Source organism: Andrographis paniculata, unplaced genomic scaffold, assembly GCF_009805555.1.
Source record: "Andrographis paniculata isolate CXL003 unplaced genomic scaffold, ASM980555v1 Contig62END, whole genome shotgun sequence".
NCBI lineage: Eukaryota > Viridiplantae > Streptophyta > Magnoliopsida > Lamiales > Acanthaceae > Andrographis > Andrographis paniculata.
The window spans coordinates 4511974-4643145 of NW_026137598.1; the positions used below are offsets into that span (position 1 = coordinate 4511974).

The window sequence follows — 131172 nt, forward strand, 5'->3', positions numbered from 1 at the left end:
GAAATAAATTAAAAATCTACACAAAATTTAGAAGAATAACCAAATAAACAAAAGTTCCAATTTATCACTCGAACGAAAAAAAGTAGCAACAAATCATTCGGCAAACAGCTTTAATGTTTAAACAGTCTCTTCGGATCCCAACTTTTTATCTGCTCTTTTTTTTTTATTTTTTTTATTTACCGTGATGATCCTGTAAATAAATTAGTTTTCCTCCGCTAACTTTGAAAACTACTAAAAGAATAAAAAGTAAAATAACATATAGCTTAATATAAATTATAATCAATTGAGAATAATGTTTAATAAAATAATTATTTAGAAGACAAGTTTTTCAGATCTGGCTGAAAAAAAAAAAAAAAAGCAACAAAACAAACAATTTAGAAAAAAAAAAAATTTAAAAATTATTAAGTTGAAATCTTCTCCAACCGCAACAAATATAACATCTTGAAAGAAAATATTAGGCAATATAAATAAGTCAACAATAGAAATAAGAGCGACCGAACCCTCCAACAAATATTTAAAAGGTAGATGTTAAGACAGTATTTTGGAATCCAACTTTGCACAGAAAAAACACAACAAAATAAATAATTTAGAAAAAACCAAAAAAATCTAAAAATTATAAATATATATATATAAAAATATTATCAATAAAGAAGAATAACAAAACAACTCAATATTATCAATAAAAAATATTATCAATAAAAAATATTTGAGATTCCAATTTTATGGCTATATAAAAAAATATTATCAATAAAGAAGAATAATAAAATAACTCAATATTATCAATAAAAAACAAATTATCATAATTTTTTTTATATAAAAACAAAAAAAAATCTAAAAATTATAATATATATATATATTTATATAAAATATTATCAATAAAGAAGAATAACAAAAACAACTCAATATTATCAATAAAAAAAAATATATCAAAAAAGTAACAGCATCAATGATAATAAATTTCAATATTTTTATTATCACCTTTAGCGGCATTACCCTTCCCTCACATGTCTTCTCTTTTTTCTTCTTTTGACACAAAATTGAGGTTTCTACCGTTTGGACTCTGTTTTTTTCGAAAAAAAATACTCACAAAATATTCCATTATATATTATTTTAATATCAAAATCTAAACCAAAATTTTTTGAAACCCGTCAAAAGAAACATTAAATTGAATTTTTAGTCTAATAAGTGACATCTTTATCATTTTAGTTTCGTAATTGGAAGTTGTTTTAAAATAATCCCGTAAATAAAATTTTTTTACACATTTAGTTTTTTTATGTCTATGTGGCACTTGCGTGGCACGCTGGCGGACACATGCCAGCCAGATCACATGACGGACACATGTCTGCCATGGATAATTTTTATTTTTTTTAATTTTATTTTTTTAAAATATAAAAAAGTTACATATGTAAAAAATAAAATATAAAAATATAAAAAATAATATGTAATATTAAAAATTAAAAATAAATCAAATAAAAAATAAAAATTATTCATATGTCCGTCAAGTGAGCGCCACATGACCTTTAATAATTTATATATTAGTAAATTTTATATTTTATTTTTATTTTTTAATATAAAAATAACAATTATCCACATATCGGCTCGGTGCCACAGACATGACGGGCACGTAAATAATTTTTTTTTAATTTTTAAAATTTAATTTTATATTTTATATTTTAAAATAAAATAAAAATAAAAATTATCAACATAGCGGATACGTGTCAACCACGTAGCGCTAACCTGGCCGACATGTGCCCGCGGGCATGTCACGCAAGTGCCACATAAGCATCGGGGTAGTTTATAGATAATTTTTTTTTTTGCCTTTGTGAGTATATTAGTGTAAAAAGTAGCGAAAATTGTGTAATAAAAATAAAAAAAAGTTGGGGTAGTTTTACGGTGATATGGTTATTTATGAAAATAAGATTATTGTTTTAGACGGACAAAAATGATAAACAAAACTTATTGTATTGGGACGGAGAGAGTATATATTTCAAATGAAATATCTACATGTATATCACTCATTTTGGATCCATATTTTTAACATTAATCTTTTTATTTAATACTCTCCCGTCCCTTAACAATCTATCTATTTTTTCATTTTGGTCCGTCCCATAACAAAGTATCAATTTCATTTTTTATTAATTGTACTATCTACCTAACATTATAAATACTTTTTCAATTTACAATTTATTACATAAACGTCATTACATTTGTATCATACAACACTAATGAGATTAATTTAATTTTTTTATCTTTATTTCTACTTTATCTCAATGTAATATTAATATTTCTAAAATTTTGTGCAAAGAGCAAATGAATATATAGATATGAGACGAGGGAGTATTTATTTTATTTCTCAATTAACTCTAAATTTTAGATCAATTGGCCAATTAGTCTATAAGCTTATTATTACTTTATTCTTTTTTAGTGTACAAATTCAGAATCGTCTTGGCATTGCTATTAACTCAAGTCCTTCTGATCTTGGTGACATCTTTGACTTGGTTATATATTTTTTCATAAAATTAAGTATCTGATTAGTAAATTTTTTTTTAAATATTCTTTTTTTTTGAGTTATTTAATTATTATGTTGTCAGTTTGTCATATGAAAAAATTATTTACTCTATTATTTTAAGAAAATATGACAATCACACAAGTTCCTTCTATGGATCAATATTGTTATTTTATCTTACATGTAGATGATTATACAAAATTTACATGATTATACTTTTTGAGGTATCATTAACAATTATTATACATTGTACATTCAATATTTCAAAATGGTTTGCATTCAATTTTTTTTTTTTTTTTATTATATATAAACTCTTCGTATCGACAATGATTATTGCTCCACCTCCTGTTAAAATTTATCGGTTGTAAATAGATGTGCAAAATAAAAACTCACTTCAATGAATTTTTTAAGTATTACGATGCTCGGTTAGTCGCAAAAGACTATTAAAAAAAATATAGAAATAAAAACATTCTCAGTGTCCCATTATAAATGGACCATTTACGAATGATCTATTTGAGGATGTTTATATAATTTTACTTCTAGGATATGCGCTATCTTTTAAGGTTAATAAGTTAAAGCATACCCTATATAGTTTGTAACACACGTCTAATCCGGAACATTATGCTTTGTTATTCATTGGTAGTAGGATTATTTTTTTTAATTTTTTTTTATAAAGTGAAAATTCACAACAGCTACTCGTCGAGTGCATTTTGGGTAAACTCTCGGTCAAACCAAAGAGTCTGTAAACTAAGTCCGACAAAATAAATCACACTAGGTGAACTATGTGTGACAGATAAGACCTGAAGGCGTCGAATATTTGAACTCATAACTTTTTACGATCATGAGTCCACCCCTACACCACCATCAGACCATCTCTTACAGGATAAAACAACTTTGATATATCTAAATGTTGCACGCTATCTTACACCATTGAATGAGACTCGTCTTGAAGATCATTCTTTATATTATTAACTTATTGAGAGTTTGATTTATTTAATTGTAACTCGTTTCGATATAATTTACGTTGTCTATTTAGCATTCTAGTTAGCCAATTTATAGCTAATTGGCTATATCTTGTCCAACTCACTATTATATTGTTCTGCATATTCTTCGTTATGGTAAGGGAACGATATTGCATGACTTATATTTTCCCAAATAGTTTATTCGTAATTCTTTCCGGTTACTTTGATATTGTTTGGGAGGGTGATCGATCTATGAATTGTCATTCAATAATTGATTTTTGCTTCTTTCTTAATAATTCTCGTCTCTTAACCTTAATTTTGTGTATCTCATTCCAAGATTAAATCAAAGTATTATGCACTTATTTATGCTATATTGAATAAAATGAACATCAAATTTATAAATTGCATTTTACTTCATGCATTCAAATTCCTATATATAAATCTATACACTATATACATAAACTAATAGTTTGTTCATACAAAAATACAATATATATATATAACAATAAAATTTAATAGAAACACAAATATCAACAAAAAAAATTTAAAAAAAATACAAACATAATTTCATATAATACTTTTATGATTTTTGAGAAGAGAGATAGAAATAAAGAGATTTTAAATGACTGATATAATGTATGATATGATATGGTATATTATGTGGTTAATTAAATTGATTTATATTTGTAAGTATGTTTTAATTGCGTAAGTTTTACCCAATATAAAAAAATATCAATTGTTATGATAGTACTATATAATACTCCCCCCGTCCCCCGTCTCACTTACCATGTCCATATTGTCGTTTCTGTCCGTCTCACATCTCATGTCACTCTTTTTTTTTTTTTTGAAAAATGATTACTCATCTTAATTGTATTTTAAATTTTCTAATTTTATTTTTTAAATTTTACTTAATTAGTTATTTTAATTTTAATCTATGATATATTTATATTATATGTTAATTATTTTTACTAATATATTTTTAATTATCTACTAATTATACTTATTCTAAATTTTTGTATCTACAGTAACCAAGACGTCCAATGTGAGACGGAGGAAGAAATATACACAAAAAGATTTAGCTTGAACCGTAGTTTACCATTTAATATTAAAGATTCTTTAATTATTTTAATGCAGTATAAATTATGGAAGGAATTAATTCCAATAATTAAAAAACTAAAAAAAAGAAAAAGAAAAGGAAGGAAGGGATTATTTTAAATTAATCTTTAAGCAGAGGGAATTTCCTTGCATGATCCACACTCAATTCCATGCAGCTTTTAAGGGTGTCTTATCGTGGGTTTTGACTCATAAAATATACTAACTTCGTGGAACATGTCTGCTACACTGTAGACATAATATTTTTTTCAGAGATATAATTAGTAGATAATTAAAAATGTATTAGTGAAAATAATTATTATATAATATAAATAATTATAAATTAAGATTAAAATAACTAATTAGTTTAATTAAAATTTTAAAAAAATAAAATTAAAAAGTTTAAAATAAGATTAAAGTGTATAACTATTTTCTAAAAAAGGAAAATGACATGGTACGTGGAACGGACAGAGGACATGGTATGTGGGACAATTATTCATTAATTTTTTTAAAAAAATATTAAATTAAAATTTTATTTTATATTTTTTATATTATTCAAAATATCGTTTCAACACTTATTTATATTATCGTATAATTATTTCAATTTAAATTTTTATTGTTGAAATTCTAAACCTACAATCCAATCCTCAAAAGAACACGCTCTAAATATTTTCAAAAGTAAAATAACGGTAATATTAATAAAAAAAAAAATTTGTACTCCATTTTGGAATGTGTTTTTTAATATTTTAATAAATTTAAAATTTAAATTTTTTTATTTAAATAATATTGATATAATATTTTATAAATATATATATATACTTCTTATGTTTATTGAGTAAATATTTATTTACTTTTTTATATGTTAAATTTTGAATATTAATAGTATATGTACATATTGTATAATATAAATTTAATAATATTTATAAAAATAATTTTAATATTAAATACAATAAATTAAAAAATAAATAAACAAAAGTTTGTTTGATTTTCATTTGATATTCAATTTGAATTTTTCATTTGATATTCAATTTGAATTTTTAGTTAAATAGTAAAAAAAATAATTCAAATCTATATATATTTGCATACATCAGAAGATTAAATAATTAAAAATAATAAATTAATAAATAAATCAAACCACTAATAATCAGAACTTTCCAAAAATTTGTATCTATTTTATTTAAAATAATGCTGGCAGTATTGCTTTGCCACACGATAGATTCCTTACAGCGGACCGAATCCTCTACAACTCAGCGCACCGTAAGTTCGGTGCACCGCTAGGTATAAAGAGGTAAAATTTCTAGAAGGGTACAGGCGTTGGAGTCCTGAAATTCATCAAGTAACTGGATGTGATAGTTTCAGTACATCAACGGTTAATATAGCTCGAGAAAACTTACTCCACGGAGCCTATAGAAAGAGCAACTGAATTTAGGTGGGTCCCACTATCCTCTACGCCACGTGTACATCTGAGCTGTTTCCTATATTCAGTTCTTCGTCATCGTCTCTAAAAGTTAAAAATCTGGGAATAGGGTGAGTTCTTCAGTTCAAAGAGATTGATTAACGGCGCGCTATGATCGAATGAATTTCATGTTATTGTGGAGATTATATTCGTGAATTCAAGTTTGATTTCAGTACTGTTTCGTTTCCTTTTTGTGATTTTTTTATTTTTTATTTTTTCCTTTTTGGCGATCGATTTGTTTCGGATGAATTGGTGCTTCCAGGTGAGCTCTTTTATGATACGTTTATAGGTTTTTTAGTGTTTTTTGCTGTATTCGGTGCATTTTAATGGCTAGTTGAGGTGAAAATACGTTTGGTTCGGAGCAGTTTTTGGTGTTAGATTGCGAGAGGTGAAGTTCGAAAGTAAGCTTTATCAGCTGAATCGCTTTTGAATGTCTATGCGTAGCTTGAAATAATCGTTAGAGCACATTTCTTCGCCTGTAGACTGTAGTCGGATAAGGATTGGAATAAACCAAGTTTTATAATAATAGATTGTTATTGATTTTTTTGGGGAACGTAGAGTTCTGTTTTTACTATGCTTGAGGTCACATGAATAGGCCGATGCTGTATCGAATTTGCAATTTGCACCCAACAGGTCATTTGGCGAATTGTGTAGTCAATGTAAAACTAACTGAAGTTCGATATCTTTGCCAGTACCAAAGCAAATCTAGTGAATTTCTATTAGCACTTTAATAGTAAAAGCAACCTATGCAGAACGAACCATTTTGAGGGGAAATTATAGAAGAAGAATTAGAGATACTTGGAATTAGTTTTTGGTTTAGCAATTAAGTTTTGACCTACCTTTTACATGAGCTTTTAGTTTATTTGATTCACATGAAGCGCATTGCTTGAGATGTTTTCTCTTGAATGTTCTGCAGGTTATTTATATAGCAATTAACATTTGTCATGGAAACTGTCTCAAGGTTCACTCTCATGCTATTAATGATTTCAGCGGATTGAGTAATTATTCTGATAAGAAAAAGTCAAAATGATCTATACTTCATGGCTAATGCATTGTTGATTTGTTGTTTATCTTTATCTGCAGGATCTCTGAGAAGGAATTTATAAATGGAGATGTCTATATTGGTAACATCAAGGGAATGCTTCCTCATGGAAAAGGTAAATATTTGTGGTCCGATGGGACAGTTTATGAAGGTGACTGGGAAGGCGGGAAAATGACTGGTAAAGGTAAGATTTTCTGGCCATCACAGGCTAAATATGAGGGTGATTTTTCGGGGGGTTACATTCATGGTTTTGGAACTTTTCTTGGTTGCGACAGTTCCATCTATGTAGGTTCTTTAAATATGAACTCCCCACATGGAATTGGAAGGAAGCAGTATCCAAATTCAGATGTTTATGAGGGTTGTTGGAAAGAGGCAATACGTGAAGGCAGTGGTCGGTATGTGTGGAGTAATGGTAACATGTATATTGGAAATTGGAAAAATGGGACTATGTCTGGAAGAGGGGTTATGAAGTGGGTTGATGGAAGTCTTTTTGATGGATTTTGGTCAAATGGGTTGAGAAATGGGTCAGGTATCTACAGATTTGCAGATGGAAGCTACTACTCTGGAACATGGAGTAAGGGACTAAAGGATGGTCTTGGAACATTCTATCCTGCTGGATGCAATCTTCAAGGAAATGAAGAGAAGAGGAAAAAGGAGCCATCTCGTAGTTTATCTGCAGGATCTGAAGAACAAGAAACGCCCAGTGTGAAGCGCAGTTTTTCTGATAAAATTTCGTCTAGATTTCTGAGGAATTCTCGGAAATTCTCAGACAAAACAACATTGTTAGATGATGAACGGGGCTGCACTAATATAGTTGATGAATCCTGTGTTACTTCTCATGATTCTTATGATGGCCAAATTGATTGTCCAGATAATCAGGCTTTAGCTTATGAAAGAGAATACATGCAGGGAGTTCTTATTAAAGAAAGGATTAGAAATGTTTCAAAATCATCTCACAGAACTAAACAGCGACTAAAATTTGCAAAAGAAGTTAAAAGGAGTTCGTTTGGAGACATTTTCAAAGGCCAAAGAAGCTACTATCTGATGCTGAGCTTGCAACTAGGTATCAGGTAATGCAAAATGGGACTCTTACACAAGTTCACGCGTCGCAAGTCTTGTTTTATACTTATTTTTTCATGGTCGACTGGTGAATTAAATTCAAGCTTCTCTTGTGAAATTGACAGGTATACTGTTGGCAAGATTACACCTGTACCTATGCGTGAAGTTAGATCATCTGATTTTGGAAGTCAAGCTAGAATTAGAATGTATTTCCCAAGAAAAGGCTCCAAGTTAACTCCTCCGCATAAATCGATTAACTTTTACTGGAAAGATTACTGCCCAATGGTCTTCAGGTACCACTTTGTTAAATTCTGTCTTGTACATATAGTTGAAAAGTTTGTTTTCCTTTCTGAATATGATCTGTTACTTTTTGCTATATATTAGAGATCATGAGAATTATTTTTTCTTTTTTCTTGTGTACTTATATCGCCAAGAGCGTATTTTTAGATTATCACACCTCTGAATTGAATATTCACTGATTGCTTTTTAGAATTTTGAACACAAATAGCTTAAAATGACTTCAAGCTTTGTTTTAGTTTTCTTCTGCAAATCTCTCTGAAAATGGCGCCCTCTCATTTGTGATGTCCTTGATACAATTATACAATTATGGGAGTTGCACATTGCTGTAAATTAGTTTTGCTTGGTTTGAAAATTCAATAGACATTTATGCATATATTTCCTGGAAAAAAGAAGGAAATGGAAGTTGAAAGCTTTTATTTAGGCAGTGTGTAATCAACCAAAATATTATGCCTTTTAGATCAATATACTTTTGCAACTTAAAATGGATTGCACATACAATCACTGGTTGCCATCTTAGAATATTTGTATGCATTTGAACTAATCAGAACAGGAGTTTGCAGTCTTAGATGGCAGAACGTTCATTATTAATATGAATGCTGTCATGCCACAAAGAATCTTTTGTATCACAAAGAAACAGTGTCTAGCTCATCTGAGTTGAATTGAATGACATGATGTTTTGCATGCTTGAAAGATATAGTTAATAATGGATCTATCAGGTAGAAAACAGGTGTAACTTTATCTGATTGCCAAAGCACTATGTAGTTTAATATCTAAATTGGATAAAAGTGGCATGATACCCTACCCTACTCACAACTTATCTGACCCTTCATTCAATTTCTCTTAACATTAGGCTTAAGATACTTTATTTCTAACGTCAATTGAATGTTGGAATGTAAATATCTATTTTGATGCCCTGTCATTTATTTGGTTTTATTTGTTTCTGAAGAAGTTGGTAAATCATTTGATAATCACCCTCTGGACTTTAATCTTCATATTCCTAGTACAAGGAGCTTGAAATATAGTTATTATTAAAATGATCATCTGCTTTTTTGCTTTCTCCATCTATTCACAGGCCTCTGTGATTAGTTCTTTCTTTTTCCACATTTTATTTTTGTGTCCAAAAACACTTCTCTGTTATCTTTTTCGCCTACTCTCAGAATGTTATTTTGTCTACAATTCTATGAATGTCTGTGTATATTGTACAATTGTTGAATGGCCTTTCAAACAGTAAATTTCTGTTTGTGGTTTTATTTCAAGGAATCTGAGAGAGCTGTTCAAGCTAAATGCTGCCGACTACATGATGTCCATATGTGGTGATGAAGGTCTGAGAGAACTTAGTTCTCCAGGAAAAAGCGGGAGCCTTTTCTATCTTTCTCAAGATGACAGATTTGTGATTAAGACATTGAAAAAATCTGAACTAAAGGTTTGAAGAATTGCATTTTTGCTTGCTATGCTGTTTGATCTTCTGTTTAATGCTTTCTTTCATCACTTCAACACACAATCTAATGGACATGAAGTGAGTGCACATATCCATTTTTAAAGAACATGCCATGCATTGTATTAAGGAGGGGAGGGAGACCAATGAACTCAAATTCTAACTGATAGAAATACTCAATTGAAGCAATATAATATATGTTTACTTGATGCCACAGACACCAGTATATACATTGTAGGTAATCATATATTATTCTTCCTAATAATTGGGCGAAACTGGATAGATTTCAATAAGGTGGAATCTATATTTTGAAAGTTGCTTCAAATCTTTAATTATCTCTAGGTCTCCCTCAAGTCTATTGGAAAATCACCAGATTCTGTTCCATCATGCATATCAACGAACAGTTCATATGTAGTCAGCCATATTCTTTAATATACTTATAGTTGTATAGAATGTTGTTGGCTCGCCATTGCTTCCTAAAACATCTCTACATGGAACCTATTACCAATTATTTTCCCCTTGTTGATTTGCAGGTGCTACTAAAGATGTTACCCAAGTATTACATTCATGTAAAAGCACATGATAACACTCTTATAACAAAATTCTTTGGGGCACACAGAATAAGTTTGAAACACGGGAAAAAGGTTACACACAATCTTCCATAGCTACAAGTTACTTTCTGTATGCAAGTAGTTAATTTTTCTTTTGGAAAGTTGCAAGGTTTATACGAAAGTATACAAAAAGTGAGGAAATTGTATGATTAGGCCAGTAATCTTGTTTTGTTATTTGCAGATCCGCTTTGTGGTCATGGGAAACATGTTCTGCACTGAATTGCGCATACATCGACGTTATGATTTGAAAGGTTCAACGCATGGTAGATGCACGAATAAGGATGATATTGATGAGAGTACAACACTGAAAGATCTTGATTTGGCATATGAGTTCCATATGGACAAATCATTGCGCGAATCGCTTTTTCGGTAACTTACTTTGACAATACTCTGTAAAGCTAATTTATTCAATTTCATAAGCATGTATAGATTAGCATTACATAAATGAATTTTTTTGAGAAGACTTACTTATAAAGGATAGACACTAGATTATTAGGATTTTTCTGAGGCATAAAACTTGTAAGGTATAAGTTCTCAAATATTGTGATATAATAAGTGATAATCCCACGTATCAAGTCGAAAGGGTCTCCATCCTCTCATAATTACAACAGTTTGAGGTAGCCATGCTCCCTGCAATAGCAATAAAGACGTTAAACACACCATCATCGAAGTTTGATGTAACTTTTGTTAGAAAATTGCAAATGTATTAGTTATATTGTGGCTAATTTTTCGTCTTTTGTCCAACCCCGGTAAGTTGTTTGCTATTTGTGTGGAGATGTACATTAGCTTTTTATTGTATAATGCATTTATGCCGTAATCTCTGAATCTACTCAACATTCTTTTAAATTGTTCATTCTTGTTAGTATATATAAACACCAACTTTCCGCCATGTTTTGTTGCAGACAACTATCGCTCGACAGCGCATTCTTAGAATCTCAGCAAATCATCGATTATAGCCTTCTCCTAGGCCTGCATTTCAGAGCTCCCGAGCATCTAAAATCATTCTTGGAGTCTCAAGATTCCCTGGACAAGTCCGGTAGCACTAGCCCGGCTGCAGATGGTAAGTATCACTTCTTACTGCATTGTTAACAATGTCTGAAACTGATTGATGTCCCGCCCCCGCCCCCGCCCTTCTTCAAGGTTCGATATCGGGGGAACTTTCAATTCCTCCACAAGGTTTGGTCTTGGTAACCCACGAGCCCGAATCTGTCAGCCATGCTCCCGGTCCGCACATACGAGGAAGCACTTTGAAAGCACACTCTATTGGGAACAAGGAAGTCGACCTTCTTCTGCCCGGAACTGGAAGGTGAAATATTGCTTTCATATACGTAGAAAAAGGAAAAAAAGATCGATACGGCTAACTATGGGGTACATGTTATCCAGGTTGAGGGTGCAGCTAGGAGTGAACATGCCGGCCCAGGCGAACCACAAGCTCGTGCAGACGGAGACAGCCTCGGCAGAAATCGAGCTTTTTGAGGTATACGATGTTGTCCTATACCTCGGCATTATTGATATACTGCAAGAATACAACGTGAAAAAGAAATTAGAGCACCGTTTTAAGTCCCTAAAATTCGACCCCCTATCGATCTCTGTGGTGGAACCTAAGGCTTATTCGAAACGCTTCATTTCATTTCTTGAAAAAATATTTCCCCGCGATCGTTAGTCGTCTGCTACTTAAAACATAGTTAGTAACAAACACGACACTATAGTGCACACTTGTTTGCCTCACTGTTACATACGTTCCTTGTAATTTGTTGTGTAAAGCTTTGTACATTCATTTGTGGCTATAATATAGATAGGGCCCCAACCACAACTTGAATCTGCATTAGAAATTTGAAATAATAATAATATATATGTATGTATGTATGTATCTGTTTAAATTTTTAGTCTTTATATTGTTGTTTTCAGATAATATTTTTATTGAAAATGGTTGCTTTAAAGTTGAACCGATGGCTTGCAGAATTGACAAAAAAATGGCCCATAAGAGGGTCTTTTACTTTTGGACTGTATCCATATGAACTTTAAGTAGATCATTTTCACCCAAAAAAATAAATAAATAAATATAGGGAAGAAGATGAAGCAGGTGAAGAGAAAGTTGACATTGTTAGGCGCATTTTAAATTTGAAAATTTGAATTTCACTTGTGACCTTTTTCCTTTGTTTTTGTAGTATTAATTATGCCCACAATATGTGCAATCAACCTTTCTATTTCACCTTTACTTCTCCACCACGTTGGGTACCAATAATTTTTAAATTAAATATATTTATTGATTCTTACAATAATTAATGAGTCATAACCCTTTATTTACCCTATATATTATCCTTCGAGCACAATGTATATTACAAACTTTATTGAAGGGTGTATAATAGGTTAATAGTATATGTTTTAAACATTAAAAAAAAAAAATGTTTTTCTAAATTTGTTATTTAAAAAAATCAAGTCAAATAAGTATATATTTTTTATTTTTATATTATATTAAAATTTGATTTTATTTTTAAGATATGACATCAACAAATATTTATAAATTAAATAATTATTCTACTTTAAAATTTTATATTAGGTTAAAACTCAAACTCTAACTAAATGTGTTCTTTTTCCACAAATTTTCAACTATTTAATTATTTTTGTAAGTTTAAACTTAAACATAAAATTTATTGTTTATTATTTATTATTTATATTATATTATATTAAAAATTAAATTACATTCGAAATATTATATCAACACTTGTTTATTATAAAAATAAAATTATATATATATATTTGCTCATTTATGTTAAAAGTAGATTTGTATATTACCCTTTTCTTCTATATACAAGAAATAATGTTAAATCTAATTTGCCCAAATAAGTCGCAAAATGCACAATTCGCCCCAGAATTATCCGGTTTTAAAATTCTCCCCAAAATATTTGTGCAAGAGAAGAGGATCGAAGGGCTCCACTCTAAAGTGCGCTTAAAGTGGCGAGGCGCACATTTCTACTTCGTCCATGGCCTTTGGGGAATCCAAACTGAGAGCAAATTGATTGAAGTCCTCTGTCGATCAATTCATCTTTTCACATGACTGCCCACAATTTCTAGAAAATCGGATAAATTCCTTCTTGTTCGAACCAGATGCTGTGGTCGGAATGGGGAAAGTCGATGATCAGCCACTGCCAGTTGTGCAGCAGCAGAATCCGGGAACATCCGCCGGCCGGAGATGTTCGGTGGATGTTTCTCGCTTCATCTCCTTAAAGTGCGCCGCCGTTTTGATGCTCAGCTACGCTGCTTTTGTTTTGGCTTTGGTTTGGGCTCTTCCAATCCGGTATCGGCACCTAGGGTTCGAAGCCAAGGAATCAGTCAAGCACAGCGGTAAACTAGTTGTTTTGTTCGATATTTGTTTTTAATTGATTTGATTGTGATTTCCATTTCGGGGGGATTATGGTGTTCTGTGGTCTCGTAGTTAGGGCTTATGAAGTGGCTGTTCATCACTCATCCTTGTTATTCGTCCGTTTATGATTTCTTCAATTGTCTTTTTTCTTGTGATTTTACATGCTTTGATTCACTGTTAACCTTTCCCCCGATCGGCGGAGCCAATTTCATGTTTAACTCTCTGTAATCCTTACAATAAATTTCTTGAGCAATTTTTGATCATATGATATTGCTCAGAACGATAATGAAATTATGAGATGTTTTTGCAATTTGAATTGGAACAGATTTAATTTACTTTATGTTTAAAATATTCCAGGATTGTTCCATACTCCATAGTAAGTTACGTAGATATAGATTGATGGTGAAAGCTTAAAAAAAAAAATTGGCCTATGGTTAGCAGTTGCTTACTTTGAATTTCGATGATCTTTCTCTGTCTCAGAGTTAATCTAAGCTGAAGCTTCAGTGATTTGAGCTCATTATCTAAACATCGTATTCATCTTCTCATTGTTCGACACTTGTTTATTTGTTTATTTTAGTTTGATTATTGTGATGGATTTTTACTCAAAGTGCCACCTAAAGTTACCTGTTGAAAAGTCCATGCCATCTGTCCGTCCCTTTTTGCTTAAACAATCGGCTGTGTTTATGAAATCTGTAGAACTGAAAAATCGGATATGTATGTATTTATCGATGCGTGTTTCTGTGTGTGTATAATTAAATCCATGATTTTTGTATTCTTGTTCTTTCTCAGCAACGGTTCAAGCATACTTCCGACTCAACAAACCAGTTTCAGAGCTTATTCCATACATTAAACGACTAGAATATGATCTCAATGGAGAATTAGGTGTCCCTTCCTCTAAGGTCTGTCCACATTCCATTATTTACAGTACTTGAATTTTTTTTTAGTTTTGATTTACAGAGGAGTAAGAAGTTGATCACTTTTCTTGACAGGTTGCCGTCCTGTCTATGCGCCCAGAAGGGAAGTCTAAGTGGACAGACGTAGTTTTCGGCTTTCTTCCTAACTCATATAATAGTGAAATAGACCCGGTGCCCTTAAGTCTGCTGAAGTTGTCCTTAATAGATCTATTCCTTCGACAAGTTAACTTGACAGTGGATTACTCATTTTTTGGAGACCCTTCTACATTTCAGATTTTGAAATTTCCTGACGGGGTCACTATAATACCCGAACAAGCTGCTGTGATCTTGCAGACACACCCTGTTCTTTTTCGTTTTACGCTCAATAGCTCTATTTATGACATAAGGAAAAACCTTCAGGATCTGAAAAAACAGCTGAAATTGGGACTGCACCTAATGCCCAATGAGGTAAAAAATCTTTTGTATTGTAGTGTATTCTTGCCATAAGCCCGGAAGTATACATGATGAATTTCTTTATTAATGTTATTTTATATAGTGGTTGTTTTATGAGGTTACACAATCGTCATCCTTTTCTCTTCAAAATCTGGTTAAAATTGTTCGCTGATACATCATTGTTTCACTTTTTTTAATTCTTGGGCATGGATCAGCCGCTGATTTGGTCGAGTCAGCTTCGTGCACAGGATCAGCATATGCTACGTGGGTGACCAACATATATTTACACATTTTAGCATATTTATAATATAACATATATTATATTATAACTCAACATATGTTATCTTATAATACAACATATGTTGAGATATGTATGTACATATGTTGGTCAATCATATAGGATATATTGATCCGGTCAAATCAGCATCATGATGACTTGATGACTTAATTTGCTGGATAAGAACTTTTACAAATGTATTTAACCGGAATATCTAACATTTCACTGTTGAAATTTCCTAGTCTTTTAATTTGTAAATTCCTATTGTTTGATGTTTTTGAGTGACACCGAAATGTTATCCATTCACTGCTCACTAAAGTCTTCTCTTTAAATTAACATTTTCTAGTTTTCTTATTAATTACTTCTGGAACAGGGAGTGTACATAAAGGTAACAAACAAAATTGGGTCGACCATAGATGCTCCCGTTTCTGTGGAAGCTTCAGTTGTTTCGGATCTGGGATTCCTTTCACAGGAGAGACTGAAACAATTAGCTCATATCCTTACTGGCCCTGCAAGAAATCTTGGACTTGATCATTATGTGTTCGGTAAAGTTAAGGGAATTAGGTTGTCGTCATATCTAAAGCATTCACTTCATTCACCAAGCCCGACTCCATCACCATCTCCGGCTCCATCCCCAGAGCAAATCGGTGGTTGTAGCCCGTCTCCTCTGCCCTCTTCACCTAGTCCACAAAATCAACCCCACCATTCATCCCCTCCGATAGGTAATCTGCCAAAGTCCTCAGTAGCTCATAACAGCCGACATTGCGGGTCCAGTGATCCACCAAGATTGCCTCCAGCAGGTTTGACACATGAGATCTTGCCAATTCCTCCTCCATTACCTGGTGCAACATACGATTCATGGGGTCAAGAAAGGAGCAGGAAATATTTGGTCTCTCGGAATCATGTTTTGCCGTCAATTTCATCATCCAGATCGTGTAAGTTATTATTCCTGCAAATATCCATATATTTTGTGCCTGCCTGGTTGAAATTTGGTGGATCTTTTGTGTTCTTTAAAGTGCTGGTTTAAAGTTATATTGGGGCCTGGAATATTTGAATTAACTTTTGGCGTGCATGTTTAAGGGATGGGTGATGTGTCCTGATAGTAGCATAATCGGATCAAAACTTATAGGTGATGTTTTGTTTGTTTTGCTTTTGGACGGACGACAAATAAGATTTTGAGTCCCTAGTCCCTCCTCCTCCCTCTGACACCGACAGTATCCATAGAGTATTTGGTTTCCTTCACCTTCCCCATTCAGTTTGTGAAATACTTTTGTGGCGATTGATTGGTGCGAGGAGCATGTAGTAGTTTGTTGTTTGAGGTGCTGGCTCGGTTGCTCCCGTTTCCTTTTATTATTATATGATTTGAATTTGATTAGTAGTAGTAGAGTAACAAGATATATATATTGTGCAGGTAATGGAAGAATTGGATGGGTGAACAACATGTTAATTGGAGTTGCAGCAGTGGTTGTTCCTTTCCTCCTCATTTAACCTCCTGCTGGCTGCTGTATTGATATGGTGGCTCCTATCCTATCCGATCCGATCCGAAGCTGTTGAGACTTTGAAGTGCACAGAGAGAGAGAGAGAGATTGAGGGACCTTCTCCTCCCTCAGAAACAAGATAAAGAAATATTACTAACTGTACATGGAAGAATTTTAAAGAGGTCGAGGCCGAAAGGTGGTGGCCTGAAGACACTCACTCACTCACTGATTTCATTTGACATGATGTAATTCACTCACTCACTCACTCACTCATCTTTCCCAAAGGGAATGACATGAACAAACAAAACTGTACAATTTGCATTTATTGCAGATGAGAAAGATGATGATTATCATAAATCATGTTGATGTTCTTTCTGGTTGGTTTGATTTGGTGTTTAATGTCGTCTACTTATCTTCCTATAGCATTATACTCTTAACTAACACACACTCCATTAAAATAATTATATTATTCTAGTAAGTTGCTACAATCTGACAATAATATAATATATATTTATATATAGGAATGAAGTATGGACTGGATAATCATCCAAGAATTAAGTATTTAATTAAGTTAGGTGCACTTCATTATGTAACAAATTTATGAACTCAATGTATCTTTGTTCTTGGTTTTTCAACATAACACATATATATATATTATATACATAATCATCAACCAGCAGAAAAGGTAGCCCATCGGGCCAAATCAAAAGAAAACCAAAAAAGCAAAAATCTATTTTAAGAAAATATGAAACTAATATTTGATGGGGTGTGCCAGGCCCAAACTGTAGTGCAACGTTCAGACGACACTCGAAAGCCCAAGCAGCAAGCTACTTTATTGGGCTTTCCCCCTAGAAAAATAAATTTAATATCATGTGGGCCGATGGCCCACGTATCAGATATTAAACTGATAAGAACAGATACTACACTTGATCTTAGCCAAAAGGCCGAGAAAGGTATGAGTTTTACATTGCAGGGGTAGCCCAATTTATAGCACACACCACTGCCTTTACGTGTACAGAAACCGATGTGGGACAAAGTCCCATTCCAAATTCAGCATTTTAATGGATTCCCATTTCTGTCCACATATTCTTAAGCCAATCTCCAAATACATAACTTCAAGAATGAAGTAGTGTTGATGATGTTATTTGATGATCCCAAACTTTTGCATCCAAGTATCCACACTCAAACAGCCTCTCAAGAACACCCTCTTCTGCTGGCCAACATGCCCAATTCAAATACTGCAGGTACCCACCCAACCCAAATTGGATTTAACACTATTCTATTATACTACTACTACTACTACTACTAGTTACTTATGGCCAAGAAAATTAAATATTTGTTTAGATAGAAATTTTTGAAGATTTTGGAATTTTAGAGGGTTGAAAAAAAATACTTCCTCTGTCCCAAAAAAAATTGTCTTATTTTTCTATTTTCGTATGTTCCAAAATAATTATCTTGTTTTTTATTTAGTAATTATGGTCCCCACTTTGTAACAAAATTATTCATACCTTTTCAAATTATCCCTAATTATTATTCTAACTTATTTTTTAAAATCTTTCAAAAAGCAAGAGCATTCTAGTCAGTGTCAAATGAGTTAAAATGAATAGTAAGAATAGTATAAAGAAATCATGTATATAGATACTATATAGAATAGGAAAGTAATTGTAACTAACTTGGAAAAGATTTGCCCTGTGTGGAGGGTTACAATCAGGGCTGATGAACCGAATATCTTGCAGCCCCATCAATCCTGGAATGGCAGAAACACCTATCTGCATATTATCCACAAACCAAATTTGATTCAGTTCAATTAAATTCAATTCAATGCCATTGTTATTGTTCTTCTTTAATTTACTATCTAGTTTATATATAGTGCAGATTCACCATTACCGTTTGAGGGGCAGAGGTTGGGGGTATGAAATGTGTGAAGATTCCGTCGATGCACAGATGGTTGCGGAACACTGTCGCCGGCATTGGCGAAAGATACCTGCATTATCACCACATTCGTTCATAGTCAGTAGCTTAGCTTGTTTTGATAAAATGGATGATGAAACTGATATGTCGTGTTTTTGCACATACCCTGGAATGAATGAGGAAGCCAGCAATGCGTTGATCAGATCCTCCTTGGACTCGAATTGGTCCACCAGCAAAGCATTCGGAATGAAATTATGGATTTGTGTTATAGCAACTGAATTACATTACATCACATCAATCAAGCACCAGACCATATGTTTCATCGATTTGGATATTGATGAACAGTTAAGTGCAAATGGAAATTAAGGTGTAGATATGAGTACCACGAACTCTTCCGCTGCACCGTATGTGAGCATCGTTCGGCAGGATTCGATGCAGAGTGTCTCGAAGAACGGCCTGCAGAAGTTTCTAGATTGTAGATGTGAAATTGATGATTGATGATAGATAATAACTCGTGAGTATGTGCAGCAGTGTTCGATAATGAAATTGATCGATGAACAGTAGTAGTACATACAGCGAGGCGAAACAGTGTACCGTGCAGCCTGCAATCTTCCGCCAATTTCTTCGCAGCTCTCAGCCCCTCCTCCATGCTTATTCCAGAAGCTATTGCTGCGCTTGTAATTGCACCTGCCGAAGATCCTGCCAGCGGTACTCTTTCCTGCTCATTGATTGAATTCACGAAGGAGAATTTCAAAGTAAATTCGATTGTGAATTTGTGAACATTAATTTGATGAGCAGCTTCGTATGTGTTACATTTATGTAATCCTTCTCAATCAGAAACTGAGCGACTCCGGTATGGTATGGGAAGAGCAGCGCCGCCGCGGAGAAGCTAAATCCGCGGCTGATTGTATTCCGCCGCAGCTTCCGCTCCACCGCCTTGGCATTTTTAACTGCTACTCCAGCTGGATCCTCCACCACGAAAGCGGCGATCCTCCAGTTCGATCTCTCCTTGTTTCTCGACTTCCGGAGAACTCCGGCGTCCTTCGCCGTCCGAAGCGTTGCCGCTGCTGGAGGCGCCTGATTGATCTCTTGTAATTTTCCGGCAGCGGTGGGGGAGAGGAGGAGCGAGGTAGCCATGGCTGCTTCTTGTGCCTGCAGGTAATGCTAATAATAAAAATAATAATAATAATAATAATAATAGTGGAGATTGTGTGATAAATAGTTGTTTTACTTTACACGTTTGGTGTAATAGTGTACGTTTTAAGCGTTTAATTTGCGTACAAGTCTTATATATATATATATATGCTATCGACATATAAGTTGCCCATCTCACATGTGAGATTAAGTATCATATCATATTAAAAAAATTATACTAGTAAAAATAATTATTATGTTAATACAAATAATTATACATTTAAATTGGATAATTAATTAATTTAATTAATATTAAAAATTTTAAAGTTTTAAATAAAGTAAAATATATAATTATTTTTTAAAATAAATAAAAAAATTTTATTGTACGAACCCAAATAAAAAAATATAAAAAATTTATGTAGAACAAAAAAAATATAAAAAATTGATAAATAAATACTATCTCATTCCTTAAATATTTTGTGGAAAATTAACTTAATTTAAATGATTAATATAAAAAATTAAGTAAACACATAATTATCCCAAAACTGGAAAAATTATAAAGACTAATAATTGGTGGGGTGTGCCAGGCCCAAACTGTAGTGCAACGTTAGGGCGACACGCAAAAACCCAGACAGCAAGCTGCCTTGTGGGCTTTACCCCTAGAAAAATAGATTTAATATCATGTGGGCCATTGGCCCACGTATCAGATATTAAACTGATAAGAACAGATACTACACTTGATCTTAGCCAAAAGGCCGAGAAAGGTATGAGTTTTGCACTGTATGGGTCGCCCATTAAATAGTACACAGCACTGCCTCTATGTGATACTGAAACCGATGTGGGACGTAAACATCAACGCAGGTTTGCTTAGCTGTCTTGACTTTTTTGAGTTCGTATTAGTATGCTATCATCTCAATAAAATTGCCGAAAGAAAGAGAAACATAAGGAAAAAGGTTTGTTTGCTTATAATTTTTTTAACGATTTTTTTTATAAAAATTAACATTCAATATTCAATATTATTTTTTTTATTTTTATATTTTATATATATAAAAATACTGTCAACAGAAATATGTTTGTCCTTGAGTTTTCGTACTTCTTTTTAATGTTTTTTTTTATATTATATTTTTCTCCTTTATGAAAAACTATGTTTATATATTTTATTAAATAATCAACATCAAATCACATTTTAAAATTTTATATTTGTATTTGACTCATATTTGAATCGAATCGAATATCTTAATTCGAATTCGAATCAGAAAATTTCTAATATTAGTATCAAAATTTCAAACCGAATATTTATTTAATTTATTTACAATCCTATTGGGGCTTTTTAGTAATTGGGCTTACAATGATCTTACAATGGGCCCAAATCAATTAAATAAAGTCCAGATATTATTGGGCCATTTTAGTAATTGGGCTTAAAAGAGAACTAACAATAGGCCCAAATAAACTGAAAAAAGGTCACAGCAGTTGTTAAAGTCTAACTAATAAGTTCAGTTGCGAGTAAATAACGACGCTCTTCTCTTCTGTCGTCTACTCTTCCGTTGCCTGCGCACTCGATTTCTCCGCTTCTACACAAATTCTCTGTTAGTCGCGCGATTCAGGGCTACTCCTTCGAGTTTTTGCATTCAGGCCAATGGCCAGTAGCGGTAATGGTAATGGAAGTGCGGGGGATGCGACGGAGTCGGCGGCTGAGCTCGGCAAAACCCTAAAAGAAGGGGAGAGGATCCTCGCGCCGACTCGGCGGCCCGACGGTACCCTCCGCAAGCCTATTCGGATTCGGGCGGGTTACGTTCCTCAAGACGAAGTGGCTATATACCAATCGAGAGGCGCAATTGTAAGCTGAATTTTGAATTGCTTTGTTGTGAGTTTCGTTTCGTAATTAATTGGTGTTGGGAATTGTGGCGGCGGCGCAGTGGAAGAAGGAGATGTCGGCGTCGCATGAGGCTCCGCCGGGGTATGAACCAGATGTGGAAACAAAACCAAAATCGAAATCGGCTAAGAGGAATGAGAGGAAGAAGGAAAAGCGCCAGCAGGTTAATCCCTAATCTTCAACTTGTATTGATTTCTTGCTTAATCCCTAATCTTCAACTTGTTTCCATACATAAGTTATAGATTGAAACCCTAAGGAATATCAGATTATTGCCCTATTATGTGTGTAAGAAATTAAGAGGTTGCTGTAATTTGTGCTTGCAAATCCCTTTTTAGGGCATACACTATTGTGTTTTGTAAAGTGCCCTTTGTGTGGAATTAAGCATTTTTCTTGGTAACCATGATGACGTATTAGTAGAGATTTGCAAAGTAATCCTAAACCCAGTCGAAAAATGCGAATCCAATCTCTAGGATGTGGGCAGGATGAGATTGGATGTTTGAAGGATGTATATCATTTTTATTATTTGTATGGTTCTTGAATGCAATGTGAAGAGTCTTCGATAGGATGGGATGAACATTTTTACTTACTGTGCTTGCACTTTGAGGATTAGAGTAACTTGTAGGAATATGATTTGTTTCAGGCTGCTGTCGAGAAAGGCAAGAGTTTTGAAGAAAATGATATGTTGTCTGCTGGGGATTCAAATGAATGGCCGGAGAATGTAGAGTCGGTTTCTTCGAAAATAGATGGACTCTCACTTTCTGGGAATGACTCTTCGGTTACACCTCCTACAACTTCAACTGAGGGTTCAACACCAGAGGATCAAATTCAAGTTATTGATAAGAAGATTCGAGCCCTGAAAAAGAAGGTAAATGTTTATTCACCTTTTTATAGAACATTTCTAATGTAGTGTTTTAAAATATTTATTGCATTACTATATTGGCCAACTTTTTAGGAGTTCACGCATTCTGGATCCATCCATTGCTCCGCCCACAATATCATATCTGTTTGAAACTCCGAGCTGTGTCCTTATTCCTGTTTGTAACCTTTGAGCTGGAAAATATGTTGTTATTTGTGCTTTTCAGGTGTTGGGAGTTTTTATTATTTGACATCAATTTATCCCTGCAAATTTCTTTTGATTTGGTTTGGAAAATTTTGGTTTGTGTTTGATATTAAAATAATGTATGATGAGATTTTTGTGAAAGAAAAAGATATATTTTTTTCGGGAAACTACAATTTGATTTGGTGGTATAATGATGCTTTGTAAAGGGTAATATTAATTATAAGGAATGTATATATTAATTTGAAGTATATTTTGAGAAGGTATGGAAGAACCTGAATCAAGATTTGCATGAAATTATATCATACATAGTCTCGAATGCTTTTTAAGAAGCAAAAGGAACCAAATTTGAGACTCATGAGAACCTCCTAACTTGAGTGGACAGTATATATAAGGTCATTTTTGTTTCCAATTCTAATTCCCATCTAAGGCATACAATTTATGAGATAGTTGCAATATTACAAGAGTTGTTAAGATGATATCGAATAATGTCATTGGTGCATTCGATTTTTTACCAGATTCGGCAGACAGAAGCGCAGCAACAAAAAACTGCAGAGAAAGACATGAAGGCAGAACAATTGGAAAAGGTAGCAAAGCTAGAAGGTTGGTGCAACGAGTTGAAGCTTTTGGAGGATAAGAAAGCGGAACTCACGGGATCGTCATCATGACACAGACACAAGAGTAGGTTTGGCAATTATACTTGATTTGTGTTATAACTAAACTGTCAAGATGGAATCTTAGTTCCCCCAAGACATGGACCTGAAAAATGACTACATTTTTTCTGTCTGGGCGACGACGGCACACATTCACACACCACACCAGACATTCATTCCCACATGTAATGGTATGGTAGTCCCCATTTTAATGTGATGAATTCTTTACTTGGAAGATTGAAAACACCTGTTTCTTGAGAATTGGCATTTCTGTTTATGATCATTTCTTGGTTGAGTAGCTAAGGCAAGTATAACAGACTACATCATATGCATATTATATAGAGTTAGACAAAAATTGACACGATTGTGTTTGGTCTAAGGATTTTGATTTGATTATGTAGCCGAAGTGATACAAAATAAATGGGTTAGGACATGACAATATGATCATAATATATTAATATTAATTAATATATTTATTATATATATAAAATAATTCTAATTGAATAATTAGTCAATATATTAATATTAAGTCAAATCTTAAATATTACATAAGTCACTATTTTACAAAAAAAAACAATGAATTTTGGATAAAGAATTTCGACCTATGAGTTTGACATGATAATAAACGGATCAACGCGAAAATAGATCGGGTTATGATTGAATGATTTAACTCATTTAATGTATTCAATTCGACACGAATCGATCCATTATCAGCTATAATATTATACAGATATCCATTAATGTTCATTTTTGGACCTAATAAAGATATATAGATGATAGATATATTCAACTTCAGATAAAAAAAAAGACCAGATTGATCATGCATATATGTCAATAAAACAGCCTCCAGAATGAATAAATCAGCAATTACACAAACTAGAAAGCTACATGAAGCAAGTTTGCTTGACCATCAATGGATTCTAGCCTGTCCTTAAAATGCTAATCATGATCAGCCAACTAAATAATGTGTGAAAGTATAATACATACATGTACATGCACATAATATATAAACAACAATAACAACATTTATATTCATTCGATATCGAGACATCCTACCTTGAATCTGGAAGCCTTCTCCTCCCGGACCGCCCCAAAACAACCCTACCTCGATGAACATGGCCATCTCCATCTCCATTCCCATCCTCATCCTCGCTGTTTTCTTGTTCAGAGTTATGGTTAACGCCTCTATGGGGTATTACATTACCAGCAGAACCAAATGCCTGAAGAAACACAAACACGGACATTAAATCCCGGCCAGCACTTACCTCAATGCCCTCATTTCGCGCAATGGCATCTGCGTCGAAACCATCCTCGTCCTCCGAATTAATATCGAACGGGCTTCCTTCTATCACGTAATCGCCAAAGACCACAGCCCCAGGCATGGATGACCTTATAGTACTGATCACGTCGTCCCTTTCCCGCTCTCGCTCCATCCTTCTCCACTTCTGTTCCAGAGTGGGGTCCACTTGACGCGGCTTGGCAGACGGGTGCTCTGCCTTGACATGCTTCCGCAGTTCTCTGTATGTTCCGATGAACAAGCAGTTATCTTGCATGCATGTGCGTTTCTTCCCGTTGAGATAATCCCGCGCAGGCTCTACGACCGTCCATCCCTTCACCTGACCTCGGCAAAGGGGGCAAGCGAGCTCCAGAGCTTCGCAATTTTCTAAAGAATGATGAGATGATGACAGCGCACGCGTGATTTGGCTGTCGAATGAATCTTGAAGTGGCTGGGAGTTGGATGAAATTAACTTCGTATAAGCCTTCTTGTACTGATCGAGGCAGTTGGAATAGCGGATGCTTGTTCCACACATGTAGGGACGGCAACCTTTGTCGTGCGAGGAGCACAGTAGAAGTACGGCGTTGTGGGGACATTCCATGCACACAGAGCAAGTGGCATCTTCCCAGTCTTTCTTCTCCAAGAGTTTGGAGCAGTCCTTTTGTGGCATGACCTCGGTTACATTGTAGGAGGATGGAATTGGATATGGTGCTGACCTAAGCTGTCTTGAAGCAACCCCGCGTCTTCCTCTGGTCCCTTTCGCCATTTCGAAAAGAAATCTGCAGTGTAAGCACATCTCAGTGAGAGCAGTTGGTGGGCTTGTGTATAAACCATCAAAGATACATAAAGGGTGTGTTCGTTTACAAAACTTTACAAAATTGCTACTATTCATAAAAAAAATTTCCTCCAAAAACATCAAATCAAACACCTATTTGTCACTTTTTATATTAAAAATTAATTTTACATTCACAACGTCACATCAATACCTATTAATATCACATCATACCATTATTCAAATTCAAAATTTTGACTATTCAAATCCCAAACCAAAATTCAAACCCCCAAACAAACACACTTAAAAAAATACCAAAAGATTTATCTTCAAGCAAAATCAAAGGTTCACTCATCCTGCAGTCAACGGATTACCTTTAATTATGATATTTGTGATTATTATCATCGGTATTACACGAATTGATAGTTAGCTATTGTTAATTGCAACATTAGATTTGACCACACGAAACAAATAGAAGACACTATTTACAGGAATCCTTGGATAGTATTCATAGGACTTAAGAGAATGCAAGATCTATTCAAAATGTGTGTTGTTTCTTTTTTCATTTTCTTGTGGGCACAAACTGATGGATTTCAGAATACAAGTATAGAACACAAATAAACCATTAATTCCAAACCCATCAACAAGGTCATACCATAAGGGGCAAAATGCAATTTTGATGGTGCCTATTGACAACCAGAATTTTCATTTATCGAAAGAATCAAGACTATAAGGGAATGTAAATGTTTAAAATCTGGGCTCACAAGGCAAGATCGAAGAATATTAAAGACAAATGTGGCAATTTCACATAACCATATCTTTTCAAATATGAATCCTCAGAATACATTAAAATTGGCAAGACACAGACATACGCAAGGATAATGATAGATCGCTGAAAGATGTCAAAATTGCAGCTACTAATGATACACAAATGATCATCCCAAATACAGGATTCAACAATCTACTTGACTATCTTTTCTACCTCCTTGAACATACAAATCAACATCCAAATGGAAGCAAGAAATGCAATCTCACAAGAAAACAAAGATCAGGAGTATATCATGCTTCTCCTAAAGATGAAATTCAAAAGAAAATATTAAACGCCCATCACAGATTCAACGAACAAAACTCAATCCTAGGTGCAAAAATAAATTAAAATTGAAATTCACAAGTTTCTAGTTCCTCATCTACCCAAGTCAAAGAACCCACCCTGCAACCAAATCAAAACCAAATCTGAACCCCAGCGGAAGCAGCTATCCACAGAGATGAAGCCATTGCAGAATTTATACTTTCTTTAAACAAAATACAAAGTGTTGGCTCATATCAACGCATCACAGCGAGATTCAGATGCGGAAATATAAAAATATATACAGACACAGGCATACTTTACGCAACGACAGATTCGGATAACATGTTAAAGTCTGCACAACGTGCCTCAAGCGAATAATCACGCTACCAGACAGATAATGAAAATGTTAAAGTAATCACCAAAAAATACAGAAGCTCGAATTTAAGAAAATTAATATGTCAGTTGAAAAAAAAAAAAAAAAAACCACTCAAGAGGGGAGGGCTTCATTTCTAACATCAATTGCCGAATTCACAAACTTCAAATACTTTTAACAGATGCAAAATTAAATGCGAAACGAAATCGGCATCTAATCACATGTCCGCCATTACCTTCGATCACACATTTCCAGTCCATTCGCCATCTCCCAATTCATTAATTCACCATCCAAAAATCATCCACCAATATAAATCCAAATAAATTAAAGCGATGCCGCAGCTTACCGATAAATCTGGTTGGGTAAATGCGAGATTTGAGCTACCGATGGAACGCGAGAGAGGGAGCGATTGTGGAAAGATCGATGACGGAGAAATCGAGAAGAAATTCACAGCGCGGATTCTTCAGAACTGATAAGACTATAAATAAACAAGGGCAGATTTGTAGAGAGTTTCGATTGCGTCATAAGGCCTCGTTTGTTTTACTTCAAAAATGGATTTCGAAAAAGAAATAAATAAATATATAAATAAATAAAAAGGATATTCTTTTGTCCATCTCCCCACAAATTTTCACGCAACGTTGGAAGATGCTTTTATTTTTATTATTTTTTCGCAAAACGCAAGCTTTTCCACACAAAATTAATAATTTTTTTAAAAATAATATAGTATTAGATAATCAAAAAATATATTGGCTCATTTAGTTATTAACTTTTAGAATAAAAAATAATAATAATAAAAAGATTACTTTGTTATGTTTAGAAAAAAATATAATTATAATTTACAAAAATATGTAAAATTATTTTGATAATTTTATGGGTATAAACAAAATAAATATTTTTAAAAAATTAATAAATATTTTTACATTTATATAGTGATTACTTTTTAAAAGAATTTAAATAAAATCGACAAAAATAATAAAAAAAACATATATTGAATTGGAAAAGAGAAGTACTCCCTCCGATCGGTTCATTTGATTTAGGATACCAAGTAAAAAGTTAAATTAGTTATAATATTGAATTATAATATTGTTTTTTTACATTTTTTATATACGAGTAATTATTATTGGTAATTTTAGTATATATAATTAAAATAAATATTATAGTTTAGTAAAATATATGTCAATATGCATATAATTTTATAGAGAATAAAATTTAAATAATACAAATAAATAAAAATATATATTTATTAATTTATAATTAAGACAAAAACTAATTTTATAAAAACATATAAGCTTTAACTATAAATAAAAATATTGGTTTATTGAGAAGGTAGATAAAAATAAAGATTATTGTTATTATGTTAATTAAATTGATTTATATTTATTAAATATAAATTTAGTAAATTTTACTAAAAACATGTCGATTAAAGTAAAACAGAAAAAAAAAATAGACGAAAGAAGTATAAATTATAGAATAGATAAAAAAAAAGTATTTAAACAAACATAAATTTAATAAAAAGATAAATATTATTTAATATTCCTTCAAGAAGTAAATATTTATGTTTTTTTTAACAAAATACTCCTTCCGTCCCAAAAGTATAGTCTTATTGTATTTGGCACGAGATCTAAGAAATATTAAATTATACCGATAGTCGGTAAAAAGTAAGAATAAATAATTTTTTTGCGCTTGTGAGTATATTAGTGTAAAATGTAGTGGCAATTGTGTAATAATGAAAAAGTATGGATAATTTTACGGTGATATGGTGATTTATGGAAATAAAATTATTGTTTTGAGACTAGGGCTGAGCAAATTCCAAATCCGAACCGATCCGAAAATCCGAAATTTTTGAAAAAACCAATCCGAACCGAACCGAAATAATCGAAATCCGAAAATCCGTAATCCGAACTAAAAAAATCCGAACCAAACCGAAAAATTCTAAATTCTAAATATTTTATTATTTTTTTAAAAAAAATTAAATTCTTTTATATTTTATTATTGTTTTATAAAATTATATATATATAATATATTAAAATTAAATATATTAAAATATAATTAATAAATTTGAGTTTTTTATATTAAAATATAAAATTTTCTAATAAAATATTAAATATATATAATAAAAAATATATTAAAATATTATATTTCGGATTTCATATTAGTTTGGATTTTAAGTATACCGATCCGATCCGATTCGAAAATCCGAAATTTGTTAAAAATTCAATTCGATTCAATCCGAAAAATTCGAACCAATTTTTAAATTTCGGTTTAGTTCGGATTGGATTTTCGGATTTCGAATATTTTGCTCACCCCAATTTGAGACGAATAAAAATGATAAACAACGTTATTATATTAGAATGGATGAAGCAGTAAAGATTGTATTATGGATTGAGTGCTTACATATTATAATTTAGAACTTAGTTACTTTTAATTAATAGAATTAGATAATATAATTAATATAAATACATATAAGTAAATATAGCTATTTAGTAAGGTACTGAAAAAAAAATATCAGCACATAATCTTGTTTTTAATGATAGCATATGATAATTTGTAACTTTTACCTATGTATGTAGATGATCATAAAATATTAATTGAGATAATCATTTCGATCATTTACATGATATCAGAATTATAGTTCTCGAATTCAAATTCAACCGTTCCTCAAAATATAAAATATAATGGTAAAATAAAATTCTAACTCAAATACAACCAAATAAAATTGCTCAATCTTTCAATCCCCCGCTTCCCTAAAATGTTCATGTTAATGTAGATATAAAAATATAAAAATGTTATAATTAATAATTAATTAACAAATATATTAATAAAAATAATTATAAATTTAATTAAAATTAAAAATATATATTATAAATTATGAAATATAATTATTTTTTAGAAAAAAATAATAAATTATATTGAAAATAAAAAATATTAGGTGTGTTTAGTTTATGTTATGGTTTAAAAGAATATTTTTATGTGATATACAAAAATTTGTAAATAATATAAATATATTACTTTAAAAAATATATATATATTAAAAAAATTTATGTAAAAGAACCGGCGAAATGAGCAATTTATAGTCTACACTTAAAAAAGAAAATGAAATTCTTTAATTTATTTTCACGGGGCCACAATAGTCTGAGGAATTTACACAAGGCACGCTACGAGAGTGAAGGCACGCGCGACGGATATAAGCCATTCACGCGCCTTCAGGGAGGTGAAAACACGCGCTCCGGATCCATTTTCTTACTACTAGCATTTTATTACACAGAATATGAACGAAGTATGTAACTGATAAGAGAGCAAGAGATCGATCATGGCGTTCCTACAAAACACACATTCTATTATATATTCTCAATCTTAACTTCGAACATAACAGAACAGAACAGAACAGAACGAAACGCCACTCTTACCCATAACTTAACTTACGGACCTTTCGTCGAATTATCCGCGGCCGCAGCTGCCGGAAGATCGTCGTCTTCGTGGTAGATGTGCTCCGCCATCTGCCATATCTGCAGTATGTTATCCTCGGCCACGCTACCAACGACCCAATCTTCGCAGGGGTTCCACGAGAAGTCCGAGATTTTGCTCGTGTGCCCGCCGTGGATGAAGAGCAGCTCCGGCGGCCCATCTTCAGCATCCTCTGGCGTCTGTTGGGAGTCGATCCTGTCAGAAAAAAACGAAACCATTTAGCAAGCATTTTTATTTTTTGTAGGTTAAGGATAGACCAATGTGGAACGGATCGAGGATCGGATAAAAAAAGTTTACAGTACCGGCTAAGATCCCAAACCATCAGTCTCCGGCCAAGACAACACGAAGCTAAGATAGTTTCGTTCTTCGGGTTCCACCCGACCTGGAAAACATCTTCCCTGTTGAGCAGTAAAAGAATGCTGACGATTAGCCAAACCGAGGGGATGGCAATTCCCGAGTAGAATCAAGAACAAGAGCAAGAGCAAGAGGATGTTACTTGTGGCAATGTAAGGTGTGGAGAGCAGTAGAAATCTTTCGCAAATCGAATAATTTTACAGTCTTGTCAGTCGACCCTGTCGCCACAACCCACTCGTTGAATGGATTGAAAGCCAAACAGTTTACCTATTGAAATATGCAATAGAGACAATGGAACGAATGAAATCTAAACCAACATCAACAATTTCCAGCGTCGAATATGAAATCAAATCGGAATCATTAAACTCACCTCGCTGCCATGCGCAGCCACGGATTGAATGGGTTTTTTGACTGCTGGAGAGCGGAGATCCCATATGTGTAGATACTGATCGTCTCCAACCGAACCGAACAAGTGCTCGTGCCTTAGATGCCATGCGACATCTTCAACTACGCCGTCATGAATCTGTTCAATGTTACACTAAGCATTAAAACAACAATTTCAAGCATAACCTTCCCGCACGAATGATGAACGCAATTCGCAACCACAACTAAAACTTGCATTTATATAGATAATTAGATATATATACCTTAAATATCTGCATTGCATCAAGAGTCTTATTCTTGGGTGTGGCATTAATATCCCACAAACATATTTGGGCGTCGTCTGAACCGCTCAACAAGTGACCCTCCTTGAATCGACTCCAAGATAAACCATAGCCTTCAGAATTGTGGCCCCTGAGCCTCAAATCAGGGTTGCACGCACCGTCTAAAGGAGGCTTCGATGGATGCTTGCTGTAATCGAAGAGATAAACTTCTGCACTGACTGTTTTAGTGGCAACAAGAAACTTATTTTGTGGCATGTAACGAGCCCTGTTCACCTCCCCATCATGGTTAATTTGCTGGACAATTTGCACCTGCAAAATCATAGAAACAATGCAACACATCAATAAGAAAACCATATAGAATCCATGAGGAACACTGAATCAATCCAATATGCAGATGCATATTGCCCAAAAATAAAGTGATAGATATGTGGAAATATCCTTCAAAAACCTAATAAGCACAGGCCTTAAAAATCCCCAATTCTGCTCTCTAAAATTCCTAACCCTAAATCGAAGTACATACAATTTCTTCCGATGTTGAATAAAGTTGAGTATCAATGACACAAAAGTTAAATTGCTCAAATACACATTTTACGATGATGCACATCGATTAACAGATACTGAAAAAAAAAAACAAAACAAAACGGAAAGGAGGAAGGGGCAAGCGGTACCTTTCCATTGGCACAACCAAATCCGCCTAATTCAGAGCGCTCGTCATCGTAATGGCGTGCATCGTACTCGGCATCCTCGAGGGGCAGCTGCACCTGAGCGAGCATGAGATAATTAGGCTCATTCTCGGAGGTGTGGGTGCCGAGAATGAGCTTCTGCACGGAATAATCCTTCCCAGGCGGCTCCTCCCGGTCGGGCAACCACTCGACGGTGAGGGAGGGCCACTCGAGGGCGTGGGTGATAACCAGATCGTAGAGAAAGGGCGTGTTCTTCTTCCAAATCTTGTACTCCTCGTTTATCAACCGCTCCTCAATCTCCCCCCTCATCTCGTCCTCATCCTTCCCCATTCCAATTCCCTCTTCTCCTCTGCGAGGGAATGAAAATATGAACGAATGAAGAATGAATTATCAGCAACAACAACGAGATTTCGTCGTCTGATTGGAGGGAATGCACCGAGTGGGGTTTACCTTTATGGCTTTTCTATCTCTATTTCGGCCCACTTTCTCCAACAAATAAGCACCAAAGGCCCATCTCATTTTATTATAATATAAAAAATAATGTTAATAACACAGAACATATTATTATGATGTGAAAACCCATGGCCGACGGATGGTGCTGGGTGAACTCGTGACTATGGGTTCAAAATCTTGATGATTTTGCCTAATTTGATTAATCTTGTTGAATCTAATTTGCAGAATATTAAATTTAATCTGAATTTTCGGTGTGTATTTTCAAGTAGCTGCTGTTGATTGTCATAAAAAAATTATAAAATGGATAACATAAATATGCAAGAGGTGAAAGTGCCAAGAGTTTACCTGTGCGTATTTTCAAATAACTGTTGCAAATTCTACATCATAAAAATAAAAAAAGATAACATAAATATGTAAGAGATGTCGAAATGGGCTCGTGACTTTACCCAAAAGATACTCGTCTAGTAGTAACTACAAGTTCTTACAAAAGAAAAAAGGAAGAATAGATAACATAATTAGTTTGAAAAGTTGCAAACTCAAGCTCACTCGCTATTTACACTTGGTATGGATTCTACTCTACAACACTACTAATCTAACACCTTCACAAAAATAACAAAAATACATACATTTATCGGTACAATAATAAACCCAAAGAAAAAGCAAAAGAAGAGAACCTCTCTTTTTCTTTTTCGTTTTCTCCCCTCCTTTTTGGGATGACACTCACAGACAGTGACAGAAGGAACAACCCCACGTGCTTTTGGTCTTTGTTTTTTTTTTTCAAAATGTGATTTTTGGTTCACAAAGATCTCCCCCCAAACACATATAGTTAGTTAGTAGTTCTTCTGCATACCAAATGGGAGGGAGGATGATCAGCTGCTTACCACATTCTTGGATCTTGATCTTGTCTTTGTAAGAAATAAATGAGAGTGATCATAAAGTACATCATTCAGCTGCTGGTTGGTTACACGCAGCATTCCAAACGAGTTCTTACAAAGATCTTTGGTGGCGACAGCTGCGTGATTCTTCCTGGAGGCCTTTGGACAGGTGGAGGCCTTTGGACAGGTCTGGATCATTCTGAAGGTTTTGCCTCCTAACATGTGTATGATCAGAGGTCAAATACAAAAGGACAGAAAACAGCAAATGACAAATGCTGGTGGCCAAAAGGTCATGTGAAAGAGAATCCTAACTTAAAACTGATGATACTTACCTATCTATTACCACGTGGCGTGGCGGTGTGGAGATTGCATGGAGATGGGAGAAGTGGGAGGTGGCTTCTTAACAAATGGATGGTCCAATAGTTGAGCAGCAGAGGGACGTTCATCGGGGTTAACTTGCAAGCATTTGAGAATAAAATCTTCGGCATCTCTTGATAAGGTATTGGGTATGGGAGGAAGTTGTCCCCGACCAATCCGAAATAGTGCTTGCATCTGTCGTGCAGAGAAAGGGGTTATTTAATACAGCCCCATTTCGGAAGAATATGAGAACAATCTAGGGGGTTGAAGAATGCAAGAATCGACATGTAAGATAAACGAATAACATATACAAGTATATCAATTTTTCGACCCAAGTTCAAAATTCCTATGGATGTGTAACAATAGTTAGAAATCAAATTATCCATGTAATTGTACATACCCCTTCCAAATTCGAGTAAGGAATTTGACCAGTTAACATTTCCAGTACAGTGCACCCAAGGCTCCAGATATCAGCAGCAAGACCATAGCCATGGCTCTTTTGGTTCACAACCTGACAGGCAGGATATCTTGTTTTTAGCTCATAGCAGCTTCATAGTTCACAATAAAAAGCTGAACAGAAAGATACGATGATTTTTTACCCTTATATTTCAGATTGTCAATATCCTTGAATTCATGTTCTAAGTTACTGATATAATAAAAATGGTTTGATTGCCTGTTTGGTTCTACATTATATGGAGAAGCTAACAAAGAAGAGTTATATTCTATCTTATATGTAAATATGGGAGCAATCCCACTAAGAACTAATAATGCTTCATGGGGTAAGAGCACAGTTCAATAAGATGTTATATCCTCAAGTGTTAAATAATTGAGTTACTGAGAAGTATGATTTTGGGGATAGGCAAAGATGCCCACATCAAATTCCTAATCGTCTAAAATTCAATTTTTTTGAAAAAAAAAAAAAATTGAACCAAAGTAAAACAGCCGAGCTAGGAAAGTCACCTCTGGGGCCATCCAAAATGGTGTGCCTTTGCAAGATTTTATGTCATTCAGCTTCGTAGACTGAAAAATACAAGCAAAAATATATGCAAAGATCTTTAAGAATACAAATAAGCATATGGTTACAGAATGAAATATATCATTTGTCACGAAACCTACCTTAGCCAATCCAAAATCAGCCAGCTTAACAGAACCACGTACATCTACCAATATATTGGCACATTTGATATCCCTGAATAAAGAGGAAAACTGATTTCAGAGAAAATATAGAAATTATTAAAATAACTAGACTCTAGCATTTGCATTTCGAGCACATTCTTGGACATTGCTATATGTGCATTGACATCAAAATGTCTAACCTCAACCATGATTTAGTATATTCCAAAGGAGGGTAAAATCTTACCCAAAAAAAAAAAAAGAAAAAAAGAAAATCTTGCCTCATTTTCCTCAAGGAATCCATACTGTGGAAATGGAAAAGACAATGCAAGGAAAAAAAGTGTTTACAGTGGCAACTAGAATGATAAGATAGGTTGAGTCACCTGTGGACTACATTTCTGCAATGGAGGTAATTCAGCCCACTCAAAATCTGCCTTGTATATGCAGAGACTTGCGTGTCCCTAAGCTGATATTTTCCGTACAGCCTTGCAAGTGAACCTTTTGTCACAAGCTCAAGGAAGATATACAGTTTAGCATCATCCTGAAAAGGTGTCGTACAAAACATGCTATGAGAAAACATGAAAGTTCCTCAATCATACGCAGTAAGCGTGACTAGGAAAACAGATATATGAAGGTGTTTCCTTAAGAAATTAATGGTATACTTTATCAGTGCCCAAATAGCGAACTATGTTCTCATGCTGAAACTGGCTAAGAAGGGATATCTCCTGCATGATGAACATCATATAGAGGAGAAATGTCAATCTATGTAAGAGTTGTCGAAGCATTATAATTTGAAGAGCTGGAAAGCATTGTTAGCTGTTCTGACTTGTTCAAGCTGGTATATGCTTTGCTGGCCTTGGTTACCCTGGTCTAGTAATGATACCTCCTTTACAGCAAAAAAGAATCCATCACTGCAGCAAATTACATGAAATAAATTTGTAATCTGCTCAAACACACAAAGATTGCACATGCTTGTATACAATCACTTCAAATAAAATCCTTACACAGGACTGCACAGCCAAGAGATAAAGCAATTTCATGCCAGCAAGAGATAAGAATCTATATTGAAGAAAATTGAGTATATGTATAAGCTTATAACTTCTTCAATTCTCACTTAATAAGCGTGAACTTAATTGCTACTTGTCAAGCCATATAGTGTTTTCAGAATCACATTCGACTAACCTTTCTGGCAATACTTTAATATATGTATAAATATCATTCTGGATTATCTACTATTGAATTATTCTGTTCACCAGACTTTGTATGTTATTCAACAGATTTTTATATTGTTCAACAAACAAGCATTTAGCATGGTTCAACAAATTTCGTTTACAATTCAAAAGGTTTCTTAGATGGTTCAATAGATTTTTTTCGTAGCCTAAGCAATCAATCACCATTAAATTAAAAACTAATCATGCTATTAACAATAGATACATTTGACCTTGCACAATTCAAAAAGTGCATTGTTAAGTTATCATCGAATTAAAAAAATAATAAGTACTCAATTATAACTTGATTCCAACCTATTTTTTATGTGGTTATACAACAATTTTTATACCGATCAAATTCATCGAAAGAAATTCAGCAAGTGAATGTTGTGTGAGTGGGAGCATATGTATACGAATGTGCAAACAATCTACCATAAGGCAATTATACTTATTATGACGAGGAAAGACTTACTCAGTGAAGCCCTCATAGACAGTCCCAAAGGATCCACTTCCAAGAAAATCACCCTTCTGCCAGGACTTGATACCACATCTTAAAGAACCATTTGGCGACACATAATAACCATTTTCGTCGTTCAAGGAATCCGTAGGTATCTCCAAACCAACACCCTTATCCCTTTTCACTGAATCCTCCCTCTCTTCTTGCTCTCCACTATTATATCTCCTTTCAACATCCACATTTTCTTCAACTTTGTCAATCAAATGGCTGTGGCTAATGACATCTCTCGGAGACTTCGAATCCTGACCCTCTTGAGGGCCGAATCCTTTGAATATATCCCAGGTGGAGCTAGTATCATCCACAATCGAACGCATCTTCACAGGTGGAGGAGCCAATTTCTGTGGACCAACAGCACTTACAACCTCTGTTATCACTTTGTCTTCCTCAACAGTCTCAGAGTCCAAAATCAACACATTTCTATCCTTGGCTGTATCATCATCTTCACTTAACCCAGCTCCGATGCTGTCCACTAACTCACCTGAGTCACTTGCATTTTCCATGACTGTAAGCAACTGTGGAGGCACCAATTTCGGCGGCCTAGTGCCGTTAATTCCATATCCACTAGAAGCAACTACCTTATTTTGCACATTACCATTGCTGTCTCGACAACAATCTGAACTCATCACATCCCTAGCATTGTCTTCGCCATTATCAGCCCTAATTCCAGAGCGAAAACTGTCCGACACCTCACTCGCACAATTCCGGTCACCAGAACCCCAAAAATTGCTCGAAGGAGATAAAATCTTCCTCGCCTCCCAAGCCGCCACAGGAATCGAGAAGTCGTCGAGTCCGAGACCGAGCTGCTGGAAAATATGATCCACCTGTCCTTCAATTCCTTCGATACGGAAGCTGGTTCGATCGGACAACGGCGACAAGTCCAGCGACCTCGTTTTGTAAACCGATTGATCGCCCGAAAACGATCTGGAAGACGAAGACGAAGACGACGGTGTAGCATCGGCGTCGTAATCAATGTCTTTCCTGGCGTTCCGCCGGTCGAGCCGCGGGCGTTGCTGCCGTTTATGCCTGGAGCCCATCATCCTTCATCGATCAAAACCCTCACAAACGTGGAATCTGTGCGTGTGCCTGCTAGGTCAGTGAATTTTCAGCAGAGAACAGCCGAGAGGAGGAATGGATTCGAAGACTTTTGAGCAAATGGACAACTGCGAATCAGTCCAAAACTGAAAACTCCAAGCCCCAGGGTTAGGACATAAAAGGAAATAAAAATAAAAGATCAGACGCGGTTACACGTGGCAGATTCTGGTGGAATCATAGCAATTTAGGATCTCCCAAAAGCCTCCCGCCAAAAAGGAAAAAGGCAAATAAACAATTAGCTAGTGTCATCAGGTTGAGTTTTTAAATGGATCAAAAACTCGACTTCTTTATTTATCAAATTATTTTAATAATTTTTTAAACATATTAGATTATTCGATCTGACTAACACGAAATTAATTCGTTTGTTGATTTTTAAAAAAATTAAATTAAAATTTTTTACATATCAAATTATAATTAAATTATCAATTCCCAAAAACTAAAAATACTAGTTAATAAAAAATAGTTGTACACACATAAATAATAAATAGTAAAAACTAATAAAAATAATATATTTAGATTATATTCAATGTAAATTAATAATTTTTTGAAAAAAAATATATAGAATTAAAATTATTCTAAGTATACAATAAACATATTAATTAATATTCTTATATTATAAACGGATTGTCGGGTTCGGATTTTGAAAACCTCAATCCTAACCCGAGTTTATTATCGTATCAGGTTTGTGTCGATTTGTATACATAATCGAATTAAAATTTTTGACTCAAAATCAATTATTTCATATCAAATTACTGTATGTGTCAATTTTTGGCTTGAGCATGATTTTTCATTATGGTAAATATTTTTTATGGTATACATGAAAAATTATATTAGTAAAATAAAAAATAAATATTATATTTTATGTTGAATTTTTATTTTTTTGTGAGCATGTAAAATACATATTATATTAATGTGTGAATATTATATTTTTAATAATATTTATGAAACATAGTTCAGTTATTTGTTTCAAGGATTTGATAAGATTTCATGAGATTTGGATTTTAAAATTCCATTAAATCCATGTTTGGTTCAAAAAAAAAATAATGGAATTTAAAATAATGAGATTTAAAAACATAGTCCAAAATCCTACAAATGAGGGATTTATTAGTAATGAGGTACCCTATTACTTTTAAATCTCATTCCATGGGATTTTAAATTTTACTTTTATATCCTTATATAAAAAAATATATTATATATTATAAATATATTTATATAAAATTAAATTAAATAATTTTAAAATTAATTTTTATTTGAATTATATATTAAATTAAATTAATATTAATTTTTATGGTACAATATTTTTTAAATAAATTAATAAATTCATTGTTTTAAATTGTTATTTATTATAAATTTTATTTAAATTATAAAATTATCAGGATGACAATAAGTCGGATTCAGCCGGAACTGAGATCCGTCCCGAATATATATATTGTTAAACTTTAGATCCAAATTGGATTGATTATACCAGATCCGGCCGAAACTATACCCGGTAAAACCCAATGGATCTAACAAATCCAATTCTTTTTACGATTTTTAAATTTTAATTTAAAATTACACATGTACCGATCCGATATATATTATTTATGTATTGTATGAAAAAAAATATTATAATAAAATAATAAATAAATTAAACTTAAAAAAATATTTTTAATATAATTATATTGTTAGAAATTATTTTTTGTATATGTATAGTCGATATATTATTAATATTATAAATCGAGTCTAGGTGCGGGTATGGTCGCTTAGACCCTAGACCCGATTCGGACCCGATTAGAATACCCATAATATGACCCGGATTAAGATCTAATACTCAAATAATTGGACTCAACTTCAAATAAATAGGTCGGGTTCGAGTCGGGTTTCGAGTTTACGATAACTTATTGTAATCCCTATAAAATTATTAATACATTTTCAATTCATATATATTATAAAATTAGATGTTTAATTTATCAAAATAAATAAAATTCACATGGACAATTATGTCATTTAGAATATGAAAAATCAAACAAGACGTGAGAAATATAAATCCCACAAAATTTTACCAACCAAACATATGATAGGATTCTAAATCCTAAATATAATAAATTCCATCATATATAAATTCTCAATCCCACAAAAAAAAATCCATGAACCAAATAGCCCATAAAGAAGTGTTTGATACAAATAATGAAATTTGAGAAAAAAAAAAGGAATGTAATTGCAAGGAAAAAGAATTAATAAAATTTTGAATTAATTATTTTGTTTAATAAAATAAAAAATTCAATTAAAAAATGTACAAATATAGAACTATCTGGATGAGTCGATAAAAGTAAATGACTAATTAGACAAAATAGTTTTAACGAGAGATAATATACGAAAAAATATTTTGGTTACATTTTTGTTTAAATAATAAATTATATACGATGATTTATAAGATTATATTTTAATATATATTTTTTAAATCATAAAAATTAAATATTTAAATAATTAATTAAATATGATATATTTTTCTAAAAAATTGAAATAATATATTTTTAAAATTATAAAAAATAAAAAATAAAAAAGATAAATATACTATAATATTTATTTCTCTTGATTTTTATAGATATGAGATAAAAATATAAACAAAAATAATTTATTTTTCAAAAATCAATTCAAACAAACAAAATAAACGAAAATATTTTTATTTCTCAAATTTCAATTATTTGTATCAAACACATTATAAGTGAATAGACTTTCTAATAAATAATACTTCATCTTTCCAAAATTATAGTCTGAAATGTGTTTGATACGATATTTTTAAAATATTGATATTATGTTGGTAGTGGGTAAAAAGTACAAAAGTAAAAATTATTTTACAGTAATATGATTATTTATGAAAATAAAACTATTATTTTGGACGGACAAAAAACGGTAAATAATTAAAAGTTTTTTTTGAGTCAAATTAATTGGACGGAAAATTCAAAACGAACTCTGGCTTCACTTCCAAGAAATTTAAATAACAATAATAAAAGACTTGAGTGAATATTGAAAAAAAAAACAACTAATGGTACGGATTTGCCATATTTAGCTTATTTAGGTTTGACATGTAAATTTAAAAAATAAATATTTTATTTTAAAAATAAACAAAAATAAGAGGATAATTAATTGTATTTTAAATATTTTAATTAGTAATTAAAAAAAATAAAGAGAAAACGTAATAAAATTAGTGACATTAAGGGTATGTTTGTTTGAATGATTTGACTAGATGTCTACTATTTTTACAATATTTTTTTTTTTTCAAAAAAATATCAAATTGAACACTTATTTTTTTATGTTATATTAAAATTTAATTTTATATTCAAAATATCACATCAACGCTTAGTTATATCACATCATACAACTATTTAAATTTAAAATTTTTAATATTTAAATTTCAACTCAAAATTCAAACCCTCGAACAAACACACCATAATTATAAATAAATATGAATAAAGAATAATAATTAAATATTAACTTTTTTATTTTTTTTAAATATAATAATAGAATAAATTTAATCAAATGACGAAAAAGTAAAAAAAGAAAAAAGAAAAAAAAAAAAGATAATTAAATGTATTATATCAATATTTTAATATGTTGAGATATTTAGATATTGATTTTAATAAGTTTAGATTTAAATTTTATCTTATCTAATCTATATTGTTTTAAATTGTTTAGATTTAAATATATTTTTATTTATTTGGATAATCATATAATACAAAATTTCACGTTTTCATAAAAAATTTTAATACAATAAATATATAATAATGTGTATTATTGATTTGTAAGAAATGGAATTTTAAAGTATAATATGAATAATAAATAAATACGAGTGTGTTTGTTTTATATTTTCAATTTAAAATATTTTTTAATAATATATAATATTAAGGGTGTGTATTTATTTTGTAGCTTTGATCGAAAGAAGTTTTTTTTAATGTAATGTATAAAAAATTGTGTAGATAATATAAAAATAATGAATATATATATAGTATATTAATTATTATTATTTTTTTAAATGTGTAAAAAATTTTGTATATAAAAAAAACCATATATTAAACTTCAAATAGAAATGTATGCATTATATATTATACTTCTATATTTTTATAATATTAAAATATATATATATTATTATTTATGAAAGAATACAAACTTTTAGATATAATTAATATATATTAGTTTATAAGGTATTTATTCCAAAAAAATAAAATAATAATATAAAATATTAATTGTTATATTATGAATATAATTTTTTATGATTTTTTTAAAATTAAAAACACAAAATAAACATATTTAAATAATTATTTAGATTGTTGTTTTTAGGAAAGGTAATAAATTAAATTTAAAAATAAAAAAAATAGTCCCTTATTTAATTAATTTAAATGCACGAGATTTCATCCCACGGTATCCTTAATTATCACGATTCACGTTTTTTATATTCTTCCTAATCCTTGGTCCAATATAAAATGACGACTTTGTCCTCGTCCCGATTTTAATTAAGGCAGCTTCCTAATAAATTATATTTATTTAGGTTAAACATATCTAATCTTCCATTAATTAATTAATACAAATACTATATTAAATAAACAAATTAAAATAATAATAATAATAATAGGGCAGGCAAGGCGAGGCAAGGGCATTAAACAGAGTTTTTGTATTGTATCGTATTGTTCAGTAGCCTATAAAAGCACGCACGAGGTCGACCAAGGGAGGCCAACAGACAGACAAACTTCCTCGAATACAATACAAAGCGAATAATATATATACACACACGATATCCATACAAAAATCTCCATTGCCGAACATACATATAGAATCCTCTTCTTTCCTACTGGGCCGCATCGAATTCACGAGATTGGGATAAGGGAACGGTGCTTTGTTTGGTTGATTCTGTTGAGAAAATTGCGCTGAATATAAACAATTAATCGGCCAATTACGGTGCCTTGGAGGCGGCGAGTGCCACGGACTAGGGTTTTTCTTCAACACAGGGAGGCAATTTTCTTCTTTTAATCGCGGTACAGATTGTGTTCTTTTAGGTATTTGATTCAGTCGAATGTTCTCAGTTATTTTGGCGGACTTATAGAAACTGGTTCTGATTTCTGGAAAATTTTCGAATTAGTGGGATTTGCTTTTCGGTTTGTTGTTGGGTGGGGTTTAGGTGCAGGTATATTGACTGCATTTGGTTTTATTTTGTTCGTGAGGCTGGTATTTATTGATGAAGGATTGATTTGGTTTGAGATTTTCATTGCATGGGAGAAAATCTTAGGTGGCTTTTGTTAGAATTTATTATTGCTGAGGTATCAAAGTTTTTCTTGGCTGTGTGAGGGTGACAGGTCTGATTTATAAGTTGATTGAGTAGAGAAAAGTAAAGTGATAATGAGGTCCTTGCTGCCCTGGATAAATCAATTCTGAAGTTTGTAATTTGGAGATTAGACAAGCTGTTGCTGTGCAGACAATAGGGTTGAATGGTACGTGAGTTTGAGAATTTGGTACAATTGGTTTTGTTTGGGCGTCGAGAAAGGGGCAAAATTGGATATCGGCATTTGGCGGTGGATGCTCGGTTATTTAAGAAAGATTGATCCTTTTTTCCTCTCATTTGATATTATGCGATAATGTATAACAACTGTCATGGAAAGAAGTGAACCTACATTGGTACCGGAATGGTTGAAGAAAACTGGAACTGTGGGCAGTGGCTCAGCATCACATTCAGGTAAATATCTTATGAGTTAGATCTCTAGAATCAAAGATTTGTAGTTGCTGTCTATGTAGTGATTTCAACTGTCTTTTTAATTATTTTTAGATAGACCAGCTGCGTCGGACCTTCTTCGAAGTAAATCATTTGCGAATAGTAATAGTGACTTTGGTGGATCTTCTAGTTCTGCAAAAGCAACCTCATCGTATTTTCACCGGAGTTCTAGCAGTAATGGTTTTGGGGGTCAGAGGTCTCGTAGTAATTTTGGTAGGAATCGACACCCCAGGGAATATGATAGGAACAATACCAATGATAAGCTAGATAAGAATTCACGGGACCGCCGATTTAGGGACTTCTCAGATGGACGTGGTGACAATTTGCACAATGAATTTGAGAGAGTTTCTGGGAAATGTGGGAGTACCTGGCATAGGAAAGTTATTGCTGAGTCGAGCAGTAATAGCAATGGATTACCTTCCAAAGGAAATTCGATTGGTCAGGTCAGCAAAGTAACATTTGAGAGAGAATTTCCATCTTTGGGTGCTGAAGAAAAATCGGTCGGTTCAGAAGTTGGAAGAGTTCCATCTCCTGGCTTGTCTTCTGCCGTTCAGGGTTTACCTATCGGATCCTCAGCTATTAATAGTGATGAAACTTTGACTTCGGTGTTAGCAGGGGTTCCGGTTTCAGTTGGAAGCACTGGAACTGGCATGTCTTCCACGCAACAAGTTGCTCAGTCAGGTGTAATGCATGTGGCTGTAGGGACACCATCGAATCTTAACATGGCCGAGGCTGTAATTCAAGGCCCTAAGTGTACTCAAATAATTCCTCAGGTAGATCTCAATCTCTCTTTACATAAAGATGCTTATGGATTTGCTAATATTAATTTTTTTTCCTTTCTTATTTTATTAGGTATCTGTGGAAACTCAGAGACTTGAAGAATTAGCGATTAAACAGTCCAGGCAATTAATTCCTGTTACGCCGTCCATGCCAAAACCTTTGGTAAGACTTTCAATATTAATTGATTTGGATTTTGCAAATTATGTTTTTCCATTTCTAGTTTATGGCATCTCTCATTTTTTTTTTATTTCCTTTACTTTTTCTTTTTTTGAGCCATTGTTTATCTGGTTAATTATTTGTTATTATTATTGGTAATTGATTGAAGTTATCTAATGTTTCATATGATCAAAGGATTAGTGAAATAATTACCTTCTATTTATTTGCTTCATTATAACTGACACCACCCCGCTGGGTAAAAGTTGTGGGTCATCAATATTTCATATTGGTTCAGTCATTAGGTTGATTTGGTGTCTCTTCTGGTTATAGTGATGCTTATTAGTTTTCCACTGTTATTAATGGTATTTAGAATGTTAAAAGCATGCTGCATGTTACTAAATGATTTTCAGAACTCTAATGTTCCAGCTTTTTTTTCATCTTCAGTAAGGGAATGATGTGTTGTCTAGTTGTATAGAAGTGGAATAGAGCGTTAAATGATGAGGATATGCTAATTATATAGATTTGGCTAGTCATATTCTCCAAATATTCAAACACCCACATCTTTTTGGCTGGAGAAATGCCTCTTGGTTGCCTTGTGACAGAAAACGTATTACATCCATAGCCTTTGTGTATAGGTCTACTCTTGCTAATGGAAGGGTGAGGAAAACACATCAACCTCACTCACATTTGTCTCTGACCTATTATCTCAAGTTTGGGGAGTTTTTCTGCTGTAATTTTATTCAGTTCATTTATTTGTTGTATTATTAATCTAATGCATTTGAATGATTCCATCCATGACACTTCCTCATATCAACACAAAATATCTATATGTAGCAACTCTATTGAAGTACCAGCTGCATTCTTTGCCCAATATATCTCACCTGACATTAGGAAAGAAATAACTTGATAACTGTAACGAGAAACTAACTTTAGGATATTTCAATATAATAGTTATCATTATTTGCAGTTGGAATGGTTTGTACCCTATTTGTGCTCCACGTTTTTATAATTTACCTGGTCACCCCTTCATCTATTACTGAATAGTGAATTGTTAAATTATTTTTTTCCCCATCTAAGCAACAAGTAGCTATTGACTTGATTTGACAACAAAATAATCAAATGGAAGAAAAGAGAAAAAAAAAAAACAATCTGTTGATAGGAAGAAAAGCGTAAGTCATCAAGAGAAATCCCTATATTCAATGCAGCCAATGCTCTCTTTGTTTGGAATCCGTTGTTTAGTCTTAATCTTAGAATGTGCTGTGCCTTGGCTTTCTCATGTTATTCATTTGTTTAAGCCCTTTTGGGCTTTCTAATTGCCCTTGGATGCAATTCTTCTAATTTCATTTGCCTTTGCTTAGTCTACACAGCTTTTCACTTCTATGATTGTGAATCTTTTGAATTTCTCTTATTTTCTTTTCTCATTGTTGGCTCACTCTGTTGAAGTTTCTTTCCTTTCCTCTTTTAGAACGACAAATTTGTTTTATTTTCTATATGAACTTATTCTTCTTGCTGTTGGGGACATTCTCCCTGTAGTAATTTGTGGATCAGTTATTCTTAGCTATTGGAGGCTTTATTTTTCATGTTCATTGGACTCATCAATTTTTTTTATCGTATCAATTCTTTACTCCAATTCCCTTTTTCTTTTGGTTTTGTCTTTATGCACCTGAACTTCCTTTTTTTTTTGTTTTTTTGTTTTGTTTTGCACCTAAACTTGTGGGTTACTCTTCATGCTTATTGGATCTATGATTGTTTCGCCAACTTGTTTGATGTGGTCAATTGCTTTACAGTGCCTTTGTGCTCCTTGTTTTGACGTTTGCTTAAACCTTAATCCTGCTTTCTTAGCTCTTGACTTGGCAGAAGGATTTTTAACATGAGTTTGATTCTTATCGAGCTTATAGTAAAATTATGATAAATTCTTTAAACTTGACATAAAGAAGCAAGGTTGTTTATTCTAAAAGCCTACTCAACTCGAATGATATTGTTTATTTGAGTGGTTTGATTCGTCTGCAACTCTATTCTCTAGGAAGGAGGTTCAATGCGCCTTTTTGGCTACTTGTGTGTTGATGCAAATGAGGGTTATCTATTTTAATTGCTTCGACTTTAGGATTGGCATTATTTGAATACATAGTTATCAATTTTGGATAGCATTAAATAGTACCTGTAGCAGGGTGGCGGGGTGATCACTATTCGATAGCTTAAAATGATACATATAGAAATGCTTATATATGCAAAAGTATAATAAATATGCATAGATATATTGTATAGATTAATCTCATAGTTTATGCTAGTAACATAAAATGTTAAAATATACAACTATATGTAGTTATATATGCTAAAACAATTGGATTACTACTATAATAAACTTTTTACCTTTTTTCACTTTCCTCGCTACTACTCTTGATAGAAAATAGTTATGAATCCAATTTAACCCACACGTTTCTTTCTTAGCAAGTGGATATGTCATGAGTGCGTAAGCCCACCACAATAGAGCAGCGGTGGTGGTACTATCACCCACTATTGAATACTATGTTTGAAGAGTGGCTGATGTTGGTTCATGAATAATAATTCTTGTGGTATTAGATTGGCTTACCTTGTTAGTTTTTTGTTGCAACCTAGGATCTTGATTGACTCAAATTCATAAACTGTGCTATAGGCTATACATTGGATGTCACTTGCCTTGGGTGCAAGTTGGAGGTGTAATTCTTTTTATATATAAATCCTCTCTTACTTGTTCCACCTTTTTCAATCTCATCTTCTGAAATTTCCACTGCTATTTGAGAGTTCATAGAGTTTATTGGGCCATTTTATGAAACAAGTAGAAATGAGCAATGTAACATGACAATGATGGCCTAACAAACCATAATAGGGGCAAGTAGAAATGAACGAAGAACTCCATCTACACCTATATTAGAGAGGGGAGGATCTCTGCAAAGTAAAGCATAAATATGAAAACAAATGCTATTTTTCTATGGAACTGGAGGCCGGGAACAACTATTTGAAGTTTGATTCAGATGAATTAAAAAGATTGACAATAATTGACAAGCATTGTAGGGGCCAAATGAAGCCCAATTTATTTATTTATTTATTTTTCCCTTCTCATCTAAAACAACAAGAAATTTTATTGCTATTGGTGCCATTGAACATGTACTTTAGAATTTATAAGAGCGTACATGCTAGAGCTATTTCCGAAAGTTACTTACTACAGATTGAGTATTGGTATAATATGCCATTCCGTGTTCCCACCAAACTCTCTTCATTTGAGATTGTTCATGCGAGTTTGTGCCCAGCACTACTATATTATTAGCTCAGAGGTGTCTTGGGTGGCCTCTATTTCTGAATTTATTCAGCGGTATTCATATCATGCTATAGCTAATTATTGGGTGGGTCCAGCAGTGTATGAGCAACAACTTCCCCTTGTACCTGCATCCGCTGGATTTTCCATGTATTCCATCTGAAAAGTGTGGTTGGCAGAGCTCTGAGGAACCCTCTTGATGTCATCGACACATCACCTTTTAGCCTGGGTGCTGTGGCATTACATGACCTGAAACTCCTTGTTGGATCAAATGCTAGTTCAACGGCATAGCCTCACTTGATGGCACGACCTTGATGGACATTGATGATGTGTGCAATCAAATTCCTTTTTTTTTTTTTTTTTTTTTTTTTTTACATTTTTAACCTTGGGGATAAAGTTATTTTGGAGTGGGTTGGTGTCGGTAGGAATAGCATAGGGTTAAGCTGGCCTACCTCTCACCACCACCCGAGCCCACGATGGCAGCTTCACTGCCCATATGGATTTATACCCGTCAGGCCAAGTTAGACTCAGCTTACTTTGGTCTTCTTGTGGACTTAACAATAATGTGTTATATTATTACTTGTTGCTTCCATTTGAGTTCTTGTTTAGAGAGTGAATTACATTGTTGTGATGGCTATGGATGTGCAGGAGCAATATCCTATAGGTTTCTTTTCGTCACTTATGAGTAACCCTTTGTTGACTGCCAATTATAAGTTCCTTGTATGCTAAAGGGGCTTTAGTTTGTTCATCTTTGAAAATTACTGAAGGAGTTTTAAATACTGAGCCCAACTTATCTCTTAGAAGCGAAACATATCAAAAGAAACCCGTGTTTGGTCTGTAGCCTTGATGTAGATCAGCACTTGTTGCTTCTCACTCTATCTGGACATAGAATTGCCGATCTGATAAGAGCTATTATTGTCCTCACTATTCTGTTAGATTGTGCCATGCTTCTGACTTATTGGGTTGACTTTAGGTTTGGTGTGGCAGATGAAGTCTTGTTGCCTTGGTGCTGTTATTTTGGAGTGTCAGACTTTAGTCCAATGCCTGAATTGCCTTCCTTTTTTCATCTTTTTATATCTAAGATATCTGCTATTATATACAGGGCATATAAACACAGATACTGACAAAATAAACTTAAAAAAAAAGGAAGGAACTTGAGTAAATATGAACCTAAAAGGCTGTAAAGATACTCTGTATAATGGAGTTATTGATCACATTGACTCTGAGTTAGTTGATTCTATATGCTTCTGTGCCTTAGGTAAAAATAACATTTATTTAGTTATTATAATTTTGAAGCATGCATATATGATGAACTGTTTTATATTAGATGTCATCCTTTACTACATGCCAGTCCTATCTTTTCGGTTTCTTGCTTTCAAGGGACCTTTTATCTCAAAGCACGGACTATCATGACAAAGTTTACAATGCATTTCCAACTGTCTAAAGAAAAAAATATTTAAGTTCTGCGACTCATACCTACGTTTCCTGGATCTAAGTTTTTGTAACTCTTTTTGTCTAATGTAAAAGTATATTTTATATGCAACTACAAAGTTTGTTGGTGAAATAAAAGATAATTGCTGCGTCTGAGGTCGTCAAATGACAATGATGGATATGAGATTTGTGAGGCTTGGTTGGATCTTTTTTTTTAAAAATTTTATATACACAAGATTGTAGAAGAAATATTTGATTGTTTAAATCAAACTCAAATCATTTGCCATACTAGTAAGTTTTAGCAAGCAAATTAAATAGCCTGAGGCTGTTTCCTGGGGCTTGAGCTGCCATCTACATTCTTATAATAATGAATCCTGGAGGCGCCATTTACTAATATAAATCTGTAGGTTGACTGGTTTATAGAAACTTTTGAGGAGTTTGTAAGTCTAGTTGATTTTCCTTAGTATTTGTGTTCCACTGATTCTTTGGAACTTTGATGTCATGTGGATAATTGTGTTACGTTATTATTTGCTGCAGGTGTTCAGTTCATTGGATAAACAGAAAACTAAAGTGGGTCAGCAACAGCACCCTGTATCATCTTCATTTGTTGTTAATCACCCCATTCAACGTACAAATACTACTGTGAAAATCGATGTCTTGAAGCCCTCAAACATGGGAAAGCTCCAAGTTCTCAAACCAGTGCGTGAAAAGAATGCTGCTGATCCTGTCAAAGACAACTTGAGTCCGAGAAATGGTGCCAGATTAGTAAATTCTATTTCTAAACTTGCATCTGTTTCCACTGCTCCTACTTGTGCTGCGCAAAGCCATGAAAGTAAGCCTGCATCCAATCTGCCGGAGAAGCGACCCAGTCCTCAAGTTCAGAGTCGAAATGATTTTTTCAATTCAGTGCGGAAAAAATCCATGGCAAACTCCTCTTCTGCTGTAGATTCATCTGTCAGTATCTCTTCATCAGACCCGGACAGTAACAACAGTGACACTACCGTGACTGCATCTGTTTCAGACAATATTGCAGAAGCAAATGCAGTGAGTGCTCCTAATACTTCTCAAAGTCACAGTGGTTCCGACAATATAAATTCAGGTGGCAATACAACTGAGGCGGCATGCCTCACGAACCTCAATGGTAATGACGATACTTGTTCTGGGCAGAAGAAGCATGTTAAAACTGGAGACAAAATCCCTACATCGGATCCTATATTCTCTGAAGAGGAAGAGGCTGCATTTCTACGTTCTTTGGGCTGGGAGGAAAATGCCGATGAGGATGGTCTTACCGAAGAAGAGATCAATGCATTTTTCAGGGATGTCGCCAAGGTACTAAAATCACCTACTAAAATTTTGTCTTTCATATTTTTTAATCGTATTCAATACATTAATCGGCTCCCTTGTGTCCACAAGCAGTACATCAATTCAAAACCATCTCTCAAAATACCACCACGAGTTGACCCAGAATTCTTGGTGCCTTTCAAGCCGCATATTGTGGGCATTCGTCCATCCAATGCAAAGCTGGAGTCTTGATTCTCTAAATGTGCGCCATCTTATTTAGATCCCGACGAGGTGCGTAGCGTAGCATACTTTCCTACTAATAAGTTGGCGATGAGTTCATACTGGTTTTTGATTAGATTTTTGGAAAAAAAAAATTAGTGAATAGAGGGGTAGTAGGGTTATGATTTAATGATTTCATTTGAACAACACCCTTTCTAGTCCAAATCTTTGAAAGAATCTGGACAAAACTCGGAAGCTTTGATTAGGTTACTTTTGGGTTTTAACATTTTCTATTTTCTATTTTATCTAGTTTGATGTTTGTGTAATAAGTTTAATAATTATATTATCTGATTATAATATTTTTGAATTGGGCTAAAATAGAGATAAAACCAATTTTGATCCTATATTATATTTATATTTATATTTATAGAAAAATATACAACTCAATTTTTAATATCAAATTACTATTTCTTTTATAAAAAAATTTAAATAAGTTTTATTTGATTGACTAGTCTAAAGTAACCCTTTGCTCCATTTGTTTTACTCCATTTTATTAAAGCCGCGAAATTGCTTATAATATATAAAATTTGAAAAGTTTGAATCATATTTATTTATGACTTAAAAACTGTAAATATTTTTTTATATTTTAAAAAAATTGTACAATTTTTCTAAAAAATTTAATAAAATTTTCCTGTGTTTTTAAAAATATTACACATAATTTTCTAAAAAGCTAATTTTGTGTAATAATTTTTAATATATAAGAAAGTCTTAACAGAGAATTGTAATTCAAAGCAGGTATTTTTGTCTATTAAAATAATCATTGTTTTATTTTTTTGGTATCTACAGGCAAATACCCAAAAATATGTTGAGGATTCATATGTATATATATTCGAATTTGATTATATTTTACAAGTATTTTACGGATATTTTTAGGTATCACTATATATAGGAAAATAATTAATTACTTCACTGTCCGAAATATTCATGCACATTAGGTTAGACATGAATTATTTTAATATATAATAGAGAAAATTATAAATTTCTAGAATTTTTTATTTCACATTTTAGTACAATATGTCGATCGTAGGTCTTAATTTTATCCTTGTGATCCTATGTGGTATCCTCGGCGCCGAAGTGAACGTTGAGTGGCATCGCAAAATAAATCACTTAGCCAATCATGTCTACTTGAGCATCGACAATACCACATAGGATTCCATGACATTTTCCAATGTCATAGGATAAAATTAAAGCCTACCATCGAGAGATTTGTATTAAAATGCGAAATAAAAAAAAATGTTTAAAAATTATAATTTGCTTCACATATAGGGCAAATTTTACACAATTTAAAATTTCTTGTTTACTCGACTTATTTTTGGATAATATAATTTTTTATAAATATTATAAAAAACTAGTATTATGATATATATTAACAAAATATATAATATATATATTATATTCACACAAAAACTAACAATTCAACCCAAAATATTAATATTTTTATATTAATACAATTTTTTATATTTAATATAAAATATATATAGTCATCTAAAAATACAAAATGAAAACATCTTAAATGAAAACATCTTATTTAATCATATATTTAACAGCCAATTTAATGTCATTTATCTGCAATTACTTGACTGGTTTTACCGTGTTAGAACATTATTGATTTTCTTTGTATTTGTTGTATTAAGTTTCAAGCGTTTAATCTCTTTCAATTTCTTTATTTTTTAAAACAACATTCTATATAAAAAATAAAAAATAAAAAAATCATAAACATCGTATCACATCCTAATTTTATTTTTTTAAGATACTACGAAGTTCTTTTGAAAAATAATAATAGTATTATTAGATAAATAATACCAAGTAACTGCAAACAAAACCTTCCTCTTTTATGCTATGTTGAAAGTGATTAATTCATTTTTGATAAATGGATGAGCAATGGTTGGAGTTGGAGCAGAAGTTGAGTAAAATTCCAACAATGGACAAATACAACAAACATGGCCTCTTATTTTTTTATCAATTAGAAGAAAAAGAAAAAAAAAAAATCAATTCATCTTGACATCTCTTTCACCGGGCCACAATTTTTTAATATCCAAGTCTCAGTGATGATCATTGTCGTGGTTCTCACCTCCCTTAGCCTTGTCGGCAACAGCTGCTCTTGCTTGGCGTTGCTCCTCCTTGTAGATCCGGTTCCTTCGTTGGAACTGCAAAGAATGGTATTATTTACAATCCGGTGAGAATTTTCAATTGTTACAATAGAAAAAGGATACTTCCGAAACAGCACAGTACTTGACATGAGATCAAAGAGCTAAAAAAACTAAATTTAATCATGAATGCTATATATTAATATTCAAAGTTTCTATCACATTAACATAATGTCATCCAAAAACTAAATCAAAATTTATTTAACTCATTGTTACATCTGACCTTCCAACATTATTTTTCAATTACGCTTCTTCAAAAATAATTATAAACAATAAAAAAAAGTCAAAAAAACTTCAAATGCTCATTACCAAAAGTCAAATATTCAACTAAAATAACATATTTTATCCTTTTTCACACAATTTTCTATACCATACATAAAAAAAATCAATCCTTCTTGATCAGAATTACTACCACCATTTAGCTGTGCTTTAAAGAAAATCTTAATCGACCAGCATGTTGGGAGCTTTTCGAGTTTCCTCATGAATGCATATATAGAGTAGAGGACACATCCTCAACAAACCACTTGGCAAAGGGAAATCATCATGTTCGAATTTAAATGATTTAACTTAACTAGCTTTTAAACCATACTTACATAAATAAATCGCTGCAAACGGCACCTATTAGTACCATCTAATCAGAAGTTTCAATGTGGCACATACTAATAAAGTCTCATAATACAATTCATGCACTAGAAAAGATTTTTCCCACTACAATTTTCTTGAAAACCAGAAATGTGGAGCATGGTATAATAGTAAAATTCAATGCTAAAGTAAACACGTCGACACCTCTCAAATGTAGAGACTTGTTATAAGTTCAACTAATTCCCGAAAAGGAAAAAGTATTACTAACAGCATTCTAATTACCAACAGCCAACACATTTATCTAAATTACATTGAAACCTATTCAATTCACCAGAGATGAGTTACCTGTGTTCTTTTGGCAAACTTTCAAAAATTTCTACTATTCAGCAAATTTTTTTTTGTCCAAAAACATAAAATCAAATCTGTAATTTTCATTTTTTTGTTACACTAAAAAATAATTTTACATTCAAAACATTACATCAATACCTGTTTATATCAAGTTACAAAACTATTCCAATTCAAAAATTTTACTGTTCAAATCTAACTCAAAATCCAAACCCCCAAAATCTATATATATATATATATAGACTACTCCATCCGTCCGGCACTTTTAATTTTAATTAGTGTCAAATATACAAATCTAAGGATTTTTGTAATATTAAGTACAATAACGGTAAATGTAACCCATTTACCCTAGGCGGACGGAGTAAATACTTTTTTTGTTTTTTAAAACTATCTCATGCAAATAGAGAATTTCACTTAGTTCATAAAGTTGAACGCATGTTGGTGAGGCTGATGTTGAAAGGATATAACACAAATTGTCAATAGAGTTTGCCCTATTACCGGAGTTGGAATTTCTAACTAACCAACTCAGAATTCCAGAGGATTTGGAAACACCTGCCATGGTTACATATAAGATCTGCAGTTCCAACTTCCAATTGTAAGACACGAATTTCTCAGAAAAGATTTGAACAATACCTGGTGTGTATCGTGCCAATATTCTAAAATTGTAAAAGAGAAATGGATATACCTCCTTGGAGTGGTGGAGACACTCAAAGTAATCTTCACGGAGAAGTGCGCAGTCCTTAGGCTCCCGACAGGCAGACATACAGCCGCTGAAATCCATCCAGAAATCGTAGCACCTTCCCTTGTTCCCTGTAATTCCCCATCCAGACGCCATTGCACCTCCTTTCCTTTCCTTTGAGAGATTTCTTAGATCTAGGGCTGTTCACTTTGTAAATTCGGTATTTAGGGGTTAAACTGAAAACACAAATGCTTGAGTTGTTAGAATTGAATTTAAAATTTTATATTAAAAAATAAAGGAAAATCTAATGCCGCACCAAACATCAACACGAATTTTCTCCTGTAAATAACTCCGCCGCATCAACGCGAAAACCAAATATTCGCAGCGCCGACCACCGCTGTAGCCGGAGAAGAGGGAGAAGAAAGAGACGGGAAGACAAACCTTTCAACTGCAGCACGAGAAGACGAAGCCGGATTCCGCCGGTCGGAGTCAATCCAAAGCCGGAGAAAACGAAGACAGAAGGGGAATGTTCCTAATTTAATGGTATGATACTATGATAACTATTCTTCCAAATCAAAACTACTCTTTTCTATTTTGATGTGTTTTATCTTTTTTTTTTTTATTTAAATAATGATATACTAATATTAAAATAATTTTTAATTTTTATTTAAATTTTTAATATATATCACTATAAGCATAATTATTTTATATATAAAATCAAAATATAAAAATGTCAAAATTTTTTTATACATTTTTAACTGATCACTCAAATATTATAATCTCAATCATTCCGTTCCATAAAATCAGCACCATTTATCTTTTTATTTTCATTATATTTAACATTTAAAAATATTTTTTTTTATAATTTTTAAATGTACAAATTTTTAATTTTTAAATTTTTATCTAAAAAGCATACATATCTTAATAAAATTTAAAAAGCATACATTTTTAAATTTTTAAAATCAGCACAGATATTTTTTAAAAGTGTCGAAGGAAACTAAAAGCATACATTCTATTTAATTCAGTTTTAAAATTTTATATATTTTATAAATAAAATAATTTATATGTAATAATTAATAATAATAATTATTTTAAATTTACAAAAATAAAAATATAATTTAATAAATTAAATATATAAAAATAATTAATAAATACTGTTATAAAAAATATATTTATATGTATAAAATAAATAATTAAGTTTTAATGGTAAATAAGGAATACCAAAAATTAAAATAAAAAAACTTCTTCAAAATGCTGGGTAGATAAACTTTTCAAAAATTAGCTTTTTGGGTTTAAAAAGCTCTTTCAAAAAGCTAAATTAGCTTTTTGACTTGTCAAACTAAAAACTGTTCAATAAGCTAAAAACTCTTCAAAAAACGGTTTCCCAAACACCGTGAAAATATTGTACTCCATAAGTTGATATTTATATTCATTTATCGAGCATGAACTAAAAGTATATATATATATATAATACCCTTATAATAAAAAAACTAGAAGATATAATATTTTTTATTGAAGAAAATATTTTTTATGACAACAAAAAAATAAAAATAGGTATAGATTTAAATGATAGAAAAAATACTATATTTTTTATTAAAATATAAAATAGTTTAATCAAAAATTAATTTTACCACAGATTATATTACCATCAAATAGAATAGCTAAGAAATTAATATAATCTTATATAGTTTCAATTAATAGCATCCTAGCATGATGATTTGACAGTAGGAACTATGCTATATAAAAATATATGCAGTGTTTATATTATATTGTATTGTATAAATATAATTATTATATTAAATTTAATTAGATTATGTGTTGTTAAAAAGATATATATTTATTATATAAAATATTATATTCAGATTTATATCAAATTTTTTTTTTGTTATCGGCTAAATTTATATGACTGATAACAAAAATATAAAATATAAATGACTAAAATAATCTTATTGAGTGATATAAAAATAACGATATTTGTGTAATATATTTTAAGTTCTAAGAATATTTGTAAACACTGCATATATTTTTATATAGCATAGTTCCTACTGTCAAATCATAATGCTAGGATGCTATTAATTGAAACTATATAAGATTATATTAATTTCTTAGCTATTCTATTTGATGGTAATATAATATGTGGTAAAATTAATTTTTGATTAAACTATTTTATATTTTAATAAAAAATATAGTATTTTTTCTATCATTTAAATCTATACTTATTTTTATTTTTTGTTGTCATAAAAAATATATCTTTTTATTAATTTTACTATCTATCTAACATTACAAATATTCTTACAACTTAAAATATATTACACAAATATCATTATCTTTATATCACTCAACAAGGTTATTTTAGTCATTTATATTTTATTTCTACTAGCAAATGGATACAAAGTTATGGGACGGAGGGAGTATATACATTCGAAAGATATGTTTGTTTGGAATTTGGAAGAATAGTTGTATGATACAACATAAATGTAATATTTTGAATATAAAAGTCTGTTTCTTTACCGTAGTTTTTTTAAATTTTACTATTTGAATTCTGCGTTTTCCAAAAAAAATATATATTTTTTTCTCACGAAACATTCTATCAAACATTATTTTCATATCAAACTCAAACTATTTTTTTTTTTTTCAAATTCAACCCATTCAAAATCAATTTTAATATAATAAAAAATAAATATTTAATTTAATTTTAAATTTATTTTAGTAAAAATTTAAAAAATCTAGAAAAATTTGATAAAATAACACAAAAAGAAATACCACATATGAATAGCAAAAGCCGTCGCCTCGCCGGCTTCTGGTTTTATGTATACCTAAAAATTAAAATATGAAAAAAATAAAATAAAAAAAAGGTCAACTTCAAAACGGCTGAACACATTTATAAATAGCCTCTGACATATTGGTATGAAATGGCAATCTATTTTATTATTCACAATATATAAATAATTACAATGACAAGAATACCCCTGGTCACGGAAAATGAGAAATCTATGGTTGGATAGATAACTTTTAACTTGAACTCTCACACGGTAACGGTTACGGTTACGTTACTTTATTATATATATATATATATATATATATATTTTTCTTTCTATTTTATGGATTTTGGAGTTTAAATTTTTAATTAAAATTTAAATAATAAAAATTTTAAATTAAAATAATTGTAATAATATAATATAAATAGACGTTCATAAAAATAAAAAATAATTGTTTAATTTGATATTTTCTTAAAAAATAAAATTAAATAAATATTCTCCGTCTTATATACCATATCGATGCTATTTCTATCTGTCCCATATTTTATTTTTTTAAATAATTACACATTTTAATCTCATTTTAAATTTTTTAAATTTTAATTAAATTAATTAATTATGACAATATTAATTTATAATTATTTATATTATAAAATAATTATTTTTACTAATAAATTTTTAATTATTTGTTAATTATATCTCTCTTCAAACAAATATAGTGTATATGTGTATATATTTATACATTTGGGCAGTGCAGTTGAGCCGATTTGTTTTTGCAGTCTTTCTTTTTGTCCGTCAGCGCATCGGCAGAGCAGAGCGTTCAGTTCAGTTCAGTTCGTAATCGATCTGCGTATTAGTCTGCAGCTGTTTCTGTACACTGAATTCGGGAATTGAAACGAAACCATCACCAGTTTCGAATTTTGTTTTTTTCCCTGCAATTACGATAGCAGTTTCATCAATTTTGTCGATTTGGAAGGGATTATTAGTCGAAAGCGGGAGAATCGGGGGGGCTGCAGGTAGTTGTGGCGCGGATGGCGTCGTCGAAGGTTATGGCGTCCAGGTCACCGCCCAATACGGATCGCCCACATCATCACCAGCCCTCACCTTCCGCGATAAATCTCCATAGTGATCATCGCACTCGGGGTTTGGGTTCGATGAACATGGACGATCTGTTCAGGAACATTTACCCCGATTCCGACTCCTTTGCCTTGGACAGCAACGGTGCAGGCGCCGAAGAAGCCGGCGGAGGAGGCGGAAATGGAGGAAGGTCAAGATCGTCCGGACCTGAAGTCGGAGGGGAAGGGTTGAGAACCAGAAACGGAGCGGCGGACGAGGTATGGAGGGATATCGTGAGCGTCGGGTCCGGCGGAGGGGCTGCGGAGCCGGCGATGACGTTGGAGGATTTTTTGGCTAAGGCCGGGGCGGTTACCGAGGAGGATGTTAGGGTTCCGGCGGTGGTCGCGATGCCTCCGCCTCCTCCTCCGCCGCCGACGTCCGGCGCTTTCGGAATGGAGACAGTGATGATGAATCCGACGCCGGTGCCGTTTGCGCCGGCGATCCGCGTGCAGAATGGGTACGGCGTCGAATTTCGGAACGGATTAGCCGCGGCTGCGAGTGGGAGCAACAGCGCGCCGGTGAGGGTGAAGAGGAGACCGACGGTGACCGTGGAGGACGCGCCGCTCGACAAGGCGTCGCAGCAGAAGCAGAGACGGATGATTAAGAACAGAGAGTCTGCCGCAAGGTCTCGTGAGCGCAAGCAGGTTCTTCTTCTTCTTCTTCATCATCGTCTTTACCTAATTGAATTCAGCTCAATTCCGTTTTCTGCTATTCTTAATCTTCCATTGCTTTCGAGCAAAGGCTTATACTGTGGAGCTGGAGACATTGGTGACACAGTTGGAAGAGGAGAACGCCAGGCTAGCAAAGGAAGAGGTACTGAGATTTATCATGTGAATTCTTTTCGACCATTGCCATTTCTTACTGTGAGATTTAAGATTGTAGCTGTTGCATTTAGCTTCTTTGTTTTTCCATCATACTTCTGAAGTAAAACTTACAAATATAACACTTTATGCGCAGGCCGAACTGAAGAAGGAGAGGCGTGAACAGGTATGGTCCCTGCTGTTCTTCGATCTAATGCATGTTTTATCCGTAAATCGTTGTGCTTTTGCTACTAGTTGTTGTGAAGGCTTGGATCATTAGATCAAATAGCGCCTAGTAGCTAGTTTGTGTCTTTTTATATGTAAAGCCTCGTGTTCTAGCATTTGGTTGTTTTGACGAAGTTTTTGCCAAATTTAAGTCGATTTCGGAAAAAAGATTGTTAAGTTTATTACTTTGGGGTTTGGAATAGAAAAGAAAGTATAAGAAAATAAGATGGGGTCGGTTTTGGAGGGAAGATCGATACGACTCTCAGACCATCAATGGATGAAATGTTTCAAATCTTTTCTTTTCCTACTCTTCATGAGCTCCCAAATGATGGAAGGATGATTACATGGTGTGTTTTAGATTTGAAATTTTTAATGGAAAATAAAAATTTTGATATAATATATTTCATCTGTAAAACACAAACACATCCATAATTTTTGCATGGTTTGGGAGTTTACGATGAGATGTACGACGAATATTTTGGAAATATTCTTCTGTCGTCTTCTACTCAATTAACTTCCTGCGAGACTGTCAACCGAAAGTTGTATTTTTTCGTTATATTTATTTTGTCGTTTCCTATCCAACATATTTTTTCACTTCTTTGCTATTCTTAACTCCCAAACTAACTAGAGTAGCCGTTAGCTATTACTTATTTGTTCGTAGCTTATAATGTATTGGGTTGTTCTTGCAATGTACGGAAACATGAATAAACAGAATAAAAGTAGAAGCAAAAGTCGTCAATAAGTTTTTGCCACGGATCTGTCTGTGTACTGTCTTTGTGAATTCTAGGTAAGTTAGGTTCTAGTCATTTTAGATGAATCATGAATGCAGTTGGTCGAGATTGTCTTTCTTGGAAATATGACGTCTTTTGGCCTATGCGTAACGGTTTATTGTTAGCTGCATTAGGTGTTCATTTGGAATATGTGATCACTACAATTTCATACTTTTGGAATTTTGGAATGTTCGAAGATATTCTTGCTACAAAATATATGGCGAATAATGTAGAACAACATTCGAGCTATTGGTTTCACCATCTTTTAAACTCTTAAGTCGTGGCAAGACTGTTACCCCATAACTTACTCTCGGTTTTATAAAAGAGTAGAGTGTAAGGTTTTCATGTTCTCATAATCGCGGTTTCTTTTCACAGGACCCCCTGGTTTTCGAAATGTTTGTAATAACATTGTGCTTTAAATGATGCTTGTATCATTCCTCGCCTTAGGAGTTTCAGAAATTTCGCTTAAAGATGTCAGTTTTTTGGTGCAGCTCATGAAGAGAATTATCCCAATTGTCGAGAAGCAAAGGCCCCGGAAACGTCTGGGAAGATCTTGGTCCATGGAATGGTAGGCTCTCTCTCTGGGCTCTTAGAATAAACATTTAGGGAGCAGATTGTTGGCCTGGCCATGGAATAGACATTGTCCTCTCTCTCTCTCTCTCTTTCTCTCTCTCTCTCTCTATATATATATATAGGAGGATGTATTGAATTTGATTGATCACAGACAAACAGACAGAAAAGAATAGTGGGGTTTGGGTGTTAATTTGTACAGGCCAAACATGGTGATGATCTTGATGATGATGATTCCAGTTAGGTAAGCTTTAATTTGGTGAATCACAGCATAATCTCTCTCTCTCTCTCTGCTTCAATGTGTAATTGTAATTTGCACAGGTTAGGCTCTCTCTCTCTCTCTCTCTCTCTCTCTCTCTCTCTCTCTCTCTCGGTAGATTATGATTATGATGCTTTACTACGGATTGAATATATATCTCTCAATTGTTTGTTGGTTTTTTTTTTTTTTTTTTTTTTTTTTTATATTGGTATTTAGTGATACAATAAACCTAACTGCATTATGTCTAGGCAAAATTAATATATAAGTGATTGTGTATGTAATTGTAAAACTGCTCTTTATTTGCTCTGTAAATATACACCTTTGTTTTTTTCTACTATGATCTTGCCCAAGTTTAATTATATATTTATATGGCAGTAAATGACCTTGTGTTGTATCGTAGTGTCCAATTTTATCTCGTTTAATTTTTACTGTAGAAGTCTGGGCTTAGGTACTAGCAAACCCAACAGTAATAAATTCTATTGGGCTATCTCTATGTATGTTTTAAAAATAGTTTGAAATGCATGTAAAGTTTTGAATATATAATAAATTATATATACCTACATTTTTTCTTTTATTTTTATTTTTATTTTTTTTCCTTTTCCTTTTCATTTCACGTTTTATCATTTCTTTCCCTTCTTCTATCTTTCTCTTCCTTTTCCTTTCTTTCTCTCTTTTTTTTTTTTTATTTTTATTTTTTATTTCTCGCTTCTTTTTTCTTTTCCTTATGGTCTCTTTTTCTTCCTTCTCATCTTAGATTATTTTTTCTCATTTTTCTCTTTCTTTTTGTCTCTTTTTTTTCTTCCTTTTCATCTCAAATTATTTTTTTCTCATTTTTCTGCTTCTTTCTCTCTTTTTTTTTCTTTTCTTTTTTTTCTCTCCCTTCTCATCTTACATTCTCTCTCTTCCTTTTATTTTTCCTTATTCTCTCTTTCTGTTCTATTCTTTTTTTTTTTTCTCTTCCCACCTCACATTATCTTTCTTTCTTTTTCTTTTCTTTTTTGTCAATTCTCTTTCATTTTTTTCTTCTCTCTTCCTATCTTAATTATCTTTCTTCATTTTCTCTTTCTTTTCCTTTTTATTCTTCTATCTTTCTCTTTCATTTACCTTATTTTCTTTCTCTTTTTTATTTTTTTCCTTTTTCTTTTTCTTTTTTTCTTTCATTTTTGTCTGTATTTCTACTCTTTCTTCAACCCATGATAATTCTTTTTTTCTTTTCACATCTCACATTATCTCTCTTCATTTTCTTTGTCTTTTTTCTCTCTTTATCTTCCTCTTCTTTCTTTCTTTCTCCTCCTTTCATTTCTTCTTTCTTTTCCCCCTTTTCTCTTTCTTTTTTTTTTTCATTTTTGTTTATTTGTTCTATTTCTTTAACTGATGATAAGAAAATCATAATTCATTTTAAAAATTTTGATGATTTTAATTTGAAAACTCTTGACACATCATATTTTAAATATATCTTATGATGATTTGTTTTGAAACAACTATTGCAGTTGCCATCGTATTTTAAATATATCTTATGGTTTGTTTTGAAACAACCATTGTAGTTGCTCTAGAGAAAGTGATCATATGTAACCATGTGAAAATATAATAAATATTTTTGTAATTGAACAAAAATACTGAATTGTTAAATGTAGAAGAGAAATTTACAAAAGATAGTTTGTTTGAGCGTCTAAGTGAGATTACTATTATATCATTTAATTTTCAATTTATTTGAAAATGGTTTTATAGATTGCCGATATTGTAATGATTTAGTAATGAAAACTCGCCCAAGTTGTTTGAAAATATGAAATGATTTCAGGTTAAATGCATGTAGGATTTTATAAATGCATGCCATTTTGCAATTATTATTATTATTATTATTATTATTATTATTATTATTACAGTTTTGCGAATGGATTCCATATAATAAATGTATCATATTTCTGTAGTGTTAGAAATTTTATAAATAAGAATATAATATGTACTATTACTTATAAGATAATTTTTTTAAAAAAAAATACTAGTTATTTTTAAAGATTGTACCAATATTAAGAAAAAATTATGATGGATTGCGCGATGATGGGGTTGTTGGTATCTTGCCGACTTCTTGCAGGATTAAGTGGTGAGACATCCATCGCTTGAGGGTTGGGTCCTAGGTTCGATCCTGGGTGGGTGCGTGTGTACAAATCGATGGATCTAAAATTTTAATAATTGATATTAATAGGCGGTGGTTTAGGAATTGAAAGAAAATTATTTAATGACATGTTAATTAAAAAAATAATAACATTAAGTATTATATTTAAAAATAAAAATCTATCTAAAACAAAAATATTAGGGTGTATTCGTTTTTATGAAAATATATTTTTCCAAAAATACATTTCTCCCTCCCAAAAATTAATATATTATACACATTTATTATTTTTATATTACTTACACAATTTTCTATATTTTACATTAAAAAACATCATTTCAAACTATTTTGCTAAACAAACAAACCAATATTACTTAGTTATTTTCCCAAATTTATATTGATTACAAGATGATATAGATTTTTGATAAATATGCACAACCTATATAATATCAAAAACGATGTTTTACTTAAAAGTTATTATGCATTGTATGACTTTTAAGTAAAACACTATTTTTAATATTTGATTATAAACAATTTTGCTTTGTACAAACTAAAGAGGGTTATCGACTCGACCTCTTGATTAATTGTTTGTTTACTTTGTATGTTGCTTCTTGATCTAATCAAATGAATACAAAAAATAGTAAGGAATTGTGGTGTTCGGTGTGTTGTGGGCTTTCATGACGTTTTGCGTGATGATGAGAGGGCCGTTGTTTGCGTCCGTCTTCAATCCTTTAATGCTCGTGCTCGTTGCGCTCTTTGTTTCTCAATGAGAAGTTATACTTGGAAAGGTACACTTGTCATTTATACATACATTCGTTCTTAATATACTAAAAGTATGTTTAGAATACCGAAAATTTTTGTCCAGTAAAAAAAATCATTTATCATTTTGATATTTTAATCAGATCTTATATGCAATATGCCTATATATCTTATTTCTTATTGCACTTGTGGTCTATGCATTGTACACTATTCATATGCACAAAATTAGAATCATATCTATTCATTTGGATAAAACAAAGCATACTAGACGAACTATATGTGACATGTAAAAGTTAAATATATCGTTCATAAGATTTATAGAGCATCGTGTATATATATATATATCATATTTTTAATGAAAATTATTTTTATTATATTTTCAATAATTTAATACCCCGTCCACATATGATGTAATATTTGATTTTAAACAATTTAGATGAGTAAGATTAAGTAGAACTAGTATTGGCACCCGTGCGTTGCACGGTTTGTATAAATTGTTAAAATAATATTAAAAAAATAATTAATTACATTCAAATATTTTGTAAAAAGATACAAATGTTCTTAAAATTAATCAACAATTAATAGTAAGTTTACTATGTGATAATTTGTTTTATTATGTCTATGAAGATATAGTTACTGCTATACATATGTAAACATAATCTATAAATGTGTCAATTATATATTTATACGTGTAAAATACGTCTGATTTTGTAAATTTTTAAAATAGAATAGCTGACATCGAAAGATAAATTAAGATTATTTGTGTGATAATTTTAAATTTGAGAATTATGTAATATAACGAGAGAACTATGTATATATATATATTCATTTGAGTGGTGTGCTGTGATAAAGTATAATTAATTATTTTTTATTTTAAAAATATTATAGAATATGCAGAACAAACAAAAAAATAAAAAATATTATAAAATATGTGAAACATAAGTAGTATAAGATTTAACTGATGTATATATATATATATATGCTTTGTACATTTGAGTAATGTGCCTTCAAGTCACATAAAGCTAAAACATACATAATGGACAACATAGACGAACCCAAAATCTATACAAGCATACGAACTTTAGGCTTTTTAATTGGGCCCTTGGTCGTATACATTAAAAGCCCATAAACAACCGATTCTAATGGACTATTTTTTGCACCAACATTTATGCGATATCATTATTTTTTTATTTTTTTATTATTATTTTTTTATGAGGTAGAAACCCGCAGCAGCTACCGAAAGTGTGCATTGGGTAAATTCCCGACCGAACCTAATATCCTGCAAACTAGGCTCGACAGACAAGTCTATTCCATTATACTTCATTCCCTTTGTCCCGGCACACTTAACTTCACGTGTTTGGTTAGTGTGCGGTATTTTAAAAAATATAATTTAGTAAATTAATGATAATAGTTTATGTTATTGGTTTTGTATTTTTAAAATAAAAATTAATATATATAAGATTAAAAAAATAAAATATATGTATGAATATTTTAAATACTATATATCTCAATAAAATATATAATATGAATATAATTTTGTAGACAATTAAATTTTATATAATACAATTAAATAAAAAATATTTTTATTTATCTATGATTAACATAAATTATTTTTTTAAAAAAAATAGAGAATAATAAATATAGATAAAAAATATTTGTTTATTGAGAAGAAATAAAAAAAAAAATTAAGTGAAATTGAAGAGAGGGGTTTTGAGTTGGTAATAAAATATTAAAAATTTAATTAAGTTGATTTATATTTACTAAGCATATTTAATATTTATAAATTTATTAAAAATTAAAACGCATAAACTATTATGAGACATACTAAAATAAAAAAACATATCAACTAAAACGGACGGAGAAAATATAAAATTTATATTATATTGTTTTATAAATAAAATAAATAATCCAAGAAAACATGTCTCTCAATAGATATTACATATAGATATAATTCACCCACAAGCCTCAACATAGTACATGAGTTGTTATGCTCCAATATATGGTTTCAGAATATGTTCACATGCATATAAGAACTATACATGCTAGCTATGATAGTTTTCCAATTTATTTTATTTTTTTCAAAAAAAAAAATAATAAAAAAGAAAAGAATGTAATAGATCCATCTAATTCTTGGCTTGAGGGTTGGACTTGGGTATCTGTTTTTCAACATCTTTTCCTTCTTCTTCGTCGTCGTCGCCGCCGCCGCCGCCATCAAATATTTCGAATAGTTCAGGTGTGGGTTCGGGTAAAAAGCTCGGAGCAAGCGCCAAAACCGAATAATTTGTGGATTCACCATTAAAGCCCTTGAAGCTTTGATCATCTCCAACAACTTCATGAGGTTTATTAATGTGAGGATGATCAAGAACATTATTGTTGTTTTGGTGATGAGCTGATGATGATTTCTTGGTAGAATTTGATGGGACTAATTTGTTAATCTTTCTCATTTCTTTGCCCTTTCCCCATAGAACTGAATATAGTCCACAAATTATTATCACTGCTCCCAAAAAGCTGCATTCATCATCCACTCAACAACATCAATATCAACATCAATATTACACTAACATAAACAAATTAACCCCCTCGTCCCATATAAAGAGTAACATTTATTTTTTGCAAATAAATTTTTTAATATTGGTATTATATTGAGTTGTAGTAAAAGAGACGAAAATATCTTTATTAGTATTGTATAATATAAATGTGGTAACATTTGTGTAATATATTATAAGTTTGAATGATATTTATTATGTTAAATAGGTAGTATAATTACTGAATTAGAAAATGATACCATTGTTTTGGACAGAAAAAAATAAAAAATGAAACTCTTTTTACGACTGAAAGAGTAAATAAATAATAGTAATAATAATAATTTTCGTGAGAGATAATCTATTTAAAATACCAAATGATAGATGATCCTTATTTACTAGAAAAATTTTTTGTATTCTAAGCATAATCTTAGTATATTACGAACGAATGAATGTATGAATGGTATGAATGGTATGTGTACCTTCCCAAATATAACTTCTCATTGAGGAATAAAGAGCTGAAGAGTGCAACGAGGACGAGCATCAAAGGGTTGAAGACGGATACGAACAACGGTCCTTTCATCCTCACGCACAACATCATGAAAGCCCACAGTACACCGGACGCCACAATTCCCTACCATTTTTTGTATATATTTGATTCGATCAAGAAGCAATATACAAATTAATCAAACAATTAATTAATAGATCGACAAGAATCTTTAGTTTGTACAAAGCGAAATTGCTTATAACTTATTTGCACCCTATTTCTTCATAATATTAGAGATTACATGAAGTACTTTGGTATCTTAAAATAAATTATAAAGAATCATGTAGAAGACTCCATTTTATGTTTGCAAATATTGCATATAATTCCTTATTTAATGGATTTTTATGCAGTATTTTCAAAATTACGAAATTTTTTAATACGATCTCTAAAATATTAATGAAAATAGTACAATCTTTTCAAACTACAAAAAAAAAAAAAAAAAAAAATTGTGATCCCCTCTTGTTTATCAAAAGTGTGTTCAATTTCTTTGAAAATTACGAGCGAAGTGAACATATTTTTCTTAGACAGAAGGAGTTATAATTAATCGATCATATCATATCATATCATATTATACTTTCTTGTTCAACTTATTATATTTATCTTTTTATTTATATTCGCTTCACTTATTTTATCACTTTTTTAAAAAAAAAAAAAAAGAAGAGATGAGATAGAAAATACCATATAGGCAGCAGCAAGAAGCTTGACGTTCCAACCAATTCTCCATTGGCTCCAATCCCTTTCTACACAAACTCCATATACAGAGGCTTGAACTGCTCCCATCAACGATATTATTGCAGTGCTTGAATAATGGTAAGGATATACTTTTCCCATCTTACTCTATATAAATAAAAAAAATAAATAATTAATTAAGAATATTAAAAAAAAAAGAAGAAGGGTCAACGCTTGGGGGGGTCAAAGGGGAGTCGAATTGAACCTGACAGATCAAAGCAAAGGAAGAAGAGAAGCAGCAGCCCATTGCAAGAAAAAACCCTATAATGTTGTTTTTACCATTCGGCGGCTTCTGCGGCGGCCCACCTGGATGTTGACTTTTATTCAACAAGTCAAAGTTCGTTGACCAGACCTTGACCTCGAACCCCTTGTAAAAAGTCAAAACCATGGCCCCTCCAATGCACAGGCATGTCCCCATTATCTTTGCTTTCCCTGCCCATGTCTTTAGTCCTAACCCTTCCATTCTGCACTTAATTACATATATTATAATTATTAATTAAAATAAATAATTATACATATATATATATTTATTGATTGTTGATATGATTCATACCTAAAAAGTATTGCGAGGATGAAAGTGACAGCAGGAATGATGTTAGTCATGGCTGCTGCGAAGGTTGCTGAGGTTAGGACTAATGCTTTTGCATACATATTTTGGGCCATCGATCCTCTGCACCATCATCATTACAATTTTTAATATCATCTTATTACAATATAATAATAATAATAATTCTGTCATTTCATTTCATCATTCTAATTGTTGTCACAAAAGCCTAATTAAAAACTATACTGCTAAGTACATAAAATCATACTCCATCCGTCCACAACAAGCTAGCATCCTACTTTCCTATTTGAAATATCCAATAATTATTGTCTTTTTTATATTTTTATACACAAAATTTACTTTTTTTACCCTTACTTTACTTACTCTTTCATTTTCTATACACAAAATTAAGGACAAATTTATCATTTTATAATAAAAATTCTAATTGCCTAAAAATTCGTGTAAATATCAAATAGAACATTAGAAAATGGATTACCAAAAAGCATAATTCATAATCCTTGTGTAAGTAACTCAACCGCACGTTTAGTTTTTCTATGAAAAAGAGAAAAACCAAAATAAGTTTTGTACATATATATAATTAAAAATTAAAATAAGTAAGTGTTATCATCAATACCGTTACTTACCCAAACAAACCACAAATGAAGGCTAGCAAGACAACGTTCCATGTCAGTTTCGGTTTCTTTTTCCTGCATATATATATATATATATATACATAATAATAATATTATTATTATTATTATTATTAGTATTATTGAATCAGATCTATCGGATACATTACATACATGATACATATATACGTTAACTAACATTATGTCGAAATTCATACGCATATGTGTAATGGAATTGAAAGTACCCTTTTTCTTTACTATACAATTCCCAAAACAACATATCAAACAAAATATTGTTTTCGATTTTTTTATTTTAAATATATAGTGCCCCTATTCAAACTCGACCACTCAAGAAAATATATATTTTTAGGAAATTATGGATTAATTGCAAAACTGTATAAATTTTTTTTTTTTTTTCGTTTTTTTTTTTTCTTTTTATACTCAAAGAATAGTTGTTTCTTGAAACATGCAATTTTGGAAAATAAGAGGGATGAGGCGATAATAAATGTGAAATAAATAATTAAATTTTGAGAGAGAGAGAGAGTTACTTGGAATCGAGGAGGAGGGCAAGAGGGATGACGAAGGCAGCGGCGAACAAGAATCGGTAGGCGATGAGAACGGGAATACTGATGCCGGTGTTTCCGGCGAGCTTGTAGAAAATGTTGACGCCGGCCAGTCCTATCTGCACCGTCACCATCATCATCGCCGGCTTCAGTCCCTGAACCACGTCCCATATCTTTCCCATCAATCCAACTATCTCGATCTTGATCTTGATCTCGATATATATGTATATATATATAAACCTTTATTATGTGATAGCCTCTATTTGTCTCTCTCTCTCTTGGCTTCTCTTTCTCTTCTCTTGTGTAGTGTGGGAGACAAGGAAGAAGAAGAAGAGTGATATATATATATATGTATATATATATCTAGAGAGAGAGAGAGAGGGAGTGTTTATATATGCATGAGAGAGAGGGAGGAGAAATGAGTGGCAAATGATTCGTATATATAGAGGTGGGTTGGGGTGGGGTGGGATGAGTGGAGAGACGATTAGATTTAGGGCTTTGTCTAAATGGGGTTTGGGAAGCTTTGACAATAATCGAAAAGTTTTATTTTTTTTTGAAATAAATTAATTTGTAATCTCATATTTCATATTTTGTATAAACTTATTCTTATATATGTAATAAGAATATATGTATTCTATTTTAACATTTTAAGAAAGAAATGGAGTAATAAATTATATTACATCTATTTTAATTTAGAATCACCAACAAACAAGCCTTATTAACTTTTAACAACTGTCTCATGCTGTATATACATTTTTATTTTAGTTAAATGAAATAATTATGATATTTTAAAAAAATAAATAAATAATTAGTTTATTTTTATATAAAAAAATAATACAGTACTAATTTCGAAATTCATTAAACGAGTTGAAACTGCCCTTTAATTCCTATGTCTCGAGACTCTATGTGGGAAAATGAGTCAACCTCGTTTTCTTGGTTGCATTAAATAACCCAGCCAGGTTACGTCCTGAGAGTTCTCTTTATTATTATTATTATTATTATTTTTATGTACTTTCGATCGCTTATAATTATATCAGTTTTTTTTTTTAAAAAACTAAATTTTTTTATATAAATTTATTTATGATAATAAATAATTTTATTAATTTTATTTTAACAGATAATAATTTTACTATTTGTTTATCTTTTTTTTTATTAAAAAATTCTTATTTTTTAGTTTTCGTATTTAAGTAAAATGACATAACCAGTCTGGACTGAGGAAATATTAAATTTTATTTTTTATTTTTATATTATTTATAATATAATATTTTACATTTTTGAAATTCTATTAAAAATTTATTATATATATATCTGTAATATTCCTTTTAAAATATTATTCGAAAATATTCATTCGCACTTATCTATAGATATATAAGCGTGTAGATGTTCAAATAGCATTGAATTTTTAGAGACCTACATGTAATAAATAATTTGTATTGAAAATAATATTTTGATAATTTTATATTAAATAATAATATATTACTAATAAGTCATTGACTTCACACTTACTAAATAAAAAAATATATTATTTTGTTGTGAAGTTTTAAATAACAAAATATATTTTTTAGAGGAATAAGGCTTTAGTAAATTAAAAATATTATATTGAATATTTATTTATATTATATTATAAATATTTTTTATTGTTTCTAAAATAAATTAAAATATTAAAACACTTTCAAAATATTTCTAAACATATTGTGGTGTTTTTTTTTTTTTTTTATCTATTTTAATAATAATAATAATAATTGAATATAATCTTTTATATTAATAAACGGTTGATGCGGTGGAGAGGAAATAAATACTAAAAAAATAAAAATTAAAAAGTACACGGCATGGTAAATTAATCATCTAACAAGGATTTGCCGCTCGCTTGATTTTTATTTTTATTTTAATTTAAATAGTCATATTCGCTCCGTCCCAAATACCGTGTCTGCTATTTTAGGAGGGATGTAATTACTAGATAATTAAGAATATATTAGTTAAAATAATTGTCTTATAATATAAATAGTAATAAATTAAGATTAAGATAACTAATTAGTTTAATTAAAATTTAAAAAAATAAAATTAAAAAATTTAAAATGAGATTAAAGTGTGTAATCATTTTCCAAAAAAGGAAAGTGACATGCTATGTGGGACGGACAGAAACAGCAACGTGGACATAGTATTTGAGACGGAGGGAGTATTATATAAAGCTAATATATAATGATATTTTTTATTTTAAATAAAAACCAAATGCACCCAATTTGGAATAAATTTAACGGCTTCACATTTATATTTTAAACACTATCTTGCAAGATTTTTCCAGTGATTTGCTTCTATTTTTTAATTTACTTATACTTATTATATAATTTTTTTTATTCTTTATAAAAATATATTGTTTTTATAAAATTTTATATTTAATGATTTATTTAAATAACACAAAATAAAACACAAATCAAACACACCCTTCAAATCGGTAATTTTGGTTTATAAAAAAATTGTGTGGCGTTGCCTTTAATTTTTTATTTTTTTTTCTATATAATTATTAAATTAATTAATGTTGTATCGGTGCTCCTTGGACACGTGCCATACCTTTTCTCTTTGACTTTCATTTTCTATTCTAACAACACTCATATCGTCACTCAACCTTAATTGAAAACTCAATATATATAATAAAATAAAGCAATCGATTAAAATGGAATATACGTTTTGAAACATTTAAGTTGTGTTTGGATGCCTTTTTAAAAAATCTTCGAAAATTTATAAGGGTTCATTTACTTTTTACGTGTTGATATTTGAATATTAATTATTATATAAAAACGTATTACAAATTAAAGAAATATGACAAAAATATTTTTATTAGTGTCTTACAATACTATTATAATAACATTTGTGCAAAAAATTATACAATCATAAAAATATTTTGAATATTAAATATAATAACACAAAAAGTAAATGAAACCCTTAGATTAAAACGAAGAGAGTATGTATCAGCCGGCACATGAAGTATTACTAGAAATTAATATCACAAATTATATATTTATATAAATGTATATAAAATAAACTCCTGTTTTATATAAGAAGTAATATTTTGATTCCGATACCACAAGGTTAGGTATAATAAAATAAAAATTAGGTGATGTAATAAAAAGAAGGGATATATATTTATTTTTGTTTACTTGAGTGGTATGATAAAATAAAATATATTAATTATTTTAGAATTTAAAATTTTTGTAGAATATGTGAGACAAATCAAAATAAAAAAATATTGCAAGATATATGACTCATATGGAGTAGAATAATAGTCATACAACAAATATTATACTATCTCCGTCCCATAACTAGATATCTATTTGTTTTTTACACGTAATTTTATAAATATTAGTATTATATTGAGATGCAATAGGAATAAAGTAGAAATGACTAAAATAACTTTATTACTCCCTCCGTCCCATGTAATATGGGTGTATTACCGTAGACACGAGAATTTAGGTAAAAAAATATAATTAGTAAGTAATTAAGAAGTGTATTAGTAAAAATAATTATTATTTAGTAAAAATAATTATAGATTAAGATTAAAATAAGTAAATAGTTTAATTAAAATTAAAAAAATTATAAAATTTAAAATGCGATTAAAGTGCATAATTATATTTCTAAAAATAGAAATGACAAGTGATGTGGGACGGACGAAAATAGAAAATAGGGACAAATTATGTGGGACGGAGGGAGTAGTATGTGTGATATTAATGTAATGATATTTGTGTAATATATTGTAAGTTGTAAGTGTATTTGTAAGGTTAGTTAGATAGTACAATTACTAAAAAAAAAAAAAAATAGATACTTTGTTATGAGACGAATTAAAATGGAAAAATAGATATTTTGTTATGGAACGGAGAGAGTAACTGATTATATCATACAATGTATATTAATACAATACACATATAAAATAAAAAAATATCATGTCACAGTTATTGTAAATGCGAAAATTTAAGAGATATATGATTAATAAATAATTAAAATTATACTAGTAAAAATAATAAAAATAATTATAAATTAATAATAAGTTGATTAATTAGTATAATTAACATTTTTAAATATAACATATATATATATATATATATGTTTTATATTGATATATATGCATTTGATTATATATTCCCATTAATCATCATTAAATAGAATTTCACGTCCTACATTAATATTGCATCCATCCCACATAATTTGTCCCTATTTTCTATTTTCGTCCGTCCCACATAATTTGTCCTTTCATTTTTTGGAAAATTAATTATACATTTTAATCATATTTTAAAATTTAAAATTTAATTTTTTTAATCTTAATTAAACTATTTTGTTATTTTAATCTTAATCTATAATTTTTTTTACTAATACACTTCCTAATTACTTACTAATTATACTTTACCTAAATTCTCGTGTATACAATAATACACCCATATTACATGGGACGGAAGGAGTAATATACATGTTTAGTATATATTATTAAAATATAAATCTCCAATATACCTTAATATATTTCAAAATACAATTATGATACCATATTACGAAGAGATTCAAGCTTCTAACATAAAATTATTTAGTAATAGATGAAGTGATTTTTCACCTTTATAAAATAAGGTAATCTCAATATCAATCAAACTTTGGACAATATTCAACACCTCTAAAATTAAAATGTGATCCAAAACCCATGCTCCCTTAATCCTCCATTAGGGCATTTCAAAATTTTAACACAAACATATTTCACAACATTGTATTAACATATTTTATGTAGTGATCCAATTATTGTTATATATTGTGTTATCTGCATATACTACTGAATAAATTTATCCTGTCACACTCCCTCTGTCCCATGAATATAATTTTAAATGGGTTGGGCACATGATTTAAAAAGGATTGATATTAAATTAATAGTGGATAAAATATTTTTTTGTTCTTGTGAGTGTATCAGTGTAAAAAATAGTGGCATTGTGTAATAAAAATAAAAAAGTAGGAATAATTTTGTGGTGATATAGTTATTTATGGAAATAAAACTATTATTCTGAGATAAATCAAAATGATAAACAAGACTATTGTATTGGGACAGATGGAGTATATAATTTACAAACTGAGAGTATATCTTAATTTACACATATTTAGACATTTTACGATAATTGAATTTTAAATATCAAGAATGTCAAAAAATGCTCAATCATTTGAATTACGATATTGGAAGGGCATATCTTATAAGCTAATCTATGCCCTTGAAGAAATGGGCCCACAACATGAACGGTGAGGATTTAATCCGGCGCTGGACTCCGGGATCTAATTTAATGTGCTAGACTAATCTCTCAAAAATATCTTAATATAATTAAAAATTAAATAAAAGCTTTCAATGAATATGATCTATAGAAATCATTGCTAATTGTCATATTAGACCTTGTCAAAACTGGTTAACGGAGCGGATTGACCCACAATCCATTATAATTCGTAAATAAGCAGGTTGTTCGTGGGTCAATCCGTGAATGGGTGAATCAAAACTTCATCAATTCAATCCAATTCATCACCGGGCGGCGATCTAAACTGGCTAGTCCACGGGATCTTTAAAAGTAAAAAATATTAATATTATAAATATTTTTGTAATTAATATTTAAAAATAATTAAAAATATTTTTATTTCTAAATAATAAATATTTAAAAAAATAACAAATATAAAAATTCTTAATTCTAAATAATAGTAATTAGTATATATAAAAATAATAATAATAAGAAATATTTTAAAATAAATCACGATTAATTTTATGAATATGTGAGAAAAAATTCTAGAATAAAAAATAAAATATAAAACAATAAACTGGAAGTTGAACAAAATAAATTATGAAATATTGAAACAAATAAAAGTGACATTAATAACATGATTAGAGAAGAAAAACAAGGTATAAACAATATTGATTAATTTATTTAATTCAATGATAATATAAATTATATTTTATTCGTTTTCAGTAAATTAAAAAATAATAATATATTATTTATTAAATAAAATATACAAGATGATTTTGATATTTTTTCCTCCTTGTACTTATTTATAAATTAATTGTATTTAAAATGGTATATTAGTAATTTACATAAAATTAAAATATAGTATGATATTAATATTTTATTACTTATATTATAATTTTTTTAATGTGACAGTAAAAAATAGTAAAATATACATTTACTTAAAATGAGTGAGTACTAATTATTATAATTACTTAGCCCGCGGGCTAACCCACTCTCAATCTACGGCCCGTGTGGGTTGGTCCGTTTAGACCCATATTTTAACGGATTTAAAAAATCACAATCCAACCCCCCTTAAAAGTGGTGTGGAATAGACTAACCCAGGCTTAATCCATTTTGACGGCTTTAATCATATCATTAATTACCGAATTTGGTACAAATTAATGGTTTGAATTAAAATTCAAATTGGTATGCAATTAGGGAAAATAAACTGTATCTTAATAGTATTATTTTATTTGATCACACGTCATTGCTTACGTTGGAGCCCACTATACTTCGACGCATAAAAGAAAAAGAAAATTAAAAAGAAAATTAAAATATTTGAATGAATTAAATCATAATAATTGTTGTATGAATTTATGTATTAGTGGAGTAGTAAATGTTGCTGTAAAATAGCATTTAATTAGTATTTATTAATGATAAATGATGACAACTAAAAAGCTTTGAATTTTATTACAGCACAGAGTTCAATGAATGCACACAACTCCTCCAGTCTTCATTCAACAATTTTGTAGCTACTTCAATCGCAGCAATGTTATTTTTATGTACTAATTAAATTTAATTTGTGTTATTTATAATTTTTATTTTAGTAATTTGATTCGAAATTGAAATGGAAATAATAATGTGAAATATGTAAATTGAATTTTGGTGATGGAAGAATGTTATTTATGGCATCATATTTGGGCAATTAAATTGGAATTGTTATTTAAATACGATTTACTTGTAATAATGTTGTATACTCTTAAATGCCGTTGCCTCATTAAATACTTGGGTTTGACCATATGCATTTTCGTGATTAGATCACCGCTATATTATTACTATTATTATTTTTTTACTACAATAAATATTATTTTTTAAATAAAATTTTTTTATTTCTAAATTCTTTTTTTTTTACTAATAACATTAGGAATGAAAGTTCTTGTAGCTAATGTCATCTGTCCCTAATTTTTGTTACAAATATGTTATTATTATTATTATTTTTAGTGTTTGTATTTTTATTTTAATTTCTTTTATAGTGATAATAATAGATTTATATGATACTTTGTATGTAAAATAAGTGTAGATATGTGATATTTAAAAAATAATAATAATAAATTAAATAGTAAAAATAAGAAATAAAACTCGAAAGGTTGACAAGTTTAAATGTAATTCTTTCGAATGAAAATGCTGAAATATATATTCACAAACAAAAATTGAACTTGCAAACTTATTTTAATATTATAACTTTACCCACCAACCAAGGTACGATCAAATATATGCATATATATATATATATATCATATGTTGTACATAATATTATTATTATTATTATCAGGGCTTTAGTGCCGATTCTGACTTTTGAAGGATTCGAGAAAAAAAAAATATATATATATATAAACCTCTAAATGTATATAAATAATATATATGTTTGAAACATATAGAATTTGAATTTAAGATTTCAATATTAAAACTTAATCTTTATACCACCAAACTATAATATTTTTAATTTATATATTATTATATGTATAAATTATACATATATAACATAGATATATAATGAGCTCCCTATTTACCGTGGACCCTGGGTGGACGCTCTCACGTCCAGGTCCGGGCCGGACCCTAATTATTATTATTACATACATCCGTACGTGACATGATACGGGACTACACTCGTAAATATATATAGAATAATAATTATTATAAGTATAATTATAATAATAATAATAATAATATACCGATATATTCCATTCAGCTTTGTAAATCATATGTCATTATCAAATTGTATTTTTCAAGTATGATTGCGACTTTACCACAACGCATTTGTCAAAATATATATGGAATGAACTAAACTCTATGGCTACGTTCTTTTCATAAATTTCTTACAAAGATTTTTACTGTTTTTTTTTTTTTTTTTAAATATTAAATTAAATTATTATTTTTTTATATTTTATTAAAAATCAATTTTACATTTAAAATATTACATCAATATATATTTATATCACATCACAAAACTATTCAAATTAAAAAATTTAATATTAAAAAATCCAAACTTAAATATCAAATCCACAAACAAAATACACCCAATGTTTTTTTTTTTTTTTTTAATTACAAATTTCAAAAGTTTTAGTAAAAATATACTACTCCCTCTGTCCTATAAAAAAAATATATCATTTTTCATTTTTGTCCGTCCTAAAATAAAGATACAATTTCTTAATTTAGTACTTGTATTATCTATCTAATATAATTAGTACTATTACAACTTTTAATATATTGCACAAATATTATTACTTTTATACCACACAGGCGTGTTTGGCAATTAGCTGATAGCTGTTAGCTGATTTAATTAGCTGGTTTGACTAACTGATTCGATTAGTTGTTTGTATTAAAATGTTTGGTAAAACAATTGTTTGATATTAGTTGTTTATACGTAAAATGACAATTGAGGACATTTCTAATTTATTTTTGTTTCTAATATATTCAATTATCTTCTTTTGAGTTTAGAATGTTTAAAATTTTTTATTATTACTTATTGAAAATTATAAAAGTGTTATAAAAATATTTATTTTTATTACAATTAGATTTAAAAAATAATATATTTTTATTAAAATATATAAATAGTTTTTTCTATTGAAAATGATGTAAAATATAAAATAATAAATTTTTCGTGTATATATTTATTATGTTAGTTATCGACTAGTTCATTATATTTATAATTTTCAATAAATTTAATTATTTAATTTATTTTTAGTATAAAATATATATAATGTAATTTTAATATTAAAATAAATTATTAATATTTATATTTTCTATTTTATGTTGATTTTAATAAATTTATATATTTTACAATTAAAATAATTTTTATATAAAAATTAATTATTTTAAATTTATAAAAGTAAAACTATAATATAATTAATAAATAATCAAAATATATTTATTTGTGTAAAATGAATAATAAATTTTTAAGGGCATATAAGGGATAAAAAAATTTTTACACAAAAAACTATTTCAAAACGCTGGATAAGTTAACTTTTCAGAAATTAGATTTTTGAGTCCAAAAAGTTATTCCAAAAAACTAATTTACCAAACACCTAAATTAGTTTTTTGACTAGTCTAACAACTAAAAGCTGTTCAATAAGCTAAAAGTTCTTCAAAAAGCTATTTTCCAAACACCCCACAATCTAATAAGGACATTTTTGTTATTTTCACTATAAACTAATATAATATTAATATTTAAAAATCTACGTGAAAAAATAAATATTACTAATTTTGTGGGACAGGGGTAGTATTATTTTTATTATAAATATTATATTTTTAATTATTATTTAAATTTAAAAGATACATACAATCCAAACACGCAATAAATGTTATACACCATTCTTATGTTTTTTGTTGGGTGATTACGGCTTGTAAGAAGAATCTAAACTTTGATGGCTTCCCAATGTTTTTTTGCCGAATGTGAACTAAGAGGTTGTTTGGAAAACAATGTTTTGAAGAGCTTTTAACTTATTGAACAGCTTTTAACTGTTTGACCAGTCAAAAAATTAATTTAGGTGTTTGGTAAATTAGCTTTTTGAAAGAGCTTTTTGGACCAAAAAAATTAATTTCTGAAAAGTTCATCTACCCAGCGTTTTGAAAGAGTTTTTTCATTTTAATTTTGGTTATTCATTATTTACCCCTAAAACTTAATTATTTATTTTATACATATAAATATATTTTATAAAATTATTTATTAATTATTTATTAATATATTTAATTTATTAAATTATATTTTTATTTTTGTAAATTTTACTATTATTAATTATTACATATAAATTATTTTATTTGTAAAATATATAAATTTTTAAAACTAAATCAAATAGAAAAAATAAAGTTATTAATTAATTTATATATATTAAAATAATAATTAACATAATATAAAAATATATACGAAAAATTTATTATTTTATATTTTGTATAATTTCAATAAAAAATTATTAGTTTTTAGTAAAAAGAATTTTCTCAAATCTAAATAATAAAAATAAAAAAATATTTTATAATATTTTTATAATTTTCAATAATTAATAATAAAAATTCTCATAAATTTCAAACCAAAATAAATAAAATTAAATATTTTAAAAAATAATATATCAATGTCCTTAATAGTTATTTTATGTATAAATATCTAATATCAAATTGTTGTTTTACCAAACACTTTAATACAAACCGCTAATTGAATCAGCTAACAACTAACAACTAATTGAATGAGCTAACAGCTAAAAGCTATCCGCTAATTGTTAAACGCACTCTAAGTCCGACAAGACAAATTATATTAGACGAATTATGTGACAAATGAACTTTGATACGTTAAAGTTTGAATTCATAACTTCACGGTCGTAAATTATAATAATACTCCCTCCGTCCCAGATACCATGTCCACGTTGCCGTTTCTGTCCGTCCCACATACCATGTTACTTTTCTTTTTTGGAAAATAATTTCACACTTTAATCTCATTTTAAATTAATTTTTTTTTTAATTTTAATTAAACTAATTAATTATCTTAATTTTAATTTATAATTATTTATATTATAAGATAATTATTTTCACTAATATATTTTTAATTATCTACTAATTATAAATCTTTTAAAAAATTATGTCTATAATGTAGCAGACACCGTATCTGAAACGGAGGGAGTATTATATTTAGAAGATATGGGGGGGAGAGTGTTTTTGTATAGAAAAAACAATGAGAAGTGGGCTAACAATATTTGATGTGCATTACTAAGTAATGATGACACAACAAGTGGAGTACACAAGAGTTGACTTGTGGTCGTTTTCGAGCAGAGGACTTCCGTTGAGTTCATAAACAAGTCAACTACTCGACACGTGGTCGATGCTTATGCATGCCCTTTCTCCAAATGAGTAAAAACCTGTTTGGATTGGCTTAAGAAAATAAACAGAACAGAAGCAGAAGTAAAAAGTAGAAGCAATTCGATTTTATATTTGGGTAAATCACTATAAAAACAGCTTTTTGTAAAAAATTATTTGGATGTTATATAGTTGAAAGTGCTTTTAAACTGTTAAAATTATTTAAAAGGACATACGGTTAATATAATATTAGTATTTTTCTATAACACTTTTATAATTTAATTTAAATTTTATAAATTAAATTTAAAGATTTTAAATTAAAGTATAAAAAATGTACTTTTAAATTTTGATTATTTATATTTTAAAATTTTAATTTAAGGATAATATATTAATTAAACATAAAATTATAATATAATATTATATAATTTGTATTTTATAATTTATTTAAAATTTTATAAATTATATTTAGTAATTTAAGTATAATTAAAAAAAATTATATACTCCTATTTACATTCGGCATTTAAATTTTAAATTTTAATCCAAATATAATATATAAATTAATTATATTTTTTTATTTGTATTAAAAAAATAATATATAAGTTATTTGTTTTTATATTATATTATATTATTGTATTTATTATTATTATTATTATTATTATTATTATTATTATTATTATTATTAAAGATAAAACATTAATTTTAATTGAGAAGTACTTTTGCTTATTTCAAAAGCTACCCCCAATGTGCTTATGAAAAAAAACACTTTTCAATTTCAAAAGTTGCTTCGATTTTTGGACAGAAATCAATACAAACAGGTGCAAACTGCTTTTTTTAGAAGCAGAAGCCAAAAGCTCCTGCCAGAAGCCAATCCAAACGGAGCTTAAATCTGTCTAAATGGGTTATCGGGGAATATTTGTTTAGTTTTGGTTCTATTTTTAATTTTGAATAATAAAATTTTGAATTGCAAATAATTGTTTGACGTGATATAAATATATATAGATCTGATATTTTGAATGTAAAATTAAATTTGAATATTTGATTTGATATTTTTAAAAAAAAATAAAATTAAAATAGTAAAATTATGGCTAAAATTTTACAAGCGAATAGTCTCATGTCTAGCCGAAACCCTAAGACTATGTTTGATATATTATGTTTTATTTTTTTGTTTTTAATTCTCCCTCGTATCCTCATAAATAGAGGGAAATGAATGTTGCAAAATAATTTTTTTTTAATTTTTGGTTTTTTTTACTATTTAATTTTTATAACTTTTTAAAATTATATTAGTATTTTAATTTTAAAAAGATCACATTTAATTTATTATTCAAGTATTATTTTTTTTATTATTTTTAAAAAATTATATTAAAATATAATTTTAAAGACATTGTATATAATTTATATTTTTTTAAAAAAAAAATTAAAAGATATTTTTCATGAATTCTTACTTTTTTATCTGATTAATCATTTATTCATCTTCGATCCATTCAGTAAGTTGTATTATATATATATATATCTTTCAACTGAATTTTTTATTTTACCAAATCGAATTAATTTTCATTCTCTATTTAATTTTTTTTCTCTGCAATTTCATTTTCTATTCTCAACTCTCGTTTATCTTTATCTGCAATTTCATTCTTTGTATCAAACACCCTTAATAAATGTATTATTTGCAAGCTAACTCACGGCAATGTGGAATCTACCGGGGGATGGCAAGTTAAGCATACTAACCCACAAGACTTTTTAAAGATATTAAAAATTATTAATATTATATTCCATCCGTCCCATAACTATAGTCTTAATTAAGTTAGATACGGAATTTAAAGAATATTGATATTATATTGGTAATTGGTAAAAAGTATGGATAAAAGACTTTTTTTTTTTTGCCCTTGTGAGTGTATTAATATAAAAAGTAGTGGCATTTGTATAATAAAAATGAAAAAGTAGGGATAGTTTACGGTGATATGATTATTTATAGAAATAAAGACTATTATTTTTGGACGGACAAAAATAGTAAACATGGCTATTGTATTGGGACGGAGAATAATAATTTTATAAATATTACTCCCCATCCCGCCGAAAATTTAGAAGAAGTATAATTAGTAAATAATTAAATTTATATTAGTGAAAATAATTATTTTATAATAAAAATAATTATAGATCAAAATAAAGATAATTAATTAGTATGATTAAAAAATATAACTTAAAAGTTTTAAAATAATATTGAAGTGTATAATTTTATAAAAATAAAAAATAAAAAAATAAGTGAGACGAATAAAAATAACAAGATGGACATGATAAGTGAGAGATAAAGAGTATTAGAATTTTAAATTAGAAGGCTGAAGATATCTTTCGGTGATAATGGCTTCGCCGGAAATTTGTGCATACTTATTATTTTTAAAACTCTCCTAAAATACAATTAGTCGAAGAGAAAATAGAAAGATAATTTAAAATTATTTAAAAATGAGTTCACTCCAAATTTTATTATATACATTTTTTTTAAAACAAAAAAAAAATCATATCATTTAAATTATTATTATTCCCAATTCTCAAATTCCTGTCTAGACACAGCCTAAACAATTATCTTAATAAATCTTAAATTAAGTCAACAATTAGTGGGTTAATGACTTGTAAAGATAATTAGATTTTTAAAAAAATAAAATAAAAATAAAAAGTGCAAAAATATGGCCCAAAAAAAGATATTTCAACCAAGACAAACGAAAGTAGTAAACAATTTATATGAATCCAAAATTGGGAATTTATTTAAGAAATTCCTAAGCAAAGGCCCGCAAAAACATGCATCTATTTTCCTCAAACAATACCAAAAATCCTATATTACATATAGGATTGATGTAGATAGTGGTGGAGGGATTTTTTTTATTTTTTATTTTTTATTTATAAAAAATATTTTGAGAATTAATTTGAATCCTCAATATTGAAGATGACTAATATAATTATTACTAAATAATTTATTAAAGTGATGTATATTATTGGTGTCTAAGTTGGTTTGTTGTTGGGGATATTAGTTGAAGAGACGTGTACTTCATTGTTTTCTTGTTTGCATATATATATATATATATATATATTTTTTTTTTAATTTAAATTTTGGTTTCTAAAATGAAAATTCAGATAACTTTTGATTTTGGAAAAAGCATGTCACACTTTATTAAGCATATGCCTATTTTCAATTTTGGCATGCATTTTTGTACAGATTATTATTATTATTATTATTATTATTATTATTTGGGATTTTTTTACTTTAAAAAAAAAAAAAAAAAAAAAAACTTCATAGCGTTTGAGTTAACTTTTGTGTAAAGAAAAAACAACACATAGAACTTAAAATAGAAATAGTATTAAAATTAAAATGATTATTTTATCCATAATAATAATCCCTAAAAAAATCATTCGAAAACCTTATAATCTATATATTATTTTTTATGTACTTAAAAGAAAAAATTGATTCATTTGTATATTAACTTGAATAAGTTAATACAATCATTTTTATCGATATATTTTGTTATGCTGATAAATATTAATTAGTGTAATATGTAAAGAGTAAACTTATATTTATCAATTTATAAACTTTGATGGAGTATATCTATCATTTAATTAAAAATAGTATACATTTCTAATTATATTAAATAGTTTAAAATTTTATATATATATTTTTTTATAAAATTTTAAAATAAATTATATATAGGGAAAAATATATTTACTTTTAAAGTTAATTTAAACTGTCCATAATATGTCGCACTTTTATAACTCCTCTTATTTCGTTTTTGTTTATATAATGTTAATTAGTTTTGCTTTGATAAATTTGTTTTGAATTTCTCTAACTAAGGTAAAATGGGGTGTTAGTCAATTAAGTTTATTGCTTATGAGGTTGTGCACGTCGAACATGAAATCGTTCGCCCTTTTAAATTATAATCTAACTCGATCACTTGTCTTTTTTAAAAATAAATGTGCGAGCACCCAAAAACATTTTAAAAACTCAAACTTCAATTAAGCTTGGTGGCCCAAGAGTGATTAAGGGTACGGTACATTCAAATATTTTCCACTGAGTAAACTATCAATTGAATCTAATACACTGCAAATTGAGTCCGACAAGACAAATTATATTAGACGAACCATGTGTGGCAAGTAGATTTGGAACCAGCTGAGTTTGAGTCCATGATCTCACAGTCACAAATTTACTCCCCACACCACCAGGTCATCTCTTACAAGTCTATACAGTGCTTTTTAAAACGAGCCTAAACTGGTTAATAGTCAAATTTATTATCAGCTAGTCTTTTTTGCTCTGCCTCTTAACATCCAAGGTGGCTTATATATCTCTTACAAGTTTTGACATCTAGCGAGAAACTTGAGTACCTAGGTAAGCAATGTATATACCTTTTCGGTGAGTTGTTCTTCTCAAGACTTCGACTTTTTTACTATATGTCAACCCTTCATCCTCACTAAGTCGCTCACTTCTTGTTGATTAATGAGCTTTTGAGAAGAAGCAAATTGACGAACCCCTCCGACTTACTTCAACACTATCCAAGACGTAGATTTTGTTTAAGATACTCCAAATTCCAACCATCTTTCTACATATTTATATTTCGATTTTTTTTCTCTCTTTATCTTTTGAAGTATAGATATTTTACATTTGTCACGCTGTGCTTTATAGTATATTTGGACTGTAATTTCCTGTTTGATTGAGAATAAGATTTATAAGTCATAAATCGATTTTTTTCTTCTTTTTTTTTTTTTTTCTTTGTATTTGATCTCATATGTATTGAGATTAGATCCATAAGTCATAGATTGAAATTTTTTGAATAGTTCAAGGATTTGAATAGTTCATAGATATATATATATATATATATATTGCAATTCTTCATTTTCTTCTATAGTAAAGTTTTTTATTCTTTTTCGTAGTTTTTCACATCTTAACTTTACCGCACACTTCGATTTATGTTATTTCTTACATTCATGTATATATTATATACACATACTTGTTCAACTTTTTATTTTTTAAATTTGCATTGCTTTTGACAAATCCAAACTAATCCGCATTCAAATGTTTATATAGTTATGAACATCCAATTTTGCCTTGAATTGGAAACTAAGTGTTACATATGCATATCACATATCGACAATCACATTTAAATATTTATTTAATTTGATAAAATTAAATACTAAATTAATTTTTAATATACTAAAAATAATGAAATATAGTATCTTATTTGATGTTTGGGGAAGAAAATTTTCTATGAATGTTAAAATTTTTGTAAGAAACTCCAAGTAATGGGTTCTTTCAAAATAAGAACCCTCCATAGGTAAAATAAATAAAAACAAAAAATTGCTACAACAGATGTAGCACCCCATATCTCCTTCATGTGGCCTTGGAAATGCATTATCAATCCAAAACTGATTTGAACTTTCAAAATGCATAATCGATCCAAAACTGACTTTTTTTTTTCCATGAAATAGTAGTCTCTTCGTAAAAAAAGAAAAAAAGCCAAAGGTAGTATATGTCGGTATGAATATGTGGTGACAATAATTAGCATTTTGTGTTTGTACAAATGTGTCATCTACCCAAATGACTTGTTAACAATGGCGAAATCCATCAATGCAAGGTTTTAACATACCCAAAATGCATACTTGATTATTGTCTTGTAAGTCAAATAAGAGAAATCCATAATGTGTCATTCGACCACGGTGCCTAGGTTCGATTGATGAAGTGCCTAAAAATATTTGGGCTATCTTGAGACTGAGAGATTGTAGTCCTAATGAAGTCTCTGAGTACCTAGATCTGATCCTAAATGGTAAGTTGGATAAGGCTGAGTAAGAATTCGAAAAAGATTTTACTAGAGATTTTTGTTGGTAAACGAATTTGTTTTGGAGCAAATCATCGAAATAAGTCAGAGGAATTTGTTGTAAAGGTTCAAGTTCAAGAGGAACGGGCTAAAATATGGTACCCGTTTCCTTAACTATCTTTTCATGATATCCTTCATCTTAGCCCTAATCAAAATCTTACTCCAAATTACAAAGGCCTATACAAATGCAATTACTATTCAAATTATTAACTTTGAATTACTTGGACCATGAGTAAATAAATCACCTAAGTTACTGTAGATATGAACTGTCCATGAGGTAAAGTATAAAAGAAAATGTAAAAGTAAGAACATTAAAGATAAGGGGATTATGACATAAGTATACTTCAGGAACAAGCTATAGTATCAGTTGATCAACAGATTCCAATTCCATACACCAAATTAAACCTTTGCAAAACAGAAATTGTACACTTACAGTGTATTAAATAGATGCTGTTCCTCTTATTTGTTGCCTTTGTCGATTTAATCTGGCCTCCCTGAGAATATGCCACTCGAGGATTTTAATTCACTGCCCATTAGTGTCGAGTCCTGCAGTAACACATCCCGGGAAGAAGAGATTATACATTGATCTAACCATCAAAAAGCTGTGTAGAGGTCAATCAATGCGGAATTTGAGCATACATACAAATTATAACAGCAATGGCACAAAAGATACTCAAATACATATATAGAGGGTTCACAAACTCAGAAAGTGTGTTTAGTTTGCGTCTATGTTTGTGTTTTGCATTTAAATAGTGGTTGGAAAAAACAATTAGTGTATTTTAATAAAGAATTTGGTGAATTGTACTATAAAGTAACTCCGGAAAAAAATTATATATATATAATTCAAAGATAGAGATGACAATTGGTCGAATATAGATGGACCCGAGACCTTAGCCATATGTATATTGCTGGACCCAAGACCCTGCCCAGACCCTAATGTACTCGGATCTACCCGTCAGACCCGCTAAATTCAAAAACTTTCGACACAAACTTAACTCAACCCGATTTATCTAAAAAAAAATATCTATTTATTTCAAAAAATAAATTAAAATATATATATATATGACAAATATAAATCTTTACTCATTCTGCCTTGCCACCACCACCACCAACACTACTACTAATAATAACAGTAATAATAAAATTTATTATTTAATTAATCGGGTCCAAATCCAAGTTCGGATCGGTAGGGTCTACAATTAAACCCTGGATCCGACCAGACCCTTAAAAATTTATTAAAAACCTGACTCATATTTGACCCAACTCAAATAATTGAATCCGACCCCAAATAAATGGGTAGAGTCTGGGTCGGGTCTCGGGGGGTGAACCCCTATCCATTGCCATCCATATTCAAAGATAACAACACCTAAACTAACCAACCAAACATCCAACAAGTGACAAGGACAAGGTGGAAGTATAATGGATAGGATTCCTATTTACAATCTGTTTCCATAAACAGGAACACAATTCGATTCAAATTTGAGATGCTGAACAAAGACAGCACTATGGCTTGTAATACATCAAAATTCACACCTTCATATCAAAAATGGTGAAATACTTTAGATTCACAGAGACAGATAGATAGAACAAATCAAGCCATACCAGAAACTATACAAATCTAAAATAGCTACTACATATCATTAATCAGATTTGTACAGTTTCGAGGGGAAAATGTACAAATCGATCGGCAACTCATACCTCTTCACAACTACGACTCAAAAAATTCACTCTAAGTTGGGAAAAAGGTGAAGAATACCTGGACTGCACTTTATCTGACATTTGCGATCGCAGCGAGCCATCAGCCTGGCTGAACAATAGAAAATAGTAGCAGCAGAAATTAAGAGAAGGAAATTATAGCTATGGAGAATCAGAAATTGAGAATTTATGGGATGGATTTTTACTGTTAGGGTTAACGCAGGCCGTGGAACAGGCGTCGTAACAATCGAAGGCGTCCGGCTTAACTCCGTCCATGTTAGCTGAAATTATCAGAAGAAGCATGGTCAGCACAATCGCAATCTTCTTCTCCATCGCTCCTGAAACTTTGTCTGCTTCTGATTGGACTCAATCGAGTTTGTGAGTCCGACGCCATTATTGAAAGGAAGCACCGACAGCCGTGCGTGGTGGGACAATCGGATAATGGACTAGGGATTCTGTTAAATTATTTATTTAAATTATTAAAGTGAGTGTCGGATGTTTTGAAATGTTAAGATAATTTTAAAAATAAGAAAAATTTCTTAATCTAAACACGGTGTGTTTGTTTGTTGAGAATGTTAGAATTATTTATTTATTTTTTTATTTATTTTTTTATGTGAGTATAAATTCGTGTATGAAATACAAAAATGATAAATATATATAATATATTAATATTTTTTTTTAACAAAACGTGAATAAAGAAAAAGAAAAAAGCAAGAACAAAGCCAAAAATTTAAAAATAATTATCGTGCATATATATATATACACTAGTATAATATCTTTCTATCCTATTTTATTTGTTTATTATTTCTATTTTAATTTGTCTTATTTTATTTGTTTTTTTTTATGAAAAATAATTATACATTTCAATCATAATTAAAATTTTATAATCAATCATTTCTTTAATATTAATTAAATTGATTGTCTTAATTGTAATATATAACTTTTTTTAATATATAACATTTATTATTTTTACTAAAATATTTTTTTAATTAATTACTCTCTCCGTCCCAATATAATAGCGTTGTTTACTTTCTTTCTTTCTTTTTTTTCAGTTCCAAAATAATAATCTTATTTCTATAAATAATCATATCACTATAAAATTACTCTGTTTTTTCTATTACACAATTGTAATTTTACCAACTATCATGTATCCAACTAAATTAATACTATATTTATGAGACGGATGAAGTATTTATTATACATTTTCTTAATATAAAAGATGGAACACGAGGAATAGTAATTGTTTATAGAATTAACAATAATGTTCAACACCTTGTATTTTATTTTACAATATCGTAAAAAATAAAATAGAAAATATATAATATAATTTGCATTAAGAAAAGAAAATCCAATGGTGTGTTCTTTTAATAAAAAATATAAATTTATATTTTTTCAAAAATATTATATCATACATATTAATTATTTTTATATTTTTTACCTCAATTATTTTTATATTTTACTTTAAAAAAATATACATTCAAATTATTACATAAAACGAGGTCGTTACCAAAAACTCAAGAACAAAGAAGAAAGAAATTCGCCAGTACTAATTAACATTAATATTGTCCTGCACAAAATTTCATCACATACGGAGTAATATTTATTTTTATATGTAAATATTGAATATGAAAAATGATTAAAATTAATTTATGAAAAAAAGTAAGGTATAGATGCACATTAATATATTGAAATAAAAATTTAGAATAATTGATGAGATAGAAAAATAAATCTTAGAATTTGGATTCTATATATTTTAAAATTAAAATAGGATTGTAAAAAAGATATATACAATTTTATCTTAAGAATTCATGTATAATAATTGGTTATTAATATTTTTAATTGATATTTTAATACATTAGAGTAAATATGTGATTAAATTAGATAAAAGTCATATTTATATACTTAAAGTGTCTTTACTATATTTAATATGGATGAATAATATTATTATATCAATCATAATTAAATATTTATTTTAAAGTATTGGAACGTGGTACAGTTATTGGACTAATATAATATGCGTCCCATCTTATTTGTTTATTATTTTTATTTTAATTTGTCTTATTTTATTTGTTTTGTTTTTTAAAAAAACAATTATATATTTTAATTACATTTAAAATTTACTAATCAATTATTTTTTAATATTAATTAAATTAATAAATTACTTTTATTTTAATTTATAATTATTTATATTATTATATAATTATTATTAATATATTTTTAAATTATTTATTAATTTTACTTTATTTAAATGATCGTACCTACATGAAAAATAGGATTAATAAAAAAGCAAACTTGATTATATAATCTCAATATTTATACATTGAGATATGTGAGGCTAAAGCCTCATAACTGTATTTAACTTGTCATAGTACAATTTTAACCTGAGTCGTACTAATTGATACTAATATTGCCCTTCACAAAATTTCATCACATATAATATATATATATATATGTAAATATTGAATATGAAAAGTAAATCATAGAATTTGGATTCAATATATTTTAAAATCAAAATATAATTGTAGAAAAATAATACTTCATTAGATTAAAAAATAATAATATTTTATTAATCAATACAAACTGTGAGTTTTTGATATTTTTGTCATTTGATTTTTATGTATAAAGTAATTGTATGTGTAATGATATATTTGTTATTTTAAGTAAAAATTACGAGTATTTTGGTATTAATGTATATTACTTTTTTTAAAATAAAAAATAGATATTTTAAAGTGAGACAAACGAAAATGATATTTCGTGGACAAATTAAATATATTACAACTGCTGGTAACTATATACCTTAGAGCAAACAATGTAATAAACTAGACATCCATTCAAAAACAAAATCAAATCTATAATATCATTCAATCCAACAAAATGCCATTGGCCTTCGGTGATAAAAAATCGTATTTACGTAACTACTAATTCATCTTTTATAAAATAATACGGTGCTTACGAATAAAGAACTAAGGTTTAACATAAAGAAATTAATTCCAATTTTTCGATTAATTTTTATTTCTATATTTAAAAAATATATATATATTCTTCTAATTTTTAATATAATTTTATAATATTAAATAATGTAATAATTTTATAATTACATTTTATTTAATAAATTAAATTTTCTTTTAAAAATAATGACTTAATTAATAAAATCAAATAATATATATTATATTTTTTAAATTTTAAATTAATAAAATATATTCAATTATTAATATAATTTTATAAAATAAAAAATTTATAAATTCTAAAATAAAATATAATAAAAAAATTAATTAAATTACAAAAATAATTTATAAACAAGGATTGAGACAAGAGCAATCAACGAGCTCATTAAGGAAACATAAACGAGAGAAATTTATTAGCAGGAGCAAAATCTGAAGTATGTTTTCTACTATAAAAAAAACTAGTGATTCTCTCTATCTTCTTCTTTTTGGTGTGAGGTAATTTTTTTTTATAGCTTTCTCTCTCTCTTTATTTTTATTTTTTTTTAGATATTTTATATATCTTTTTCATAAATTTTACATATTCATTAGAATAAAAAACATGATACATTTAGAATATTTTGTTGATTTGATAAAGTATTAGAGAAAATTTCATATATGTTTATAACATTTTATATGTGTGATATATTATTTTTTTATTTTATTATTTTTATTAATCTATAGGATAATATTGATAATTTTAAGGTGGGTTTTATAATCGTATTTGTTTTAAAATAATTTTATGTGTTATTTTATGAATCTAATATTAATATTTTATTATTATATTATTATTATTATGTGTTTTTTTAAAAAAAGATGTTCAATATCAATAAAAATATTATTATTTTATTATATTAGAATGAGAATATTATGGACAATTAAGTATAATAGAATATGATTGTGATATTGAATATATGATTTTTATTGGATGTAATAATACATTTTTTAGAAAGCATTATTGGGAAAAAAAGCGAGGACGGTACTCTGATATTTTGAAAATTTCATACAGTTGGACATATGATCAAAATATTAAAAAAGATCGGGGTTCATTACCATCACTGTGGTTAATATCGAAGAGAATTAATGTCAGATTTAAAAGATGAAACAGCGTGAAAAGCGTTGCATAATGGCCAGATTAGGGCCATTGAAATGTCATAAAACACTTACTATACTACTTTCAGAGGGTGAGATTGAACATTCATCAACTAAATTTTTCAAAATTTGCCTTGGGATGAGTTTTCACAATATACATACGATAATCTCAGCTGCAAATAGAATGTATACAAAAAAAAATAATGTTCTTATCCAAAACATTCTTTGATAAAGAAAATACATGCAAATGACTATAAATGATTACTCAGTGTGAGTGACAAAAAAAAATACATATTGACAAAGAACACCCGTACAATTTTTAGGCAGATTGTTGTGAAATGGAGGTGTGACTGCAACTACATTTGAGACGTTAGCAACTTATTACAGTGATGTTTGATCACACGTATATCCTGGGTGATGATGCGTTGTTACAATATAGTAACTTAAATATTAATATGATAACAGAAAAAACGTATGCTTTGAGAGAAAAAAAAAAAAAAAATCTTTAGAACCTATTTAAAATTAACTTTTAATCAAATTACATTAACTCAATTTATAATCAAATATTTCATTCTTTAACAATAAAAACAAACTTCCAACTGCATCCGTAAAAATAAAAAAAAAAAAAAAATTAGATATATAAATTTTGATGAATAAAACACACAAGAAAAAAAAATAAAAAAATATATATATATATATATATACAATACACAAACAAACACAACCTTTTTCTCTCCTTTGACATGCTTAGGAATAAATAAATAAATAACACCAATTTCCATCCCTTATGCAAACATTGATTATATTTTTACATTAATCACACAATATTCAAATACTTGAATTCAACATATTCCCAGCAACTATCATAAATTGTTATTATGAAACTAGAACAAATGTAGGAGACTAACATAAATTGAAATTTAATGTACTTGCAAACCAAATCAAAGCAAAGATCAATGTAAAAAACAAAGAACATGTCCACAGCACAGCAAACTAAACCAAGTTCAATATATCAAGAAAACTTACCCTCTTAAGGATCAAAGTTAGACAGACAGACTCGTCACTTGCGACCGAGGTTGATCTCCCTGTTCCTGAGCTCGAGCAGGATCCGCTCGTTCTCAAGCTTCATCAATTTGTTTTCGATCATCATTCCATGGAGCTTCCTGTCTTGCTTGTAGCAGTATTTTAGCCACTTCATCTTCGCCTTCTCCAATTCGACCATTTCCTCCTGTATCTGCAGCTTCTTCTTCTTCAGCTCCATCGCGCGCAGCAGCATCTGTCGATTCATATCCTCATGGTCTCCCCCAACGCCCCTACGGTTCATCCGAGAGCTTTCAGCATCGGGCGCTCCTCCATCTTTGTCCACCTGCAGTTTCTGCTTCTTCGCCAAGCTCTCCAATTTCCTACTTTCGAAATCAGATTTAGATTGTCCGGTGAGCGCACAAATCACCGACTGTTCAAGAGACTCGTCGGGAGGAAGATGCTCCCGGTTGCAGCTGTGATAAGAACGCATCTCGGGGTAGAAGAGTTGCCTGCAAGACAGAAGCTTCCGGACCTCATCCTTGAGTACTTCAGATACGCGGACAGAATTCAATAGCCTAGGGTCGTTCACGACTTCAGACGTCACACTTCCGAGGATATCGGTGAGCCGTTTGTACTTGCGGTTGATGTCGTTGAATTTATCCTCACACTGCTGAGGGGAGACTTGGTAACCCCTTTCGACCAAGGCAAGGGAAACAGCTTTCCACTTGCCTGTAATCGGGACAACGGGACGTCGTTCGCAGCTGGATAAGGCCTTCACGACGTATGAGACAGCAGTGATTAAAACCCGGACCATATCCTCCGACCATCTTATTCGTTGCCACTGGGATTCTCTGTTCTCATCGATTAATTTTCCTGCACCACTTGTCAACGGGGGGGCTCCCGGAAAGTGGTTTGAGCCGTCATACTGCCCGCCATCGAGCAATTGGACAGGATCTTGATTGAGTTGCTGTGCGGGGTTGATCCCGAAAGAGAAAGAATCCAAACCTTGCTGGGGGTTGAACGGCAGCATTTGTTGTGAAAAGGGACCCGGCGCTTGCTGGTTGACAGGATGCATTGATTCCTGCAACTCTTGCGATTCAATCTCGCAACAATCCAACATTTCATCCAAATCCGGTAAGATTTGGTCCATCATTTTAGCGGACACCTACTTCACAATCTCGGAAGGGAAAACAAAGAAAAACAATAACACAACTTTGCGCCAATCGATTAAATCAAGCAGATTTGCGCGCATCAAGAATGACAGAGCAAAACTCTTCAGAACAGAATGCCATTTCAATTAAATGAACAAAAACTAAGACGTATATATCGAAAACGATACTTGCCATATCTTACAATCACTTATAACATGCCATTTAAAGCATAAACAGAAGACCGCAGAGAGAAAAATTGCAGAACATGGGAAATAAAGAGTGCTTAGAACAAAATGGCTCCCATTCGATTCAATTTAAATCAAAAGCGAACAAAACTGCATTCAATGTAATTTTCTCAAATAATAAAGCAAGGAAACGAAATCAGCGTGCACCAATGCCTAGGAGAATTACATTGTTAAAATCGCCATAGAAGCTTACTGTAGAGATTGAATGATAGGCAAGGAAGTAAGTGTAATTTTATCCCATAACTGGCCAATGGAAAAAGCAGCTACTCGTTTCGATGTGGATGATGTTGGGATTACCACAATTAATTTCTAGAAATAGCTTTCAAAGAGAAAAGCAAATCCCGCACATTAACCCACATATTCGTATAGAAAAAGTTAAAAAAAAAAAAAAAAAAGGGCAGACTAGGCTGGTAATTTTTTAGAAAATTACATGCATAACTTGTGGACCGTTCAAAACCACACTCTTTTTATTAGAACTCCTAGAAGGAAATTATGCCCTCAAAAGTTTACACCTTAACCAGTTTATCTTCAGGTTAAATTACACTTAGGCATAGCAGAATCAATCTAGTTCTCGAATACACAATGGTTGAATGTTATACGTTTACCTCAAGTAATTAGCGGCTAGCCAGAGTCACTGAGTGCCTAAATTTTTGTAAGCTCCGATCATTTGCCTTTTCATGCATATCTATTGAAGTAAAAGCAGCATTCCACTTACCAAAAAATTCGTAGACATACCTTCTCATGAACAGGAAACTGCATTCATCCAAAGCATCACAGGACACCCCGCCTGAAGTTAACCCAAATAGATTTCCAGATTTTTTATTTGATCCATCCATCAACACATTTCCAAGACTGGTTTTCCTCTGCACACTTCCATTAGCTTAACCAATTTCAATGTACTCAAACACATGGCTTCAATTGATCCCTACCCTCCAACGATGCAGCGCAATCATATGCATCATATAACCTGCAGTCTTTAAAAGAAATCCATGCCTGCTGGACACTCGAAAGGTTTCATGATTTCATACTATGCCAACAATATTAATTGCCATATATTAGAAGGATCGCCAATGTCTAGGCAGGTTTAGGAACACTGGAAACTGAAGAATTGCACATACTGAAAAAGAAATATCGAAAAACCGATGCTGGCATGTTTTCCACTGAAACATCAAAACAACTCTGTAACTCCTAATTCTACTACATTTTCAGGTATTAGTATGTACCAAGCAGAGACTCACCCTTAGTAAGTTCATAAAACAATCACAAACAGAAGGGTGATTTTCCATGGCTATTGCTTTGCAGTAACATACAACATACCTTTTGCCCTTGTAATTTGTAACAACAATAAACAGCAACTATTATTTTCCCCCAAAATATATTAAACCCTAGGAGATCCATCGAATACCCAAAGGGCATGCTCACTCGAAGGATTAATTGATATTTGTGGGTGAAATTACACATGATTAATTAATCCTTCTAGTAAGCAAACCCTAACGGGATTGAATGTGTGTCTGCCACACCTACACAGAGAGACAGAGAGAACCTCAAAAACACATCCAAGTCACAAGCCATTGTGCGAGCATCTTGATTCTATGGCGATTTCTTCATCCTGTTGCAATGTATCGAAGCAGTGTAAGACAAAAACATAAAAAATTAAACAAAAAAGCACGAATGCGGATAATTGGAGAAAATGCAACAGATATGGGGTTTCAAAACTGGGTATTACCTCTGGTCATACGCCATAGTATGTGCTGCCAATTCCACAAAGTGGAAATCAAGAATTCCTACAAAAACCATAGACCGGACTTGAATTCTTGGCGAAACCTCACTCAGGTGCATATCGGTTTTCTAAGAAAGAACGAACATATCAAAAATATGGGTGGGTTAGCATGTGGTTTTATTTATTTATTTATTTTTAAATATTCATTAAAAATTCAATATTTCATAAAAATGGAGAATCGAAAAAAAAAAAAAAGAATTGTTCCGTGAATACGCCTTGTATAATTGATTTTTTTATATTTTTTTTCAAAATTTATGTCAATGAAGATATTTGTTTATTTGATTTTGGATTCAACTTAAAATAATTACTACTATTATTTAATTTACATAATTTTAAATAGAAATATAATATTTTATATAAAATCTCATTCAAAGTATGGTTTAATTAAGATTTAAATAAAAATTTTAAATTCAAACCAAAACAAAAACAAACACATGTTTATAGCAATTTGATTTTTTTTTTTTTTTTAAAGTGTTTTAGATCTATATTTTACATAACTACGGGTGTGTTTGTATTTGTTTTATATAAAATTTTCATTATTTGTCACAATTTTTTTTAAAAAAAAAATTATGAGGTATGTACGTTTGGTGTTTGAATTCCAAAATTTACTATATAAATAGTTTTTGAGTTATTTTAGCATCTAAATCCATTTTAGAGATAAAATTTAACACTTATATACGATTGTATGGTGTTTTGTAGCGTAGTTTTGTTACTTCAATTACACAATTTGTAAATACCCTTCGATTTCACAGTTGATACGTCTGGTGTCTGGGCCATATCCATGCTGAGGTCTAGATCAACTGTTCCATGTACGCATTATGCTCGGAATGTACCATATCTTACATGCATAAAGACATATGTCATCATTCAGTCGTTTAAAATAAGTGCTTGTATACATGGGATGGACTTTGGCCAAAAATTTGGAGCAAAAATGTCAATCAATGACAATATTCACCCACTTCAAGTCACAAACGTCTTCGTGTGACGCTACTAAAGTGCAACGACATTGTTTCTTGCACATTCAACCTCTTGCATACCTACATACTTTGTGCTCATCAAGCGCCAGCGAAGTTTTCCGTAGCCCTGCATGTTCCATTTCACCGCGCATCTCTGCACACCATCCGGGACATCCTTGTTGCGGCTTGTGCATTTTTTTCGAAGATTGTCTTTAACGTGATTTCTCCCTCACGAACAAAGCTCAGTCATCTTGGCCCATCAGCAATGTCGAGCATACTCCCCAACCCTATGTGTATTCTTCTCTGGAATCTCCAATTTCGTTGGGATACACTCATCCTTGATGTGCCACGTAACATGCTCCTTCACCTAACAATGCCTATTTGTTCGCTTTCTTTGTCATTTGCGTCAATATTCGCTTTGATACCATATCTGTTTTACATTTATTTGTTTTTTGTTTTGTTTTATATAAAATTTTATCTTTTGCAAAAATACCATACATATATAATTTTATAAAATTTTTAAAATTATTTTAATAAAAATATATATTCTATTATAATTTTATTTAACAATCAAATAATATTTTATTATTTAATATTAAGAGCACATTGTAAGAAGTAATAATAATAATAATAATAATAATAATATTAGAGCACATATTTATTTTTTTACATATATATATATATAGGAATTTCTCCTGCTTCGGTTGGTGACTCTCAAAACCCACTCAATTAAAACTACTTTAATCTCCCTTCACCAGGTGTGAAATTCATCCATGGCCCCCATAACATGCAATCTTCACTCCCCAAAAAATCTATCAGGCGAATCCTCAAATCATACTGCGATTGCCGGTGTCAAGATGACGTGGACGAAGGAGAAGTTTTTTTTCCAATTGATCGATATCCGGTGAGTGGTTGTTATCTATTTTTCTTAACAAGATCAAGCTTTTAAGTGACACAATTATTCAGCATACACACTTCTATTTGGCACCTCCAAATCATCAACGGAAGAAAAATTAAATAATAAACAAAAAAAGAAATCGAACCTTTTAGTTGAGAATTTGTTAGAAAATGAAGATACGCCTTGGAGATTTTACACCTCCGATCGAAACTTTTCAAGATTTTGTAAGATTCAACTTCTAACTAGGTTTGTTCACGATTTTTTTATAATTATTATATATAATTTATATATTTTATTTATTTACAAAAATTAATACAAAAGTATTTTTTTACATTACTATACAATTTTTAAAGATAAAAAAATAAATTCATCCAAATAAATGCACTCAGCCTCCATAGCCGTTTTTATGCAAAAAGAAGGGCAGTGACACAAAAACATATAATTAAATAGAGAACACAAACACACACAAAAAAAATATATATATATATATATATATATAATGATATACATATATATTTTAAAAATAAAAAATAAAAACTCTTTCTTGAATGCTTTGCTTTTGTGGTCTCTCCAGCTGCAACGAAGCCCGGAGATATAGAGATACACTCGCGATCAGACTCATGATCATAAAATTATGACTTTTAACTTTCGATATTTTCAGATTTTGCCTATTACACGTTATTGGACTTGTGTTAGAAACATTTCCTATGCACAATGGCAGGCCCGGATTCTTCATATTCTCCTTTGGTTATCCACATCTGCACCATACATAAAAAAAAAAATATATATATATATATATATATAAAATTTTTAGGTGAGATGATCATTTGTACTCTGCACTTTTAAAATTATACGTACGATATATCGTCTGTATGCATACCTGTTGGAAGGTACTAAGAGAGGCCAAAATCGATCCCCCGATCCAAACGCTGTACTTCCGTTCTGGCGGCGCCACGACCTTAATTTTCATGCTGCTCGGAGCCAGAGCCGCGATCTCCTTCCCCATCCGATCGGCAATGCCAGGGAACATCGTCGATCCGCCGCTCAACACAACATTGCCATACAGATCCTTCCTGATATCAACATCACTCTTCATTATGGAACTGTATGCACATTCATGTATCCCTCCAGACTCCATGCCTATTAGCTCCGGCCGGAACAGAACCTCGGCGCACCGGAACCTTTCTGACCCGACCGTAATGACCTGACCGTCGGGCAGCTCGTAGTTCTTCTCCAAAACAGAGCAGCTCACCGCAGTCTCCATCTCCTGCTCGTAGTCGACTGCAACGTAACCGAGCTTCTCCTTTATATCGCGCACGATTTCGCGCTCGGCTGCGGTTGTGAAATTGTGGCCACTCTCCCTTAAAATGGTGGAGAGATGCTCTGTCAGATCGCGGCCGGCTAAATCCAACCGTCGGATTGCGTGAGGGAGCGCGTAGCCCTCGTAGATTGGCACGGTGTGGGTGACACCGTCGCCGGAATCCAAAACGATCCCCGTCGTGCGGCCACTGGCGTAGAGCGACAGCACGGCCTGGATGTTTACGTACATGGCAGGGACGTTGAAGTTTTCGAACATGATCTGCATCATCTTCTCGCGGTTGGCCTTCGGGTTAAGGGGCGCTTCGGTTAGCAACACGGGGTGATCTTCGGGGGCGACGCGGAGCTCGTTGTAGAGTGTGTGGTGCCAAATCTTCTCCATGTCATCCCAATTTGTGACAATCCCATGTTGGATTGGATATTTGATCACTAGCATGCCTCTCTTCGATTGAGCTTCGTCGCCTGTTGAGATCCTCTTATGATGATCAATATAATGCAATTTTTTGGTTTTCGTAATTTATTTTAACATTACCGATGTAGGCGTCCTTTTGGCCCATCCCGACCATCACGCCGGTGTATTTTGGTACCCCGACTACACTGGGGAAGACTGCCCTTGGAGCATCATCCCCTGCAAATCCTGCCTGTAATTGCAATCGAATTTTGGAATACAGAGTTTGAAGAAGATCAGAGGAATAAAGTGGATAATCAAATGAATAGTGTACTGAAAAGTTATAATTCGTTTCTATGGAGTTCTTAAACATTCTAAAATCGAGATTGATTTTTGTGGTTAGTTTATGGAAGAGCAGACTGTAATGGCTGCTTACTGACTGACCTTAACCATTCCAGTTCCATTGTCGCAGACGATGGGTAGTATGTCATCCATATCAGCCATGATTTACAACCTACAATCAGGATGACAACAGAACACACATATACGAAAACATCAGATGAACAAAGGAAATTAGTCTCCTGTGATTTCAAAGCGTTAGCATTGGTCAGTGGTTTTACAATATGATCTTCATTTCTTCAAAGGAATAATTAGGCGAATACAAACCAAATCAATTTAAACACAAGAAGTGTATTGAATCGGAAACAAGCAAAACGCGAAACTCATTCAAAATCAATGTGAATTTTGGAAAACATTATTGTCAACAGAAGCATCGATCCTTACAGAGCAGGAATATTATAAGCTTATAACTGCTCGTGAAAAAGTGCACAATAAACACGATACAAATTATATACCGCAAACGGAGAAATCTATCATCGCAATTTTTACCAAATTGAAGGAATCAACTCACAGACACCGCCCAAATAAGTCAATTAACAACGTCTAAGCTGGAATCGATCTGTAAAAATAGAAAACGCCATGAAAACTTAAAGAGCTCATGGAAACATACCTATTCGTCGCCTCGATCTATCTCGGGAGCTGTAAATAACTAATAACAGTAGAAAGCAGAAACAGGGAGTTTCACGTCTGCATTATATATATATATATATGTATATATATATTGAGAGAGAGAGAGAGATTGGGGAGCTGCCATTGGTGAATAGGCGAGAAAACGGAAAGCAGAAGTAAATCCATAGAAAATGCACGCTGCCTATTTTGATTAATTAAATACTAAAAAGCATTTGGCGTGAAGTGAAGTGACAAGTACAAGAAAGGGGGCCGGCCAAAATTAAAAGCTTAAACTTTCAGCGAAGGCGCGGCGGTCGTAGTCAGCTCAGCGGCGGCCCCTACCACTACCAGAAGATAGTTCAACAATGCACCGGCCATGCTATTAGTCCGCCGTCCGCCGCCGGCCTTGCATTCTTCATCCGCCCGCAACCTGACGTGGAAACACCAATCTTGTGCTTTCAGTAGAAAGCTATTTTTTTTTTTTTAATTACATCAAAGTTCGCAATCGCTATCCGAAAATGATAATTAAAACTAATAATATTATGTAAACTAACAAGTCAAACCATATGTGACAGATGATAAAGGATAAAAAATTTAAACTTATAACCTCACGTGATCTGAAGGCGGCATTATAAGTCCACCTCACACTACTAAGTAGTTAGTGAACTAGAAAGCGACTTTTAGTCACATAGTTTGCTGTATAAATGCATGTGTAGAAAGGATTTTCTTACTATATAAAATAAATAAATTATTTTTTATTCAATATTTATTCACAACAAATGCTAATAACTTTATTATATATTTTTTATTATTTTAATTACTAATTAGATTTTAAAAAACACTCACAACTATTTTTTTAATTTTTTTTATTTTTCTAATAAAATAATAATTTTTACATTCACTTACTAAATCCAAATAAATTAAATATGACAGGGGAAAGGGGTAACGCTTTATATATTCACGCAAAATATTAATATTCAATAACTATTTTACTTAAAAATTAAAATATAAATACAAAATACACTGAGTCTAATTTATACAAGTATAACATGCACAATTAGTGTCTAATTATCTATACTTCATATTGTTATCATTAGAAAATTATCTTTTGGTCTTCTCCATAAGTAACTTCGTCTCCAAGTCACGAACTCTATTTATGTCGTTTAACTCCAAAAATATAATTGTTACACTATTTTTGTTTAAATTCACAAGTTTATTTTGTATTCCAAAAAGAATATTATTCAATTATTTTATTTTCTATATTGTTTTAAATTACTTTTTATATCTACAATTAATAATATCTTTTAAATTTTTTAAAAAATAATTAATTAATTAATATACAATATTTTAAAAAATTAATTAAAATAAATAACACATCTTCAAAATAGCGTTGGTATACTGGTATTGCACTATAGCATTTCCACCAAATATGGGGTGGATTGGAGCAATTCAGCTCCATTTTGTGCACCAAACTCCATATATCGAGTTCGGTTAGAGTTGCCCTAATAAGATTTAGGCTTTGACAGATGCTCCTAAATTTTGGGTCTAGAAGAAATGCTAATCTCATAAACTTGAAATCCAAATTCAAGATTTCTCAAGTTTAGGCCAAATGTTCATGTGTGTTTTTTTCTTTTATATAAAAAAAAATAATTTGAAAGGATCAGTGGGTGTGTTTATTTTATGAAATAGATTGAAATGGTATTTTATTTTATGAAATACATAAAATTATATAAATAATATAAAATTAATAAATATGTGTGTAATATATATATTTTTTACATCGAAACATACTTTTCATTGCTTTAAATGTCTTTGGTATATTGTCCATCCCGCGGAAATATCTTGTTTGCCTAGGGCCTTTGGATTCTTTCCTACTTTTTGGGTGTGAATTATTGATTACAAATCTCTAGGGTTTGTTTGTCCAGTGTTTCCATTTAAAATTATTTTTTTGATGTAAGTTATATAGATTTGTGTCGACTATATAAAAAATATTAATATTTTATATTAAATTTTAACTTTTGTGAAATGATAAAAAAAATATATTAAAAATCGTTTGAAGAAAAAACTTGAAATAACAAAGCCCATAGCTTTTCTACCTTTATTCAATTAAGAGCATCTGTAATGGCTTAACTATAGAAAGCTTCTAGGTTGAAAAGAAAATTTTTTCGGAAAAATTGTCATACAATGATTCTTTTTCAGACAGAAAAAAATTAAAATACTTAGGAATTGCCCTATACATGCAAAACCATGTACAAGTCTGTGACACTCTACTTTCTCTTTTTTTTTTTTTTTTTATCTCTCTCTATTTATTTATTTTTCTTTTCTCTCTCATGTTTTATCTGTCACATTATTTGGACACATCAGATTTTGAATACTTTCAATGAAAGAACTATTATGATTGCTCTAAGCAGCCTAAATAGAAAATCCAATGGCAATTGGTCTAGATGCTCTTGGTGCCCGATGAACTCTATGAGATAAAGGTATCTCCCTCAATATTGTTCACTTTTAATTTTCTTCTCTTTTATGATTCGTTTGACTTTGATTACTATAAAAGACAATCATATGAAGTAAACATTCTCCGACAATGCTAAGGCCATCTCCAACCGGCCATTTTATTTGACGCCATGGATGATGAAATGGAGTTTGTGCCCTCTAATCGGTTGTCTTTTTTTTTTTACACCATTTATAATGTTTGCTTTAGTATGACACTATTTTTTGTGTTGCATGATAGCAATGTCATTTCATAGCATTGTTCTTTTTTCAAAAAAAATTTAAAAATTACATATTAGTTCCTATTTTAATCATAGATAGACTAATTTGCAATTTTATTTTTTAATTATGTATATTTGTAGTTTTTATTATTTGTTAGTGATTAAAATTTATAATATTTAAATTTATTATAATTTATATAATATTTTAAATAATTAGAATATTTGTAGTAAATTTGAAGTAATTCTTATGCCGAAAATTTATGTATTATGATCACGTATTTGTGACATAATAATATTTTGTATTTGTAAATGAATAAAGATATATAAATTATCTTGTAAACATATATAAAATAAATATTTAAAATAAAATTTAATTGATCAATATAAACAAAATACTTATTAAAAATAATATATTACATAAAATGCAACAACAATATATTATAAAGAAATGCAATAATATTCATTTAATTAAAAGAAATATATTACAACACAACGAACAGTGAATGGAAAATAATAATTACAAATAGAACACATAATACTTTGTACGAAATAAATCACCATACTTCCATCAATGCAACCGAAAAATTGCGAGAACAAACCATCGAATTTGATTGATAATATGTTTCTCTTTTTCTTACAATCTCTTCAGTTGATTATAATATAGTATGCGAAAATATGTCTTGAACAACATTAAGATTTATTGTCAAAAGTCTACGTCACGTTTAAGCATTTCATATTCTAACTTTTGTTTTTAGTCTCATTATACTTGTTAATTTGTTTATATGATTTTTTCAAAGTTCCGATAACTTTTGAGGTGTTGCTTACCATGGTTTTATTTATTTTAATTCATGTTGGATGTGTATTTTCTCGTAGAATTTCAATATCAGCATTCGTAAAATGAACAAGGATCCTCCGGTGTTACTCTCATCATATAAATGAATAGAAAATGAAGACACCGCTGGATAATCACTAGTTGGATGCTTCGACGATGACAAGACATGTGTTGTATTATATTTTTGAGAAATTTTTATAGGGGCAGACACTCGTTGTGATCTTTTAATTTTTCAAATTTTTTTAATTGATACTCACATTTAAAACTCTATTTTATTTTTTATTTTTTGTGAATATTTGTCTAGTATTTTGCAATTGGAAAATTTTTTTACAGTTAAGTGTTACAAATTTGTGAAAATTTTAGAACAATAAAAAGTAAAGAGATACTTAATATCTTAAATTTCGACACGCCACTGCGATGCAAATTCTTGATTTTTTTTTTCACGCATAACAAAAATTGTCTGACATTTTTTTTTTTTTATAATTTATCCATTTGAGTCTGTATTGATCGAAACTATGTACAACTTATTTTTCTTCCTTTTGTGTATTGTAGGTTTGGACACCTCGTTTCCAAAATACTACGGATGATTGATGATGTAATTGCATCTTGAAAAATCAAATAAGCAGATCTTCAAAGTGGAAAAATTCAGCATAAGTTTAGAATATATTTTTTTCAGCATAAGTTTAGAATATATTTTTTTTACTTAAATTTAAACAAATATAGTGTATAGAATATGAAACAAAACTCTTTATTTATAGTCTAACATGATCAATCAACCACATATTACCTAACACGATGGATTCATTGATAGTTGTTTGATCTACCTAACACGACTGATCAAATGAGAGTTATTGGATCCACTTAATATCATGGATTTATTATGTATTTATAAAATAATAATTTATTTTAATTCGCGTGAAAAAATTAAATAAAAAATTTACTAATTGATGAAAAAAATATTATTTATGAATATCAAATCGAATATCAAAATTTTATATTTATATTTGATTCATACTCAAATTCGAATTATAAAATTTTTAATAGAAATATGATACTTTTGAATTCGAATCAAATAAAATTATTTGTTTTATTTACAACTAATTGTGGGTTAAAAAAAACAAAAAAACAAAAAGATAAAATGACAATTAAACAGCCCCTTGATTTTCTGAATTCGTTGGGTTGAATTTCTTACAAAGTGAAGTGACGTGAGGTTGACATCATCAGTTCAATTTCAACACCAGTTCGCAGAAAATTATCCAAGAAATTCCCGAGAACTACAAAGCCCCAAAACTACCGGCGCCGCCAACACCGTAATAAGTAAAGCAAGTAGGAAACGCCGTATTCTGATCTGTACGCTGGAACTGTTGAAGTTGAATCGGTTCGATGTTTACCACCAACCTCTTCGCAGTTCCCAAGTCGTGAAGAACAAACAGGTTCGTATAACCTCGACCGATCCTCTTCTGCTCAACCATTCTATAGTTATTGCTGCATAGGAATCGGTTCTTTGGAAAGCTTCCAAAGATCCAACCATGGTATCACCGTCTTCCCTTTCCCCCTCCAAGAAGCTTCTCTTCACCGACCCAAATCCCAAATCGAAGCCAAACTCCGCTGCTCTGCCACCGACTAGGGTTCAGGGTCAGCCCAATTTGTCCGACTGCCATGGCTGTGGCTACCAGATTAACCACGCCAACCCTAAGGATCGACTCCAGCTACTGGACAGCATCTGGCGTATCGTTCTTCTTTGCCGGGAATGTCGGAAGGCGATTCGATTCGGACACAAATGCCCCTACTGCTTCCGGGAAACGGTGAACTCAGGTAATCTTTTTCACTGCGACAATTGTGCGCGCAAAATCCACGACGATTGTGTTAGGGATTGTGGGAATTGCACGCCTTGGCGTGGTATGGGTGCGCAGCTGGAGGAGCCTAGGGTTTGTGTCGATTGCTGGGTACCTGAATTGCTCAAGAAATCTTTTAGGGTTTTTGCGAGTGACGATAAGATGAAAGGTAAGCTTAAGGCTAAGAAATTGTTAGGGAAGATAAAGAAACCGAAGGTGCAGAAGGTGTGGAATAGAAGGCCCAGGAATGTTGTACCTTTGGGCAACGTTGTCTTGGCTTTGCCGGCTAAGAACTATCAGGACAGAGCTGCTTCCTATGGCGGCAGTCGTGCTCGAAATTTGAACTGTGCTGCAGTTGATGTGAATGCTCGAAAATCTAACAATGTTGTAAAAACTGGAAAATTAGAAAGCTGTGCAGAGGGTTTGAGGGCTGAGAGTTTACATGATGCCAAAGATGGTGTAAGGGCCGAAAATACAGAAAATTCTGCAAAGGGTGTAAGGGTCGAAAATATAGAAACTTCTGCAAAGGGTGTAAGGGTCGAACATACAGAAACTTCTGCAAAGGGTGTAAGGGTCGAAAATATAGAAACTTCTTCAGGAGGTGTAAGGGCTGAAAATTTTAAAATCTCGGCAGAGGATGCAGGGGCTGAAACTATAGATAATGCTAAAAATGATGTAAGGACTAAAAATGTAGAAAGCTCTCGAGAGGGATTGACAGCTGATACCGGAAATAAAGTTGAGGGTGATGCAGAGTTGGAGATTCTGTTGCAAAGAGCAATGAATATTACAAAGAGTGTAGTAGATGTTTCGAATTATGGTGGTTGGAATGGTTTGACGTACAAAAGACATGGCTTGGGAAGAGTTCATGTCGGAGGTCAAAGGGTTGAGGCAGGTGGTAACTTTGCAAATAGCAAAAGAATGGCTCAGCCTAGGGAAAGTGGTCCAATTAGGGATGCAAATGGATTAAATTCAGTATTGTTTCTGTATAATCGGGATGAGAAGAGGAAGCTATGGCAGAAATTTGATGAGGATACTGTGGTAAAAAATTCCGAGTCCAGCAAGTCACCAGAAATGAAGCTAAGTTCACATTCAGACGATTCCAAATCACTGAAGAGCACTGCTGATGTATCAGAGTCTTTGTTGGATAGTATTGCCGATCAAAATAACACATGTAGAAATAGTAATAGATCTGACCAAGAGTTTGAAGGGTACAAATCGACTCGATTCAAGAAGAAGGCCTTCCAGGTGGATGGCCTGGCAAATGTTACTGGAGAATGCATCTCTTGTGACAACATTATGGTTATCCTTAAGTGCGACAATTCCCAACCAGGTGATGAACAGCTTGACACTGGTCTTCTAGCACAGAGTGACGCTCGGGAGCTTTTGCAGAGTAAGAGTTGTGATGAAAAAGTGGATCATTGTCGGGCAGAGATTGATACACATACAAATACTGAAAATCAGGCATCCAGGCTTGCAGAAGGTAGCTCTGAGGCTGGGCGTTCTGGTGAGTGTGGGGAAGAATCGAACTTACAGGCAAGTAACCGGGACACAGAACCCTACTTTTTTAAGTATACTAAGAGGATGAAACGCACCACAGATTCCTACTCTTTTAAGTATTCTAAAAGGTCAAAAGGCTCGACTCCTGAAGCTAATCTACAACCTACTACTTCTGTGAATGGGAATGAAGACTCGGCTCCTGGATTAACTACAAATTCCAAAGCTGAATCCTGGAATGAGTCTGATGTTTCACTTGATTCCTCTATGAACAATGTGCCTGAGTGAAAAAGGTAGAGCTAAAGTGTAAATAATTTCTCCTGTCTCTTTAGTTGATGTTATGCAGTGTCTTGCATGTCTTTGTTGTAAGATGTATCGGCTCATTTTTGTTGGTGATTGCAATCAATTTGGATATAGGAATTTTATCTAAAATTGGTCTTGTGGGTCTTGAAATAGATCGAGACTGTCTTTGGGTCTTTGCTGGTTTTTATTCTTGCAAACCACTTGTTTAATTGAATTCCATGTGATATTATCGAAGAAATTTTCTGTTAAACTTGGAACAAATTGGAAGGGATTTATTTCTTGGCTGCTATTCACAAAGAGAATGTGAAACAAGGCATTGAATTGAACTTTTTATAGCATTATCCTTTTCATGTTGCTAGCTGTTAGATGTTGGTTTGTTGATGAAAACTTAATATGAACTGTATTTCTCCAATTATCCATGGCTGGTTAGGTGTTCCATCAAGTCTCTAGTCAAGATTTTGTTTCTATTAAAATGTAGTTTGATTTCAAGTATCAATTCTTGATTCCCAATATGACCTGACCTAATTGCTGCATTTTAGGTTGGAATGTTGGATCTTGAGAATGATTATACTCCTTTTAACTAGTTTGAAGTAGAATTCTTGTGGCCGTAAAGAAGGGTTTCAGATTTGATACCTGTGAACATGCCTTCTTAAATTATATCCGTTTACTCTGTGAATAACTCCAAGGATTGCCGTCATACCCGTCATGCTGCTCGACAATGTCAGATTCATTTCAGTTGAACTGTTGTTCATCATAGTTGGTTGCATTTCATACCTGTTTTTGGCGAAATCGTTGATATGTGCCAAGTGTAAGGACACTATTCTGATATGTTTTTCTTGTCTCATCCCGATCTTGCAGATGATGTCTTGTCAAACTTTGCTGGAGGGAACTGTTAGGGATGCGACAGAAGATATGTGCCTAGAGAAAAATGAGGCGGCGCCGTGTGCTTCTTGTTTGTTGTATGACTTAGCCAGCCCTGTTAGATTCTTGGCTGACATATCATTTGATCATCTCATGTATGACATTAATAACAGTAAGAGTATAGCATAGCAAAGGCTACATATTAATCTTTGGTTTGAATTGATTTTGAGTCGAAAGTAGGTTTGATCTGTAGATCAAAATTGTTGCGTTGTTGAATTGTAAAGCTGCTCTGTGATGAACAGCCAGTTGAGTATTGCTGAACCACACATTGCTTGTTGCTGAATTTGATATAATAGGTTTTTTTTTTTTTTTTTTTTTTTTTTTTTTTTTTTTTATGTAGAGTAAACCTTTGCTTAATTTTGACCATGCTTAGCATTTTAACAAAAAATTCAAAAGAAAACTATTGAGTAATTTAAAAATGATAAAAATTAAATTTGTAAAAATAATTACTATAGCAAATAATTTTTACATCTTCTTAATTTATAGTTTTCAACATTTTACTTGTTTAGATATATGCATACCGAATCGAAAATTTTCAAAATACTTAATTTCAGTATATCAAAAATTTTAAATAATATATACAGGTTATACAGAAATTTGTTATAAAAAATTCAAAAAATACCTTCTCTATTCAACTAAAGGGTTCCAGACTTCCAGCAAGTAGCGCAATTTAGAGATAGCAAGGAGGAAAGAGAAGAAGAAGGGTAAAAATAAGTGAAAGAACTCGAAGAAAGAAGAAGGAAGGATGAAGAAGAAATAGAACCGAAGTAGGCGAAGAAGTTGAAGAAATAAAAATGAATGATGGAGAAAAAGAAGAATCTAAAAGGGCCAAAAAATTGAAGAAACTAAAAGGAATGATGAAGAAGAAATAGAACCAAAGTAGGCGAAGAAATTGAAGAAATAAGAAGAAATGGAGAAGAACAAGAATTGAAATAGGCCAAAAAATTGAGGAAAGAAGAAGAGAAAAGAATTAGGGGTTTTTTCTGTGGCGGTTTGTATTTGTTGTAAGTGAAGAAGTCGAAGAAAGAAGAAGGAAGGATGAAGAAGAAATAGAACCGAAGGAAGCGAAGAAGTTGAAGAAATAAGAATGAATGATGGAGAAGAAGAAGAATCGAAAGAGGCCAAAAAATTGAAGAAAGAAAAAGGAATGATGAAGAAGAAATAGAACCGAAGGAGGCGAAGAAATTGAAGAAATAAGAAGGAATGACGGAGAAGAACAAGAATTGAAAGAGGCCAAAAAAATTGAGGAAAGAAGAAGAGAAAAGAATTAGGGTTTTTTTTTTCTGTAGCGGTTTGTATTTGTTGTAGGCGAAGAAGTCGAAGAAAGAAGAAGGAAGGATGAAGAAGAAGTGAAAGAGGCGAAAAAGTTAAGAAAAAAGAAGGAATGATGGAAAAGAAGAACTGAAAGAGGCAAAAAAATTGAGGAAAAAAGAAGAGAGAAGAAATAGAGTTTTTATCTGTGGCGGTTTGTATTTGTGGAGTATGTTAAATTTTTTTTTTTAAAAAAACAAACAAATTAAATATTTAATTAATAATTAAAATATTATCAGTAAGATATTTTTTTATTTTTGTTTCTTCTACATATTATTTTTTTTGAAAAAAATTATATATATATTTATTTTATTTTATAATTATTTGTATTATATCAACTAAGTATAATTTAAATTAAATATAATTATATAATAAAAATTTATAAAATTAAAAATATTAATATTAATATTATTTTTATTTTTATTTTATAAAAAATTAATAATATATAATACTAATATATATTTTTGCCCTAATCAATTTTCAATTCATTACACCTCCACAACATCAGCCAACTGTGTTTATTTTGGTTAAGTTTGAAAAAGTTTTATTTAATTAAAATAATACGTGATGAAATATTTTTTTAAAAAATATAAAATTCAAATAATAAAATTTTGAAATATTTAATTGAAAAAGCAAATCTTCTATCTCCTTTTTCTTTCCAAATTCTCTCATTTGTTTATACTATTCTTCATTTTCCTCTTCTTCACTCGCCTCCCGACTCCCACACTACTCTCCATCGCCGTCCCCATTCATCACCAGGTTAATATTTTTTTTTCAAAAAAAAAAAAAATACAAAACGGTCGATTTGAACAGGAGGTTTACGGTTCGGTTCGGAGACAAGAGAAATCGAATCCGAACTAGGGAAAAACCGGTCGGTTTCGGTCGATGACGGTTCGATTTGAACCGGAACCGTGGTTCGAAATCGATTGAGCAAGTCTACCCCTAAACTAAACCCCTAAACCCCCAGGACCAGACCCAAAGCAATTCCAATTTCCAGCTTCAATGGTTACTGAATCTGAATCTCCTCCTCCTTCCTCACGATTATTACCATTAGTTATTTGAGCTTTCGGCGGAGGGCTGTCGTAGCCGCCTCCAACCAATCCTTGTCAAGGAGAAAAGGTAAGTTAAACCTTGTACTATCCTATTACGCAGCTTTGGTTAATTGATTTTACCTTTATATGCGAATTAATTTTGATTGTTGTCTGGTAGTTTGCTTCGTTCGGTTATTTTGTTGTCCAATGGAGTGAGAGTCCTAGTGTCTCCATTATTTTCACAAGACTGATTCATGAATTAGAGAGTCAAGTCTTTTGCCATCGAGAATCAAACTGTTTTTTTGATTAATCGATAAGTTCAATTGGTTCTGAGATAATAACACATCCTTAATTATGAATTTCAATTTAGAATGGATTTCTATCTTCATTTTTATGTTGATTTGTGTAGTTTCATCCTTAATTATCAATTTCAATTCTGCGGGATTTTCATCTCCATTTTTATGTTTATTCGTGTAATTTCATCCTTAATTTAGCATGGATTTCTATCTTCATTTGATTTGTAGTGGAGATTTCACTTTTCGTGTATGGGAAAATATCGAAGCATAGAAGCTGGATCTTTTAAAGATATTGAGGAGAACAGGCTTCTTTCACTAATTTGAAGTGTCTTACAAGGATGGATGAATTGGCCAAGTATAAGACAGTTGCAGTCCATGTGGCTGCTGCTGGAGCATCTGCTGCACTAGGCACTGCTTCCACGTACCCGCTTGATACTCTCAAGACCTTGATACAGGTTCAAAATATGAGAATGATGTCGAACGGGTTTGCCTGCGCAATTATCCCTGCTTTGCGTGCGTGCATGTTTTTTGAATCGATTCTCAGTCTTACACAGGCACATCAATACAGGTTGGCTCCAGCTCTGGGAAAACATTGGCGGTGCCTGATGTACTTTACAGAGTCGGACTTTTGTCAGGATTTCAAGGTACGTTTATGTAACCCAAATTTGAGTATTCAACGACGTTTTTGGTTACTACATGAGGCAGTTATGAGAAAACCAGATGGAAAATGCAGCCCTCTTAATAAACATCAGCTAAACCGAGTCGAGTCAAATAGAAAATGTTATCACATTTAAAGCTCCGGAGTTTGTATGTCCTTATCTCTAGATTTTGTGGGCCTATATGCTCATTTTTAATTCCCGAAATGACTTATAACTTATTAGTGACTTCTTCCACATCAATAATTATGTTTAGTCAATAATAGATCAATGTGGTTATGCATAAAATGTTAACATTGTTGCTTCGTTCTAGAGCTAGTAACATTCTATAGTAAAATAACAATTTTCTATATAAGATTTCCATCAAACACCTATTTTTCATTAGAAAATATCATGTCAAAAATCTATATTTCATTCAAAACATCTTATCTAACACATTTTCCATATAAAACATCATATCTAACATCTACTTTCAATTTAAACTTTTACTATTTTCAAAACACCATCATGCCCCCAAAACACAAACACACCCTTGGTTTCAGCTGTTTGTTAGGATAGTTGAGTCCACAAGAAATTTGTAGTCTTGGATGAAATAATTATGTTAATGTAAAACAAACAACAATCATTATATGGGTTGCACGGTTCTTATTTTCACTGCCTTTTGCAATACTGGCTACTTCTATTCTTATCATAGCATTTTGCTTTTGCTGTTTGGGTATTCATATTTGTAGATCATTTATTGGTCATTTACAGTAGAAACTAGAATCAACTGATTGATGTCCTATTTGCATTTTAGGTTTGTTTCGTGGCATTGAGTGGTCTATTTTAGGAAGAACATTAGGTCTGGGAGCCCGCTTTGGAGTTTATGAAATATTGACAGCATTCTACAAAGGTGATCATTATTGTTCAATTTTTAGGTATTTTTATGAATACTTTTTCTGGACAAATGTGCTGCTTGTACTTGTAAATTGTCATACTTGAAAATTGGTTCATGGTACTGATGTTTTCTGTCCAAAAACTAAAACTGATAGATGCAATTTGTAGAACACATGTTCGATGAACGACGAATTCATGCTGATTTATACCTTTTCAGATGAACATATTTTTATATCTGGATTATAGAATGTATGTAACCTTGTCGGGGCAGGGACTATCCATCGTTCGTGTTCTGTTCTTTTACCTGTATATGACACATGGTTCTTACACTCCTGCTTACTCATCAGATGGCCGTGAAGATGATTATGTGTCTGTATCGGAGGCTCTAATGGCAGGATTTGCTGCTGGGATGACGGAGTCTTTTGTGTCCTCTCCATTTGAACTGCTCAAACTTCGTGCTCAAGTGTCTGCCGTTTCTCATGCCACACCCCCTCCACGCCGTGCTGAGAAGAGTGTTGCCCGTCCTTTAATATCAAGGTTGCTACCCAGATCTTCCATGGACATGACTGCAATGAGCAACTCTCTTGGCATTTTGTCCACATTGACCACTAAACATGCAAATATTTCTGATGCTTTGAAAGAGTATCCATGGCTGATGACGGGCTCAGGGAGACCACCAGCTGTCAGTACTGTTCAAACGCCATCAGAAGTCATTTCTTTGGAAGGATGGACTGCTCTGTGGAGAGGTCTCAGACCAGGAATTGTTAGAGATTCCATTTTTGGTGGTGTATTTTTCTCAAGTTGGCAATTTTTGCACCAAGTTATGCTTTACTGGAAAGCTGCAGGAATGGACCCTATACCCAGGTTTGAACCCGTCATTAACTGACTATCCATACACACCATGGTTCTGTTTTCCCTTGTTTTCTTACTGCAGAATTTGTTTAGGTACGACAAGGATATCGGTCCCTTGTCCCCAATATCTGTCAGTCTTGCTGCCGGTGTTTCAGGTTCATTTGCTGCAGCTGTCTCTCATGGTTTTGACACTGCAAGAAGCCGGTCACAATGTACTGTTCTTCCCAAGGCATGGTTTCTCAGAAATTCTACATTATCGATTGATAAAGATAAACTTCATGGATTTATTTTTAGGAATCAATTAAGACGGCTAACCAGCCTGAAGCCTAGAGATTTAGTCTATTATTATCATTTTCCTCTCATTTGTGAGCCTAATTATACTTGATCTGTTTTCTTTAGTATTTATCAATGGAAAGGAGGCTTCTTAAGTGGAAGAGACCTGGGAAGAGGTTCGAGAGGCTAACAGGGATCCACCCCTCCGACAAAAATTTACTGTTGAATGGCATAGGGTTGCGGATGGCTCGTTGTGGACTTGCGTCGTCCATCATTGTAGGAAGCTACCTTTTTGCTGTCGGTCACTTGCTTCCTGATTGAATCTCCCAAGATTTTGGATCGGCACTTGGTGGCCGCACCGAAGAATTTTTGCATTGTATCAGAAATTTGGAATGCATCAAAAATAATAAGGTAAGTACAACAAAAACTCAGCTCTTCAGGATAACATATTTTCTTACATTTCAAATCCAAGATTTAATCACATTTATTTATTACTCCCTTATTCTTATAGTAGATTCAAATATTTTTGCTGAAAAGTCCCAACTTAGTGTTGGCCTAAAACTACATAATCTCATCCCCATTGTTTATTCCTTAATTGCTACATTATTACATGCAAAAGATAGATCCTATAGTTTATTTCTACTTCCTGCCTATAGTTGGGGCATTGTTATCCATGGGAATCCAGGAATCCATGAATTCTTCTTTGTCTGTATCAGAGAAGGCCTGTCAGCCTCTTTGTAGCTTCCAGAATGTTTTCCCGGCGGCCGAAAGCAGTTACCCTGATGAACTCCTTCCCAGCCGGGCCAAATCCACTCCCCGGGACGGTAATTATGTGTGTTTTCTCAAGAATTTCATTGAACACATCCCATGAATTGGAACCTGGAAAGTGTACCCAGAGATATGGCGCATTTACGCCACCATAGGCCTTCAATCCGAGCAGTTTAAAAGTTTCGAGCAGTATTTTTGCGTTCTCCTGGTAGTAATTGACGAGAGACAGCACGCCCTGGTAAAATTGCAGCCAAGAGTAATCAGCACCGTACTGAAGTTGAAAAACTTCCTGAAGATAAACAAAGAAGTTTGAGGTTTGAAGCTCACCTTGAAGCCCTCGCCCGTCAAGCTAGCAAGCCCACCAGCCTGGGCTATTCTGGAGGCACCATTAAAGCAGGTACATGCAATACGATTGAAGTCGTGAATAACAGGAAACCCGTTCGAATACAACAGCTCCTTGGGGATGACAGTCCAACCAAGACGAACCCCGGTGAATCCAACAAACTTGGAAAATGATGAGACTTCTATAGCAACCTTTGACAGACATAGGAGCAAAGGAAATTGCGATCCATCGAGAGCTTGAGGTAAGTCATTTCAAGGGAATATAGCTATATATATATGTATTACCTTTTTGGCGCCGGGAATTTCATATATGGATCGAGGACTACCATCGGTGATATAGCCTGCATAGGCAGAGTCATATACGATGATAGAGCCATTTCTCTGTGCAAATCGAATAAGCTCGTGTAACTGCTCCCTGGAGGCAGCGTGCCCAGTGGGATTGTTGGGAGAGCACAGGAAAATAATGTCGGTTCTTGCGACTTTTGAGAAGTCTGGGAAGAAATTATTCTGAGGTTCGCATTTCATGTATTCTATATTTTGGTACCTCCCGGAATCCTTTTCGACATCCCCGGTCTGTCCAATTATGACGCTTGAATCTATGTAGGCCTGTCTCAAAGCAAGTGTGGTTGGAGACCATAAAGATACTTGGCTGTAGTGAAACTCGAAATCCGTGAATATTAAAGAGTACCGGAAAAATTGGATCTTGAGTTGCTATGGACATGTTCGATCCAAAGAGCAGCTGCAATGAAACATTAAAAGCTACCTGAGATTGATCGAAAGATCGATGGGGAAAAGTTATACGGGTCGAAGACCTCTTATATCTATACCTGCAGGCGAGAGATATCGCATTGCGCGCCATCAGATACAAACACTTCTGTGTCCTGTATGCCCATGTCTTTGTAAAATGTTTCTGCTATTGCTTTTCTTAGCTCCTGCAACACTAGCAAGAGTTATCACTGGGAAGAAGTGACCTTATTGGACTAATAATAAGACAGCTTTTGTTTTTAGTGATGAGAAAAAGTGCGGATTTTGAAGTTATGAGCTCTAGATTAATTCATCTTTCTCACCATTAGATCATTTCTTACCAACACAATAACTAGATATAAAAGAAATAGTTCTTGGCCAAGGACTCCTTACCGTGCTCCCTTGCTCAGCTCCATAACCCCGATAGCCTTTAAGCGTCGAAAGTCCATACGCATACTGGAACACAGGATGTGATCAATGAACGTCCGATGAAGATTATGTTAAGAACATTACCTTTTCTGAAGTTTCTTTATCTATCAGAATGTGTGTAAAGTAATTGTGTATTTACATCGACATAAACTGGCCAAGTTACGATTCAGAAAAGTTGAACAAAATAAGAGTAGATTTCAGAGTGTAGAGCGAAATTTACATCAGCCATGCTCGAAGCCACGACATCTGGTAGGGGCTGTGTAGTGTCACCGATGCCAAGACTTATAACCTTTGCATTGGGATACTTTTTCATATGCTGGATTTCGCGTTCGGATATCTGCAATATAACAAGATACCGGCTTCAAGATAGGTAACCAAGAAAAGTTATGGCTGATCTTCATCAAGAACATGATTAAAGTTGAATTCTTTATCACAAACCACAAAAGAAGACTGAATTGTCTTCAGCAAGAAACATGAGAATGAGGATTTCATCAAAAAACAACCAACCTCAGGGAACAAATAGTTATTCTGCAGCCTTTCCATGGATGGATTGCGAGCAACTTTTGTTCGATAACTGACAGCTGCATGAGTTACATATCAACTGATCAACAATATTGCACATCGAAAACTTAGACCATATATCTTTCGACAATAGGCAATCACTTACCATTTTCATTGTCCCGCGATGCAATACTGCATCAAAACGGGAAAACAAGATGTATTATTATTTAAGCCCATTAGTAGGTATGATAGAATGCAGAAACACAATCTTTAATCTATTATGTTACCTAGCTCTAGGCTGCAAAACAGTTTTGCAAGGCATGAAACTGAATGACAAAGCCTTGTACATTATTGCTGCTAACTTGTGTCAATATCAATCCTCTCCAACAAAATTTGCAAAGTGGACTATAGAGAATACCGAGGAGGACATTTATACACATGCAAACAATGAAAGGTAGCTTGTGTCACTCTCAGATTACCAACTCATCATGTCATTTCTTGGTCCTCTAGATGCATAAACATTTGAAATTAATAAGGTGTGTTTTATTAATTTATTGTTATTGATATCCTTGTAATTTACATAACAGAGACTAGAGCAAGCATTCCTTATCATACATTATAATTTAATATTATCTCCAGTGAATTTAGTCTAAGTTATGCCTTTCACACTTTCACAATTTTCAACTCATGTTTTCTTCATTAGTTGGTCTCAATAAAGAGAAGATCAAAGACCACCTACCCTTAGTAACATTTGACTAAATACCTCAACCATTTTTTGAAAAATAAAAGAAAAATGAAATGCAACATAATTACAACCTCAGTTCAGACTAATTGTTCAAACCATTTCCTATTCTCTAACCAAAAATCAGACAAAAAGTCCATTTTAGCTTTACACGGCCAAATTTAGCTCACAATAATTGCCAAAAGCATTTCCTATTACCCAGCCTAAACTTAATTTGGAAACAATCAAATTTTACCTTTCCATGAAATTAGATTAAACTAAAAGTATTTAAATAAAACTCCAAATCGAATATGAATGAACCTAGTGGGTCACATCATGTATGGATTAATTAATGTACAAGGGAAGCTGCTACCCTCCTAGCACACCTAACAACGTTACAGAAAACTCTAATTTTTTCTTCTACAATGCCTTTTTCTCAGCCTCAGAAATCATAAATTTATACTACACAACACATATCCATGGACAAAATGCATATTCCATCTTTGAAAAGTCCAAAGCATTTTGTCTGTGTCTTCTATTTCCATACAGATCGATAAGCAAATCTAAATTAAAAGATGATGCTGACTCTTGCAGTGTTCAAAAGATGAGCAGACAACGGAAACTGCCGAATTTTGTTTTTCCACAATTACTTGTAGTTATCAAAATTCATGAGAGACCTACAAAACTCTTGCCATTTTTTCCATGCAATTACTGAAAACAAGAATGCTACCTACCAATCCGAAAGGAGTAAATGTTTTGATTTTTTCCATTCCTTAGTATAAAGATAATCTTGTCCAAGTTCCATCAAACTTCATAGAAAACTCACAAGGTCCGGATTTGCCACTACTGCTTGAGTAATTACATTAGCAATGGCCCTGATGGAAAATTAAATAGGATCTCATATGAATATGATATGCTCTGGTTGATAGATTTAGTAGATACAATGTACACAATTATATGATGTGTCCTGTGGAAAATTCAAAACAAATTGGAAAAAATAAAGGCACCTGATGTGATATACATTCACTGAACTGTTTCCCTAATCTGCATCTATGCCACTCACATATATAAGATGGAAACTCTAATTCATCAAGTATCAACCAAACCAAAAAGACAATCGTGAAGTAATAACAAAAGACTGAGTTTTATGTGTAATTCTCTTCCAACAGCAATGATTCCACTCCTCTTGACATATATCGGGAGATAGCTTGATCATTATCCACAAGATCATAGGCACAAATTGCTAAACCTCATCAAAATGTATGTGTAATTTAATCTCCTATTTCGCAGTCCCTACATTTGCAACAACCATGACCTTACCACTTTATCTATATATGCTCAGTTAGTTAACTGAATGGTTATTTTAGCAACAATCAATGATCCTTAAGGGAGACTAAAAATGTCCCTTACAGCAGAGTTTCTGATCCAAACTTTAATGGAAACTTCAAAACCAAAAAAGGCTATAGAAAAACAAGAGATTACAAAACATAGTCAGCAAAGCATATGCCTAAAGTAGCCCTGGCAAATTCAAGAAAAAGCATCACATCTAAAATCAAGACTGTGTAGTCGTCCCCTTGGACCAAAATCCCAAAAATATTATAAAATAATTTCATCCATCAATTTCTGCAGACTTTTCCTCCCCATTCATTGCTAAACTCCATCCTAACAATTATTTCACAAAAATAAATCCAACCTGCATTTTCTTAAACAAATAAAATCACAACCGCTCAAAAATGATATTTCAACAGGAAGCTTCTTCATATTTGACCTCACGTTTAAATTCATATACAAAGACCATCATCCATCTTTTCGTAGCTCAAAAACAGAAATAAGTAAAAGACATTCACAATTCATACCACCAACTCGCATGCACGCCACAGAGTCAGATGAAATTTGAGACGAAACTCATTCAAGCGCGAAGAATAACCTAAAATTAAATATTTGTTTGAATCGAAGACTATTGATGAATTCGGTAATTTTACCCCATGCCTTTGGCTTTGACTGAGACGTTAATGCACTCGCTCTCGATTCACCGCAATCTGATGAAAGTTTTCCACGAAGTAAACCACTGCACCAATCGACGTGGGGAAGTCCGCAAACTGTAGTGAAAATTGGCAGGTGAGATGATCCAAATTTCCAATGCAAAAAAGCATCGCCATTAGAGCTGAACTTGAGTTTTCGAATTATGATTTTAATCCGCATTAGATTAATTTGATTTTGTATTTCTCGAATTTTCTTTCTTTTTTTTTTTTCAAAACATATTATCAAACATTATTATTATTATTATTATTATTATTATTATTATTATTATTATTATTATTATTATTATAAATTCAAACTAATTTTTTTAATTATATATAATTTTAAAAATTTTAAATATATATTCCAATTTCTTTTAATTACATCTATTAAAATTATCAATATTATTAATCCTAAAAAAAATAATAAGATAATATAATAAATAATAATGTATTATTATTAATTTATTAAATATCATTATCTTAAATACAATGTTAAATACAATGTCTTTATCACTAAGAAGTATATATTAAAGTATTTCTTAAAAAGAAATTTTAAAATTGGGTGTAATTAAATATGAAAAATTATACTATAAAATAACACTCTTTTGATCCTATTACAAATTATTTCTTTTTTTGTTTTTTTTTTGTTTTTGTCGTCCTATTTTAAAATTAATTTAAATTAATTATAAATAAATAAAATAAACTCTTTATTTATTTATATTATATAAAAATTTATTATCAAAATGATATTTATATACTATATTCTTCTCACAAAATTTTTTTTATCTAAATTTAAATTTTTACATTTTTTATAATTGATACTTTGAAATTGAAGACGAACAAAAATAATAAAAAATAATAATTTAATATGAGATGAAATGAGTATAATTTAAGTAAAATTTGATTTAATAATTTTCACTCAAAATAGAAAAATAGTAATTAAAGTGGGATAAACAAAATGGGAGAATAAAGTACGTTTTTTAAAATAATTTGTTTCTTTTACATTTATCTTTTATTTTTAACTATTTGTTTCTACCTTATTTAATAAAAGTATATTTCCTCTATTCGAAAATTTTAGTCAATTTGGACTTGACACACGAATTTAAAAAATAAATATTTTATTGAAAAAAAAAAAGTAAAAAAATAGTTTTAGATATTTTTAAAAAATTTAATTAGAAATTAAAGAGAATGAAAAAATAACATAATAAAGTCAACGACATTATTGTAAATAAGTGTTGCGAGAAAGATAATAATTAAATTCTGACTTTTTAACTTTTTCAAATATAATAATAAGATTAATTTGAGGGACGAACAAAAAAAAAAAAAAGTAAAAATAAATTTGATAGAGTATATATTTTTTTTAAAGAAATATTAATCATATTTATATTAAACAATATTACATCAATTCATTGGTTAAAGAAAAATCAAAACTCCAAATCCAAATTAAAAAAAAAAAAAAAAAAAAAAAAAAAACAATCTTGTTGATTGCATGTACAATAATAATAATAATTTATTTGATTATACTATCACACGATTCTTTTAACAAAAAATACATATACATTTTCTCAAAAATATTAATATATTATATATGTTTATTATTTTATATTTTCTACAAATTTCTCATATTTTACATAAAAAAAAAATACTCATTTAAATTATCTCACAAAATAAACATACTTTGCCACTTAAATAGTGTATTTTTATTTATAATCTATGGGGTCATTATCAATTTATTACACTCACTCTTATCTTATTTATCTCAATATCATCTCGATCATAGTTTATTCTTAGCCTTACTAAACACAATGATAGATCATAGTTTATTCTTAGCCTTACTAAACACAATGATATATTTTATTTTATTTTTTGTTTTATACAAACTTACTTATTTATATAATATTATTATTCTTTTAAATTATTTTTTAAAAAATTAAGACCGTGAAATGGAGGGAGTAATCAATTTTAAAACTCATTCAAACAGATCCTACTTAATACTCCCTCCGTCTCACTTACCATGTCCACGTTGTCGTTTCTGTTCGTCCCACATTCCATATCATTTTTTTTTTGAAATATGATTATAAACTTTAATCTCATTTTATATTTTCTAATTTTTTTAAAAATTTTAATTAAATTATTTTGTTATTTCAATCTTAATCTATAATTATTCATATTATAAAATAATTATTTTTATTAATACATTCTTAATTATTTACTAATTATATTTATCCTAAATTCTCTCGTATTTATAGTAATCAAGACATCCAACATGAGACGGAAAGTACCGAATATATGAAGTTTAGAGTAAAAGTCAAAACAAGTGCAGCAGCCACACGTGTCATGCATGGACTATTTGGGCACGTTCAAATGCAACCTAAGAAACAAACAAGAATTCAATTAAGTTTTTAGAAAAAATATACTCCCTTCGTCCGCTAAAAATATTATCATTTATTTTTTTACATGTAAATTTTTTAATATTAGTATTATATTAGGTGGTAGTGAAAAAAAACTTTATTAGTATTGTGTAATATAAAAATAATAACATTTATGTAGTATATTGTAAGTTGGAATGATATTTATTATATTAAGTGGGGTAGTAAAATTACTAAATTAGAAAATGATAATTTTGTTTTGGAAGGGACGAAAATAAAAATGATAATCTTTCAATGGGACGGGAAGAGTATATATATAATTAATTGTCAGTGATTTTTGTATACATAATCAATTGTTAATATATTTATTGATATGTAAATCCAAAAAGTCTTTTATGTTACCAATAAAATTTGTGTTAAGATATATATACAATTTTATATATTATAATTAAATGGTAATAGCTTTATTTACGAATTTAATAAGATTCTAAATGTGAGGTTCCTTATAATAATTGAAATATAAAAAAAAATGAATTTTATATCCCAATATGAAATTAGATCTAAATACTCTTTGAATAAATTCTTAACTCAAAATTTTAATTTTTTAAAAATTTTTGAGGTGTATTCACTTACTTTATATATATATATATATATATTGATACTTTTGATGTAATATAATTATTGAATACAATATTTTAAATGCATAAGATTGAATAATTGTAAAAAATTAAGAGGGAAAAAAACATAAATGAAACACATCACTAATAAATTTATTTGTAAAAAAAATACCATAAAGGCAAATACTTATCAAATCAATTAGCATTAAAAAATAATTAAAATATTAATATAATTTATTTTTTATATAAGAAATAATTTTTTTATTCTATTTATTTTATAAATAACTATAAAATTAATTATGCATATTCCTATATCCACCAAATTTATAATCTCTAATGTCATTTTGTTTGAGCATAAAGTAAAGTGGGTATATTATAAAAAAAAATTATTAAAAACTTAATAAAAATGGGTGTGATAAATAGAAAAAATAGTAATAAGTTGATTATTACTTCCTCTCTTATTTATTCTATCATTTTTCATTTTAGAAAAAAATGATACATTTTAATCTAATTTTAAAATTTTTAAAATTTTAATTAGGCTAATTATTTATCTTAATTTAATATTATTTTTATTATACGATAATTATTTTTACTAATATATTCTTAATTATTTGGTAATTATATCCTTCTTAAATTTTTGTATATACCGTAGAGGGGTCACCGTAAATTGTACATAATTTAATAGACATAAAATAAAATTTAAAAAAAAAAAAAAAGAAAACTTGATATAACAGATCAGGTGCTGAAATTAAAATTTCAGCAGATTACTTAAAGAGATGAATATATATAATTATATTACTCTCTCCATTCCATAACAAAGTATCCATTTTTTTTATTTTAGTATGTTCCATAACAAAGTATCTATTTCTTTGTTTTTTTTTTAAGTAAATGTACTATCTACCTAACATTACAAATACCCTTACAATTTACAATATATTACACAAATATCATTACATTTATATCACACATACTAATAAAGTTATTTTAGTCGTTTCTACTTAATTTCTACTATATCCCAATATAATACTAATATTTTTAAAACTATATGCAAAAAGCAAATAGATATTTAATTCCGGAACTGAGGGAGTATTAATAAACTAAATTAATATAATTAAATTTTTAAGTGATTAGCACATAATTTTTAATTTCAGCACGTGACCTGATATGATATGATCTGATTTGTTGGTATAATTACGATGTATTTATAGTTATATAAACATACAATCTTTGTAAAATTAGTTTCACTTCAGATATTTTGAACATCGATAATACGGACTTAACATTCATATAAAACAATAAAAAAATTAAAATTATAAGTTGAAAAAATTAATCATAAAGTTAGTATATATTGTATAATAATTATGTAACAAGTTTTAATATAATTATTATATAAAAAAAAATATGACATAATTAAATTATTTATACAAATTAGAACAACTAAAGTAAAATAGATAATTTGTTTTAAAAATTAACTTTTAATTTTTTGAAAACATTTAATATATAATCATTTATCTTAAGTTTTTATTAGCAATTTAATAAATAAGCAAAAAATAATGTAATTCAATAATTAGTATTTATAATCACTGAAATATCAACTATAATTATTCAAATTTATTTTTTTAAATAAAATTAGACATTAACTAAAAAATAAAAATATTATATTAAAAAAAAACAGATCATTTAAAATGTTGAAATTTGACTAAATTTTTTTAAAAATTATTCAAATATATATTAATTGAATATGATATACGCGATAGATAAACTCATAAAAGTTAACAATAAATTTACATATTAAATATAAATCAATCATTTGTCCCCGTATATGATCCATTTTTCTTTTTTGTGACATTTTTTTTATTTTTAGTAAATTTTTCAATTTTAAATACACTTAGACAAATATAAATCAATTTAATTAAATCAAAATAAATATAAAAATAAAATTTGTTGAGAAATATGTAAAAGAAATGAGAATATGGGTTTCAAGAAAAAATTAAAAATATACTTTATAAAATTTAAAAACTGTATATATATCCACTAATAATATAAAAAAAACTGTAAAAATTATATAGATTTTAAATATCCTACTATCATGATAAAAAATTGTAAAAAAAAAATAAAGAAATAAAAAAATCAGAAAAATCCAAAAATGTCATAATGAATAAATTAGAGACTGATCTCAGATACATAATATATAGATAAGACTATATTCATTAAAACTCCTGTTCAACTCTTATTCAATTTTTTATTTTTTTCTAAAAATATCATATTAAATAATTATTTTTTATATTATATTAAAAATTAATTTTACACTCAAAATATCACATCTACTCTTATTTATATTTATATCACATCTAATAACTATTCAAATTCTATTTTTTTTTTTTACTATTCAAAAATCTCAAATCCAAAACTCAAACCACAAAGAAACACACAAGAATTTTTCTCAAATCCAAAACTCAAAGCACAAAGAAACACACAAGAATTTTCTTGACGTGATCTTGCCATGGTTGTGAGAATCGAACCGAACCAAATTATGCAACTTTATCCATTTGAGTGAAGGAGGTGAACCAACACACACACACACGATGTAATAGGATTACAAATACATATATAATTGCACGCACAATGGATGAATCTCATCTCATCTGCAACAAATTAATCAATTGCAGGCAGGCAGAGAATTTCCAAGATGAATTCTTACAGTAGAGTACATTGCAACAGGCAGGGGCAGATTATTACATTAACCCCCTACCCCAAGTATCTTACATTACATACATCAACTGACTCACTACTGCATTTATCTGTCTCTCCCAGAACAATACCCAATTAAACAAGAAGAAGAAGATGAAGATGAAGATGAAGATGAAGAAGAAATACCAACTGCCCAATTTCACCACAATTCCTGCAGTGTACTTCCACCACCACACCTGAAAACAAATCCTATTCAAACAGTATACAACAACAAACATTCCTGCTTCCATCGCATCGCCAAAATTCTCTCCCAACCAAAACCATAACCATATACAAGGACGATCGAGAAACAGATGCAAGAATACAGACAGACAAGGATAGGATAAGATAGGATAGGGAATAACAGCCAGCTTATCTCGGCCCCGACAGTTCATCAGGTCGGATGTTAGAAGTGGAGTCCGCGATTATCCAGTCCGTGGTCGGGTGGCGCACGTTGTTGAACTCCTGCCTGAACATCTCGTCCTTCTGCCACTCCTCCCACCTCTCCGCCAGCCCATCCCCTTCCAGCATCCTCACCACCTCCGACATCTTCGGCCGCTCCATCGGAGAGCTCTGCGTGCACAGCAGCGCCACTTGGATCAGCTGCTCCACCTCCTCGTCGATGTAATTCCCCTGAAGATCTCCGTCCACTAGCGTCTCTAGCTTTTTCTCCTTCAGCAGTCCCTTAACCTAAACGCCACACAATTTAAATTTAACGAAAACCAAAACCCGAAAAGAAACTGACGAAACAAGGAATTTTAATATGAAAAGGTATGTCTCACCCAATCTAATAACATGACGTCGTCGTCATTGGCGAGACGGGCAAGATCGAAGGCTCGTTGCCCGGTGATGAGCTCGAGAAGCATGACACCGTAGCCAAAGACATCGGTTTTCTCGGAGGATTTTCCCGTCGACAGATACTCGGGGGCGATATGGCCGATCGTTCCACGTACAGCTGTTGTAACATGCGTGTCTTTGTAGTCCATGAGTTTTGCGAGCCCGAAGTCGCCGACGACTGCTTCAAAGTCCTCATCCAACAAGATGTTGGCAGCTTTAACGTCGCGGTGTATGATCTTGGGATCGCAGTGATCATGCAGGTACGCGAGCCCCCTTGCGGACCCCAGCGCTATCCGCTTCCTTATCAGCCAATCAAGCGGCGGTTGCGATTCCGGTCGCTCTGGAATAGCGTATCAAGACGCAGATTAGGCAGAAGGAAAGCAACATTGTTCAGAAATGGGAATCGGATCAGGAGTACCTCTTAAGCATGAAGCAACGCTTCCATTGACCATGAAAGGATAGACGAGCAATCTTTCTGTGGGCGTCATGCAGAACCCGCGCAGGCGGAGTAGATTGCGATGAACGGCCATGCTGATCATTTCCACTTCCGTTTGAAACTGCAGCTCCCCGCCTTGAGTGCGCTCTTCTTTCAGTCTTTTAACTGCGACTAGAGAACCATCGGCTAATCGGCCTTTGTACACTTTACCAAACCCACCCCTGCCGAGAATGTTTCTGTTGCTGAAGTTATCTGTCGCGACTTGGAGTTCACGTAGAGAGAACCTTTTGAGCTGCCCCAGATGAACTTCCGGATCCTCCTCAGCTGTAATTTGAAGTATAAGCATTGAATGAAAAAGGACCGTGCAAATTTCACACAGCGATGTTTTAATTTTGTACTCTACTCACCAGGAACGTCAAAGAAATGGTCTTGTGGTTTTCTCCTACGGTACCAGGCAAGAGCGATTGCAGGCGCAGCAAATAGAAGGGCAGCCCCGGCTGCAACACCTCCTGCAATAGCTCCTGTAGCGCTATTGCCAACTGCAATCGTAGCTTATTAGTAAGACTATGTTGTTTAATTGGATAGCAGATTGTTACTGTAAACATCACCAGAGCTGAAATCACAGAAAGTAATGCACAATGAAGCAACAATGGGGGAAGCAAACCTCCAGAATTAGACGGTGTAGTAGGTGAAACTGGAGGGGGCGGAGAAGCAGGAAGAGGTTCCAACTGATTATTTTGAAAACTGGGAAATGGAAGAAAAAAGTAGAAGTCGATAAATCAGAAGAGACAATAATCGAGAGTCCGTATAAGTTAAAAAAAAATTCATGGGAAACCTGATAGGAGTAAAAAGCTGAAAGGATCCATTAACAGGAATCTGCCCTCGCAGCCGATTATTTGAAAGATCACTGCTTGTGTTAGTAAATAAGGAATGGAATATTAGCAAACGAAAGAAATGGAAACTAAAAGGCACAATAGAGAGATTATAATAAGTCCATCGACTTCATACTTACAGAACTTGAAGTGTAGAGATGGTAGTCAGATTCCTGGGAATTTCTCCATCCAAGGTATTATTGTTGAGCCTCCTACGTAATAGAAGAACAATTCAACATGATTCAGTTTTAAATAATGTAGGTGTCGATCGTGCACACACAGTCAAAATCCATTTTGCAGCCCAGTTCTGGAAGCAGGATTTCATACCAAATCAAGAAGATATTTTGGGCCATAAAGATTAAAAGTGGATAAATGGAAAGTTCAGTAGAGAGAAGCAAGTACAAGAATCGTAGCTTCTGAAGCTTGCCCAAGGTGTCGGGGATCGGACCACTTAGGTTGTTCAAATAAAGATCCAAGCTCACCAAGTTTGTCAAATTTCCGAGCTCACTTGGAATTCTTCCAGAAATGTTATTACTGTAAAGTTCCCTGCAGAAACAAAACAAACAGCACATGAAGATAAAGATATTTAAACCGACAACCAGTTTGTAAAACCATCATAAGAAATACAAGGCTTCTATCTATTTTGATCAAAATCAAAATCATTACAAGATTAGTCTAGAGACCGTTGCATATTGCAAAATATTTGCAGAAAGTAAACAAAATTCTTCTAATGTGCTTAACAACCGAAGAATTGCAACAGAACAAAAGCTTTGTATCCGCCAAGCTAATATACTGGTCAAAGGAAGAACCAAGGAACCAATCGCAAACTGAACTTGCGAACTTACAGGTAAATGTCAGATACGTGAGCCCTACAAGACGTAATCGACAATACTGCCTGCCTATTCTGACAATGAAAACACAGTTTGTTCGTGTGCATGTGTGTAAGTGAAATGGAATGATTGCTAATGTTCTCATTGGGTGGAAGAAACGAACAAATCGAGAACCAAAGAAGCAAGGGGTGACGCCATTGATAGATTTCACTTGTTAAGTAGAGTAATATACCCTTTGTGGACATGTTAGTAACGCTCAAATGAACCGAATGGTGAATAGGAAACATAAGAACATGTTCAAGTCATTTCATACCGAGATGAACGAATACAATCTAATTCAATACTAATACAGAAACAATATAAACAACATAATGAAACAAATTTGGAGCCAAACAACCATTGGACTTACAAGTACTGTAAATACTGAAGCTGACCGAGCTGCGGAACTAACTGACCAGTCAAATTTGCATTCCCAAGATCACTGCAACAACCAACAACATTATTATCATCATCGTAACTAATCAGATATGATTCCATTGCAACAAAGCTACATAAAATCAAATGTATGAACAAGCATACACTCGAGTAACGCTATTGTCACTATTGCAAGTCACATGAAACCAGGTGCAGGGATTGACGAGGGTCGGATCCCAACTCTGCAGAACATTGTTGGGATCGGCCAAATTGCTCTTCAGAGCATTCAAAGCATCGCCTGCAGATGAATGAACAATTGGCTTTCAATAAACATAACCTTCAAATAAACTGCACACTAATGATCACCAATCAGGCAATCACCAAACCAACAAGTAACAATCAATCACCTAACATTTATTAGGTTTGGCAGTGATTTTTGGTTCACACAAATCGACAGAAACGCTTAAATTGAGAACTGGACACAACAGATTCATTCAATGGCAATTGGCATCCCCAATTAACTCCAAACCTCTTCATAAAAGTATTTCAACCTCAATTGATTCCGAAACCCTCAAATTCAGAGACGCCATGAATTCTACAGTTATGAATGCTCAATAACATCCACTTCAGGTCAACGCTAAATTAAAGAAAAACATCAGAAACCCAGAAGAATCAATCGGAAACAAGCGAAAAGTGAACAACAAACCTTCGGCGTTAGCAGAAACCCGCAGAAATCTGCCAAACAGGAGAATTAAACAGTACAAAATCGTGGCCATTGACCACCGATCCATGAGAAATTTCGAGCCCCACCCCACCCCGCCCCCTCCCAAATTCTCCAACTAGAACAACCACAGATTATTCATCTGCCCGATTCCAACTCGGTTATTGAAACAAAGTAGCTATCCACCCAACGAATTAGTCAACACAGAAAGGGCAAATTAAAATAGAATTGTAACTTTTTTAGAAAAACAAAAAAAAATGTAACTCGGTAATCAGGAAACCCCAGGGAAGGAGGGGTGGGGTGGGGGGAGGCAATCCAGCGGAAGTGAAGAACCCAGAATTGAAATCAGGAGCAGAAATTAGGTCAGAAAACAATAACACAGAAATTAAAGCGGCAGAAGAAACAAATGAATTGGAGCTGATTTAGGGGAAGCGCAGACAACTGGAAAGGGAGAATTAAGAAGAATATGAAAGAAAAGAGGGGTTTTTGCAGCTGCTGCTTTTTTGTACTCCTACATTTGTTTTACTTTGAAAGTCGTATAGTTGATCAAAAATCTCTCTCAGTAAAATCTGGGTCTTGATGAGGAAGAGGAGCATTCAACGCTCCGTTAAAAAGGATGAATGAGTTGAATCCATTCAAGACAAAACACAGAGGAAAGGAATCGATGCTCAGTCAAAGCTTTTCTCTCTCTCTCTCTCTCTCTCTCTAGATATATATATATATGTGTATGTATATGTAAGATATATAAAAATATATATAAAATTTGGGAGATAGTGCGGTAAGAAATAAAATATGGACAAGTGGAGGGGTTTTCACAATTTAGCTTTTTAACTTATGTAATGATTTAGTTTATTTAACGGTGGGTAATAAGTTCTTTAATACGGATAGTATATGTAATTAATGTCGTATTGCAATAATTAAGTAGTTTCTATTCAAAATAAAACAGGAAACGTATATTTATTATTATTATTACAAATTTCTATATCTAATATGAAATACTTTTATTTTAAAATATAAAATAAATACATTTTTAAAATTTAACACTACACTATCTTTTCTAAAAGAATTATGTCAGATATTAACTATTTTTAATTTTTTTTAATCGTGTGTTTGTTTTGTGAGAATATTGGAAAAAAAATTATGTAAAAATTATGTGAAGTATAAAAATTGCATAGAGAAACACTACACTATCTTTTCTAAAAGAATTATGTCAGATATTAACTATTTTTAATTTTTTTTAATTGTGTGTTTTTGTTTTGTGAGAATATTGGAAAAAAAAATATGAAAAAATTATGTAAAATATAAAAATTGCATAGAGAATATAAAAATAGTAACCATGTATAGTGTATTAATTTCTTTCAAAATGGAATAATAATTTTGCAAATATATGAAAACAAAATAGTACTTTATTTTTTAAAAATAAATATCCATTTAAGCATATTTATTTTGAGTTTTTAATATTTATATATATTTATTTCCTTATAAAAATATTCATGTTTAATACGTCTCAAATTGGATGTCTCGGTCAATGTAGACACGAG

General features: G+C 31.0%; 17 protein-coding genes, 1 long non-coding RNA gene and 2 other non-coding genes across 42 annotated transcripts in view; 7 read left to right on the top strand and 13 right to left on the bottom strand.

The window, feature by feature from the left end:
- The first annotated feature begins 6065 nt into the window (after positions 1–6065).
- Positions 6066–12329, top strand: LOC127261162 (phosphatidylinositol 4-phosphate 5-kinase 7-like). Of its 6 annotated transcripts, XM_051289390.1 has the most exons (11): positions 6070–6278; positions 6933–6977; positions 7100–7242; positions 7348–8128; positions 8243–8410; positions 9675–9840; positions 10386–10496; positions 10645–10832; positions 11366–11523; positions 11604–11769; positions 11847–12329. In XM_051289390.1, exons 2-11 carry the CDS (start codon positions 6961–6963, stop codon positions 12124–12126), a joined length of 2178 nt encoding a protein of 725 aa, XP_051145347.1. In that variant the 5' UTR covers positions 6070–6278; positions 6933–6960; the 3' UTR covers positions 12127–12329. The 6 variants fall into 6 exon arrangements, with proteins under 6 accessions (XP_051145345.1, XP_051145347.1, XP_051145343.1 ...); XM_051289388.1 differs by having other exon boundaries at positions 6066–6087; positions 7100–8128; XM_051289386.1 differs by having other exon boundaries at positions 7100–8128.
- A 1010-nt stretch (positions 12330–13339) lies between these two features.
- LOC127260777 (uncharacterized) lies at positions 13340–17324 on the top strand. Its single transcript, XM_051288694.1, has 5 exons — positions 13340–13808; positions 14617–14726; positions 14817–15188; positions 15824–16385; positions 16862–17324. The coding sequence occupies exons 1-5, from the start codon at positions 13586–13588 to the stop codon at positions 16936–16938; spliced, it is 1344 nt and encodes a 447-aa protein (XP_051144651.1). The 5' UTR covers positions 13340–13585; the 3' UTR covers positions 16939–17324.
- A 356-nt stretch (positions 17325–17680) lies between these two features.
- LOC127260778 (uncharacterized) lies at positions 17681–20165 on the bottom strand. Of its 3 annotated transcripts, none has more exons than XM_051288697.1 (7): positions 19653–20165; positions 19414–19557; positions 19223–19307; positions 19005–19113; positions 18816–18912; positions 18602–18697; positions 17681–18138 (listed from the first exon to the last, which is right to left on the bottom strand). In XM_051288697.1, the coding sequence occupies exons 1-7, from the start codon at positions 19974–19976 to the stop codon at positions 18070–18072; spliced, it is 924 nt and encodes a 307-aa protein (XP_051144654.1). In that variant the 5' UTR covers positions 19977–20165; the 3' UTR covers positions 17681–18069. The 3 variants fall into 3 exon arrangements, with proteins under 3 accessions (XP_051144654.1, XP_051144652.1, XP_051144653.1); XM_051288695.1 differs by having other exon boundaries at positions 17681–18166; positions 19653–20157; XM_051288696.1 differs by having other exon boundaries at positions 17681–18166; positions 19223–19295; positions 19653–20149.
- Positions 17690–17885, bottom strand: LOC127261441 (U2 spliceosomal RNA). The gene has a single exon (XR_007840925.1). It is a non-coding gene; the product is annotated as a U2 spliceosomal RNA (small nuclear RNA).
- Positions 20166–20546: 381 nt separating the features above from the next.
- LOC127261442 (U2 spliceosomal RNA) lies at positions 20547–20741 on the bottom strand. The gene has a single exon (XR_007840926.1). It is a non-coding gene; the product is annotated as a U2 spliceosomal RNA (small nuclear RNA).
- A 722-nt stretch (positions 20742–21463) lies between these two features.
- LOC127260779 (partner of Y14 and mago) lies at positions 21464–23817 on the top strand. Of its 2 annotated transcripts, none has more exons than XM_051288699.1 (4): positions 21464–21810; positions 21890–22009; positions 22487–22711; positions 22799–23405. In XM_051288699.1, the coding sequence occupies exons 1-4, from the start codon at positions 21610–21612 to the stop codon at positions 22853–22855; spliced, it is 603 nt and encodes a 200-aa protein (XP_051144656.1). In that variant the 5' UTR covers positions 21464–21609; the 3' UTR covers positions 22856–23405. The 2 variants fall into 2 exon arrangements, with proteins under 2 accessions (XP_051144656.1, XP_051144655.1); XM_051288698.1 differs by lacking the exon at positions 22799–23405 and adding an exon at positions 23422–23817 and having other exon boundaries at positions 21469–21810.
- Positions 23818–24354: 537 nt separating this feature from the next.
- On the bottom strand, positions 24355–27590 carry LOC127261350 (uncharacterized). Of its 3 annotated transcripts, none has more exons than XM_051289666.1 (2): positions 27282–27590; positions 24355–25611 (listed from the first exon to the last, which is right to left on the bottom strand). In XM_051289666.1, the coding sequence occupies exons 1-2, from the start codon at positions 27323–27325 to the stop codon at positions 24609–24611; spliced, it is 1047 nt and encodes a 348-aa protein (XP_051145623.1). In that variant the 5' UTR covers positions 27326–27590; the 3' UTR covers positions 24355–24608. The 3 variants fall into 3 exon arrangements, with proteins under 3 accessions (XP_051145623.1, XP_051145624.1, XP_051145625.1); XM_051289667.1 differs by having other exon boundaries at positions 27393–27588; XM_051289668.1 differs by lacking the exon at positions 27282–27590 and adding an exon at positions 26814–27106.
- A 2532-nt stretch (positions 27591–30122) lies between these two features.
- On the bottom strand, positions 30123–32648 carry LOC127260784 (WD-40 repeat-containing protein MSI1-like). Of its 2 annotated transcripts, none has more exons than XM_051288704.1 (7): positions 32199–32648; positions 31513–31839; positions 31236–31388; positions 31008–31132; positions 30814–30909; positions 30474–30706; positions 30123–30365 (listed from the first exon to the last, which is right to left on the bottom strand). In XM_051288704.1, the coding sequence occupies exons 1-7, from the start codon at positions 32541–32543 to the stop codon at positions 30355–30357; spliced, it is 1290 nt and encodes a 429-aa protein (XP_051144661.1). In that variant the 5' UTR covers positions 32544–32648; the 3' UTR covers positions 30123–30354. The 2 variants fall into 2 exon arrangements, with proteins under 2 accessions (XP_051144661.1, XP_051144663.1); XM_051288706.1 differs by having other exon boundaries at positions 30454–30706.
- A 763-nt stretch (positions 32649–33411) lies between these two features.
- Positions 33412–37920, bottom strand: LOC127260783 (mitogen-activated protein kinase kinase kinase 1-like). The gene is made up of 9 exons (XM_051288703.1): positions 36692–37920; positions 35838–35922; positions 35674–35736; positions 35395–35552; positions 35015–35087; positions 34859–34918; positions 34299–34409; positions 33874–34093; positions 33412–33756 (listed from the first exon to the last, which is right to left on the bottom strand). Exons 1-8 carry the CDS (start codon positions 37771–37773, stop codon positions 33881–33883), a joined length of 1845 nt encoding a protein of 614 aa, XP_051144660.1. The 5' UTR covers positions 37774–37920; the 3' UTR covers positions 33412–33756; positions 33874–33880.
- Positions 37921–42514: 4594 nt separating this feature from the next.
- LOC127261314 (uncharacterized) lies at positions 42515–51056 on the top strand. Its single transcript, XM_051289615.1, has 5 exons — positions 42515–43532; positions 43623–44341; positions 44421–44510; positions 49765–50556; positions 50644–51056. Exons 1-5 carry the CDS (start codon positions 43451–43453, stop codon positions 50758–50760), a joined length of 1800 nt encoding a protein of 599 aa, XP_051145572.1. The 5' UTR covers positions 42515–43450; the 3' UTR covers positions 50761–51056.
- A 1573-nt stretch (positions 51057–52629) lies between these two features.
- On the bottom strand, positions 52630–55124 carry LOC127261404 (NADH dehydrogenase [ubiquinone] iron-sulfur protein 5-B-like). Of its 2 annotated transcripts, none has more exons than XM_051289749.1 (3): positions 54982–55124; positions 54547–54776; positions 52630–52934 (listed from the first exon to the last, which is right to left on the bottom strand). In XM_051289749.1, exons 2-3 carry the CDS (start codon positions 54694–54696, stop codon positions 52830–52832), a joined length of 255 nt encoding a protein of 84 aa, XP_051145706.1. In that variant the 5' UTR covers positions 54697–54776; positions 54982–55124; the 3' UTR covers positions 52630–52829. The 2 variants fall into 2 exon arrangements, with proteins under 2 accessions (XP_051145706.1, XP_051145707.1); XM_051289750.1 differs by having other exon boundaries at positions 54857–55081.
- A 2933-nt stretch (positions 55125–58057) lies between these two features.
- Positions 58058–61200, top strand: LOC127261278 (bZIP transcription factor 12-like). The gene is made up of 4 exons (XM_051289556.1): positions 58058–59056; positions 59154–59225; positions 59370–59399; positions 60699–61200. Exons 1-4 carry the CDS (start codon positions 58328–58330, stop codon positions 60777–60779), a joined length of 912 nt encoding a protein of 303 aa, XP_051145513.1. The 5' UTR covers positions 58058–58327; the 3' UTR covers positions 60780–61200.
- Positions 61201–65818: 4618 nt separating this feature from the next.
- Positions 65819–69832, bottom strand: LOC127261111 (WAT1-related protein At1g25270-like). The gene is made up of 7 exons (XM_051289310.1): positions 69425–69832; positions 68892–68954; positions 68257–68373; positions 67909–68167; positions 67653–67811; positions 66910–67061; positions 65819–66413 (listed from the first exon to the last, which is right to left on the bottom strand). Exons 1-7 carry the CDS (start codon positions 69619–69621, stop codon positions 66029–66031), a joined length of 1332 nt encoding a protein of 443 aa, XP_051145267.1. The 5' UTR covers positions 69622–69832; the 3' UTR covers positions 65819–66028.
- Positions 69833–86665: 16833 nt separating this feature from the next.
- LOC127260563 (uncharacterized) lies at positions 86666–88453 on the bottom strand. The gene is made up of 3 exons (XR_007840747.1): positions 88256–88453; positions 88111–88161; positions 86666–86900 (listed from the first exon to the last, which is right to left on the bottom strand). It is a non-coding gene; the product is annotated as an uncharacterized LOC127260563 (long non-coding RNA).
- Positions 88454–92919: 4466 nt separating this feature from the next.
- LOC127261338 (uncharacterized) lies at positions 92920–96401 on the bottom strand. 3 transcript variants are annotated; one of them, XM_051289651.1, is made up of 3 exons: positions 96268–96401; positions 95277–96150; positions 92920–94226 (listed from the first exon to the last, which is right to left on the bottom strand). In XM_051289651.1, the coding sequence occupies exons 2-3, from the start codon at positions 95298–95300 to the stop codon at positions 93183–93185; spliced, it is 1068 nt and encodes a 355-aa protein (XP_051145608.1). In that variant the 5' UTR covers positions 95301–96150; positions 96268–96401; the 3' UTR covers positions 92920–93182. The 3 variants fall into 3 exon arrangements, with proteins under 3 accessions (XP_051145608.1, XP_051145606.1, XP_051145607.1); XM_051289649.1 differs by having other exon boundaries at positions 92920–94310; XM_051289650.1 differs by having other exon boundaries at positions 92921–95183.
- A 2144-nt stretch (positions 96402–98545) lies between these two features.
- Positions 98546–101067, bottom strand: LOC127261215 (actin-2-like). Its single transcript, XM_051289459.1, has 5 exons — positions 100890–101067; positions 100325–100394; positions 100025–100133; positions 99056–99954; positions 98546–98933 (listed from the first exon to the last, which is right to left on the bottom strand). Exons 2-5 carry the CDS (start codon positions 100382–100384, stop codon positions 98868–98870), a joined length of 1134 nt encoding a protein of 377 aa, XP_051145416.1. The 5' UTR covers positions 100385–100394; positions 100890–101067; the 3' UTR covers positions 98546–98867.
- A 4615-nt stretch (positions 101068–105682) lies between these two features.
- LOC127260988 (uncharacterized) lies at positions 105683–109291 on the top strand. The gene is made up of 2 exons (XM_051289097.1): positions 105683–108053; positions 108922–109291. Exon 1 carries the CDS (start codon positions 105961–105963, stop codon positions 108046–108048), a length of 2088 nt encoding a protein of 695 aa, XP_051145054.1. The 5' UTR covers positions 105683–105960; the 3' UTR covers positions 108049–108053; positions 108922–109291.
- A 1876-nt stretch (positions 109292–111167) lies between these two features.
- LOC127261144 (mitochondrial RNA-splicing protein MRS3) lies at positions 111168–116395 on the top strand. Of its 4 annotated transcripts, none has more exons than XM_051289362.1 (9): positions 111198–111414; positions 111851–112077; positions 112191–112266; positions 113075–113170; positions 113502–114018; positions 114100–114235; positions 114406–114690; positions 115001–115901; positions 115994–116395. In XM_051289362.1, the coding sequence occupies exons 2-7, from the start codon at positions 111961–111963 to the stop codon at positions 114598–114600; spliced, it is 1137 nt and encodes a 378-aa protein (XP_051145319.1). In that variant the 5' UTR covers positions 111198–111414; positions 111851–111960; the 3' UTR covers positions 114601–114690; positions 115001–115901; positions 115994–116395. The 4 variants fall into 4 exon arrangements, with proteins under 4 accessions (XP_051145320.1, XP_051145321.1, XP_051145319.1 ...); XM_051289361.1 differs by having other exon boundaries at positions 111223–111414; positions 114996–115901; XM_051289363.1 differs by lacking the exon at positions 113075–113170 and having other exon boundaries at positions 111168–111414; positions 114996–115901.
- On the bottom strand, positions 114717–119866 carry LOC127261143 (aminotransferase ALD1, chloroplastic). 2 transcript variants are annotated; one of them, XM_051289359.1, is made up of 11 exons: positions 119767–119866; positions 117351–117468; positions 117230–117255; positions 117070–117143; positions 116783–116899; positions 116527–116589; positions 116217–116321; positions 116078–116128; positions 115675–115995; positions 115375–115581; positions 114717–115282 (listed from the first exon to the last, which is right to left on the bottom strand). In XM_051289359.1, exons 2-11 carry the CDS (start codon positions 117410–117412, stop codon positions 114992–114994), a joined length of 1317 nt encoding a protein of 438 aa, XP_051145316.1. In that variant the 5' UTR covers positions 117413–117468; positions 119767–119866; the 3' UTR covers positions 114717–114991. The 2 variants fall into 2 exon arrangements, with proteins under 2 accessions (XP_051145316.1, XP_051145317.1); XM_051289360.1 differs by lacking the exon at positions 117351–117468 and having other exon boundaries at positions 119767–119834.
- Positions 119867–125421: 5555 nt separating this feature from the next.
- LOC127260795 (BRASSINOSTEROID INSENSITIVE 1-associated receptor kinase 1-like) overlaps positions 125422–131172 on the bottom strand; it is a 15690-nt gene continuing 9939 nt past the window's right edge. The window contains exons 1-11 of one of the 5 annotated variants that reach the window (XM_051288723.1): positions 129617–130280; positions 129076–129208; positions 128906–128977; positions 128069–128212; positions 127807–127878; positions 127630–127701; positions 127459–127538; positions 127202–127333; positions 126777–127118; positions 126304–126698; positions 125422–126211 (exon numbers count right to left, since the gene is read on the bottom strand). In XM_051288723.1, the coding sequence (XP_051144680.1) occupies positions 125894–126211; positions 126304–126698; positions 126777–127118; positions 127202–127333; positions 127459–127538; positions 127630–127701; positions 127807–127878; positions 128069–128212; positions 128906–128977; positions 129076–129208; positions 129617–129701 (1845 nt within the window). In that variant the 5' untranslated portion in view covers positions 129702–130280 and the 3' untranslated portion in view covers positions 125422–125893. Of the gene's footprint in view, positions 126212–126303; positions 126699–126776; positions 127119–127201; positions 127334–127458; positions 127539–127629; positions 127702–127806; positions 127879–128068; positions 128213–128905; positions 128978–129075; positions 129209–129616; positions 130281–131172 lie in introns of those variants that run through there. The other 4 variants (XM_051288724.1, XM_051288725.1, XM_051288727.1 and 1 more) reach the window with 4 other exon arrangements.

Bases quoted from the DNA above. Each gene is read 5' to 3' on its own strand.
- LOC127260783 (XM_051288703.1), bottom strand. From the start codon at position 37,773: ATGATGGGCTCCAGGCATAAACGGCAGCAACGCCCGCGGCTCGACCGG. The intron at 35,923-36,691 runs GTAAGTCTTTCC...AATTTGCTGCAG, and splicing joins GTCTATGAGGGCTTCACTGA to TGATGGATTCTTTTTTGCTG. The intron at 35,088-35,394 runs GTGACTCAACCT...CTCTTTATTCAG, and splicing joins TGCAGAAATGTAGTCCACAG to GGATATCAAATGTGCCAATA.
- LOC127261314 (XM_051289615.1), top strand. From the start codon at position 43,451: ATGGAAAGAAGTGAACCTACATTGGTACCGGAATGGTTGAAGAAAACT. The intron at 43,533-43,622 runs GTAAATATCTTA...AATTATTTTTAG, and splicing joins TGGCTCAGCATCACATTCAG to ATAGACCAGCTGCGTCGGAC. The intron at 44,342-44,420 runs GTAGATCTCAAT...TTATTTTATTAG, and splicing joins GTACTCAAATAATTCCTCAG to GTATCTGTGGAAACTCAGAG.
- LOC127261143 (XM_051289359.1), bottom strand. From the start codon at position 117,412: ATGTACAAGGCTTTGTCATTCAGTTTCATGCCTTGCAAAACTGTTTTG. The intron at 117,144-117,229 runs GTAAGTGATTGC...TAACTCATGCAG, and splicing joins ATCGCGGGACAATGAAAATG to CTGTCAGTTATCGAACAAAA. The intron at 115,283-115,374 runs GTGAGCTTCAAA...CAATTTTACCAG, and splicing joins TGACGGGCGAGGGCTTCAAG to GGCGTGCTGTCTCTCGTCAA.
- LOC127260778 (XM_051288695.1), bottom strand. From the start codon at position 19,976: ATGGCTACCTCGCTCCTCCTCTCCCCCACCGCTGCCGGAAAATTACAA. The intron at 18,913-19,004 runs GTATGTGCAAAA...GTGATAATGCAG, and splicing joins GCTTCCTCATTCATTCCAGG to GTATCTTTCGCCAATGCCGG. The intron at 18,167-18,601 runs GTTAGTTACAAT...GGGTACCTGCAG, and splicing joins ACAGGGCAAATCTTTTCCAA to TATTTGAATTGGGCATGTTG.
- LOC127261404 (XM_051289749.1), bottom strand. From the start codon at position 54,696: ATGGCGTCTGGATGGGGAATTACAGGGAACAAGGGAAGGTGCTACGAT. The intron at 52,935-54,546 runs GTATATCCATTT...CATTCTTTGCAG, and splicing joins GTCTCCACCACTCCAAGGAG to TTCCAACGAAGGAACCGGAT.
- LOC127261144 (XM_051289362.1), top strand. From the start codon at position 111,961: ATGGATGAATTGGCCAAGTATAAGACAGTTGCAGTCCATGTGGCTGCT. The intron at 113,171-113,501 runs GTGATCATTATT...CTTACTCATCAG, and splicing joins ATTGACAGCATTCTACAAAG to ATGGCCGTGAAGATGATTAT. The intron at 114,236-114,405 runs GCATGGTTTCTC...TGTTTTCTTTAG, and splicing joins AATGTACTGTTCTTCCCAAG to TATTTATCAATGGAAAGGAG.
- LOC127261338 (XM_051289649.1), bottom strand. From the start codon at position 95,300: ATGCAGTTTCCTGTTCATGAGAAG. The intron at 94,311-95,276 runs GTATGTCTACGA...ATTGTGAAGTAG, and splicing joins AGTTTCCTGTTCATGAGAAG to GTGTCCGCTAAAATGATGGA.
- LOC127261162 (XM_051289388.1), top strand. The intron at 9,841-10,385 runs GTTTGAAGAATT...GTTGATTTGCAG, and splicing joins TGAAAAAATCTGAACTAAAG to GTGCTACTAAAGATGTTACC. The intron at 11,524-11,603 runs GTAAGTATCACT...CCCTTCTTCAAG, and splicing joins CACTAGCCCGGCTGCAGATG to GTTCGATATCGGGGGAACTT.
- LOC127260784 (XM_051288704.1), bottom strand. From the start codon at position 32,543: ATGGGGAAGGATGAGGACGAGATGAGGGGGGAGATTGAGGAGCGGTTG. The intron at 30,910-31,007 runs GTAACATCCTCT...ACTGCTCAACAG, and splicing joins CACACCTTACATTGCCACAA to GGAAGATGTTTTCCAGGTCG. The intron at 30,707-30,813 runs GTACTGTAAACT...TTTTTCTGACAG, and splicing joins ATGGTTTGGGATCTTAGCCG to GATCGACTCCCAACAGACGC.
- LOC127261350 (XM_051289666.1), bottom strand. From the start codon at position 27,325: ATGAATTGGGAGATGGCGAATGGACTGGAAATGTGTGATCGAAG. The intron at 25,612-27,281 runs GTAATGGCGGAC...CTTACACTGCAG, and splicing joins CTGGAAATGTGTGATCGAAG to ATTTCTTTTCGAAATGGCGA.
- LOC127261278 (XM_051289556.1), top strand. From the start codon at position 58,328: ATGGCGTCGTCGAAGGTTATGGCGTCCAGGTCACCGCCCAATACGGAT. The intron at 59,057-59,153 runs GTTCTTCTTCTT...TTTCGAGCAAAG, and splicing joins GGTCTCGTGAGCGCAAGCAG to GCTTATACTGTGGAGCTGGA. The intron at 59,400-60,698 runs GTATGGTCCCTG...TTTTTGGTGCAG, and splicing joins AGAAGGAGAGGCGTGAACAG to CTCATGAAGAGAATTATCCC.
- LOC127260779 (XM_051288698.1), top strand. From the start codon at position 21,610: ATGGCCAGTAGCGGTAATGGTAATGGAAGTGCGGGGGATGCGACGGAG. The intron at 21,811-21,889 runs GTAAGCTGAATT...GCGGCGGCGCAG, and splicing joins ACCAATCGAGAGGCGCAATT to TGGAAGAAGGAGATGTCGGC. The intron at 22,712-23,421 runs GTAAATGTTTAT...ATTTTTTACCAG, and splicing joins TTCGAGCCCTGAAAAAGAAG to ATTCGGCAGACAGAAGCGCA.
- LOC127261215 (XM_051289459.1), bottom strand. From the start codon at position 100,384: ATGGCTGATATGGATGACATACTACCCATCGTCTGCGACAATGGAACT. The intron at 100,134-100,324 runs GTCAGTCAGTAA...TTGCAATTACAG, and splicing joins ATGGAACTGGAATGGTTAAG to GCAGGATTTGCAGGGGATGA. The intron at 99,955-100,024 runs GTAATGTTAAAA...GGATCTCAACAG, and splicing joins CCAAAAGGACGCCTACATCG to GCGACGAAGCTCAATCGAAG.
- LOC127260988 (XM_051289097.1), top strand. From the start codon at position 105,961: ATGGTATCACCGTCTTCCCTTTCCCCCTCCAAGAAGCTTCTCTTCACC.
- LOC127261111 (XM_051289310.1), bottom strand. From the start codon at position 69,621: ATGGGAAAGATATGGGACGTGGTTCAGGGACTGAAGCCGGCGATGATG. The intron at 67,062-67,652 runs GTATTTTCTATC...AAAAAATGGTAG, and splicing joins TTCTTGCTGCTGCCTATATG to GGAATTGTGGCGTCCGGTGT. The intron at 66,414-66,909 runs GTACACATACCA...TGATGAATGCAG, and splicing joins GAGAAGTTATATTTGGGAAG to CTTTTTGGGAGCAGTGATAA.
- LOC127260777 (XM_051288694.1), top strand. From the start codon at position 13,586: ATGGGGAAAGTCGATGATCAGCCACTGCCAGTTGTGCAGCAGCAGAAT. The intron at 13,809-14,616 runs GTAAACTAGTTG...GTTCTTTCTCAG, and splicing joins GGAATCAGTCAAGCACAGCG to CAACGGTTCAAGCATACTTC. The intron at 16,386-16,861 runs GTAAGTTATTAT...TATATTGTGCAG, and splicing joins AATTTCATCATCCAGATCGT to GTAATGGAAGAATTGGATGG.